The sequence below is a fragment of the Marmota flaviventris genome, chromosome X (assembly GCF_047511675.1).
Source record: "Marmota flaviventris isolate mMarFla1 chromosome X, mMarFla1.hap1, whole genome shotgun sequence".
Lineage (NCBI taxonomy): Eukaryota > Metazoa > Chordata > Mammalia > Rodentia > Sciuridae > Marmota > Marmota flaviventris.
Window position 1 is genome coordinate 47902813 of NC_092518.1, and position 144179 is coordinate 48046991.

Here is a 144179-nt window from a genome sequence, read left to right on the forward strand (position 1 = left end):
CATGTTTAGGGCCGACCAGCACTTGAATGCCTTTCCTCCATTTCCATAATCTTATATTTTAGAAGCCTGCTTCCTGTTTTTAAAAATGAAAACACTAGGGCTGGGAATGTGGCTCTGCAGTGAAGCACTCCTGGATTCAATCCCTGGTACCAGAAAAAAACAACAACAATAAAGTTAACTATGGAAACAATGGCTAATAATTAATGTTCACATAAGAGCTGACATGACTGTTTAGGCCAGGTACAAGCTGAGGAAAAGAAGGTGATCTGTGTGGAAGGAGAAATATGGAACTAATAGATTCTGGATATGATGAAAGAAGAGCTATGTAGCTTCTGAAAGACAAGAGAGAACAGTTCTTAACACCTCCCTAGGCCTTTGAAACTCAATTGGACTTAATTTCCTGATATTGGACTCTATAAGGCAAACAGATCTTTAAAATGCCCACCCAATCATACCCCTGATGTATGCATGCACTTTTAAATGGGTTTTAGTTCCTTGCAATCCAAGAAACCTGACTAGAAAATCATTCGAAAGGTAACAAGCACAAATAGAGGCTGATGTTGGGACAAAAAAGCAAAGAATAAAGGAAGAGAAGGATATTTGATCACTGGGGTGTTATAAAGCTATTCAAAATAGTGTTAAAGATCTTCTAAAGTGGGCCCTCAAAGTTTCTTTTTCTTGACTTGGCTCATCATCTCCAGCAAGCCAATCATTTGTCTCAATTCCCTGATGTTTTTGTATGAGGGTGTTTACTTTCAACCTGTATAATAAAAAGTTATCAGTAGAGGCTTCAGAAGATGAATTTTGATTTATTGGTTTTTTTAGTTCTCTTTTTTCCTCTTCATCTTCTACCTTCTCCCATTCCCACTCCCAGATAAAAACATACATACTCACTTTAGCTAGTCAAGAAAAAACAAGTTAACAGCTGACATATACATCCAACTATTTGACCAGTGAAAACCAAATTAACACACATATATATATATATATATATATATATATATATTTACATAAAACAATTCTTTTCTTACCCTTCCCCTATCTACATACTGTTGCATTTCAATGCTAATGAATAAAACAGGTATTTGGGGGCAGTGTTTTAAAATGGCATATCTGCTTATACCTGTGTAATAGCCATGGTACTCATCCTATTTTTCTCAGGTAAAATGAATTTCAGTGCCAAGCCTTTTATTCTTGAAAATAATCACTTAAGAAATTGTTCTCTTCACCCACCTTTTTTTTTTTTTTAACCCAGGGCCTTACACATGCTAGGTAAGCACTGAGCTACATCCTCAGGCCCTTTTAGACAGGGTCTTGATAAGTTGTCCTTCTTCCACTGAGCCTGGTAAAATAATAGCAACTGTGTGTGTGTGTGTGTGTGTGTGTGTGTTTACTTTTTAAAAAGCATATTCCTGGGCTGGTGATGTAGCTCAGTGGTAAAAGCCTTGCCTAGCATGCATGCAAGATCTGAATTCGATCCCACTACTGCAAAAAGAAAAAATAGCATATTAATAATTACTATAGCAATCTCTAGCTCAGAATGAAAAATACAGGGCTTTACCTAGGTGAATACAGATAATAAGTCATGTAAGCATATCCACACTTTGGTGGGGTGCTAAGAAAGTTTGGAAACCATGGCTCAGCATTTCTCAACTAACTAAATTTTGTGGCTCTATCTATCTGTATTCACCCAACAAATTCATTTCTACTATCTATAGCAATGTGAATAGACATGCCTATTCACATTTAATACTTTCCCTCAGAAGGTATCCAAATATACAACCCAAGGCAGGTTGGAAGCCAGATAAAATGGCACGATGTGTAAGAAGAAAATTCCAAATAAGGTTCAACTGGTTACAGTGACAGGAGTGACATTGTCCATGATTAGATGGAGGACTCAAAGCCTAAGAGTAATGTATCTATTTCTAAAGGAGATAGTTGACACTGGAACAGAGAGAGGAAAGAGAGTTGACTTTTCGGTTTGTATTTTCCAGGTGATTTTTTTGTTTTTTTTAGTGTCACTCACGGTAGAAAACATATTCAGTGTAAGAGGTCCAGATCTTGTCATCTGTTTGGTCATGTGTGACAGTGCAGGTGCCAGTGGAGTTGCATGCTACCATGTGGAAGCCAGCATCAGCTAGTCTGTCAAAGGCTTGTTCCAGAAAAGTGAATTTGAGATAGTATCGAGAAGTGTATCTCTCAGGAGGACGGTCAGGGTCTCTGCTTTCATTCAGAGTATCTCCAAACACTTCTTTGGCCAAGGAGATCTTACCACACACCATGATTCGGGCCACACGGCGGAATTTGGCATCTGTTTGGCTGTCCCGACCCAGAGTATAAGAGCCTCGATAGCCAATAGTGATGAAGCCTGCCTTCTTGAGATGAGAACCAGCACCTGTTGTCAGAGCTAGAGGGTTATCAGGGCCACTAATATGGACAATACTACTTGAAGAGGGATTAAATGTGGTGTCAATGCTGGGAGATAGCTCTTCTAGGTCATTTTGGCATAGGTCATTGCCAACTGAGTTGAGCTTATTCATTTTAGGAGCCAACATCTTGACCAGTTCTGGCAACCTGAAGTATTCTGCTTCTCTTTGGAGCCGACCGTGCTCTGGAAAGTGGTCGGGAAGCACTACTTGCCGGTCCCTCATGTAGTCTAGCACATAACGAAAGAGAAAACCATCTCGATCTATGAAAAACCTCCCTTTGTTGTCCTGGGTCAGGGAACAAAGATTCTTTTCACTGAACATTTCCCAGAGCAGGGAACCAGGAATGCTGATCAAAGTAGGATATCGGGTGATGTACACTTGACCACCGACATTGAGTTCAATAATCTGAGGGAAATGACTGAAATCCCCACTTGGTTTGGTACAACTGGATTTTTCTGGCATGGCCATATTGACCTGCAAAAGCAAAACAAATTGGTTTTAAGTAAGGATTTACAGGATGTCCCCATTCTGTTTATAAGCAAACATTTTTCCACACATACACATTGTACATATCAAGAAACTCAAGCAAAAGCACGACCTTTTACTAATTAACTAAGCTTGAGGATGTCAACATAGAGAAAATAGTGCATGATTTAGCTTTGCAATGATTCCTAATGTCCTTCTAAATGCACATGTTTCAGGCGATAATAATTCCTCATTTCATGATGGCAGGTTATCACAGTTCATGCAAGGCCCCCTCTCAATGATGCTCATTTAATTCTTTTACTTTATTCTCTTACTCTATTTCCATTTTTGTCCCTGCCCCCAACACAGACAACCATTCTGATAAGTTTAGTATATATCTTTTTGTTTGTATGCATTCTTGCAAAATGGATTTTATGGTTTTATATATATATATTATTGTATTATATATTTTGTTCTTTTTTTCATTATCAGCACCATATTACTCAGATCCCTTTTTGTTTCTATGATTGTATCTAATCTTCTGTTTCTAATTGTGGCACCTGCTTCTAATGTGCACCCACCACATTTTACCATTCACTCTCCCAGTGATTGAAAACCCAGATTACTTTCAACTTCCTGATATAATGTACACCCTTGTACACGTTCTCTATGATTTCCAAATCCTGACCTCTTTCTCTTTCCTAAACTTCAGTTCTATATTAGCAACATTTTCTGACTGCCTTGGCAGCACCTTGAATTCAGCATGTTCAAAATCACTCATGTACATCAAAGTGTTTTTTTAAAAGTAAGTTATTATTAATTATTTCTCTTCATGTTTCCAGCCCAAACAGGTCAAATTTTCTGACTTTTCCCCCCATCAGTAGTACCACAATTTTTTCAGTAGTCTGAATTTGAAATTCAGAAACCTCAGTCATGCTATTGATTTATTCATTCTTCTCATCCATATTTCTCACTAACCTAGAAATTATTTCTTTATGATATCTCTTGCATACAGTTTATTATTGCTACTTCCTATTCTTATTCTTCACTCATATAAGAATCTCCAGTTTGGTCTGTCCATCTCTGGTTGTTACCAAATCATATTTAGTCTCTCCTGCTAACACACAGCCAAACTAAGATATTTAAAATTTTGCTATCAGATTAGTTGTTATCATGTCATATCTGTTTAACAATTTCTGGTGGTTCCACTTTGCCTATACATCAAATTCAAACCCCTTACCTTGGAATTTAAAGCTATCTACAAGAATTCCTAATACTATATAGGACTTACTATTGCTAGGTATTGTTCTTAGCTGATGAGTTTATCCCTGATTTAAAACAACAACAACAACAAAAAACACCTTGTCCAATATATGTCTAATAAGTAGTTTTGCTGATGTCCAAATTCAAGCAATAGCACTCCTGTGTCCATGTTATTAACTACTATGCTATACTGCTCCCTTTTGATCATTATCTGCTAAGACTTTTTTACACATAGAAAATAAAAAGATAAAGGTCATTGATCATTGTCAATGATGTTTGCTTTAAATTTGTGGGGGGGTTGTGAGTTTTTCGTTTTGTCTTGTGTCTTTATTCACATCTCCCCCACCCCTGTAAAACCTTATTCCTTCTCCTTGACATCCACCTGTACTTCAAAGACCAATTCAAGTCCCAAATAAGGTCAACCTCCTCCTATTTCTTTATTAAACTTGAAAATCTTGGATTTTTTTAAAAAAAACTCATATGGCTTTCTACTCCTTAACATAACAGTAATAGTAGTAATATATGAGCTATACTAAAAATAGCTAACATTTACAAAGCACTTACTATATACCAGTTCTCTTCTGATCCCTTTTCATGTGATCACTCAATTAATTATTTGTAACAATGCAATGAGGTCAGTTCCACAAACTCATCCACCTTTTCATGTTCACATGCCTCAAACTTATGATTCCTTCTGCTTGAAATGCCTTGTTTTACTCTAACCACCCCAAGCTCCTGGTCCCTCCTTGTGAAATAATATAATATAGTGGCTTTGGGCAGTTCTGAATTGAATCCCAGGTCTGCTACTTACTAGCTGAGTAATTTTTTTGTGGGGTGGGGATTGAACCCAGGGCCTTGTGCATGTGAGGCAAGCACTCATATATTCCCCAGCCCCTAGCTGAGTAATTTTAGGCAAACTATTTTTTTCTCTGAGCCTCAATTTCCTTTCCAGAAAATGGATACAATAAAATACCCTAATTAATAAGATGAGAAAATTATATTTAAGGCAAATAAAGTACTTAACACACCACCTGGCATATCATAAATGCTTAACAGATGGTAGGTTACATTAGTTTCCTTAGCTTGTCTCAGGAAAAGCAATAAAAGATTGCTTTTCACTGAACTGATTATGGCAAAAGAAGTCTCATAGTGATCTACTGAAATCGTGCTAAAATGAAATATCCTAACTTTTCATCCCATTCTTTTATATTCATTATCATTGCAGTTTATAAGTATCTCTATTGGAGAATTTGTCAGCCCCTACTAGAACTAGAACTGTTTATTTATTTATCTGTTTGGCCCTAAGGCAACAAAGTAATCTTTTTTAAAAGATTTATTTTTTAGTTGTAGGTGGACACATACCTTTTATTTTATTTTTATGTTGTGCTGAGGATCGAACCCAGTGCCTCATGCATGCTAGGCAAGCACTCTGCCACTGATCTATAGCCCCAGCCCACAAAGTAATCTTTTTTTTTTTTTAAGATGTTGGTAATCCTAGAGACCTTAATTGTTAGAAGCAACTGGGCACATTTTTTAAAATTTATTTTTAAGTTTTAGGTGGACATAATATCTTTATTTTACATTTATGTGGTGCTGAAGATTGAACCCAGTGCCTCATGCATGCTAGGCGAGCACTCTACCACTGAGCCACAACCCCAGCCCCACAAAGTAATCTTAATTTAAATTTCCGCATCCCCAGCACTGAGTCTGGTGATTAGCAAGCCTGTGGTAAATAATTATTGAATGATGAGTAAATCACCAACAAACAAATGTAACAATAAATCACACTAAAATGTGACATTATTTTCACAATCCCACAGTATATGAGTAGAATTCCATTTAGAAGCTGGTGCAGTGGTGCATGCCTATAATCCCAGCAGCTCAGGAGACTGAGGCAGGAGGATCACAAGTTCAAAGTCAGCCTTAGCAACTTAGCAAGGCACTTAGCAACTCAGTGAGACCCTGTCTCTAAAAAAATTATTAAAAAAGGGCTGGGGATGTGGCTCAGTGTTTAAGCACCCCTGGGTTCAATCCTCAGTATAAAAAAAAAAAAGGAAATCATTTATAGAAATTCATTTTGAATACACATTTAAGAACAAGAAATGTACATATATTAGATTTTGCAGGTTTCTGAATACAAAAGAGGTCTTATTTATTTCTTCCAGAAACAATGACAAAAGTCCCAAATGCTTTTCCCCATTGTACAATAAAACAGATCATTTTATAGTACAAATAAGCATTTGGAAAACAGTAGTGAAAATTTATTATTTGCTTTTCTTTCTTGTTGCTTTGAAGAGACTTCTGCCCAGGTCAACTAGTAGTTTAAAATCCTATAAGTGAGAGTCACATTCAATTTAAGGAGTCAAGCTGGGTATTAGATTTTGCCTCTTACATTAAGTACAGAATTTTTAGCTGAATTCTAATGACCCAGCCTTTGTTTCTGGAGGAAGAAGTCGGAAGCAGAAAAGTTAAGCCTAGAACTGTATAGGACTTTTAACTGCTTCCTCTCTTTGGTACAATCACAAATATGTTTTTAAACACAAATATAATTTTTCTTTCAGAAATTTTACACTGAAAGCTAGAATCTGAGAAGAGTTTTTTTTTTTTAAGAAATAAAAATGGAGGTAGTTCCCTCACTAATTAAAAAAGTCTAATTCGAAAGAGCCCCTGGAATATTATCATAACATGAAGTCAAGAAGGGCATACTTCCCAAATAGAAAGATTATTATTTGTTTGCATGTATTTGCAATTTGCATATAAAATTCTTTTAATATTCTTCCTTTTCCTTTCTTAGTATTTTCTGTTCAACTGGTTTTTCTCCCATGGAAGCAAAAAGCAATTCATTCAAATCTAACCATCCATCAGTTTTTGAAATGCTTGCTTGGCAAATGCTTTTTAAGGAATCTTGAAATGTCTCATTTATTGTCTTGTGTATAAATCAGAGGTTGATAAGGATTTGTGGTTATTTGCCTCAGCAAATCAAAGAAATAAAAGTCTCTGTAAAGGAGGAAGTAAATGAGACAATGTGTAAAGTAGTGATTTAAACCAGATGAAAAAAAAAAGTCCTTAAACCCAGCTGTATACTGCAAGCCCAGAAGAACTGAGCTTTACACTTCAATGTTTCAAAGGCACTGAGGAAAGTAGCAAGTTCATCCTTCCCTTTCTACAGTCAAATAATCTTCTTAATTGTAGTACTTATAACCAAGATCCACTGTTTCTAAAGGGAAAAAAATGTCAAATATATGAAAACAAACTATAGTATTATCTCTTCTTAAGATGCCTGATTTCTTCCTGAAAATGTAGAGTTTTCTAAGGAAATCAGACAATTTATAAATGACCAACTTCCAATTTTATTAAATCTGAAATCCTTCTGTCCTAATCTCTTCCCCCTCTCTCCCTTTTTTCTCCTCTCCCTCCTCTTCCTTCTTTTGCCCTGCGTTCCTCTCTCTCTCCCCTCTCTGACCAGTTTGTCTGAAATATACACTCACTTATAAAATGAATCCACCAATTTTAAATGTGGTTCCCACCTTTTCTGTTGCTCCAATTAAGAGATACAAAAAATCAGAGTAGATAACAGCTGAACTGGAAGTGTAAACAAAAGGAGAAAACAACTTTAAGAAATAAGAAATAGTTTTTCTTCTACTTGCAGGAGAAAATCCTCAGTAGCATTCCCTTCCTTTTCCAATTAGTTTATACTTATGGCTTTTAGCCCGCTCATAAAAATGAAATGCCAGTACCCAGGTGCTTAAAAACAAACAAAAATTTTACTTTTCAATTAACCAAATGATGAAAGGCAATCTGAGTTTTCAGAATTGCCCTGCAGAAAGAGCCTCCCCTATTTTTGGATCTGTAGCCTGCTTTCCAATCAGTAGGTTTAACATGCAGTCCTCTCTGCGTACAGAGAAAGGACAAACAGGGACATGCGCATCCCCAGCTCAAATGCAGAAGCTCCTGAATTCCAGAAGCAGTTTACTGGAAAGGAAAGACAAGGAGATCAATGGAGTAGTTACCTTGAATCTCTAGTTTCTGCGATATTCTTAAGCAGTCTCAGTCCCTGTGTGTCTTGCTGCCTTGCCAGCTCAGCTCTGCTTGTGAAATGACTTCCTGCTCGCCTTCCTTTCTCTGGCTGTGCGCTTTGGCGCTTGAGCAGAGTTTTCCCTTTTAATACTAGCAAGGCTATAGACCCTCCTCCCCTTCTGTGACAAACTCGGTTCCCTCCGCTGCCCGCCTCCCAGATAGAAAACGGCAAGCTCTTCATTCTGCAGTTTGAGGAGAAAGCAAAGGAGAGAGAATAAGATAACCATGGTGGTGATGTTAAAGGAGTCGAATTTGGAGGTAAAAGAGAATTTTTGCTCATCATTTTCTTGGTTCCAGCAAAACAAATAAACATTTAGCACATGCAAATTACCTGAATGTATTTTTTTTTAACTAAAGCATTGGCTGGATTCTAAAATTGAATGTATAGGTATGATTAACAACTTTATTGTGATAATAACTCAAATGGTCTCTATTGTTCAAATAAATAATTTACTAAGTGTCCTGTGTGCAAGATAATATTAAATGCTGAGGATAAAGAAATAAATTAAACACGTTTTTCATTCTTAAGACTCTTACTGTTTAGTCCAGGAGAACAAACGACTATAAAATGTTAAGTGTCATGGAAATAACTAAGCATACAGTGTTGAAAAGACACAAAGGAAAGACCCCCTAGGCCATTAGGGACTCCTGAAGGGTTCCTGGAGGATGTGACTAAACAATTTAACAAATAAATAAGAATTAGTAGAAGAAAAGCAGGAAGTGTATTCCAGGCAGAAAGAACAGATCAATGAAGATGGTTGTGGGAAAAAAAAAAAAACAAAAAACATGTTATCTACAAGAAACTGTATTAAATTTTTTAAATGCTGGAGTCAAGAAAGGCAGGTTATTTAATTCCCAAAACCTAAATTAATTTTCTTCAGATTGTCTACATAGTCCAAGTAAAGAATGAACCTATTATCCTGTATGAAAATCTGTAAAATAAATTATTTCCTTTCAGAAGCAATTTTTCTTTTTATCTTCTAATTTAGTCTTTGAAATAAAATGTGACTTTTTCAGCCAGATGTAGTAGCATACACTTTTTAAATCTCAGCTACTCAGAAGGCTGAGGAAGGGGGATCCCAAATTCAAGGCCAGCTTCAGCAATTTAGACAGACCTGGTCTCAAAATAAAAGATAAAAAGGGCCTGAAATATAACTCAGTGGTAGAGCTCCCCTAGTTTCAATCCCCAGTACTGCAAAAACAAATAAATAATAAAATGAAGATTTTTCAAAAAGGAAGTGGAATGTTGTGATAGCCACGTCTCTCTGAACTTGAAACTTCTGTCAGTCAAATAGATTTCTGAGAGATAGTGTTAGCAATGTTATGGTTTTAAAAAACAAAATCACATCATTTGCAGGAACGTGAATAGAACTAGAGAACAACAAGCTAAGTGAAACAATCCAGATTATGTTACCGCATATATAAATACGTCTCAACAAATTCCACTATTATGTATAATTATAAGGCACCAATTTTAAAAAGAAGTAACAAATCAGCAAAATTGCAGGGAACAAAATTATGCAAAAATCAATTGTATTTCCACACACTGAATAATTAAAAAATGAGCAAAATAATTCTATTTAAAATAGCATCAAAAAGGGAAAACCTGCTATCAGTTCTCCTCACTGTGAGAGTTCTGTTCTTGTTTTATTTTTCAATGAATTCTACTCTTTTTTAAAAAATATATTTTTATTTGTGGATGGACACAATATCTTTATTTTATTTATTTTTATGGGGTGCTGAGGATTGAACCCAGTGCCTCATGCGTGCAAGGCAAGTGCTCTACCACTGAGCCACAACCCCAGCACCTAAATTCTACTCTTACCACTCATAAAAATGCAGCAAAAAAAAAAAACCTTAGAAATTAACTTAAACAAGCTGTACGCTTGAAAACTACAAAATGTTGCTGAAACAAATTAAAGACACAAATAGAAAGATATCCTATGCTCATGTCTTTAAAAACTTAATATCATTAAGCTGTCAATAATATCAAAAGTGATCTACAGATTCAATGCAATCCTACTAAAATCCCAGGGGCAATTTTTGTAGAAATAGATTAATCCATCCTATAATTCATATGGGACTCCAAATAACCAAAATAATCTTGAAAAAGAACAAAATTAGACATCTCTACTTCCTGATTTCAAAGCTTATTACAAGGCTAAGTAATCAAAACAGTGTGATACTGGCATTAAGACATATACAGACCAATAGATTAGAAAATCCAGGCATAAACTCTTGCATAAGCGGGCTCCATAGCCTATAATCCCAGCAGCTAGGGAGGTGAGGCCCTAAGCAACTCAGAGAGATCCTGTCAATATTTGTGCACCTATGTTCACTGCAGCATTATAGCATTATTCATAATAGCCAAAGGTGGAAGCAACACAGTATCTTCAAATGGATGAAGAAATAAACAAAATGTGATTATATATTTAGTTTTTTCTTTAGTATATTGTTCTCCCTTTTATTTATTTATTTATTTCATTATGCTGACTTTTTCCTTGATATCTTTTTGTGTGTGTGTGAGGTGCTGGGGGTTGAACCCAGGGCCTTGTGCATGCAAGGCAAGCACTCTACCAACTGAGCTATATCCCCACCCTGATACCTTTTTTTAAAAAAAATCAGAGCTTTTCAGTTATACATACAAGTTGGGTTCATCCCAACAAGCACACACCTGCATGGAATTTGATCTTATTGCATGATCTCTCCATTTTCTGTCCCTCTCTCTCCTCTTCCATTCTTCTTCCTGTACTCTACTAGACTTCCTTTCACACATCTATTTATTTATATTTGATTAGTTCTTTTTACTTATGCACAAAGGTGAAATTCCCTGTGATATATTTATATATGTACATAACATGATTTTAAAAAGAATTAATTCTGCATTGCCTCCCCTTACCCATCCCTCCATTCTGTCTCTCCATTTCCTTCTTCTGTATTATATTTAGTTTTGAAAAGGAAGGAAATTCTGAGATATGATACAAATAATGAATGAATCTTGAGGATATTATGCTAACTGAAATAGTCCAGACATGAAAAGACAAATACCATTATGATTCTACTAATATGGATTACCTACAAAAGTCAACTTTCTTTGTGTGGCACAGGGGACTGAACCCATCACCTTGCAGCATACTAGGCAAGCACTCAACCACTGAAACAAATCCCTAGCACAGCAGTCAAACTTTTTGACTGCTCAGTAGAATGGTGGTTGCTCAGGCCTGGGAAGAAGGGATGGAGACGAGAATGAGGAGTATGCATTTAATGGGCATAAAGTTTCAGTTTTACAAGATTAAAAGTTCAGAGACTAGGGTCGTAGCTCATGCATACAGTGCCTGCTTACTATTCATGAGGCCCTGTATTCAAATCCAAGCACTAAAAGAAGTTCTGGACATGGATGCACAACTGTGTAGATACTAGTGAAATGTACACTTGAAAACAGTTAAGATGGTAAATTTTATAATGTGTATTCCACCACAGTAAAATAAAACAAAAAGGAATGAAGTGCTGATACATCATGATATCTGGATCTTCATAACATCATGAGCCTTGTATATATTATATTAGACCATATATTGTGTGATTCTATTTATATGAAAAATCCAGAATGGACAAATCCATAGAGAAAGCAAGCCTATTAGTATTGCCAGGGCCTGGGTCTCTTGGGGTATTGTGAGTGGTTGATTACATAGTAATTTTTTTGGCAATCACCTTTTTTTCTTTATTGGTGGTGACAAGGATTCTCTAGGATTAAATAGTGGTGATGGATACACAAACTGGTAAATATATTTAAAATGTTCAGTTGTTCAGGATGTGAGGGAAAGGGAACCTTTGTACAGTACTGGTGGTAATATAAATTAGTACAGCCCCTATGGCAATCAGTACAGAGGTTACTCAAAAAACTTAAAAATGGCAGGGTAGTGCATTGCCTGTGATCCCAAAAGCTTGAGAGCCTGAGGCAGGAGGATTGGGAGTTCACAGTCAGCCTCCACAACTTAGCAAGTCTCTAAGCAACTTAGTGAGACCCTGTCTCAAAATAAAATATAAAAAGGGCTGGTGTGTGCTTGTTGGGATGAACCCAACTTGTATGTATAACTGAAAAGCTCTAATTTAAAAAAAGGTATCAGGGTGGGGATATAGCTCAGTTGGTAGAGTGCTTGCCTTGCATGCACAGCTCAGTGGCAGAGTGCTTGCCTTGTATGTGTGAGGCACTGGGTTTAATTCTCAGCACAGCATAAAAAAATAAACAAACAAAATAAAGGCATGCTGTCTATCTATAAATAAATAAATGGGCTGGGGATGTGAGCTGGGGTTGTGGCTCAGTGGTAGAGCTCTTGTGTCACATGTGTGAGGCACTGAATTCGATCATCAGCACCAAATAAAAATAAATAAATAAAAGTATTGTGCCCATCCACAACTAAAAAATATTTTTTAAAAAGGGCTGGGGATGTGGCTCAGTGGATAAGTGCCCCTGGGTTCAATTCTTGGTATCAATACACACACATACACAAATACACAAAACAACACCACCACCTAAAAAATGGCTGGTGGTACATGCCTGTAATCCCAGTGACTGGGCAGGAGAACCTCAAGTTTGAGTCCAGATTCAACAACTTTGTGAGACTCACTAAATACCTTATGAGACTCTGTATCAAAATAAAAGATACTGGGGATCTGGGGATATTAGCTCAGTTGGTATAGTGCTTGCCTCACATGCACAATGCCCTGGGTTCAATCCCCAGCAGCACACAAAAAAGGGGGCGGGGGCTGGGGATTGAGCTCAGTACTAAAGTGACCCTTTGTTCAATTTCCAGTACCAGAGACAAAACAACAACCACAAACCAACTACAAATGGAACTATCACATGATACAGTTATACCATCCTCAGCATCTACCCAAAAGAATCAGAGACAGCATGCTTTGGAGATACATGCACTCCCTCATTTACTTACAATTCATAATAGCCAAGTTATGGAACAAGTGTAGGTGTCCATCAGCAGATATGAATAAGGAAAAACGTGGTGTATATACACAACGAAGTTTTACTCAGCCATAAAGAAGGATAAAATTATGTCATTTTCAGGAAAATTTGGATGGAATTATGTTCAGTGAAATAAGTCACTCAGAAAGATAAGTGCCATGTTTTCTTTCATATGTGGAAGCTAGACAGAAAAAAAGGGGAAAATGGGAGCCCATGAAAATAGATCCTCAATAGGGTAAATAAGGAGGTCAGGGGGAGGGATGGGCAAGGGGAGGTACTGGAGAGCTAAATTGATCAAATGATGTTTCATGTATGAATTGAATATGTCACAATGAAACCCACTATTCTGTATAATCAATATGCAACAGTTAAAAATTTTAAAAAGAAAATATTCAAAGAAATGAAAAATAAATAAAATACTCAGTTGTGTACTATAATAAAGATGAAATTTAAGGTACATGAATTGATTTTCAGTTAAAAAAACTGGAAATAACCTAAATGTCCATATCCATGGAAAATTAAATTTAAAAATATGGTAAATTCACACAATGGGATTATATATAGCCATTAAAGAAATATTGAGAAGTGAGGAAAAAATGCCAAGCTATATCATTAAGTTAAAAACAACATTTGTTATGATTTGAGAAATAAAAAGCAATACATATACAGGTAGATGAAGTTCACATTAGTGTGTATGTGCATGCACACATATACCCCTCATACTGTTATTTTTAAAAAGCAGTCATAATGATCAGCTTTAGAGATTTAGTTTTTCCTAACCTTATATCTTTTATTTATTTATTTTCTTGAATGTTTTTAGAGGTTATCCAGGCAGAGAAACATGGGCCTTTTGTTATCTTCTTTGTATATCTTTGTATTCTCAAATATTCCTAGTGAAATTTGGTTTAATAAAATAAAACAAAAATTGTATACAGTCTCCCTCCAAAGCATTCTTATTTTTCATTTTAGAAAAATTTTACAGGAACTTGATGATTCTTGTCCTTAAATTTGTACTTAAAATCAATGAACAGAAACAGAAATCTTTAGAAAACTCCATTCACTTGAAATAAAAAACTAATTTTCAAAAGAAATCATAATGAATTAGCCAATTTCTCATTTTAAAAAATACTAAATGAAAACAGGTGACTATTACCCAGAAGTGAGTTTAGTTTTGCTCTTTGTTGTCATCCTTTGAGCACCATAAATTATGAAAGGAATTTGGGTCCATACCATTTCTCACATCTGGCTTGACATTTCTTCAATCTAACAGTGCCTCTTCTGGTCCTGTGATTCACATTCAGCTGGTTCACTGATGTTGGAAGAAAGCTTAATTTGGAGAAGATGAAGGGAAAATATTCATTTTGAAATGTGGAAGGAAAAGGCTTTAGTTCACCTTTCTTTTTTTAATATTTTTTTTTTAGTTGTAGTTGGACACAATACCTTTATTCCATTCATTTATTTATATGTGGTGCTGAGGATCGAACCCAGGGCCCCACACATGCTAGGGGAGCGCTCTATCTCTAAGCCACAATCCCAGCTCTCAACTTTCTTTTAAAAAAAAAAATTTTTTTTTAGTTGCAGATGGAGGCAATCTCTCTCTCTCTCTCTCTCTCTCTCTCTCTCTCTCTCTCTCTCTCTCTCTCTCTCTCTCAATGTGGTGCTGAGGATTGACCCCAGTGCCTCACGTACCTGAGGCAAGCACTCAACCACTGAGCTACAACCCCAGCCCTTTAGTACACCTTTCTAATATAACAGAAAGAAACAAATTAAAACATAGTTGTGAGTGGGGGCTGGAGTTGTGGCTCAGAGGTAGAACAGTCGCCTAGCACATGTGAGGCCCTGGGTTTGATCCTCAGCATCACATAAAAATAAATAAAATAAAGGTATTGTGTCCAACTGCAACTAAAAAATAAAAAAAAATAGTTGTGAGTATGATGATTATTACCAGAAGCTGGGTGGGATGAAGACTTGAGTTTAATAAGTATGAAAAAGTTCTGGAGATTGGTCATACAATCATATGAATGTACATAACATTACTAACCTGTATATTCAGAAATGGTTAAAATACTAAAATTTATGCTAAGAACATTTTACCACAATAAAAATAATTAAATAAATCTAGTTGCAGTGTAAATAGTCCAGGTTAGTGGCAACAGATTTGAGACCATTTTTACCTGAAGTCAAATGTTTATCATAAATCAGACCCTCCTGGATTTGATATAAACTTTAATTCCTGTCACTTCCCACAGCGAGCACATGTCTCTTAATTTACTAAAACCATAGCTGTAGAACAACTTAATTTAAACTTTTAATATCATTGGTTTTGCATATTTAGAGATCGATGTAAAAAGACTGTGAACATGTTCTTCAAAAAATAAAGACTACATAATTTCATTTTTACAAATACAACTAAGTGGAGAGCATCAAATTTCCTGAGATGACAATTAGAAAAGGAACAGATGTGGAGGATTAGAGATAGACCAATTACTCCCAAGGTGGGGCTTGTCCTTCCAGAAGAAATTTGCTAACTTCTGAAGATACTTTTTGTCATAACAACTGGGAGGTGTAGGGAAAGAAACTAGCAAATGGTATGGGTAGAGCCTTGGTTTAGGATACTGCTAACCATCTTACAATGCATTGGACAGGTCACCATTAGAAAGAATGATCTCAAATGTCAATAGCACCAAGGTTGAGAATTCCTGGATTTGAGTTCTTATCTCTAACTTTGGCCACTCTTACTCAACCTTTGCTACAGGCTTCTCTTCTTCTGTCTGTCATTAGCTATTCAAGATTCTGTTTTTCAAATAAATGAAAAGAAAGGGAGATGGAAAGTTTCATCAAAATAGAAGACCAGTGGAGTAGAGGAAGGGGTTTGAGGTTGGGGGGTGAGGGATGGGATAAGGGAAGAACAGTGGAATGAATCTGACCTAACTTTCCTGTGTACATATATACCACAGTGAATTTCCCCATTGTGTATATTCACAAGGCACTACTTAAAAAAAGACATAAATAGCAGAAAGATCAGTAGAGTGGAGGAAAGGGAACAGGTGGGGGGAGGAGAAGGAAAGGGGAAGTACTAGGGACTGAATTAGAGCAAATTATATTCTATGCTTTGATAATTATATCAAAATGAATCCTAATGTTATGTATAACTAAAAAGTGTCAATAAAATTTTTGGAAAAAAAGTTTCTGTTTTTAGCCCATTTCTCTTTTCTCTTAGGGATATCATCCATAACCATGACTTCAACTACCACCTCTACATTGTTGACTCCCATATCATTATGTGTTGTACCAACTATTCTTCTAGCAATCACTATCTCAATATTCCTTCACATCTTTTCATTAGGCTACTGCTATACCTAATTTTCGTGTCTTTATTAGTAGCATCTGATACAAAACAATAGGGTTATTTATTTCCCAAACATTTACTGAGTACCTAATTTGTGTAAAGGGCTGTGGTGGGTACTCGGATGAAGGTAGCAATGATGGAAATGGGAGGTAGTTATGATAGTGAGTGCCCTAATTATGGCAACAGATTTGCAAGAAGAGATTATTATGTTCTGGAAACCAAAACTTGAAGAATTTAATTAATTACTTAAAGACCACAGAGCTTGTAAATGGCACAATTTTATTTCCAGTTCTCTTTTGATATTGAATATTGAAATCTGTCATTAAAAAAAATCAAAGGTGGTGCTGGAAAAGTATGGTCTAAAAAAGTGGACTCGGAACTGGGCTATTTGAATGATGAGGTCTAAATCCAGAAGCCTTTTCTTTTAAGACACACTGTACCTTCTTTTAGTTAAGACTTATCATATATACGGCGTACCACCTATAGTAAAATAGTCATTATTTTCCATGGCTTTAAGAAAGAAAAAATATTGCCAATTAAAGTATGGAATGTTATCAATTGTCAAGTCTCAAGAGAGTTCCCAGATATTGAAACGTGGAAAACAATATAGTAAGCCTTCAAAGCTTACACATTTGTTAAAATATAAAGAAAAAGCGATTTTGGATTCTGTGATATGGTGACTTTATTTTATATATCCATTTTCCATGATCAATGTGCTGTTTTGCACTCTAGTCAACCAGTCAGCATGTATGTATACTGCTTTTTAAATGGTTGTAATTTTATGGCTCTGTGATGTGCATCTGCAGCTGGATTGTAAAGCTCTAAAGTAAATCTGCGTGACGCTCCCACACACAGACATCGATAAACCATGAATAATTTTCCACTTAGAGGCAAATTTGAGCTTCTCGCATAGATTGTATAGTTACATCTGGAGGCGCTAGGGTAAAACATTATATTACAACATACGCAGTTTTTTAAGTCTCTTCCTGGTAGAAACGTTAAAGTGGGGTGGGGTACGTAGCGGGGTGGAGGTGCGGAGGCGGAGAAGGGATATACGTCTCAGGATACAGGAAATACGGTAAGAGGAAAAACCGGGAGGAAGCCAGCTGGTTCCTGAAGGGGATCCGCCGCCATCTCAGGTCTCTCAGCTTTGCCTGGGCCCATCGGAGAAAACTGTCGCTCGGGTCCTATAACACTTATGGGGGACCAACCTTGTGCCTCCGGGAGATCCACACTCCCACCCGGGAACACGCGGGAAGCCAAGCCTCCCAAAAAGCGCTGCCTTCTCGCTCCGCGGTGGGATTATCCGGAAGGAACTCCCAACGGCGGTAGTACCGATCTTCCCTCCGCTCCTCCTCCCGCATCTGCCGGCCTGAAGTCGCACCCTCTTCCTCCGGAGAAGTAGTGAAATATACATTTCCCACCCGAAACCAGGTCAGAGTCTTTCGTTTTCATCTGGGTCACCCAGGCTCTCCGAAGCTTAATTACGTATTTCCATGTTCTTTCCGCAATTTCAAAATAGAAGAAAGAACATGCAGGCACTAAAAAGCCCTTTCACAAGATATGTTTGTATGAAGTGATGGATATTTGATGGCATTTAGTAGATATTTTTAATATTTTATTTATTTATTTAAGTTTTAGATGGACACAACATGTTTATCTTTATTTATTTTTAATGTGGTGCTGAGGATCGAACCCACGGCCTCACGCTTGCAAGGCAAGCGCTCTACCATTGAACTACAACCCCAGTCCTATTTTTAATATTTTAGATGTGATAATTGTAATGTTTTAAAGAAATAGGCTTGAATATTTTGATTTGCTTGAAAGTAATTCAGTGGGGTTAAGGTGTGGGGGCAGAGGATGAACAAAATTTTCGTGAGTTGATAAATTAAGCAGGATGATGTCTATGTGGGGATTTATTATACTGTTGTCTCTGCTTATGTATGTTTTTTCAAAATTTTCCGTTTAAAAAGAACCTAGTTCAAAATAAAATAACAAGACTGTATTGAAGGCCTAATGCCTATGCCCAGCACTGTGCTAAAAAGAGGGGATTGTAAGGTGAGCCTTCGGAAGTATGTCTTTCTGTGTGTAAGGTGAGAGAGTTTAATAAGGAAAAAAAGTCACAATATGATGTACAAACCCAAGTGCCATAATGTTTGCTTGTTCAAGATATTCAGGAAGTATGGAGGATGGGTCAAGTCAATCTTCCTGGTAGTAATAGTGAGCTATCAAAGAGGAAGGGTGAGCTTTGGGTGGGCCTTAAAGGGTGAGTGACATCTGCCATGTGAAGGGAGATAGAATGCTTTTTAGGCCTAGGGTTTCCAGAACAAAAGCCTCAAAGTATGCTTGTTCTGGGAACAGCTTGGCTGTAATTGTGACTCTAAGAAGGACTAGCAGGTGAAGACAGAGTGCCCTAGGGCCTTGAACATGCTAAGGAAATAAGTAAGTTTATTCCATAAACAGTAGAAACCACAGAATATTTTCAAGCAAGTGTTATGATTTGTATTTTAGGAATTTAGTTCTTACTATCAGAAAAGCAGTCTCCTATTTAAATGAGTTTTGTAGAATGCAAAATATAAAACCAATTTTGACCCAAGTCTCAGAGGTCCTTATAATCCAAAGGAGAGAGGCATCATTCCTCATCTATACAGTAAACCTTTGTGGAACATTTGCATTGCATAGGTATTGTGCTGGGAATTTATCTATTTATTTATTATTTATTTTATAGTTGGACACAATACCTTTATTTCACTCATTTATTTTTTTACGTGGTGCTGAGGATCGAACCCAGAGTCCCCGCGTGTGAAACAAACGCTGTATCACTGAGCCACAACCCCAGCCCTGTGCTGGGAATTTTAAGAGGATGGATGACCAAGGCATAATGGCTGGTGCATAGCTGGAGTGAAACAAGATATTTGAGTAAATAAGTCAATGAATAAGGGGATAACTGACAACCATGGAGGCTCTAGACATGAGGTGTGGTTGTAGAGCATAGAAAAGAATGAGCTCTGTTTCACTTTTGACAGCATCTGATGTCATTCCATAGAATTTTACTTCCCTCATTTTCACCTCAGTCCAGAGAGGTAATGAGGTACCATAGAATAGGCTATAGGGAGAGCAGTGCTCAGCTAGAAAACAAAGGAAGATGTGTAGACAAGAAGTGCAGGAGCTATGTAATCTCTCCTTAGTGATTCAAATTGTTGAAAATTATAATAAAAGTTTTTGCTGAAGTTTTTATGGGCCATAAATAAGGGCTTTGCATATTTTAATTTGTTTAATCACAAGAACTCCACTAAGGAGATTTATATAAGTCAAAGGAAGTTTGTAACTTGCCAGAAGTTATATAGCACTAAGTAGCTGAGCTGGGATTTGAACTCAGAATGTTTGGTTAGTCTGTGCCCTAAACTGCTGTGCAGTATACGCCTTCTGATACTCAGCAGAGAAACTGTTTTGTAGGAATATATCATTGAAATGTGGCCACAATGAAACTTAAGGAATCGAGGAGGCTACAGAAAAAAAGAAGTGGACAGTAATTGAAGTGATTTCACCTTAATTTTACTATTTTTCAGTCTTTGAAGGATTGCAGTATGACTCCATTTCCTTGGTGCATTCGTAAAATAGTTCACCCAATGAAGACAATGAAGATTATTTACACTGCTACCCTGCTTTTTCTGATGTTCTGCACCTGGCAGTTGTGATTTCCAAGGTAATCTCTTTACTAAAAATTTATTAAGTAAAGGAGGAAAAAGAGTTGATTTTGACACATTAAAAAGAACTACCCACCTGGGTGTGGCACACACCTGTAATCTCAGTGGTTTGGAAGGCTGAGGCAGGAGGATTGAAAATTCAAAGCAAGCCTCAGCAACTTAGCAAGGCCCTAAGCAACTTAGTGAGACCCTATCTCTAAATAAAATATAAAAAGGGGCTGGGGATGTGGTTCAGTGGTTAGGTGCCCCTGGGTTCAATCCCCAGTACTAAAAAACGAAAACCAGCCAAGTGAAAACCAAAAAGCTGGCTCCAGTGATAAAATTTAAACCATTTTCTACATTATATGAAGCGATATACACCTAATAATAATAGTGTAGTCTGTAAGGGTTTTTTTCTTTTAGTTTTACTCCTAATTATAGTTTCTGTTGTTGCTGCAAAATGAATATTTTAAAATTTGTTATAAATGGGAACGTGATTGATATTTTCATATATTGATTTTATATGCTGAAGCTTTTCTGAGTTGTATTTGTACTAATTATTTCTAGATTTTTAGATTATCTTTTAACTATAATGTGAATAATGGCAGTTTCTTCCTTTCCATTTTTTTTAGCTTGATTTACTATGCTAGCCAGGATCTTTAATACAAGGAAAAATAAAAGCAGTGTAGAGTTTTGTTGCCTTGGTCTTGAGAATTTTATGAAAGTTTCACCCTTTTCAGTAGATTTTCTTTTTTGTGTTAAGAAAGTTTCTATTCCTAGCTTACTAAGAGTTTTAATTTTGAATGGTTATGGAGTTTTTAGCAATGTGCTTTGTCTGTATCTACTTCCGTAATTATGTTTTTTCCTCCATCAATATGATCATGTAATAATGTGATAAATTACAATAATTAATTTTCTCATGTATTTCCTGCTTTTGGTTAAAACAGTATTCACCATTGAGTATTTTGTTTTCTATTTTAATAATTTTTGCTTTTTATATTTCTCTTCGAGTTTCTTTTTATTTGTTCTTTCTTTAATTTAAAAAGTTTGACCTATAGCTCATTAATTTTTTCTTAATTTCTAAAATAAGAAGTTAGGACTATAAATTTTCGTCTACCACTTTAGAAGGATTTCACGTTACTATATGTAGTATTTTTAATCATTCAATATTTGTTTCTTTCTATGTTCTCTAATGATTTCTTCTTTGACCTATGAGGTATTTTTTTAAAATTTCTAAACATAGGCTCCTTTTTAATAAATTTTATTAATGATTTAAAAAATCATTAAACTCAATTTTTTCTGCTTTAAAATGTTTTTTAATGTTGATTACAACAACAAAGTATACACTGGCTGCTTATCCAATAGAATTTATCAATATATAACTTATTTTCATTAAGTACATAGAAAAAGCATGGGCATGATATTTACTAATGGCATTATTGCTGATTTTGATGCTTGTGTTTTAAACTTTTTATTTTGATTTAATTCCACACTTTAAAAACTATGAGAGGGCTGAGGATGTAGCTCAATAGTAGAGTGTTTGTGTAACATGTGTGAGGCTCTAAATTCAATCCCTAGCCCAGCAAAAAAATAAATAAAGCCTCTGAGAATATTACAGAGGCTGGGTATGGTGGCACATACTTAGAATCCCATCAACTGGGAAGGCTAAGGCAGGACGGTTTCAAGTTTAAAACTGGTCTTATCAGTTTAGTGAGACTTTCAGCAAACTTAGTGAGACCCTGTCTTAAAACAAAAAAATAAGGAGGACTGGGGATGTAGCTCAATGGTAAAGAGCCCCTGGGTTCAAGAGAATATTCCAAAGAACTCCCATAGATACCCTTTTACCCAGGTTCACCAATTAACATTTTGCCACATTTGCTTTATCATTATTTTTTTCACCCTCATTCCCTCTCCCATTTTCATAGTAAGTTGGCAGATATCCTTCCCCTTTACCTGTTAGTACTTCATTATGTGTTTTCTCAGAATGATGACTTTCTTATATGTAACCTTGGTACATGTGTCAAAAACAAGAAATTTTACATTGTTCCAGTATTATTATCTATGTCATACTTTAATTTTACAATTATTCAAAAAATGTCTTTTATAACTATTTTCTTTTCTTGGTAGAAGTTGCAGTCTAGGATGATAATATCGTATTTAGTTTTTATCTTTCCAATTCTTAATCTGGAATAATCCTTCAATTTTTTTTTCTTTCATGATATTGGCAATTTTTAAAATTGCCAATCATTTGGTAGAATGTTCTTCAATTTAAGTTTGTTACATATTATTATATCTGGCTTCTTATCCCAATATAATTTGTTAATATATAACTGTTATTTTCCTTAAGTACATAGAAAAAGCATGGGTATGGTATTTATTGATGGCATTATTGCTGATTTTGATTCTTATGTTTTAAACTTTTTGATTGAATTTCACAGTTTAAAAACTTCTGAGAGGTCCAAGGATGTAGATCAGTGGTAGATGAATAATATAGACATAATATTTAATATGCAATCTATTTAATATAGTAATATTAATAATATGATAATAATCATTGTTGGAAGGAATACTACAGAAGTAATATTGTGTTGTTCTCAGGCCATCATATTGGTGGCACATGATGCTGGTGTGACCCCTTAGGAGTAATATTAACTTTGATTATTTAAGGTGTTGGGTGTTTTCCAGATTAACCCACTCTAAAGTTGCCATTTTTCTTTTTGTAGTTAGTAATTTTGCTGGGAATACTATGAGACTGTGTGAATATCCTGTTCCTCATCAAACTATTTTCCACTAGCTTTTGCATCCATTGCTAATTCTTGACTGAATTAGTTATTACCATGATGACTACAAAAATGATAATTTTCAAACTCCATCTTTTTTACTACATTACTAGTTTAAATACTACTTCAAGGAAGAGCTTTTTTCTCCATGTATTTATTCATTTCTTTGAGCACAGATATTTAATTTATTTCTCAAATAGGATGTTGCTATCATTATTTAATGCTCAATTGCCCAAATTAAGTCATTGACTGCCCATTCAAATTGTTTCCTCTGTCCTTTTGACATGTCCTATCATTTCATAGATACTTTAACTTACTTTAACATTTCTTTTCTTCCTTACTTTCAGGCTCATCTTGTATTTTCTACTCCATTGACCATTTCTCTATGGGACTCTGGTACTAAGAGATGGTATTTAGAAACTGAGGCATGGGTATATGGATCTTTTTATCTTAACATTTTGTTATTGTTTCTCATTTTAATTTCGCTGAGTACAAACATTATTTAGTATTTGTTGAAATGTTTGCTTTATGTCCTTGAGAACATGATCAGTTGTTTCATGTGTACCTGAAAATATTTTGTATATTCTAACTGTTATATGTAGGGTTATATAAATATTCATTAAACTTGTTAATTGTGTTGTTTAAATCTATATCTCTACTAATTTTTTGTGCTAAATCTATCAGTTATCAAGAGAGGTAGATTTAAAATCTCCCACTGTGATTGTGAATTTGTCAACTTCTTGTAGTTCTGTCAATTTTTGTTTTGTGGAATTAAGGCTTTGTTGTTATGTACATACAAGTCTAGAATAGACAAATCTTTTATTTTTAAGTGATGCTTTTATCTTCTTGCATTTAAAATCCAGTTTGTTTGCTACTAATATACTTTCACCAGCTTTCCTTTGTTTGGTTGCTTCTTTTTCAGTTCTCTTACTTACTTTTTTGTCTTTCTTGTATTTTTCAGAAAATGTTCTGCCAAAAATGTCAATGCATTGCTTTGTTTCTAAATTTACTAGTAAGATTTATAATTATCATTAAGGTTAAGTTTATGTATCCAAATAATACTTTTCTTCACTAATTTTTTACTTTGTAAAATTTCAACCCAATGGAAAAGTGGAAAGATATCATCAGTGTAGATTCATCAATTACTTGCTTTTTGCTGTATGGGTTTTCTCTTTCTGAATACACACACACAGTTTTTTGCTGAACCCTTTGGAAGTAACTTGCAGTTATCATGACACTTATCCCTAAATACTTCATCATGTCTCTTATAAAAACATGCATTTCTGTTATTGCACCTGAAGAAATTTAACATTGATACAATGCTACTACTACATTGTCCCGTCAAATTTTCCTAGTAATATTTTTATAGCTTTTCATTTGTTCTGATCTAGTCAAGGATCATACATTTTGTTTAGTTATTGTGATTGTTGAGTCTTTTTAAATCTAGAATAGCATTCTTCAGTGTTTTGCTTTTAATTTTTCATGATATTGGCATTTCTGATGAGTCCAGGCAGTTGTCCTATATATGTCCACTATATGAACTTGTCTGATTGATTTGTTTCCACAACATCAATTTAAACATTTCTTTTTTTTTTTTTTTTTTGGTTCTGGGGATTGAACCCAGGGGTGCTTAACCACTAAGCCACATCCCCAGTCCTTTTTAATATTTTATTTAGAGACAGGGTTTCACTGAGTTGCCTAGGGCCTCACTGAGTTTCTGAGGCTGGCTTTGAACTCGTGATCTTCTAATCTACTTATACTATTTTTTTTTTTCTGTGGTGCTGGGGATTGAACCCAGGACCTTGTGCAGGCAAGGCAAGCACTCTATTGACTGAGCTATATCTCCAGCCCATAGGTTGATAATTTTTAAGAGGCAAGTATGATCAAGTTCCTTTCCTAGTAATCTTGCTTCTTTGACCTGCTGGCATATCATTTTAATTCCTCCCATATTTTCTTGTTTGTATTCTGTATTAGTTTTCTATTGCTATTATATCAAGTTTATCACAAATTTTGGAGCTCAAAACAGTACATTTATTATCTTATAATAGGTGAGAAGTCTGGTGTAAGTTTAATCAGAATGAAGTCAAGGTGTTGACCAGCTGTGTTCCTTTCTGGAAGCTCTAGGGGAGAATCTGTATCCTGCCTATTCAGTTGTCGGCAGATCCCAGTTCCTTGCAACTATAGATCCGGATGCTGTTTCTTTGCTGGTTGTCAGCTGAGGGCTGTTCCTGTCTTCTAGAGGCCACCTGCATTCCTTGGTTTATGGACCCTTTTCACCATCTTCAAAGCCAACTATAACAGGTTGAGTCCCTCTCACACTTACACTTTCTCCATTTTCTTCTTTCATCATCTGTCTCTGACTCAGGTAGGAAAAGGTCATTTGTACCCATGGAATTAGATCACACCACCTATATAATCTAGAATAATCTCTAAAAAAATCCTTAACCTAATCACATCAACAAAGTTGCTTTTCCCTCTTAAAACAACATAGTCATGGTTTCTGGGAATTATGGTGTGGACATCTTTGGGTAGCCAGTATTCTGTCTACCATGGATTCCATTATAGCAGCTAGCCATAACCTAACACCCAGTGTTTGAACCATCCATTCTTTCATTCAATCAACAAAAAATATGAAAGAACATCTATTAAATTGAGTATCTCTTAAATTTCAGGCATTGTTATAGGTGCCAAGGTTCCAAAAATAATGTATTTAATTCTCCCAAGAAGTCCATAAATGGTTTGCTTAAGTTCTGCAGATAGAGATTAGCATAACAATAAGAGTGTGTACAGGGCCATACCACCTAGATTAGAAGTATCCAGGATAGCCTCTTGTGTAGATCAGATTCTCAGCTGAGTCTAAGAAAGGGGTCTAAGTATTAAATAAGGATAAGTAATGGTAAAGGGGCAAATAGAACTTTAAGTAGTGAGAATATAATGACCAAATATATAGAGCTCAAGATAGCCTGTTCTTTTGGTGGGGGAGGGTTGGTAGAGGTGATGGTAGTTAAATCTATTAGTCATGTAGTTTCCTGCAATGTATTGACTTCTGGGCTTTGGTTAGGTGAGTTTGAAATCCATAGAGTAGGCTCTCAGGAAGGGCCCAGGCTGAACTCAGGTGAAGGCTGAAACTGAAGTTCACAAATGGAATTTCTTCTTTTTCAGGAAATTCTTAACTCCGTTCTTAAAGCTTACCAACTGATTGAATCAGATCCACCTCGGTTATCTAGGAGAATCTCATTTAAGTCAACTGATATAGATGTTAATCACATCTGCAAAATACCTTCACAGCATCACCTAGATCAGTTTGATTGAATAACTGAGAACTCTAGCCAAGCCAGATTGACATGCCAAAACCTGGAATGATTCTCAGGTTTCTGGCATCAGTATCAATTGAAATCACTATCTGAAATACAGAATAGAATAGAAGGAGCAGGTTTTCAATATGGTTGGTAAGATAGCTAGGTCGAAATTCCTGGCAGGCAGGTAAAAGGTCACAAGAAAGGTAAAAGATCAAGAGTTTTGATCATATAAATAGGCTAAGAAGCAGTCAGTATAAAGATGAAAGTTAAAACCAGAAGTGTAAATTAGATACTCTAAAAGAAGATATATGTATATAGAACAAAATTATGAGTTTTGGAGAAAATTCTGGTGACCACCACCATTTAAAAATTATATAGAAGGTGGGCTTGGTGGTGCACGCCTATAATCCCAGTGGCTCAGGAGGTTGAGGCAAGAGGATCACAAGTTTGAGGCCAGCCTCAGCAACTTAGGGATACCGTGTCTGTAAATAAAAAAACAAAAAATGTGACTGAGTCATAGTGCCCCTTGGTCAGTCCCTGGTACCCCAAAAAAATTATATAGAAAAAGATGAATAGATAAAGGAGAAGTAGGATAATGGGAGAACCTGGGAAAGTTTGCTGCCTGAATTTAAAAAAAAATGAATAACAGTGTTGTAAATGGTAGAGAATCAGTATTGAAGAATATTCATTAATTTGTAAGTTAAATTCATTGGTGAATTAAGCATGAATAATTTCAGTGCTGTTGTGAGAACAGAAGCCAAATTACAGTGGGTTGAAGAATTATTAGGAGGTGCCAAATTGAGGCTAGGTGGTGTAGATCACTCTTCGGAGAATATTTAGAGGAGAAGGAAAAATAAAAATTGGATGAGATTTAAAAAGTGAATTGGGGCTGTGGTTCTGGCTCAGAAGTAGAGCACTTGCCTAGCCTGTGTGAGGCACTGGGTTCGATCCTTGGCATCACATAAAAATGAATAAATAAAGTTATAAAAAAAAGTCTTGTATCTGTTTAAAATTTTTTTAAAAAAATATGAATTATAACTAAAACAATTAAGAGAATATAAAAATAATGGTAGAAACTTGCTCAGGTTTTTTAGCTGAAAGTAATAAGAGGAAGAGAGTGATGATACAAGAGAAAACTATTCATAACTGAGAAAGAAGAAATAGGCCTGGTTGTTAGAGGGAGATGCAGTTACAAGAGAAGAACTTAATTTCTTCTTTGGATGAGACTAGAGTAATTGTTCTTAATGATTGAAGGTGGTATAATCCTGAGAGGATGGTTTGAAAGTTTGTGAAAGGTGTTCAAGATCATCATAATGATTGGAAGGCTTTCTGGCATATTGTGGGTAGGATCAAGATTGCTAAATGGCCTGCAATATGCAAGAGAGCCTGTACAAAGATTTTTCTACATCCCATAAAACCTTTGAATATCCTGTTTGTAGGTGAAAATCCTATTTATATTAAATTAGGCCTTGAGTTGAATGTCATCTTAACTACAAACATTTTTAGTATACACTGACTTTTCCAGGAGTGCAACTATAATATAAACCAAAATAAGATCTTACTTTGTTTTGTTCAGTATCTTACCAAGAATGTTGATCATTTTGAAAATCTACCCAAAATGCTGCTCTTGGATATTTAAGACATTAATAACAATACATCTACATCAGTCAGCATTTGTAGCTGCCATATTTTACAGACATTGAATTTATATATTGAAATACATTTTATCTCATTATAAATTATATGTCTTTTTCATTTTATAAATATAGATTTTTAAATTATTTTTTGAGTTTTACTTTAGTACAGTAAAATAGGCATTAAAATATTTTAAAAAGGGAGTGAGATAGGATTGAAAAACATTGGCCCAGACAAAAGAATGAATGAAAATTCTGGTAAGTTTTAAGTAGAAATGCAGAGATTTATGAGAATGGCTTATATATCAGGCTTTGTGTTAGAGGTTGCCGTAACTAATTCTCAAACCCACCAAATACATTTCAGTCCTAATCGCAATCAACCCTTTTGTAACATTTAAAATTCTCTTCTCTTTTCTATAACGTCCTTCTCTTCTAATCTCTCTTTTTACATATTTGGCCATTGTTTCTCAGTTTTCTTTCCTAAATAATTCTTCTCTGCTTGGATCCTTGGATTTGTGGATCCTGAATTTCCCTGTTTTAATACTTACTTCTGCTTGGCAGTATCACCCACTGTCTTGAGTTAAATTAAATGTATATATGCAGATAATCCCCAAATTTGTATCTCTAACACAAGACTTTATACCAAACTTCAGACTCATGTAAATTGCAAACTCTGTACATGCTTCCTCAGCACCTCAATGGAACATGGACAACAAACAGTGAACTCTTCACCATACCAGCAGGACTATACACCTCTTCCTTATTCATGATACTAGGACACATATCATGTTTCTGCTCTTACTGCTACCATTTAATCTGTCATCAGGTTATAATGAATATTCCCTCAAAATTTCTCATGAATTTGTCATTTCTATTCCATTTCCCAAATACTGGATTAGACCCTCACCATTTCTTCCTAAATGTGAATAATAATTTGTTAATTGCTTTCCTGCCTATACTACTGCCTATTGACTCTTGGCACCACCTCTAGAATGAATTCTTTAAAATAAATATCTAACCCTAAAATTTTCCTACTTAAAATACTTTGAAGATTTCCTGTTTTCTTTTTTTTAATATTTCTTTATTTTTTAGTTATAGTCAGACACAATACCTTTATTTTATTTATTTATTTTTATGTGGTGCTGAGGATCGAACCCAGGGCCTCGCATGTGCTAAGCAAGTGCTCTACTGCTGAGCCACAACCCCAGCCTGAAGATTTCCTGTTTTCTATGAAAAAGTCTCAGTATACTTGAAAAAATTTTTCATGGCACAGCTTAAATTCCATCCCAAATGTATGTAAGCTTTTTAATATGAGTGCCTCTGAGGATATATTGAAGTTACTCTTATTTCATGCCCATTTATTTATAGAGATACCAGTGCCTCACATCTTTATCCACAAGTATACCAAATGCACATAATTATTTAGTCCTCCTCATCTGTTATACTTTCAGGAAATTATACCTTGATATCATATCCTCTGATTCTAGAATAGCTTCCTCTTTGGTACTTCTGTGCATATTATTTGTACCTGTTTCCACAGAGAAAGTAACAAAATGGTGGATGCAAATTATAATAATACCCTAATTCCAACTTGCTAGTTGTGGATATGAAAGAGAAGTAGAATGCTCATAGAACATTGTAGGTTTGTTTCTTCATTTCTGCTTTTTTTTTTCTTTTTAGTACTGGGGATTGAACTCAGGGGTACTTGACCACTGAGTCACATCCCCAGCCCTATTTTGTATTTTATTTAGAGACAGGTTCTCAGTGAGTTGTTTAGTGCCTCACCGTTGCTAAGGCTGGGTTTGAACTTGTGATCCTCCTGTCTCAGCCTCCCATTGGGATTATAGGCGTAAGCCACCACACCTGGCCATTTTTGAATTTTTACCACAGTGGTTGTACATGGGAATGTGGATATCTTTTTTCATAATTGGAAGTGTGCACATAATAGCAGGATCATGGTTCACAATCTCCCTTTCTTATGGCTAGGTCCTACAGGCACACTCTGGGGGGCATCCCATCAACAAGAGCTTTGTGGGTGGTGTGTTCTTTCTCTGAGAAGGAGGCTGCTTGTGTTGCCCTGCAACTCCAAGTGTTGGTTACCACCCTGTGAAGGATTCCTGCACTAGATCCTTGAAAACAGCCCAAGTGGAGTGAGGATATATATTCTCCTAGTCCTCCTCCTCCTCCTGGCATACACTCTCCTTTTTGCTTTGCCTTTCACTTCCTACTGTTAGCCAGTTCATGGCTCCTATTCTGTTGAAGAAAGCAAGTATCCTTTCTCTGCTTGTTTCATTTGGGAAAATGCACTATGCTAGCATGATGGGGACACTACAAAAAATTCATCCATGTTACTTGCAAATGTAGAAGGTCCCTGGACATACTACCAGCAAAAGACCTGAAGGCTTTCAAATTCCTGCCAGGTGTGCCCTGTAACCTTTTCTTGTCTTCCAATCCTGTGCACACAACAGTTTGAAATTGTGTGTACCTGCATACTGTCTCTGCCATTTCCTCATGAACTTTGTCATTTCCACATGAACGCTCCCAGACACCCACCCACAGATACACCTGTACGCACATGAGTTTCCCCTCCCACAAACTAAACCATCCCTACTGGCACACACACCTAAAGACACACTGGGGCATGGCCTGCAACACCCTTTCTCCCTGCTTATATATCTAGACACACACTCCCATCACCCATTTGGTGTCTGAGAAAAGGTCAGGCCACCATTCTCTAGTTGAACCCTGGGCTACCATGTGGCAACTCTTGGTCTCTTCTTACAAATGAAAAAAGGAAGTTATCAACTAGGCCTAAAGAACGGGTGGGAAAGGTAAAAAGTTAAACAGCACTCCCCCCCACCTCCAGTAAGGACCGTAAGGAGTCCTCTGCTGAGGCCCTGTTCCTTTGATGTGACCATCTCCAGCTCAGGTCAGCCTGCCCAGTCAGACTGATTAAGTTGTTAGTTTCCTCATCCTAAGGAAGTTCCTCCCTCACAACCTGTGGCTTCAGGTTGCAGTGGCCTTTCCTGCCTGCATTGGCCTAGCCAGCTCAAGTTGCCTTCAGACCTTCTCAAGGAATCCAGAGCTGTAGGGAAACCTTGAGCCAGGCAGCACTGTGACCAGAACTTGGCACTGTGGGAGCCGGCCTAGCATTTGAATCCTGGAGTGGAGTCACAGTGAGCCCCAGGATGTGTTAATTCTCTTTTCCTTCTTGCAAGCACAGGATTTAAGGAAGACGGAAAGGTGGGTGGGGCCGGGGGTGGGGGTGTGTGGGGGAAGCTGCTGGAACAGGCATTCCTGCAGTGTCTCCAGCCTCTGGTTTGTGGTGAGTTGGTTTGGGTTCTGATTTTGGGGAATGGGTGGGAGAGCTTGGTGGCCAGTTTTTTCTTTCTCCTTCCCCGGGGTTTTAGATTGCCTTTTTTTTTTTTTTTTTTTTTTGAGATGGAAAGGGCGGGGGAGCATAATATTTGAAATTTGTGGAGCCATACTGCCATCAAGCGGAATGTGTTTCTGGAAAGTGGAGCTACCAGGAACACTAAAGCTGGATGGACACCAGCAACACGCAGGAGACCAAGAGCTGACCCACCTCCACCGAGGGCGAACTTGCTCTGTGCTCATTCCCAGGAGTAAGGGCGCCCTGGCTCCTCTGCCAGGGAACACACAGGAAGAAAAGGCTGGCAGTGGAAGGCCCACCATGGCTGCTACAGGCAGTGGTCAGGGACAGCTTAGCGTAAACTACGGGGTCCCCAAAACCTCCAGGTTGCTGTGTACCCAGCAAGGAAAGGGGCCTCCTGAAGTCAGTGCAGGGGCATCTGCAACTCCTCAGACGCCAGAGCCCACGGCCAGACTCAAGCTTGCACAGCAGCCAGCAGCTTCTCCTGGACCTGCCCTAAAATGGCGCTGCAGGAAGCTCCGCCCCCTGGGCTGGTTGGTGCAGCACTGCTGCCTGCAGGGTCCCAGGGCCCCTGGACCTGCTGCTTTTCCTGGCTACAGCCCTGAGGGCAGGCAGGCTTCCCCCTGTTTTGGACCCCTGGTGGGGAGACCCTTGCTTGACCAGAGTGTGCTCGCTCCCGTCCTTGCTCTAACATGCCCTATCCACACCATTCAGGTGCCAGGCTGTTGGCACAAGGCAAGTGTCCTTTGTGTCTGGGCTTTTCAGAAACTATTTCCCAGAAATGGTACTGTATTAACACAACTAAGTCTCACCTTTCCATTCCCCACCTTACCTTCATCTTTCTACCTTTGTAGCCTGAAAAACACCAAACATGGGACTAAGGTCACTTTCAGCCAGGCTTTCGGCCTGTCACTCTAGGCTATTTTGGGAGTAAATCAGCCTTTCCTCTTTGTTAACTTTGGATTCACCACTAGCTTGGTATGTAGTCTTGGTGGAGTTTGTGTGCATGGCCAAACACCTCTTCCATTGGCCTGATCTGTCCTACCTGCATGCACCAAACCCCCTCCACTGGTTCTGCAGGATGTGGAGGTAAGAGAAAATAGACCTACACATTCCTGTAGGAAGCTGCATGTCCCTCCTGTACAGGAACCAGAGCATCTTGTTTGTGTTGCACTTCCCTTCTGGGTAGGAAACTCATTTTGGTCCAGGGACCCTGAGTCTTAGGCCAAGGCTGTCAGGTGCAAGAAGGGCTGCCAAGAATTAATACACCATGCCAGGGAACCTGATGGGACAAGAAGGTCAGAAGGGGCACTCTCCCTGTGCCTCAATTCACCTCCCTCATAGGATCCCAGTCACTCCTTTGTACTCCTGGGGAGGTTGGACTCCTGGGATGGGTGGCACTTCATGGAAGGCTACCGGTATGCTCAGTACAATGCATTCTTCAACTGGCTGGGATAAAAGCATCCCTGAACACAGGCATGGGTAGCCATGCTGGCCTGCTTCAATTCCACACCAGGAGCAGATACTTGATTTGTGCTCAGTGGTTCTAGATCTACTCTGATTTATCTTTGGGGTAAGATGTAGGTGGTGGAAGAGGTAGGGTGGTAGGCTAGATACAAGAAGCCCTGTGTCTTTAGAAGTGGTGGTGTTCTAGAGGCCTGTGAGTTATCCCCATTACACAGACCTCTCCTCTTTGAACCTGAGATGTAGGGCCTGCTGATTATTCACCCTGTAAATTAAATGAAAAGAGAAGGTGGTAGATAATGGAGTAGGGATGGGAGTGGGTGGGTGTGTTTATGCAAGTATGCCTGTATGCCTCTGTGTGTGTGTGTGTGTGTGGAGAAGTCAGACCACTAGTTCAAAGATTTTCATATAGATAGGCCAGCTCAAGCAGTAGGACATGTATGAAGGGCTGGTTTGAATGACAGGCCCTGATCATCTTGTTCTGAGAGTTCCTTCAACTAACATCAATGCTCAGTTCCTGAAGATCAGTGTGCCTGGTGCATCATTCCCCAGCATGCCAAATATCTGCTCTATTCTAAGAGGTGTAGACCACAGAGGGAAGGCAGTGATCTCAACAAAGTAAGCTAGACATCCCAGAACATTAGAGTGCCCGGAGTATCCTGCAAACACTTCCAAGTGTGTATTCAAATTTTTGTCCATGCTTCTACTCTAAGATGCTGCTGGAACTATAGCAACATTTATATATAGGAAAAGAACCAAAAAGCCAGCAGCAAACACATCTGAAACAGCAGCCACAATTAAACAAGGTTCTGTCAGCTCTCAACTACTGCGGACCTTGTCCTGTTCTATAATAATCAGAAGGCTGCCTCTCATACCTGCTTAGAGAAAAGCTGGGGAGAGAGAAATGCAGGAACCTAAACACACCAGTGATGGGATACCCCCTCTCAGGGTCACAGGTCTTTGTTTCACATTGAGCTGCACTTACTTTTCACCCTTGGGGACAGCTAACCATGTCTATGTCCTCTCTTTATGCATGCACGTTTAAGCTGAGGAGAGCAGGTCCATGTACCTATGCTCCCATACTCAATCATAGGATATTCACCAATGGACCACTTGACTTGTCTGTTCCTTCTACTGCCGCCCTTACTTGCCACTGACTGCTTGTTTTCTACTTCAGTTTTGGGGAATATGTAGAGTAGACAACAACATCATGGGACAACAGGTCTCTATCTGGACAAGGTTCATACCCTGGCGAACCCAGGGCTGACTACTCAGCCCTGGCTAGTGGCTTTCTTCACCTGTGAAGCCACTGCAAGCCCCTAAGAGTACCACCTGTCCACTTATGACTCAAGGTATTCCAGGTCATTCCTCTGCCTTATCCTTCACTACTATTCTCCATTTTCCACCTGTTCCTCCCCAGGCTTTCCTTCCTGTCACTTCTGATTTTCCAATTCTTGCTTTGCAGAGGTTGGGTTCTGGCAGGAAGAGGCCATGGGAGAAAGGATCCGGATAGAGAATTGAATTCCTTCTGTGGAAATTATGATGACCCTTGTGGAATGGGGGGGAGAGGGGCCTCCCCATTCTATTTCCCCTTGATTACCCTCCAGGAGGATCTTGTACCCCTTGTGTCCAGTTTATCCCCACTTCATGCCCTCTTGTATTCCTGAGTATAACCATGTCCTTGCCCTGTGGAAGATGCAGGTGCAGTGAAGAGGGTCACTCTTTGGTCTATTGGGCAGCTGGAATGTGCTGATGACTTAGCCAGCTCATGGTTCCCACTGTGTCTTTGCAAAGTTCCTACATGCACACTCATGGGACATCTCATGGACAACAGCATTGCAGGTGATGTGTTTTATTGCTAGCCAGGCCCATACAGTGTTCAGTGGAAAAAGGCTTGTTGGATATGGAGGGATGCACCATGCTAGCCCATGTAGGACACTCCACCTTGTCTTGAAATTGAGCAGGGTTGAAGGATACAAGAGGCATCCCTCTTGTCTTGCAAAGAAAAATCTGCCCATGTTACATGTGAATGATAAAGGACCCCTGGACACCCTGCCAGCAAAGACCTCAAGGCTTTGCTCTCCTTGCAAGTCTTCTTGTGGAAGCTGGAGAAAATTGCAAAGTCTGGCCAGGACTCACCACTTCAGGGGGTGCACTGTGGCCTTTGCCTCCAGTCCAATCCTATGCATATAACAGTAAGGAATTCAGTTTGTACCTGCATGGGGTGTCTGCCATTTTCCACATGAACTGCCATTTTCCTACATTCTGCTAGGCAGGCCCATACAGACACAGACACACATGGACAAACTTGCTCACATATGGACTTACCCTCCCATAGACTCGACTGTCCCCACTGGCACACGTACCCAAAGTTGCCCAGGAGCCCAGAAACCCAGGGCCTGGGTCACCTAGACACACACACACACACACACACACACTCCCATACACTCCCATGACCCAGCTGGTATCTGAAAAATGGTCAAGCTACCATTTTGTGCACCAAGTCTTGGCAACAATGTAACTCATGGGACAACTCTGGCCTCCTCTTACTACAACCTAGGCTCAAGGAGCTGGAGTGAAAGGGAAGTGTACTCAGTAGTCCTGCTTAACCAGCTACCCTCCAACTGCTCCTAATGGCTGTAGAGACAGAGGGGGTTCTCTCTTGAGAGGGCCTCTTCTGCTGGTCCCATAGTGAATTCTAGTGAAAGCCTGGCCAGCCTGTCCAGTCAGACTGGAGTAAATTGCTAGATACTCCTCCCATGGAAGCTCCTGCCTCCCAACCTGTGGCTGTAGGTTGTACTTGGCCTTTCCTGGTTGCATTGGCTGGACCACCTTAAGACAGAGTGGTCAATACCTCAATTTCCAAGTCTTGGTGAAAAAAAACAAAATAGGGTTTTATTAAAAATATGAGCCAGAAAAATAGAAAATAGAGCTGGGGATGTGGCTCAGTGGTTGAGTGCCCCTGAGTTTAATCCCCGGTACCCCAACCACCACCACCACCACCGACATCAAAAAATAAATAAATAAAGGCAATTGGTGGGATCTCTGTGGTGATGTTCTTTATTTTATATCTTGATTTTATTAATGTCAATTCTTTTTTTTTTTTTTCTTTTTGGTACAGGGTACTGTATACAGGGGTGCTTAACCAGTGAGCCACATACCCAGCCCCCCCCCCCCCCCTTTTTTTACATTTTATTTGGAGACAGGGTCTCAGTAAGTTGCTTGGGGCCTCCTGTCTCAGCCTCAGCAGCCACTGGGATTACAGATGGGCTCCATTACTTTAATGTCAGTAGCTTAACTGTGATATTGAACTGCAATTTTGTGAGATGTTACCACTGGGGAAAACTAAATAAACAAAACCTGGAATCTCAAAAAAAAAAAAAAAAAAAAAAATGAGCCAGGCAGCACTGACCTGCACCTGGTACTATTTGAATCCTGGAGTGGAGTCACAGTGAACCCCAGAATGTGTCACTTCCCTTTTCCTTCTTGCAAGCACAGGAGTTAAGGCAATTGGAGAGGTCCCAAGAAAGCGGGGAATACAGAGGGCTCAGGATTTCTGTAGCTTCTGCATCTCCTCGGTTCTTGGTCAGTTGCTCTAGTAGGTTTGCAGATCCAGGTTGGGGTACAGTGAGTCTTTCTTGTTTTCTCCTTTTCATTCCGAGGTTTTAGACTGCTTTTTTTTTTTAAGACGCAAAGGGCGGGGGGAGAGTGGAGGGGAGAGGCAGGTGGCATCAACTTTGGGAAGTGTAGTGCTCTACTGCCATCAAGTGGAATGAGTTTCTGATGAGTGGAGCCGATTGGGCACCAGGGCCCAGTCCAGCCGAGCTCCGTGCAGGAATCAGGGCCGCGATCCACCACCGCCACTTGCCATCAACCCATGGCTACCGCGAACCAAGGTGGACGGTTACGCCCTGGCTGGCACTTGCCCCAGCTCATTCCAAGCACAAGGGACACCCTGACTCCTCCACCAGGGAGCAGGGAGGAAGAAAAGGCTGACAGTGGGCGGCCCTCCATAGCTGCCACAGACTGCTATCTTCCCGGCGAGGAAAGGGGCCTCCTGGCCTCAGCGTGTGCTGACCTCAGGCAGGAGCACCTGCAACTCTTGACCTAAGACCCCAGACCGCAAGGCCAGAACTCAGCTCAGTCAGTGGCCAGTGGCTTCTCCTGGGCCCGTCCTAAAATGGCGCCACAGGAAGCTCCGCCCCCTGTGCTGGTTGGTGCTACTCTACTGCCTGGAGGGTCCTAAGGCCCCTGGGTAGGGTCCCGAGGGCACGCAGGCTTCCCCCTGTGCTTTGGACCCCTGGTGGGGAGATTGTCCTTGGCTGGAGTACACTCATTCCAGTCCCACAACCCCATTGCACACCACCCAGGCCACCTGACTACTGGAGCCAAGTGTCTCTTCTGCCTGGGGTTTTCAGAAACTGTTTCCGCTAGATGGCACTGTGGTTCCAGAAATGACAGTTACTCCTTTCCCTGCCCCCATCTAGGCTTCCTCTCACTCCTTTTGTAAAGTCATTTTCATTCAGGCTGCTTGCCTGTTGAAGCCACTTTGTGGGCAAAGGAGGCTCTCCCCTTCTTCCTCTCTCTGAATTCACCTTTTAGTAAGGGTACCTATGAACACTTGACCATCTACCCCGTATGTATCACCCCTGCCCCAACTCTTCTGCTCTCTCCTGCCTGTATGCATCACCTCCCCCCACCACCCCCAGGTCCTGCAGGATGTAGAGGTCAGGGTGAGGGGACACACACATTCCCCAGGAAAGCTGCATGTCCTTTCTGCACAGGAACCTGGTCCTCCCATTTGTGTGCACTTCAGTTGTCCTTGAGTAGTAAACTCCCTTGCGGCCAAGGGGGCTATGGGTCTGGGAACAAAACTTTCAGATCCAAGGACTGCTGAAATGGTCACACCATGTGGCAAAACCTGGTAGGGCAGAGGTTAGGAGGCCTTCCCTTTACCCACCTTCTAGGTTCTAGGATTACTCAGTGATGTAACTCTGGGGTGGGATGCAAGTTGTAAAAAGGGGAGATAGGAGGCTGTATACAGGGAACAGGGTACCTTAAGTAGGCAGGAGGCCTGTGAATTACCCCCATAAAAGACCTCTGCCCTTTGAACCTGAGATGTGAGGACTGCTGATTATTCAACATGTAAATTAAGTGAGAAGTGAAAGTGGCAAGAGGGTGGGAATAGGGTGAGTTATCTTTGTGCAAGTGTGCCTGTGTACCTCTGTGTACTACTTGTGTGTTTGAGTAGAGAAGTTAGACAGGCCAGCTCAAGCATAGGACCTGAATGAAGGGCTGGTTTGAATAACAGACCCTGGTCACCTTGTCCTGAGTTTCTTCAACTAACTTCAATGTTCATCATTCCCCAGTGTGCCAAGGATCTGCTCTCCTCCTGGAAGTGTAAGTCACAGTGGGAAAGTAGTGATCTCTCAACAAAGTAAGCTTGACATCCCAAAACATCAGAGTGCCCAGCATATCCTGCAAACACTTCCAAGTGTGTATTCAATTTTTTTTTTTTTTTGTAAAGAGAGAGAGAGAGAATTTTAATATTTATTTTCAGTTTTTCGGTGGACACAACATCTTTGTTTGTATGTGGTGCTGGGGATGGAACCCGGGCCGCACGCATTGCAGGCGAGCGCACTACAGCTTGAGCCACATCCCCAGACCATGTATTCAATTTTTTGTCCATGCTTCTACTGTAGGATGCTGCTGGAACTATAGCAACATTTATATATAGGAAAAGAACCAAAAAGCCCACAGCAAACACGCCTGAGAACAGCAGCCACATTTATACAAGGTTCTGTCAGCTCTCAACTACTGTGGACCTTGTCCTGTTCTGTAGTAATCAGAAGGCTGCCTCTCACACCTGCTTAGAGAAAAGCTGGAGAGAGAGAAATGCACTAACCTTGATTACCAGTGATGGGATATCCCCTCTCAGGGTCCCAGGTCTTTGTTTCACATTGAGCTGCACTCACTTCTCACCCTTGGGCACAGTCAAGTTTGTGTATGGCCTCAGTTACACGCATCCCTGTTTAAGTAGAGATGTACAGGTCTCTGCACTCACATGTGATCCACAAGCAAGGCTCGGTGGGCCAGACATTCTGTGTACCTGTTGCATCTGTTGTACCCTCCCTTGCCACTGGCTGCCTTTCCCACTTCAGCCTGGAAAACTTCAAGAAGGAAGCACCATCATCATAGTACAACAGGCCCTTGTATGGACAAAGTTCAACTGGGAAGCCACTGGATGCCCCTAGGAGTACCACCTGTCCACTTATGACTCAAGGTATTCCAGGTCATTCTCCTGCCTTCTGCTTCACTACTATTCTCCATTTTTCACCTGTTCCTCCCCAGGCTTTTCCTTTGTGTCACTTCTGATTTTCCAATTCTTGCTTTGTAGAGATTGGGTTCCGGCAGGAAGAGGCCATGGGAGAAAGCAGGAGGATCCGGATAGAGAATTGAATTCCTTCTGTGGAAATTATGATGACCCTTGTGGAATGGGGGAGGGAGGGGCCTCCCCCCTTCTCTCTGCCCTTGATTACCCTCAGGAGGATCTTGTACCCCTTGTGTCCAGTTTGTCCCCACTTCATGCCTTCTTGTGTTCCTGAGTATAATCATGTTCTTGTCCTGCAGAAGATGCAAGTGCAGTGAAGAAGTTCAATCTCTGATCTATTGGGCAGCTGGAATGTGCTGATGACAGCCAGCTCATGGTTCACACTCTGTCTTTGCCAATGAAAGGTCCTACACATTCATTTGGCATCCCTCGGACAATAACATTCTGGGTGGTGTATTCTTTCCCTGGGAAGTAAGCCACTTGTGTCACCCTGCCACTCTGTGTGTTAAGTACCAGCCTGTGTAGAGTTTCTGAGCTAGATCTTTGAGTACCTGGGTCGGAATGAGAGTACTTAGTCTCTTCCTCCTCCTCCTCCTCCTCCTCCTCCTCTCATGGTAAAACTTTTCTTTACCCTTCACTTTCTTCTGCTAGCCTGGCCAGGGACAGTGTTCTGTGGAATAAGGAAAGTATCTTTCCTCTGCTTGTTGTTGATGGGTAGATGCACTATCCTAGCCCAAGGCCATGAGGAATACTGGACCCTTTGTTGAAATGGATCAGGGTTAAGGTCAACAGTAGAATTAGTCTCATCCTGCAAAAAAAAAATATCTATCCACGAGGTTCCTGTGAACAAACAGATCCTGGACATATTGCCAGCAAAGGAGTTTAAATTTTTTGACTCCTTGCAAGTCTTCTCCATATGAAAGCTGGAAAGTTGGAAATTCTGGGCAGAAGGCAACACTTCAGTGTGTTCCCTGTGGTCTTTCCTCCAACTACAACAGCATGGAATTCAGTGTGCACCTGTGCATTTCTGTCATTTTTCACATGAACACTTCAATGCACACAGGTAGACATCCAGAGACACAGACACCAACAGGTACATCTGCACATACTCCTTCTCCTTCTCCCGCAGACTTCATCATCCCCACTGGTGTACACACCCAAAGACACACTGGAGCACAGAAGCCCAGGGCCTAGGTCATCCATACACCTTTAAACATCTCAATCCCCCACTCTCACCCTTCATGCACACACTAAAGTAGACTTACACATCCATTTCCCATCTGGCGTCTTAGAAGAGTTCAGGCTTTAACAACCAGGTCACTCATGGGGAAATTCTGTTCTCTCATAAATGAAAAGGAATTTCTCTCCTACTTTCAAGTTGTGAAAATGGAGTGTATTGTGTGGTCCTTGAATAAAGACCCACCACCCCACCACAATTCCTCCAACATGCAGTAAGGGGCTGTGAGCCCCTGATGTTTTCAGTGGCCTAATGCAGGTCCCCTGGTGAAAGCCAGGCCAGCCTGCCCAGAATCAGATTGAAGTAATTTCCTAGATACCTCCTCCCAGGGAAGCTCCTACCTCCCAACCAGTGGCTGCAGGTTGCACTTGGCTTTTCCTTGTTGCAGGCTGGGTCAGCCCAAGATAGTGTGGTCTATATCTCAATTTCCAAGCCTTGGTGAAAAAACCCAGGGTTGCTGTAAAAACATGAGCCAAGCAGCACTGTTACCAGCACTTGGCACTGTGGAAGCCCCCTAGCATTTGAATTCTTGAGTGGAATCACAGTCCCTTTTCCTTCTTGCAAGCACAGGCGTTAAGGCAAACAGAGAGGTCCCAAAAAAGGGGGAAAGGCAGGCTGCTGTCAGGCTGCTGGAATAGGATTCCTGCAGGGTCTTCAGCTCCTTGGTTTCTGGCAAATTTGGAGACTGGGGGGAGAGGTTGGTGGCCAGTTTCTTGCTTTCTCTCTCTTTTTCCCAGATTTCAAACTTTTTTTTTTTCAGATGGAAAGGGCGGGGGTGGGGGTGGGGGGGTGGGGGAGCATCATATTTGAAATTTGTGGAGCCATACCGCCACCAAGCGGAATATTTCTTTCTGGTGAGTGGAACCACTAAAACTAGAGTGAGGTTATAATCAGCACTGCGCAGGAGAGGGAATGCATTTCTGGAGAGTGTAGTCCATCAGGAGCACTAAAGCTGGATGGACACCAGCAACATGCAGGAGACCAGGAGCTGACCTATCGCCACCCAGAGTGAACGTGGATGGTTATGCCCTGGCTGCCACTTGCCCTGGGCTCATCCAAGGCGCCCTGGCTCCTCCGCCTGGGAACACAACTGGAAGAAAAGGCTAGCAATGGAAGGCCCGCCATTGCTGCTACAGGAAGTGGCCAGGGAAAGCTTAGTATAAACCTTGCCATCTCCAGAACCTCCAGGTTACTGTGCTCCCCGCGACGAAAGGGGTCTCTCAGCCTGGGCCTCAGCATTGTGGCTACCCCAGGCAAAGGCACCCGCAACTCCTCAGCAACTCCTCATGCAGGTCACCAGAACCCAAGGGCGGACCTGAGATTAGTCAACTTCCAGCACTGGGCCCGCCCCAAAATGTCGCCAAGGGTAGCTCCGCCCCCTGGATTGGTTGGCACAGGATTGCTGCCTGCAAGGTTCTGAGAGCTGGCAGGCTTCCCCCTGTTGTTTGGAACTCTGGGGGTGGGGGGGCGGGGTACCCTGGCTTGACCAGTGTGCTCTAGGCTCAGTCTGTCCTTACTGTCACATCCCTGTCCCACACTGTGGGGTACCAGGCTTCTGGCTTCTGGCCTGTCTATGCTTCTTGCACTTTTCAGAACTGATTTCCCCTAGATGGCACTGTCTTTCCACAAATGACAGTCATTCCTCTCCCTCCCTTTGTTATCTGAAAAACACTCAGGTTCTTTTAGGCCAGACTACTGACTTACCTTAGGAAACCAGTTTGGAGGGAAACCAGGTTCTCTTGTTCTTCCTTCCCTTTTAAGTTACATCTTGTTAGGGGTCCCTGTGGACTGGGACTGTCCTTTTTCTTGTACATTGCCAAACCATACTCCTGGTGCCTGGGTTGGGGTGGTAGGATGAACAAGGGTATTGCCCTAGGAAGGTGTATGTCCTGTCTGGACAGTGACCAGGGCCCAGCCATTTGTGTGCAACTTCACTTCTCTTTGGGTAGCAGACTTCCTTGTGGACAAAGGACCAAAGAATTGGGGACAAAGCTGTCAGGTCTAAGAAGGGATGCTGACATGGTTACACCATGCTACAGAATCTAGCAGACAGGGAGGTCAGGAGGGGCTCCCACATTTACAGGACTGGGGCCTTCTGGGAAACTGAGACAGTCTGAAGACACCCCTCCTTCAAACCTCAATTCTTGCAATCAAATCAGAAAGATATCAGACATGTTGCTCAGAGTAACAGGCATGAGTTTATTAGAAGGGATGGGAAAAGGAATGTTCTCAAGGGAGAGAATGAGTCCTTCTAGAGAGGAGGGACAGTATGTCTCTCCTGCACTCCAATTTTATTGGGGAAATACCAGAAAAGTTTCCAGAGTCTCACCCAGTTCCATCCATCTCTTGGTTTTCGACTGGTAGGATATCACACTTGTCAAGTCCCCACTGCCGTGACAACTCTGTGTGTCACTTTGGCTCATGCTGACTGGTTCTAATTGGATTTTTAACCACAAATTCTTACAGATTTTATGGTTAGGAGGAATTATCCTTATCTCCCTGAGTTTTGGGGTCTGGTCTGTGAAAAGGGTCACAAAAGTCTCCCCCTTCGAGGTAATTTACATTCCACTTATGAACATTATTTTGGGCCTGCATTTCTCTGGCAGATAGCAGGTAGTTTGCCAAGGAATATGACATATCCTGTCCACTTAAGCCAGGTAGGACTTCAGTTAAATTGTTTCTTGGCAAAGGAAGCATGTGGGGATCAGCCTAATGGGCCTATTTTATTGAATTATTCCCTAAACCTTATGCTCTCACCATTCACATTCATCTGTCCCCTATCACCACTACCTCAGGCCTTCTCCTTCACATGACCCCAAGAACTCCTCTGTACCCTTGGTGGTTAGAACCCTGAAAGCAAATGAAAGAATACAAAAAGAAAAAGAAAGGGAGACAGACCTCAATGGCTCAATAATACTTTATTAAGCAATGGAGGGGCATATTTTCAAGGGGAAAATGGCAACTGGCTAAAAATATGGTCTTTTTTAGTATTTATTTTTTGTAGTTGTAGTCGGACACAACAACTTTATTTATTTATTTTTATGTGGTGCTGAGGATCAAACCCAGGGCCTTGCACGTGCGAGGCGAGTGCTGTGCCGCTGAGCCATAACCCCAGCCCCTGGTCTGAGTTTTATAGGGTTTAGCAGGGCCAGGTCATGGGAGGAGTTGGTTAGTTATTCTTGGTGGGCTTACTTTCCATGGGCAGGGGGATTCGGGCAGTTAAAGGAGATTGCTACAGGTCAGATTCCTGAGCTCCCTTTTTCCCTGAGGGTTTTGTAAATCTCTATTTCCTTCATTCCACACTCTCAAATGGGTATAATGAGTTGGGTGACATCATCTGCTACTTCCTGCTGAGAAGGGGCATCTCTGGGACATGTTTTGGAGTCTGAAGGAAGAACAGAGTTTTCACATGTTCTTGGGTGGTGGCCTTGGAGATGACAGCGACACATTCTGTTAGAAACCTCTGAAAAGATTAGTGAAATATGGGCTGGGGATGTGGCTCAAGCAGTAGCGTGCTTGCCTGGCATGTGCGGGGTGCTGAGTTCGATCCTCAGCACCACATAAAAAACTAAAATAAAGATGTTGTGTCCACTGAAAACTAAATATTAAAAAATTCTCTATCTCTCTCTCAAAAAAAAAAAAAAAAAAAAAAAAGATTAGTGAAACATGGAAGAGGGGAGAGAAATAAGATAATCAGGAGAATGGGGGTCAAAAGGGCCAAATCCAGGTAGGGAGTCCTCCCCACCACCCAGGGGAGGAGGAAATGGTTGCTAGGTTAGTGGCTTATTCCTTTAGCTTGCTCATCTTATCCCTTACTATTCCTGACTTATTAACAGAGTAGCAACATTCTTCCCTGAGGAAGAGGCAGAGGCCACCTCGTTCTACAGTAAGGATATCTAGACCCTGATGATTTTGCAGGATGACAGATACCAGGGAATCCAATTTTGTAAAGTCAGTACTGAATCAGTGACCTATTGGATATTTTCAGTAACCTGTACTGACAATTTTTTTTTTTTTTTTTTTTGTACCGGGGATTGAACTCAGGGGCACTTGGCCACTGAACCACATCCCTAGCCCTACTTGGTATTTTATTACAGGGTATCATTGAGTTGCTTAGCACCTTGCTTTTGCTGAGGGTGACTTTGAACTCAAGACCCTCCTGTCTCAGCCTCCCAAGCCACTGGGATTACAGGAATACACCACTGTGCCCAACTCTGACAATTTTTTTTTTATAGTAGTGAATAGAGATTTCTAATACCACTGCTCTTGTGCCCATCCTGGCGGATATCTCTAGCACTGTGAAGGGCTCCCTTGCATCTCGTACACACCATTATTGGGATAGGCAAACTTTGGTTGTTAGGTAAAACATCAGTTTGAGGAGTACAGAAGACCAAGGTAGAGTGGCCAGTCCAATTTTTTTGGTAGACAGGGGTAAATATGAGCCTTGCAAAGGAAAATGCCTCAGAATTTTAGGGGGCCAGGACTATGTGGCTGATACAAGTGTACGTCTTAAGTTCCATCAAAAGAACTATTCTCTTTTCATTTAAATGCTCAAGTATGGTTGTACTTTAGTTATAACTTTTTTGCTAGGTGTTTAAGACTGAGCTGGTCAAATTGACCTTGTTCCTATTTATTGCTAAAAGTCAGCTGAGTTTCCTCAGTGGACCACTTTTGGGAACTTGAGAGAAGCCTCTTAGCTCCTTTAGTGCCATCTGTCAGAATGGGTTAGGGTCTTCTTGACCATGTGGCTTCCTTTGGAAGCATCAGGGATGTTTCCTTCTCCAATGACCCTCCTCTTTGAAGCATGTGCACTGGTTGGCTTTTTGTTCTTCAGGGTCTCATTGATTTCCCTGATTGGGAGGTCATGTGGTCCAGAGTTGCAAAACCCTTAGAGAAGTTTCCTTGTTCCCTGAGTTCAAGCTGACTCAGAGGGCAAAAGCCAAATATTGGCTATTTTCTCTTTTTTGGCCCTTTTATTTCCTTAACTTTAGTTTCTAAGTGTCTGCCATGGCCCATGCAGCGAATGAACAGTTCACTGAATGCAGGCTGTTAATCGGATTGAGAAAATTATAAATTATAGAAAGACAAAGTGAAAACAAGACTCAGTGGGTGAACCAACTCTGATGGGGTAGCTCTAACAATGAATGAGAGTCTGTGTGTTTATTTATATAGGTATGAACATCAAAGGGCCCCACTGTGAACAGGCTTCACCATGAAAGGGCTTCTTCTTGAGGTAAACAGGATGAAGTTGAACAAAGCATCTTGTTTGGGGCTTATCAGTTTATGACTATCTTTTTTACCTTCAGGCAGCTGGGATTTGAGTTCAAGGCTTTTGAACTGGATAAGCATGGAATTCTCCCTATCAACAGGAGTCACCTTGCAATTGGGTGTTCCCTAGGCACTCTTGCATGGAAAATTTCCCAGAAGCAGTGTGTCAATGTCCAGGCTTATATAGTTCAAAGAAATGATTTATTTACTGCTCACAACATCCAAGCTTTGGTCCTAAACATCCAGTAAGCCAGTTTCACCAGTCTTAAAGTAAGAGTACTGGGTTTTAACTTTAATGTTTATAGCTTTATAGTTATTTACCCCTTCTATTTAATTGGGGTCAGTATTAGTACTGGAAGTTAGCCTTACATAATCCTGTAGGTGATGGCCTATTATCTAAAATTAACTTAGGTTGTTAGATTAGAAGTTATACTTCTGTAAGGCACTAAGAGATAACAGTTAAGATTTACAAGGAAAATACAAATTAAATTAACAAGAATAAAAACATACTTGGTTTGTATAATAGCTAAGAACCAAGAAACATAATTTTTATAATCCCAAACCTTTACTTTAAACTTTAGTTTGAAGAACATCAGCTTGATAAAATGTTCTTCTAAACTTTATACTTTAAAGACTTATATACTTGGAGGATATGACAAAGAAGCAAGTGACAGTCCCATGATTACACTGATGTTCTTATATTAACCAAGTTTAGCTTTCAAAGAAAAGTTCAGAATTTTTAATGTAGTGTAATTACTCTAAAATAACAGTTGTTGTTTAACCAGAATTGTACAAAACCTAATTCCTTTAAAACTAGTCTCTAAGGAATAAAACTTGACAGAAGAAATTATCTTGATAGATAAGAACAGATTATTGTTTTAAGAAATACTTGTTACTTCAGTCCATAGAGTATTAAACTTTGGTTTCTATCAGTACGTTAATATTTGACCTTAGGGAAAAACCTTGAATAATTTTAACTGATTGTGCTAATTATACATAACCAATTTAGTTACACACAAACTTATCGAAATTTACCTTCCACAAACTTTCTGTAGCTTACTTAGACATTCTACAACTTTTTCTTTTTCTTTCTATTTTTATACTAAAACATATTTCCATACCTAGAACATCTCTTTTCTAGCCGTTGTTCACTTTTAAAATTCACATTTTGCAACAATTCTATGAAATTTCTGAATTTTTCCAATTACTCCTCTTAATAAGATGAACTATTTTATGCTATTTATAGTACTTTAATTGAAACACAGCTGAAACTTGGATTCTTTGCATATAGAATTACACCTGTTAGAACTTTAACTCTTAGTAGCCTTGCTTTAGTGAAGACCCAGAAACAAAGCAATCTTTGACTTTTTTTAAATTTATCAATTTACAAAAACACATTAATGTTTAAATATATCACCTTATGGAATTTAAGAATCAGCATTTTAACTTTGTAAATTAATCAGTCTCCTCTAACAAACACATTTATGATTAATCCCATTGATATTTATGTTAAATCTAATTTACTCATTTTTAACTGTAAAAACCAAGATACCAGCACAGTAAACAGTACTAGCTATCTCTTCTCTGTTGAAGAAAAATCCTAGAAACAATGGATACTTCTAGACATTTTATGGAAACTAATACTCTGTTAATTGTCTGACCACCTAGAAAAACTTGAGTTAGTAATTTAAAGATATCTTTACTCTCATCTGTTTACCTAAATTAAATTGAACTTTTTAAGTCATGTGAACAAAAAGGTATTTGGATGCATTTCTCATTTAAATTTTAATTCATGAGTGCTCATTTATATCTGCCAATTTTCATATCATGTACATGATATATGGACACAAGCACATATGTAGACATAACAATACAGTACACAAGGGTACACAAATACACAAAACAGACAAGAAAGAAAGATCTTGTAGCTTTTTATAGGATTTTTGTAAGAGGAAATTTTCTCAACATGTTTGAAAGCTAACCCTTGAAAATTGGCCTCTGAACAAAAACAGAGTGTAAAAACCTCTATAGTTAGAGAAAATAAGACTGATCAGAAAAGATATTAATTTAGGCACACAGGATCAAATGTGAAATCACCATAAAAACATGAGCTCAAAAATATAGCATTAAAAAAACCAGGAATCTAATAAACAAACAAACAAACAAAACAACATGGCTGTAATTAGTAAAGGAGCATGCAGAACATCTTTATCAGATCAGAATGCACTTTTGGGTCAGATTATAGTCAGTTTAGAATTGAAAGAATGAGAAAGCCCTGAAATTCTTAGGTAAATATTCTCAAAGTAGGGCTGGGGTTGTGGCTCAGTTGCAGAGCGTTTGCCTAGCATTTGTGAGGCACTGGGTTCGATTCTCAGCACCATGTATCAATAAATATAATAAAGGTCCATTGACAACTACAAAAATATTTTAAAAAAAAGATTCTCAAAGCAGACTTGATCATTCCACTTTCCCTCCCTGCTCTAGTGTTTAGGGAGTAACTTGTTAAGAAAGCAGGTGATAGAATGCAAGAGTAGATAAGATAGCCAGCCATTTAGGCTTGCATTTAAAAGTGACACTTTATTTTCTTTTGGTGTCAAACTGGTTTTGGGCAATCTGCAAGCTTTGTAAGCCTTGGGGAGATAGAGATCTGGCAGAAGCTAAGAAGTAAGAGAAGCTGCTGTCTTGAACTAGAGAGGCAAAACTTCATACATAGGGCATTTTAACCATTTTTTCTTTTGTAAAATTAGTCTCTTAGGGTGTGGTCCTATAGTTTATGTTTCCTCCAGAGATCCTTTTTAATATCCTCAGTTGGTAATCAGACAAGATTGGATGTAGAAAATTTTTAGGCATCTCCTTTATCTCAACTGTGATTAGGTCAACCCCTGCTATTACTTTTGAGGACAAATAAAATAAAATAGAACATGGGTGCCTGTGCCTAGAATACTGTCTCTTTGGGTAGGGGACATCTCCCCGATCCTTGAGCCTCTAGGGGTCAGCAATTTCTGTTTTTTCTTCCATGACTTTTGGCTGGAGCCTCACTCAGAACGGAGAATACTAACTTCTTGATAAATATTTTAATTTAAGGGAGCATATTTGCCAGCTAGTTGTACCCTTAAAATTTCTTACATGCTCCCTTTGTCCTTTTAGGCCCTCATACTTACAGGACTATGATTTCATATTATGCTCCTCAATTTGAAGTGGGAGGCAAGCCTGTTAGTAATCTTGGTGATGTCTCCACTAGAGAAAATAAATAATTTGGACTCCTGAACTAGGACAGGTGAGGGGTAGTTTAACTTTTAACTAACGGAGACAAATTTTCTGGTTGTTTTCTTGCCAGATAAGGGGAGTACAGAACAAAATGTGTCTTATGAGAGTCTAGAGAGGGTAGTCTGATTTTAAAGCTACGGGAGCTCTATCTTGAGAATCTCTGTTTAAGAGGCAGACAGTATGGACAGAATTGTTTTTAATATTTATTTTTTAGTTGTAGTTGGATACAATACCTTTATTTTATTTATTTATCTTTATGTGGTGCTGAGGATCAAACCCAGGTCCTCGTACATGCTAGGCAAGTGCTCTACCACTGAGCCACAACCCTAGCCCAGGTAGAAGCATTTCTGAAGAGGAAGAGATTGCTTGGCTCATATTCTGGAGATAAATGGGTTACCTCTTTCCCAAAGACCTCAAATCAGACCAAGATTTTATCTAAGGATCCAAAATTTATTGAGCGAGGTGCCCTCCACCACTGGGTCAAGTCAGTCAGAAACAGAGAGACAGAGGTTGATATTTGGTACCCCTAAGGGCTGTCAGATTAGATTCAGGACATGAGACCTTCATGCAATACCAGAGAGTGGCCCCAGCCAGCTGCCTTCAATTGTCTCAAGCCTTCCTCTATCCCATGCATTCTCATACAGAAAAGGAACTGAAGCAAGTCAAGACTGACATTCCCAATACCTGGATGAAGGGGGATCTAACACACCTCTTGACTTTTGACTGACAGCAGGGTGACAGCAGATTTTCAAGTCCCCACTGTCATGGCAACTCTAAGTCACCTTGGCCTATGCTGGCCAGTTCTAATTGGATTTCTAACCATACATTCTTACAGGCTTTATCTCCCAGAGTTTTAGGATCTGGTCACAAAGGTCTCCTCCTTCAGGGAAACTTGGGTTCTTCTTTGGGCCTGCATTTCTTCTGCAGTGAATAAGTAGTTTGCTAAGGAATGTGACATATATACACAGAGGCCAGGCAGGACTGCAGGTAAATTGCTTCTTGGAAAAGCTTCCCGAAAAGGCTGTGGGAGTCGGCACAGTGGGCCTATTTGATAGAATGATCATATACAATATTTAGCTTTTATAATGTCACAAATATCCTCATGAGCTGTAGTTAAGATGTCTAATGCCATTTGATTTTTGTAAAATACTTTTCCTTTGACACTACCTCTGTGTTAAGTAGAGATCCCTTTATCTGTGTCAGTTAGGGCTTTCTTAGTTAAGTTAGTTAGGACTTTCCTAAGTTTGTTAGGACTTTTATGTGCCACATTACATCTTTTAGGCCAATATGAGGAATAAATATTGGGGCTAGATAAAATTGTACTAGCAAACACAGAGACATAGATAGAGCCCGCCTATTTAGGAGGTTAGGAAGATTTTTAGGTCTCAAACTGACTCAGAAAAAAAGCTTGTGACTCTGACAGTCTCCTTTGATAATTATCAGGCATTCCCTTCTATGAAACTTTCCTTTATAACCTCCAGGTTTACTTACTTTTAGTGGAGTTTCATCTGCTATTTCAGGGGCAGTAAATGAAGAAGAGGGCTGAGGGTCAGGACCTGATTCAGGGTGTTTATGGAGTGGGGAGTCAGAGAGAATAAATTGTATAGCAGAGCAAGGTTGGCATGAGGGCTTTGAGTGAAGGTAAAAGAAAACTTGGAGGTAAGGAACCTAAGGGCATTTGACATTTCATTGGAGGAAACTGTCTAAGTCTTGGAGGGTTTGGGTGTCAAAGGTCCTAAATTCCAAATTCAGGCAATTGACTTAGGTTGTATAATTTAGATTGCAGCAAGATCTGGGTACTCAGCCTAATAAGGTATTTGATTTGAGGTCAGGTTGGAGGTGGAGGATTTTGAAATTTTTAATGAGATAACATAAGGGCCTTCCTGTGGGCAGACTGGTTAGTCCCATATTGGGGAGGTTTGACCAGGGTGATGGTCAAGATCAAAAAGCATTCCTTGATGTCTCCCATCATTGGACAGAATTCAGCTGGAGAATGAGAGGGTGTCCCCTTCTTCAATCTCAACAATGGAGGACCCTTGGGGTCTGAATACGCTAAAAGATGAGGGTCTCAGGCAGGGTTCCTCTGCGAGGGACTGGAAGGGATCTTACCTTTCTGAAGAATGAGAATGCCCATGTTCCATGTGGGAACAAAATGGCAGAAAGTAGCTTCTGATCCAGAGGTCTGAATACATAAGTGAAGGAAGGAATCAGAGATGATAGAGTTAGAAGGAGGATGCCTCCAATATCAGTAAAGGACCTGATATAGAGCCTTGCTCCATCTATATGATGATAAGGCAGCAAAAATTTAGCCCAGGACTGAGATCAATTTTGGGTTGTGTACTGGTCACCATTGCACAATAATGAACTTGGAGAGCATGAAGGGCCTCCTTCTATCAAGAGGAAAGATGGAAAGAAATGGAAGGGAAATGAGAAGAGAAAAGATAGTAGAAGTTTGTTAGGGCAGGGAGGGGTAGAGAGCTCCAAACCCCTACCTGGGTTTCAGCACCAAATGAAAGCATATGAAAGAGAATACAAAAAGAAAGAGAGAAGGAGACAGACCTCAACGGATCAGCGGTGCTTTATTAAGCAACGGAGGGGCACATTTTCAAGGGGAAAATGGCAACATGCTATAAGAAGGGTCTGAGTTTTATAGGGCCAAGTCATGGGAGGAGTTGGTCAGTTAGTTTTGGTGGACTTACTTTCAGTGGGCAGGGGGATTTTGACAGATAAGGGAGATTGCAACAGGTCAGATTTCTGAGCTCCCTTTTTCCCTGAGGATTTTGTAAGTCACCATTTCCTTCCACCTCCAGAGATGAGTTTTCTTTGTGACTTTCCTTGGAAGTCCACCAGTGTGATCAGTAGAATGCATTGTCTCAATGTTTAGGATCTACATGGCCCTGGTCATAGTAATGGAAAGCCCTAATGGCAGGTTCTAGTTTCACACTTGAGAAGGTGCCTGTATCATGCTGTATCATGCTCAGTGTCTCTAGGTCCCCTGTGTTTTATCCTTTAGATGGGTTAGAGGTTGTGGGGGAGCAGAGGTGGGAGAATGGATGCAGGGACTCAGTTATCTTCAGTGAACATGGGTGGGGGGTCAGAAGGCCTATGAGTTATCCCTCATAACCACTTGATTTGCCTTTTCCCTCCGTTGCCCCCCGTCACTTGCCACTGCCTACTGTTTGTCCACTTCAACCTGGGGGACTGCAAGGAGGAAGACAGCAGCATAATGGCACAATAGGTCTCTGCCCATACATGGACCTTCTCTCTGAACTAGATCTCTGAGCTTACAGATTACTCCCCCTTGAAATTGAACAGGGTAGGAATGAACAGCAGGGGTGTGTTTTGGTGCAAGTGTATCTCTGTTCCTGTGTGTGTGTGTGTGTGTGTGTGTGTGTGAAGTTAGACTACCAGTAGAAGGGTTTCCGTGCAGACAGGACAGCTCCAGTAGTATAGCCTTTATGCATGGTCTGTTTGAAGTTAAGCTCTGGCTATCTTGTTGTGAGGGTTCCTTAGGCTCCTCTCAATGTTCAGTGCTTGAAGAGCAGCCTGGTGTATCATTATCCGTTATGCCAAATATTTCCTCTTTCTGGAAGTATAACTAATAGTGGGAACTCACAGATTCATGAGTAAAGTCACCTTGACTTCACAGAACATCGCAGCACCCAAGAATATCCTGAAAACACTACCAATTGTGAATTCAAACTTCTGTCCATGCATACTACTACTACTACTTTACTGGACCTAAAGCAACATTTAAATGTGGGAAAAGAAACAAAAAGCCAGCAGTATACACACCTGTGAACAGGAGCCACCTCCATCCATTGTCCTACTGTGGATCTGTCCTGCTCTGTAGTAATCACAAGGTCAAGGTCACCTATAGCACCTGTTTATAGAGAAAAGCTATGGAGAAAGAAATGCAGGGAGGTGGACATGCAGGTGGTAGAATTCTCCCTCTCTATGTCACAGGTCATCTTTTTTTTTTCACACTGAGCTGCATTCACTTCTCACACTTGGAGATAGCTGAAATTGTCCATGTCCTCAGTTACACATATCCTCATTTAAGCTGAGGTGAGCAGGTCTGTGCACCCATACACCCTCATTCACATACAGGCATTCCACAAGCCAGGGCTCAGTAGGCTGGACCACTCAACTTGACTGCTCCCTCACTTGCCACTGTCTGCCTGTTTTCCCAGTTCAGCCTTGGGGACTGCAAGGAGGAGGCAGCAGCATAATGGCACAACTGGCCTTTAACTGGACAAGGTTCACACCTTGGCCCCCTCTGCTTGTTGCTTATGGAAGATGCACCATCATAGCATGACTGGGACACTGGACCCTTTCTTGAAATGGAGCAGGGTTAAGAGTCACCAGTAGAGATCCTCCTACCCTGCCAAAAACATTTCTTCCATGGTACTTTTATTAAACAAAGCAGTTCCCTGCACACAGGGCCAGCAAAAGACCTCAGGGCTTTATTTTTCTTTCAAGTCTCCTCCCCAGGGAAGCTGGAAAATTGCAAAGCCCAGCTAGGAGGCACCACTTCAAAGTGTGCCCCGTGGCCTTTTCTTCCTTCCATTCCTGCACATACAACAACATGGAATTCAGTTTGCACCTGCACACTGTTTCTGCTATTTTCACACGAACATTCCCACTTAGACAGGCAGGCACCCACAAACACAGACACCCATAGATACACCTGTACTCATATTGGCTTCCCCTCCCACAGACTCCACAATCACCACAGGTGAACAGACCCAAAGACACACTGTAGCACAGAAGCCCAGAGCCTGGGGCACCCCCTTCCCTGCACACACATCTCTCTTTCTCTTTCTCTCTCAACATACAAAGTGATATGGCCTCCACCTGAATCCTCCTCAGGCCTTGGTGGAAAAACAAAACAGGGTTGCTCTAAAAACATGCGCCAGGCAGCACTGTGACCAGCACTTGGCACTGTGGGAGCCAGCTTGGCATTTGAATCCTGGAGTGGAGTCACAGTGAGCCCCAGGATGTGTCACTTTCCCTTCCTTTCTTGCAAGCATAGGAGTTAAGGCAAATGAAGAGGTCCCAAGGAAGGGGGAAAGGCAGGGTTGCCTCAGATAGGGGTGTGTGTGTGTAGAGGGTAGGGGAGACTGCTCCAACAGGATTCTCTCAGGATTTCCAGCCCCCTAGTTCCAGTTTGGAGATGGGGGTAGAGCTCATTGGCCAGTTTCCTGCTTTCTCCTTCTCCTTCACAGGCTTTAGATTTCTTTTTTTAAGACCCAAAGGGCGGGGGGAGCATTTTATTTCAGATGTGTGGAGCCATACTACCATCAAGCGGAATGTTTCTAGAGCTTGGAGTCTACCAGGGCAGCAGAGCTGGGTCCACACACCCAACATGCAGGAGATTAGGAGCCAAACCTGGACAGTTATTCTCTGGCCGGCACTTGCCCTGGACCCATCCAAGGCGCCCTGACTCCTCTGCCAGGGAACACACAGGAAAAAAAGGCTGGCAGTGGAAGACCTACCATGGCTCCTACAGGCAGTGGACAGGTTTACAGTTTAGCATAAACCACAGGTCCCCAAAACCTTCAGGTTGCTGTGTTCTCAGTAAGGAAAGTGGCTACCCCAGGCAGGGGCACCTGAGCTCCTCAGATGTCAGACCCCAAGGCCAGAACCGAGCTCAGTCAGTAGCCAGCAGCTTCTCCTGGGCCCGCCCTAAAATGGCGCCCTAAAATGGCAGCTCCACCGCCTGGGCTGGCTGGTACAGCTCTGCTGCTTGTAGCTTCTCAGGCCGCCCCCCCCCCACACCCCCCCATCAGGTGCTTTGCACCACTGGTAGGGAGACCCTTGTTTCCCCAGAGTATGTTCACTCCAGTCCTTGTTTTCACATTACACCCCATTGCACACCACCCAGGCCACCTGACTACTGGAGCCAAGTGTCTCTTCTGCCTGGGGTTTTCAGAAACTGTTTCCGCTAGATGGCACTGTGGTTCCAGAAATGACAGTTACTCCTTTCCCTGCCCCCATCTAGGCTTCCTCTCACTCCTTTTGTAAAGTCATTTTCATTCAGGCTGCTTGCCTGTTGAAGCCACTTTGTGGGCAAAGGAGGCTCTCCCCTTCTTCCTCTCTCTGAATTCACCTTTTAGTAAGGGTACCTATGAACACTTGACCATCTACCCCGTATGTATCACCCCTGCCCCAACTCTTCTGCTCTCTCCTGCCTGTATGCATCACCTCCCCCCACCACCCCCAGGTCCTGCAGGATGTAGAGGTCAGGGTGAGGGGACACACACATTCCCCAGGAAAGCTGCATGTCCTTTCTGCACAGGAACCTGGTCCTCCCATTTGTGTGCACTTCAGTTGTCCTTGAGTAGTAAACTCCCTTGCGGCCAAGGGGGCTATGGGTCTGGGAACAAAATTTTCAGATCCAAGGACTGCTGAAATGGTCACACCATGTGGCAAAACCTGGTAGGGCAGAGGTTAGGAGGCCTTCCCTTTACCCACCTTCTAGGTTCTAGGATTACTCAGTGATGTAACTCTGGGGTGGGATGCAAGTTGTAAAAAGGGGAGATAGGAGGCTGTATACAGGGAACAGGGTACCTTAAGTAGGCAGGAGGCCTGTGAATTACCCCCATAAAAGACCTCTGCCCTTTGAACCTGAGATGTGAGGACTGCTGATTATTCAACATGTAAATTAAGTGAGAAGTGAAAGTGGCAAGAGGGTGGGAATAGGGTGAGTTATCTTTGTGCAAGTGTGCCTGTGTACCTCTGTGTACTACTTGTGTGTTTGAGTAGAGAAGTTAGACAGGCCAGCTCAAGCATAGGACCTGAATGAAGGGCTGGTTTGAATAACAGACCCTGGTCACCTTGTCCTGAGTTTCTTCAACTAACTTCAATGTTCATCATTCCCCAGTGTGCCAAGGATCTGCTCTCCTCCTGGAAGTGTAAGTCACAGTGGGAAAGTAGTGATCTCTCAACAAAGTAAGCTTGACATCCCAAAACATCAGAGTGCCCAGCATATCCTGCAAACACTTCCAAGTGTGTATTCAATTTTTTTTTTTTTTGTAAAGAGAGAGAGAGAGAATTTTAATATTTATTTTCAGTTTTTTGGTGGACACAACATCTTTGTTTGTATGTGGTGCTGGGGATGGAACCCGGGCCGCACGCATTGCAGGCGAGCGCACTACAGCTTGAGCCACATCCCCAGACCATGTATTCAATTTTTTGTCCATGCTTCTACTGTAGGATGCTGCTGGAACTATAGCAACATTTATATATAGGAAAAGAACCAAAAAGCCCACAGCAAACACGCCTGAGAACAGCAGCCACATTTATACAAGGTTCTGTCAGCTCTCAACTACTGTGGACCTTGTCCTGTTCTGTAGTAATCAGAAGGCTGCCTCTCACACCTGCTTAGAGAAAAGCTGGAGAGAGAGAAATGCACTAACCTTGATTACCAGTGATGGGATATCCCCTCTCAGGGTCCCAGGTCTTTGTTTCACATTGAGCTGCACTTACTTCTCACCCTTGGGCACAGTCAAGTTTGTGTATGGCCTCAGTTACACGCATCCCTGTTTAAGTAGAGATGTACAGGTCTCTGCACTCACATGTGATCCACAAGCAAGGCTCGGTGGGCCAGACATTCTGTGTACCTGTTGCATCTGTTGTATCCTCCCTTGCCACTGGCTGCCTTTCCCACTTCAGCCTGGAAAACTTCAAGAAGGAAGCACCATCATCATAGCACAACAGGCCCTTGTATGGACAAAGTTCAACTGGGAAGCCACTGGATGCCCCTAGGAGTACCACCTGTCCACTTATGACTCAAGGTATTCCAGGTCATTCTCCTGCCTTCTGCTTCACTACTATTCTCCATTTCTCACCTGTTCCTCCCCAGGCTTTTCCTTTGTGTCACTTCTGATTTTCCAATTCTTGCTTTGTAGAGATTGGGTTCTGGCAGGAAGAGGCCATGGGAGAAAGGATCCGGATAGAGAATTGAATTCCTTCTGTGGAAATTACGATGACCCTTGTGGAATGGGAGAGGGAGGGGCCTCCCCATTCTATCTCCCCTTGATTACCCTCCAGGAGGATCTTGTACCCCTTGTGTCCAGTTTATCCCCACTTCATGCCCTCTTGTTTTCCTGAATATAACCATGTCCTTGCCCTGTGGAAGATGCAGGTGCAGTGAAGAGGGTCACTCTTTGGTCTACTGGGCAGCTGGAATGTGCTGATGACTTAACCAGCTCATGGTTCCCACTGTGTCTTTGCAAAGTTCCTACATGCACACTCATGGGACATCTCATGGACAACAGCATTGTAGGTGATGTGTTTTATTGCTAGCCAGGCCTAGACCAGTGTTAAGTGGAAAAAGGCTTGTTGGATATGGAGGGATGCACCATGTTAGCCCGTGTGGTACACTCTACCTTGTCTTGAAATTGAGCAGGGTTGAAGGATATAAGAGACATCTCTCTTGTCTTACCAAAAAAAAAAAATATCCGCCCATATGATACATGTGAATGATAGAGGACCCTGGACACCCTGCCAGCAAAGACCTCAAGGCTTTGCTCTCCTTGCAAGTCTTCTTGTGGAAGCTGGAGAAAGTTGCAAAATCTGGCCAGGACTCACCACTTCAGGGGGTGCACTGTGGCCTTTGCCTCCATCCAGTCCAATCCTATGCATATAACAGTAAGGAATTCAGTTTGTACCTGCATGGGGTGTCTGCCATTTTCCACATGAACTGCCATTTTCCTACATTCTGCTAGGCAGGCCCATACAGACACAGACACACATGGACAAACTTGCTCACATATGGACTTACCCTCCCATAGACTCGACTGTCCCCACTGGCACACGTACCCAAAGTTGCCCAGGAGCCCAGAAACCTAGGGCCTGGGTCGCCTAGACACACACACACACACACACACACACACACACACACACACACTCACTCCCATACAGTCCCATGACCCAACTGGTATCTGAAAAATGGTCAAGCTACCATTTTGTGCACCAAGTCTTGGCAACAATGTAACTCATGGGACAACTCTGGCCTCCTCTTACTACAACCTAGGCTCAAGGAGCTGGAGTGAAAGGGAAGTGTACTCAGTAGTCCTGCTTAACCAGCTACCCTCCAACTGCTCCTAATGGCTGTAGAGACAGAGGGAGTTCTCTCTTGAGAGGGCCTCTTCTGCTGGTCCCATAGTGAATTCTAGTGAAAGCCTGGCCAGCCTGTTCAGTCAGACTGGGGTGAATTGCTAGATACTCCTCCCATGGAAGCTCCTGCCTCCCAACTTGTGGCTGTAGGTTGTACTTGGCCTTTCCTGGTTGCATTTGCTGGACCACCCTAAGACAGAGTGGTCAATACCTCAATTTCCAAGTCTTGGTGAAAAAAAAACAATAACAAAAACAAAACAACAAAAAAACAAACAAACAAACAAACAGGGTTTTGTTAAAAATATGAGCCAGAAAAATAGAAAATAGAGCTGGGGATGTGGCTCAGTGGTTGAGTGCCCCTGAGTTTAATCCCCGGTACCACAACCACAACCACCACCACCATCATCAAAAAATAAATAAATAAATAAATAAAGGCAATTGGTGGGATCTCTGTGGTGATGTTCTTTATTTTATATCTTGGTTTTATTAATGTCAATTCTTTTTTTTTTTTTTTCTTTTTGGTACAGGGTACTGTATACAGGGGTGCTTAACCAGTGAGCCACATACCCAGCCCCCCTCCCCCCTTTTTTTACATTTTATTTGGAGACAGGGTCTCAGTAAGTTGCTTGGGGCCTCCTGTCTCAGCCTCAGCAGCCACTGGGATTACAGATGGGCTCCACTACTTTAATGTCAGTAGCTTAACTGTGATATTGAACTGCAATTTTGTGAGATGTTACCACTGGGGAAAACTAAATAAACAAAACCTGGAATCTCAAAAAAAAAAAAAAAAAAAAAAATGAGCCAGGCAGCACTGACCTGCACCTGGTACTATTTGAATCCTGGAGTGGAGTCACAGTGAACCCCAGAATGTGTCACTTCCCTTTTCCTTCTTGCAAGCACAGGAGTTAAGGCAATTGGAGAGATCCCAAGAAAGGGGGGAATACAGAGGGCTGCCTGACTGCTGGCTCCGGATTTCTGTAGCTTCTGCATCTCCTCGGTTCTTGGTCAGTTGCTCTAGTAGGTTTGCAGATCCAGGTTGGGGTACAGTGAGTCTTTCTTGTTTTCTCCTTTTCATTCCGAGGTTTTAGACTGCTTTTTTTTTTTAAGACGCAAAGGGCGGGGGGGAGAGTGGAGGGGAGAGGCAGGTGGCATCAACTTTGGGAAGTGTAGTGCTCTACTGCCATCAAGTGGAATGAGTTTCTGATGAGTGGAGCCGATTGGGCACCAGGGCCCAGTCCAGCCGAGCTCCGTGCAGGAATCAGGGCCGCGATCCACCACCGCCACTTGCCATCAACCCATGGCTACCGCGAACCAAGGTGGACGGTTACGCCCTGGCTGGCACTTGCCCCAGCTCATTCCAAGCACAAGGGACACCCTGACTCCTCCACCAGGGAGCAGGGAGGAAGAAAAGGCTGACAGTGGGCGGCCCTCCATAGCTGCCACAGACTGCTATCTTCCCGGCGAGGAAAGGGGCCTCCTGGCCTCAGCGTGTGCTGACCTCAGGCAGGAGCACCTGCAACTCTTGACCTAAGACCCCAGACCGCAAGGCCAGAACTCAGCTCAGTCAGTGGCCAGTGGCTTCTCCTGGGCCCGTCCTAAAATGGCGCCACAGGCAGCTCCGCCCCCTGTGCTGGTTGGTGCAGCTCTACTGCCTGGAGGGTCCTAGGGCCCCTGGAGGGCTGTTTTGTCTGGTAGGGTCCCGAGGGCAGGCAGGCTTCCCCCTGTTCTTTTGAGCCCTTGCTTGGCCAGAGTATGCTGACTCCAGTCCTTGGTCTCACATCCCCATTGCACACCACCCTAGACACCTGACTACTGGTGCAAGTGTCCCTCTGCCTGGGGTTTTCAGAAACTGTTTCTGCTAGATGGCATTGTGGTTCCACAAATGACAGTCACCCCTTTCCCTGCCCCCCTTACATTCATTTCTCTACCTTTGTGGAGTGATAAACACCAAACATAGGGCATGAAAGTCCTCTTGGCCAGTTTTGGAGGCAAATCAGGCTCTCCTTTCTTTTGGATTCACCCGTTGGGTCCCTATGGAAATAGACTTCCTGTCTTAGTGTGTTACCCAATACCCCTTTTGCTGTGCTGATGTGTCCTGTGAACATTCTTCAAATGCCCCTCCATAGGTTCTCTGGAGCTATGGGAGGCAGGCAGAATGGATACACACATTCCTCTGGGAAGGTGTATGTCCCTCTGAACAGTAACCTGACCCTTCTGTTTGTGTAAACTTCATTTTGTCTCTGGTCTAACTCTCTTGTGGCCAAGGGGTGACTCACTGGATTCAAAGCTATCAGATACAAGAAAGGCTGCTGAAATAGTTACACCTTATCACAGAACTTGGCAGACAGGGAGATGAGGTGGGACTCCCTCTGCCTCTGGTTACCCTGTCATAGGACCCCACTGTACTCCTCTGTGCTTCAGATGGTTGGGCCCCCTGAAATGGGTTTCACAGGTGGTTCTACATGTAAGGCCATTGGTGTGTTCAGGACAATGCATTGGCTTATTGTTAGAATTATGGTATCTCTGGATACAGACATTAATAGCCAGGCTAGAAGGATTCAGGCACCAGAAGCAGGTACCTATATCACACTCAGTGGTTCTAGGACCCCTCTGTGTTTTATCCTTTCGGGCAGGGTGTAGGATGTGGAGGAGGGGAGGTGAGAGGTTGGATGCGGGAAGCCATGTGCAATTTAGAGATGCTGTGGGGCAGAAGGTCTATGCGTTATTCCCATTACATAGACATCTCCCCTCAGAAACCCAGCTTTGGGGCCTACTGATTATTCTCCCTGGAAATTAAGTGAGAATTGGAGGTATTTTCCCACTTCAGCCTGGGGGACTGCAAAGAGGAGGCAGCAGCATAATTGCACAAGAGGCCTGTGTCTGAACAAGGTTTACATTGTAGCCCCATGGGGGCTAACAATGCAGTTGTGGCTGGTGGTGCTCTTCCCTTATGAGGACAGAGGATGCGACTCCATGGGACACTTGTCCACTTGAGACTAAAGGTATTCAGGTTTACTCTCCTACCTTCTGCTTCACTACAATTCTCCCTTTATTTTCCACCTATTTCTCCCCTTGGCTTTCCCTTCCTATCACTTCTGGTTTTCCAATTGTTGCTTTGTGGAGATTGGGTTCTGATAGGAACCTTAGGATAGGGACTTGGGAGAAGGTGGTGTTACAGAGCCGGGACTTCTGCAAAACTGAGGCAACGTGAAGACCCCCTCTTCAAATCCCAATTCTTGTGACCAAGTCGGAAGATTTTAGACATGATGCTCAGAGTAACAAGGATAAGTTTATTGAAGGGGTAGGGAAAGGAAAAAGGGATACTCCTTTTATATATATATATATTTTAGTTGTGGATGTACCTTTATTTTTTATTTACTTATATGTGGTGCTGAGGATTGAACCCAGTGCCTCACACATGCTAGGCAAGTGCTCTACCACTGAGTCACAACCCCAGCCCCTCAAAAGGGATACTCTTAAAGGAGAGAGTCGGTGGGTTCTCTCAGAGAGAAGAGGGACAATGTGCCTCTCCTGCATTTCAGTTTTATTGGGGATCCCAGAAATTCCCACCTTGGTCTACCTATTGACTTGACTGACAGCAGGATGGCAGACTTTCAAGTTCTCATTGCCATGCCAACTCTGTGTTACCTTGGCCCATGCTGACTGGTTCTAGTTGGATTCTTAATCATTTTTACAGGTTTTATGGTTAGGAAGAATTATTCTTATCTTCTGGCATCTGGTCTGTGGAAAAGGGCACAAATGTCTCTCTCTTCAAAGTAACTCCACCTCTGCCGTGTCCAGGAACACTCCCATTCACACAGGCAGGCACCTAGACACACACATCCCCGGATATACCCCCACACAATCATGCTCCTATAGACTTGAGCATCTGCAGTGGTGCACATACCCAAACACACACTGGAGTACTGAAGCCTAAGATGTAGATCATCTCCTGCTCTTGTATACCTATATCCCACCCCCAGGAATAGACATACACATCCATCTCATTAGTTTTCTGAGAAAAGGTCAGGTTACCATTCTCTGCTCCAACCTTAACAACTTGTGTGAGAAATAGAAAGTCAGGTGGCTAATTTTCAAAATCTACTCTTCAGCCATAATTGGATTCAATTACAACACTTCCCTTTTGCCCATCTTAATTCTAATATTAGTTAATCACATAGATTATACCCCTGTGTACCCCTCTTTAGGGATAAATGTTGGAGGACTGCCCACCCAGGTATGCTTGCTCACAGGATTCCCTTTGGGAGCACATCCTTCTGCAGAAGTAAAGGTTTGCTTTGCCCACCTATTTTGGAGCATGTGTTGGATTTCTTGCTTCACCTCATTGTATCTAACAATTTTGGTGCCCATTGTGGGGCTCCATGTCACTTAGGGGTCACAGGGACCCTCCCCCTCAGAGGAGACATGTCCTATTGACTTGTTTTAGTGGCCTTGCAGGGAGGGGGAGGAAACTGCAGTCCTTGAAGCTGATGAAAGGACCCAAAATCCAAAGAGGATTGAACGTAGATCCTAAATGCAGGCAAAGGGCCCAGGCAGGTACCAAGGCAACCAGGGAAACACTATGCACAGACCGAGGTAGGAAAATCTATTCTCTGGCTTGAGGAAGAAGTACTACTTTGGCTGGTTGGGCCATCCCAGTGATACCACTGGTTATCAGTGATGAGTTGTGCTTCCTCAAATGTTGAAGTTTGAACTTTGGAGAAGTACACCAAGGCAAGTGTAGAAAACAGGTTTTATTTTAAAAATAGCAACACAGACTTCTCTCAGGAGGGAGAAGGGGGCCATAGCTGGTGTCCTGGTATCCTGGTATCCTAAGAAGTGGGAACATCCTGCCCCTTTTATACATTTTAGGTTTTATTTGTTCTGCTCTCTTCCCCCTTATCTCTCTCCTAGTGTACCTGACCAGGCCCAGGGGATGCCAGTAGGATGGCCAAAAGGTGAGAAGCAGGTGGGCAGGGGGAAGGGCCAAATGGAGTGATTGAGGCAGGCAGCAGCCCAGGAGGCATTAATTAACAATTTTTACAAAAACTCCCTGGCATGGAGGGACAATTCCTGGGACAGGTTACCTTAGCAACAGGTTCAGCCTCCATCTGACCCAATTACCTATCTACACTAACTTCCTGTCTTTAATTCTTGCTTCACCAGGGTTAGGAAAACTGGATGGGGTATGTAAGAAATCCCTATTAATGAGATTGAGCATACAGGGACCTAAGATATGCAATAAATCCCCCAAAAGGGGGGGGGGGGTAGGACATATGGTAAAGCCCCAGTGTGTGCAAGAAATCCCCCAAAACAGGGATTGAATACAGGGTGTGTGTGTGTGTGTGTGGGGAATTAAATATACAAGGGAAAATTCAATTATAGGGAACTACTAAAAATGGGGAATAAAAATTCTAGGGCTAGGGATGGTTAAGAACAATGGAATTGTTACTGAAAGCTCAGTTCTTGTGTTAAACCAAGACACAAAGACCACCGACTCCAATTTTAAATCAAATTAAAGCAAGCTTGTAATTGTGCCCAGCACTGTCACTCCCAAAATCCCTGGGCTAGAGAACAGTACCCCAGCTCTCTAGGAGCATAGTTTTATAGCACAAAAAGTTGCAAAGGGACTGGAGAACTTACAGATAACATCATTTTGAAAAGCATAATACAAAGGCAGATAGTAGGTTAATGATCTACATGGCTTAACATTTCAAGGTAGGGAATTTAGCTCCCAACATCAGAATTTATGAGGTGCCACTGAAGTTTCAGAGAGGGTCAGGGGGAGCCAGGATTTATGAGGCACCACTAAGGTATTAGAGAGGGTTGTTATCTGGGCAGGGAAAGCCAGGCATGGGTGAGTCCAAGGCACGGGCAGGAATTCCATACAAATTTAGAAATTTCAGTAATTTATAGTAAAACAGAAATTAACTTTTCATGACTTTGTGATGAGATGGCTCCCAATCTTAAGGTGGAATTAGGCTGGGTTCATCACCTTGTCCCTGCTGATGTCAATTCATGTCAATTTAATAATGAAGACATGGTTTTGAGAAAAAGGGAAAAAAAGGTTTATTGCTTTGCTAGCAAAGGAGAAACACAGGGGACTCCAGTCTCAGAGGCTGTGGTTCTGACCATCAGGGAAAACAGAGTACTTTTAAAGAAGCTATCCAAAGGCTACATTCCAGGTGGGGGGTGGAGTGAGGGGTGTGATATGGGGGGGGGGGGTGAGAAGGTGGGATTTGGGGGGTGTTCCAGATATCCAGATGGTGTGTTGAAATTTACTTGTTAATCTGACATCTCCTTCCTGTGGAGGACAGATACCTCAAGGTAATCTTGTTCCCTGCAGCAGCCCAGGAGGCATTAATTAACAATTTTTAAAACAGCTCCCTGGCAAGGAGGGACAATTCCTGGGACAGGTTACCTTAGCAATCGGTTTGGCCTCCAGGTTAGGGAGGGGGGAAGGGAGAAGAGAAAAAGAAAAATCTTGTCCCTTTTAAAATAAGCAGGAAGTGCTATGTTCAAAAGGTGAAGTGGACCACTCTTACAGAAAGAGCCCATATGTACAAATCTTTTCCTTTAATATGAAATTTGACCAAGGAAATAAACAGTGGTGATGAGATGGCAAAGCTAGACCCAGTTGTAAAATGAAATTACAAGAGTGTTATCCCCAGGGAAAGGGTTAGTTCCCCTCCCTGTCTGTCTCCTTTCTTCAGCAAACCTGCCTTTTGGATTGTAAATAACCATCTCTGGGAGTCTGACTACATACTTGAAATATAAACACTCCTCTGGAAGGTTAGAGATTTAACAGAAGCCTGTAAAAAGAGACTTTTCTTCTTATCTGTTTCTGTAAGCATGCTTTATGTTAGAGATCCCACACAAGGTCTTCAGTCACTTAGGTTAGGAATTTAAACAAACAAACAACAACAACAACAAAAATGATAGGACAGGTCTAAGATGACACCAAATAAACTATAAATGTTGTGAGAAACTGTGGATCAGGGCTCAGAATTTGGAGTTTGTTCTCTGGGCCTGCCAGTATAAAATAAAGTTTGGAGTTCTTCTCTTTGAGTGAATGCTGCTTGCTGCATCTAAACTGGTCTGTTTCCCATAACAATGATAATGGGAGTAAATCTGCCCTATGAAGGAAGAATAGCCACCTGAACCTTTGATTTCTGTGTCCACCATGGCTGGCAGATTCTACTTCTAATGTTACCAACTGCATAGTCCTTTTTCATGTCTGGGTCATACTGTGAAAATCTGTGATAGTATTATTGAAAGCTTGTCACTTGTCCCTGATGCCAATCCAAGAATGAGAACATAGTTTTGAGAAAAAAGAAAAGGAAGTTTTATTGCTTTGCAAGCAAAGGAGAAACACAGAGGACTCCTATCCAGAGGCTGTGATTCTGCCCATCAGCAGGAAAAGGGGGATTTTTTTTTTTTTTTTTGTGGTACTGGGGATTGAACTCAGGGGCACTCACCACTGACCCACATCTCCAGCCCTTTTGAATTTGATTTAGAGACAGGGTCTTACTGAGTTGCTTAGCGCCTCACTTTTGCTGAGGCTAGCTTTAAACTTATGATACTCCTGCCTCAGCCTTCCATGCCCAGTGGGACCCCGAGCTTTTACAGAGATGATTCAAAGGCTACATTCTATGTGTTCTCTGTTGGAGTTGTAATTCACTTAATTGGGAATTAATTAATTAATTAATATTATTAATTAATATTATTAATTAATTAATTAATTAATTTGTAATTAATTTGGTAATTAGTCATTTCTGAGATCTTCTCTTAACATCCCCAAAGTCTGGATTACTTTGTTCTAAAGGTGGGTCTGTACTCAAGGACAGATAAATCTGCCTAAAATGGGGAAGAAAGGTAATCCTGTTTCCCTTGAGATTAGAGAGGGGGAGAGATTAGGGAGGAGCAGGGAGAGAGAAAGAGAAAGAGAAAGAAAAATGTTTTGAAAATAAGTTGCAGTGACAGAGCTGCAAGGGACAAAGCATAAAGTGGACCACTGTTACACTGGTGTTCTCCAAACTAAAATTGTTTATATCAGTAATCTCTTTCAGCCATATATAGAAATAACAAATTTAATTGGGGACTTATTTATGTTATTTAATATTTTGTAATTGGATAAAAATGACCTGTCATCAATAAGTGATATATAAAATTTTGTGTTTCTCTTTACACTGGGATGAAAATTTAAATGTATTTTTGGAGGGCAAAAAGGAGAGCCTAATTAATTTAAAGGTTAACAATATGGAACATGAAAACATTTTGCCACTTTTAAAATTTTTTCACAAAAAGAAAGATAAAAGCTCTAGTTTTTGTTTGATCCATGTTTCAGATATAATCTTTATTGTGTCAAGAGCCCCATCTTACTTGAGATAAGTTCCCCTCTCACACTACTCAATGTTAGGATGGCTCTAAAGTAGGCCAAATTTAAGCTTATTTAAAGTTGGGTTCAAAAGATGGATTTTTATTGTAACATTACTATGATCTCAAAATAACCTGGAGATATAATGCAAAGCTACATAAAGGTTTTTGTAAATTATAAAAGACTATAACATTATAAGAGATTTTTTTTGTTTGTTTGTTTGTCTTTGTGGTGCTGGGGATCAGAACCCAGGGCCTTGTGCAGGCAAGGCAAGCACTCTTGTCAACTGAGCTATATCTCCAGACCTGTAAGAGATTTTTTAAAAGTAAAATTTGTAAGGGGTCTAAGTAATTTTTTAAATTTGTTCTAATTAGTTATACACTACAGCAGAATGCATTTCATCTCATGTAATTGAGTTGAGAAATTTATGGATATTTGTGGAGGCAAAATAGATACCAAAGATCTATATTAGTGTTATTATAAAATTGTGTTTCTTGGGCTGGGGTTGTAGCTCAGTGGAAGAGCGCTTGCCTCACATGTGTGAGGCACCAGGGTTAAGTCTCATTACCACATACAAATAAATAAAATAAAGGTCCATCAATAACAAAAAAATATTTTAAAAAATAAATAAATAAAATTATGTTTCTTTGTTCAAAGCTATTATATAAACTGAATGTTTTTGTTAATTTCATTTTGTATTTTCCTTGTAGAACTTTATAACTTTTTCCTGTTAGTGTTTTTAAAAAGTATATTTTAAAAGTATATATTTAAAGTATATTTTGAAATAAGTCATCACAAATAGGACTCCAACATTAAGACTGAAACAAAAACTAGGGCCAAGGAAAAAGCAGCCAACAATTTGGGCCTTGCCCTCTAAGGTCAGTCAGGACCCAGAGAATGATGGGCCCTCTCTGGGCCCTGCAACTCTGGTGAGTCACCCAATCTGTGGATCAGAGAGAAGGAGAGGACCCTAGAGAACAGGAAGCCAACCAGTGCACATTCTGCAAAAAGGAGGGTAATTGGATAGGGAAATGTCTCTAATCCTTCCAGGGGAAGTCACACATGGTCAGTAGGACTCTGATCCATCCTAGCAGATGGCACAGCTGGTAGAAGAAGACAAAAGAAATCAAGAGGCTTTGCACACATTCCCGAGATTGATCTCTAAGAAATCTTAGCTGACTCTTAACAGTAGATAGGAACAAGGTCTGTTTTGACCAATTTGATTTTAAATACGTGGTAGGATAATATAACCAAAATTACAGTCCTACATGGATATTTAAAAGAAAGGGCATGGGGCTGGGTTTGTGGTTCAATGGTAGAGTGCTCGCCTAGCATGGACGAGGCACTGGGTTCCATCCTCAGCACTACATAAATGTAAAATAAAGATATTGTATCCACCTAAAACTTAAGAACAAATATTAAAAAAAGGGCAATAATTCTTTTAATGTAACTGGAGATGTACATTTATGTCAGACCTCCCAAGAGTAAGTAAACCTGGAAGACATAAAGAAAGTTTTTTTTTTTTTTTAAAATACAGGAATGCCTGATGGATGTGTTTATTCTGACTCAGTTTAAGAAAGTCTTCCTAACCTCCTATGATTATTATAAACTGCTTCTCAGACTTCCTTTCTCAAATTTGCAGTTCCTCACTTCCATCCTGGCGACTTGATTTTTTTAATATTTATTTTTTTATTTGTTCTTTTTAGATATACATGACTGTAGAGTGTATTTTGACATATCATATATACATGGAGTTGACAACTTGATTTTAATCAAGACCTGGAGAAGAGATAGTCTGCAATCAAGCTGGAAAGGACCTTACCAAGTGCTCCTGATCACTGGGATGGCTATCTGAACTGCTAAAAAGGGGAAAACTTATTACCAGGTGTGATTTCCAACTCTAAAAGTTTATGTCCAGGATAGATGACAATACTTTTGGTGCAATGAAAATGAAACCAAAAGGTATAAAAAGAAAAACGGGATTTGTGAGAAATAGTCTGGTGGTTCATTTTCCAAATGTACTATTTAGCCTTAATTGGATTCAATTGTAGACTTCCCTTTTGTCTGCCCTAATTCTATTATTAGCTAATCAAGTAGATTGTACCTTTGAATTCTTCCTATCAGGATTGAGAGGCAGTACCTGATTGGGGATAAATGTTAGTGGACTGCCCACCCAGGTGTGCTTGCTTGTAGGATTCCCTTTGAGAGCGCACCATTCTGCAGAAATCACTTTGCCTGATCTACCCACTTTTGATCATGTGTTTGTTTTCTTATGGTACCTCATTATTTCTAACATATGTCATTTATGGAGCTACTCTGTTTTCCTAGTACAAATGAAGTTATCACCCAGGCCTGAGGAGAAGGTGTGAAAGGGGGGCTTACTCTGTAGTCCTGGGTAAACAGCCCACCCCCAACCTCTCCCACATGTAGTAAGGACAGAAAGAATCCTCTTCATTAGCCTCTGTTCCCTAGTTCCCTAGCCTAGTTCCCTAGCCTAATGCAGGTCCCCTGGTGAAAGTCAGGCCAACTTCACAGGAGTCAGACTGGAGTAAGTTGCTAGCTGCCTGCTCCCAGGGTAACTCCTATCTCTCATCCTGTACCTAGAGGTTTGCAGTGGTCTTTTATGGATGCTTTGGCTGGGCTAGCCCAAGGAGGTGTGGACACCCCTTAAGCCCCAGGTCTTGGTGAAAAAAATCCAGAGTTGCAGAGCTGCAGCAAAACCATAAGCCAGGTAGCACTGTTGTCCAGTAGTGTGCCCCCCCCCCGCCTTGAAGATTAAAAACCTGAGAAATGAGGAGGCAAGCATAGAAAGCAAGTTTTATTTAAGAGAGAGAACAGAAGACTTCTCTGGAAAGAAGCCAGGACCCAGAGCTGGTGCCCCCAGGAGTGGGGGAGTCTTGTCTTCTTATAGACCCCCACCCTCTCTTTTCAGCACACTGCCCCAAAAAAGCTACTCAGGGGGTAATTGCTCCTGTTGGGAAATATGATCCTTCCTATCCCCTGGAGGTGTTAGCAACTGGTTGATGGGAAGCGCAATCTACCCATTTCCTTTTCTTTGATAATCAGCTATCTGCCCTTTGCCCAGGACACCAAGACAAACATCTGGCAATGTGGGAGCCAGCCTACCATTTGATCCTGGAGTGGAGTCACAGTGAGTCCCAGGATGTGTCCCTGCCCTTTTCCTTCTTGCAATAGCTGGAGTTAAACCAAATACTCTCTTCCCAAGAAAGGGGGAAATGCAAGTGGCTGCCAAGCTGCTGGAAAATAATTCCTGCAAGGTCTCCACCTCTCTGGTTCATGGTCAGCAGATAGTCTGAAACTGGAGGTTCAGGATGGGGCTTGTTGGCCCATTTCTTGATGAGTATTTCTGTTCCTAGGTTTTAGGCTTTTTTTTTTTTTTTAAGACACAAAGGGCGGGGTAGCGTGGGAGGGACAAGGATAGAGTTATATTTGAGATTCATGGAGTCATACCGCCATCAAGCGGAATATGTTTCTGGTGATTAGAGCCCAGCAGTGGGCAAAAGCCAAGGTACTAATATAGCCACCGCCGTCACTCCACAGTCATCCAGAGTGAAGGTGGACGATTAAGCCCTGGCTGGCACTTGTCTAGAGCTCCTTCCGAGGTCGAAGGGAACCCTGGCTCCTCCACCAGGGTACACAGTCTGGCAGTAGGCGGCCCGCCATGGCTGCCACAGGCTGCTTTCTTCCCGACGAGGAAAGGGGCCTCAGCATCACGGCTACCCCAGGCAGGGGCACCTGCAACTCCTCAAACAGACCCCAGACCCCAAGGCCAGACCTGAGCTCAGTCAGCAGCCAGCGGCTTCTCCTGGGCCCTCCCTAAAATGGCGCTGCGGGAAGCTCCGCCCCCTGGGCTGGTTGGTGCAGCACAGCTGCCTGCAGGTTCCCAGGGCTCCTGGATCTGTTGCTTTCCCTGGGTAGGGTCCCGAGGGCATGCAGTCTTCTCCCTATATTTTGGACCCCTGGTCAGATAGACTTTGCTAGGCCTAAGTCTAGCCTTCCCAGACCGTCCTTGCTCTCACATTCCCATCTCACACCAACTTGGTGACAGGCTGCTGGCACAAGGTAAGTGTCCCTTGTGCCTGGGCTTTTCAGAAACCATTTCTGCTAGATGGAACCGTGGTTCTACAAATGACAGTAACTACTTACCTTACTTCCCATCGTGGCTCCTCTCCTCCATTCGTGGCTTGAAAAGCACCAGACACAGCACCCCCCCCCCCCTTTGCCACCCCCCTCTTCATCAGGGTTGCTGATGTCCTGCAGTTTGGCCCATTTGGGGCTTAACAAGGCTGTACCCTTCTTCCTTCCCTCTGGATTCACCCCTTGGTAGGGGTCCCTTTTTTCCAAGTATTTTCCAAATGTCCACCACTGGCTCCTGGAGGTGCCAGGGTGGTTGGGGGATGTGTGTGTGTGTGTGTGTGTGTGTGTGTGTGTGTGTTGGGGGTGTGAGCATTTACATTCCCTTAGGAAGCTACATGTCCCACCTGTACAGGAACCTGGGCCTCCTTTTCTTTCGTATGCACTTCACTTCTCCCTGGGTAGAAACTCCCTGTAACCAAAGGAACAGGGATCTAGGGCCAAAGCTGTTAAGTCCAGGAAGGGGTGTGGAAGTGATTACAACATGCCACAAAACCTCTCAGGTCAGGGTGGTTAGAAGAGATTCCCTCTGCCCTCAGGATACCTCCCTGATAGGACCCCAGGCACTCCTCTGTGCCTCAGGTGGTTGTGTCCCCTGTGGTGGGTTTCATGATTTTGTTTGTTAATATAACACATTCTTACATGTTCCCTAGGTGCCCCAAGGTGCAGGCATGGATAGCCAGGATGGCAGGCTTCAGTCCCACTAGGAGCAGGTGTCTGTATCATGCTCTGTGATTCTAGGTCCCCTCTGTGCTTTATCCCTTAGGGTGGGGTGGAGGTTGTGGGGGGGTAGAAGTGGGAAGTTAGAGCAAGAAGCACAGTGCCTTCTATGAAAGTGGGGAGACTAGGGCCTATGAGTTATCCCCGTGCATAGATCTCTCCCTCTCTACCTGAGCACTAGGGACTCCTAATTATTCACCCTGGAAATTAAGTAAGAAGTGGAGGTGATAGATAGCAGAGTGGGAATGGGTAGGAGGGAGTGTGTTTGTGCAAGTATGCCTGTGTGTGTGTGTGTGTGTATGTGTATGTGTGTGCACAGAGAAAGATAGACCCAGTTGAAGGGTTAAGTCAATTCTTGGTCACTTTGTGAGAGTTTCTTAAGCTCCTCTCAACACTCAGTGCCTGGAAAGCAGTAGGCCTGGTGCATCATTCTCCAATATGCTGTAAGTATCTTCTTTTCCTGGAAGTATAGGCTACAGTAAGAACACACTGAACTCTAGGCAAAATAATATAACTTATCAGAGCATCCCAGCATCCTGTAGTATCCTGCGGGTCCTTCAAACTTTGGTTCATGCTTCTACTCTAAGATGTTGCTTAAAGTAGGGCAACATTAAATATGGGGAGAAGAAACAAAAATCCAGCAGCAGCCAGGTACGGTGGTGCACACTTGTAAACCCAGTGGCTCAGGAGGCTGAGGCAGGTGGATTGTGAGTTCAAAGCAGCCTCAGCAACAGCAAGGCACTAAGCAACTTGGTGAGATCCTGTCTCTAAATAAAATACAAAATAGGGCTGGGGATGTGGCTCAGTGGTTGAGTAATCCCCAGTACCCCCCCCCCCCCAAAAGCCAGCAGCAAATGCACCTGAGAACAGGAGCCACCTCCATCTACTGTCCTGTCACCTCTCACCTACTGTGGATCTTGTCCTTCTCTGTAGTAATCATAAGGTCTCCTACTGCACTTGCTTAGAGAAAAGCTGAGGAGAAAGAAATGCAGGGAGGTGGACATAGGTGGTGAGATGCCCCCTCTCAGTGTCACAGGTCATCTTTTTTTCTCATTGAGTTGCATGCACTCACTTTTCACCCTTGAGGACAGCTGAGCTTACCTATGTCCTCAGTTACATGCATCCCCCATTTAATCTGAGGGGAGCAGGTCTGTGCATGCATGCACCCACATTCACACTCAGGCGGCCCACAGTGAGGCTTGGTGGGCTGGAGCCCTCGACTGACTTGTCAGTTCCCTGTGTTTCCCCGTCCGCCTCCTCCCTTGTTCCTTTCTGCCTTCCCACTTCAGCCAGGGGGACTGTGTGGAGGAAGCATCAGCATCAGTGGAGCAACAGGTCTCTATCTGCACAAGGTTCACACCCTGGTCCTGTTTTGCTGAGAAGACAGCCTTGGCTGGTGGCTCTCTTCCCTGGGAGGATAGGGGATACCACTCAGTGGGACACCTGTGCATTGGAGATTCAAGGTATTTTGGTTCACTCTCTTGCCTTCTGCTTCAATATAATTCTCTCATTTTCCATCTGTTCTCTTCCTGTCACTTCTGGTTTTCCAGTTGTTGCTTTGTGGAGATTGGGTTCTGGTAGGAAGGAGGCCTTGAGAGGAAGCAGGAGGATCAGGAAGACAACAGAATGACTTCTGTGGAAATCATGATGACTCTTGTGCACTGGAGAGGGAGGGCTCTTCACTTTTCTTGACTTGAGCACCATCAGCGAGGATCTCCATTTTCCTTGTGCCAAGTTTGTCCCCATTTCTTGCACACTTGTGTTCCTGGGGTAGACTCTTGCTTTGGTCCTGGGGAACAGGTGGTGGGAGGATGGGGGTGAGGAGTTGGTAGGGTCACTCTCTGGCCCTCTGGCTGGTTAGAATGGACTGATGACATAACTAACTTATGGGTCATAATCTGCCTTTGCCCTGGAAAAGTCCTACATGCACACTCATGGGGCAGCATTCTGGGTGGTGAGTTCTTTTCCTAGCATTGTGAGCACTTGTCACTCCGTATGTTGGTTACGGTCTTGTGAAGGGTTCCTGGACTAGATCCATGAAAATACCCTGGGTGGCACCCAACAGGGCTATGTGGTACATGAGGGCAGTGTCTGGGGCCACTTGTCTGCTCACACTGTAATGCATATGTGTCTTACTCTTCATCAGGCCAGGTCACACTGTGTTTGAAAGTCCACTAGAAGCAGCCTAACTGATCAATTATGAAATGGAATGATCAGGGGTTTTTTAATATTTATTTTTTAGTTGTAGGTGGACACAATATCTTTATTTTATTTTTATGTGGTGCCGAGGATTGAAACCAGTGCCTCATGCATGCTAGGCAAGCACTCTAACACTTGAACCACAACCCCAGCCCCAACGGGATGATCAGGTTTTAATTCATAACTGCAACTTTTTTTTAAAAGTTAGGAGTCAGTAATTTGTTTCACTAGAATGGAGATAAGATGTAAACAATTTTATCTTTTAGGCTTTTTATTTTAAAAAATATTTATTTGTTAGTTAATAGGTGAACACAATATCTTTATTTTTATGTGGTACTGAGGATTGAACCCAGTGCCTCACATATGCTAGGCAAGTGCTCTACCTCTGAGCCACAACCTAGCCCATATCCTTTAGGATTTTTATTCAATTATGTGAAAACCACAAATCGGGTACTGTATTTTAGTTAAATATTACTTTAATTGCAACAAAACAGCTTTTGTGGCTGTCAAATGAAATCTATAAATAGGAAGTGGAGGTTAAGTCATCCTGACTGAGCAGTTTTTAACTGCAGGCTCTAAAACTATGTCAAGAAGTGAAGAGAGGGGCTGGGGTTGTGGCTCAGGGGTAGAGCGCTCGCCTAGCACGTGCGAGGCCCTGGGTTCAATCCTCAGCACCATATAAAAATAAATAAATAAAACAAAGATATTGTGTCCAACTACAACTAAAAAAAAAGAGGTGAAGAGAATATAATAGACGCTGTTTATGATACAATGTGTTTGAAAACAACTGTATTTTGGTGAGTCATGGAATATCCAGTTGTGGTTACATGGTCACGGGAACATTCCTATTTCAGGTCTTTTCCTTCAGGGTTACTCGGATAAGTCACAGGTTACTTTGATCTTTATTCAAAGATCCCTGACTATCTATCCTGAGTTTCTTGAGATTGGAGCCAGGTGTGTATCCACACTGAGGATTTAGCCAGGGAAGAACATGACAAGTATGCAACAGAGGGCCTGTTGATCAGGTTTCCATGCCTTTGATTGAGGATTCCTACACAGTGGAGCTCTTGCTATTGTCCACTGACCCATCCCAAGGTGCTGAAATCACAGCCAAGGAGGCAGCTGATTAACACAGTACTTGGGGGTGTCATCTGGCACTTTACAGGGGTGAAGCTAGCCTTAGGCTTTTAGATTTTTTTTTTAAACAATAGGGAAGATTCAGTCATCTCTGTGGTATTTTAAATTCCCAAGGACATCAGATTGAAATATCAGTTGTCAGATTCTTTTAACAATATGTCTTCAAAGTTTTTGCTTTAATATCTAAAAAAGGATTTCTTTTTTTCTCATTTCAAATCTTTAAGTATTTTGGGTGAGATAAATCACTCATTTGCCTATGACCTTTTAGAAAAGTCATTTTATGGAAATACTGTATGTATACTTAATCTAAATTTGAGTGGACTATCCTTTAGTGTATTTATAAATGATCAACTCAGTTTATGAAATTAAACTTTTTATTTGCAATTTTTTAAAATGAAAAAAAGAAAATACCTGGGTGGAATAAGTATGCTCATTCTCCTCCTCATCATAGTTTTCCTTTTATGCCATCCCTCTTCTTCCTTGTTTTTCACTTTCTACTGATAGTCAGTCCAGGGCCAGTGTTCTGTGAAGGAAGGCAAGTGTCCATCCACTGCTTGTTGGTTATGGGGGCATTCACCATCCCAGCATGAGGTCATGGGGGTACATTCTACCTTCTTGAAATAAAGTATGGCTGAAGATCCCCAGAAGAGTCTCTTCTGTCCTGCAAACAATCAAACAGATAAACAAAAACATGCACATGTTACTTGTGAACAAATAGAACCCTCCCTGGGCACATTTCCAGCAAAAGACTTCAAGGCTTTTTTCTCCTTGCAAGTCTTTTCCCCACAGAATCTGAAAAGTTGCAAAGTTAGTCCAGGATGCATCACTTCAAGGTGTGCTCTGTTGCCTTTCCTCCCCTCCAATCCTATGTACACAACAGGATGGAATTCTGTGTGTACCTGCACTGTATCTCCACCATCTTCACATGAATGCTCCCACTTAGACAGGCAGAGGCACCCACACAGATACCCACATATACACTTGCATGCACGTGGGTCCCCCATAGACTCCATTATCCACACTGCTACACACATCCAAAGATATACTGAAGCACAGAAGCTCAGGGCTCCGGGTCACCCCCTTCACATGCACATACACATACATACACGTACACACACACACACACACACAATCCCACCTCCCGTTGTTACAGGGCTGGTGCCTTCTGGGAAACTGAGGCCATCCAAAAGCCCTTCCTCAAACCCTGACTCTTGTGATTAAGTCAGAAAAATTTCAGACGTCACTCAGAGTAACATGGTAAGATTATTAGAAGGGATGGGAAAGGAGAAAAGGGGGCATTCTCAAGGGAGAGAGTGGTTCTCTCAGAGAGGAGAGGGAATGTGTGCCTCTCCTGTATTCCTATTTTATTTGGTATCTCAGAGAAGTTTCCAGAGTCCTGCCCAGGTCCACCTCTTGACTTTTTTTTTTTTTTTTTTTTTTTTGGTGCTGGGGATTGAACCCAGGGCCTTGTGCATGCAAGACAAGCACTCTACCAACTGAGCTATATCCCCAGCCCCCACCTCTTGACTTTTGATTGATAGCAGTAAAGTCCTCTATTGCACATGACAACTCTAGGTCATTTTGTCCATACTGATCAGTTCTAATTGGAACCTGTTCTTAAAAGTCTCTTATCCATATTATTTTAGGCCTGCATTTTTCCTGAAGATAGTAGGTAGTAAGGGCTAGGGATATAGCTCAGCTGGTAGAGTTCTTGCCTGCAAACACTAATCCCCAGTACCACCACCACCAAAAAAAAAAAAAAAAAGACAGTAGGTAGTTTGCTGAGGAATGTGACATGTCTGTCTACTTAAGCCAGGCAGAACTGCAGTTAAATTTCTTCTTGGCAAAGAAAGCATGCGGGGATCAGCACAGTGGGCCCATTTTATTGAATTATTCCCTTATACTCATGTCTGTCTGTTCCCTATCACTATCTGTTATCTGAGAAAAAGACTACCAGTTTCTGCTCTAAGCCTTAACAACCAGGTAATCCATGGAGAAATTCTGGCCTCTTCTTACTAATGAAAGAAGGGAGCTATCACCTAGGCCCAAGGAACAGGTATGAAAGTGGGGTGTACTTTGTAGTCCTGGGTAAACAGCCCTCCCACACTAACCTCTCCCACTGGCAGTAAAGATAGGAGAATACTCAGGTCATGAGCCTTTCAGGAGATGTGTTTTTTGGCCTTTTGCAGGTCCCCTAGTGAATGCCAGGTCAGCCTGCCAGGAGTAAGACTGGAGTGAGTTGGCAAGTGCATTCTGGGGAAGCTGCTCCTCCCAACCTGTGGCTGGAGTTTGCAGTGGCCTTTCCTGGCTGCTTTGGCTGGGCTAGCCCAAGGTGGTGTTGCTACCACTGGTTATTGGTGATGAGTTCTGCTTCCTCACATGTTGAAGTTTGAACATTAGAGAAGCAGGCTGAGGCAAGCATATAAAGCAGGGTTTATTTAAAAAGGAGTAACACAGACTTCTCCCTGGAGGGAGAAGGGAGGGAATAGCTGGTATCCTAGTATTCCAAGAAGTGAGGGCATCCTGCCCCCTTTATACATCTAGACTTTCTTTGTTCTTCTGCCTTCTTCCCCATTCTCTCTTTCCTTCCTGTGATACCTGACTAGGCCCAGGTGATGCCAGTGGGGTAGCCAAAAGGTGAGAAGCAGATGGGCAGGGCTAAGGGCCAAATGGAGTGATTCAGGCAGGAAGCAGCCCAGGAGACATTAACTAATAACTTTTATAACTTCCTGTAGGGAGGGACAATTTATGGGACAGATTACCTTAGCAACAGGTTGGAGGAGGGGCAGGTTATCTCTTAAGGGTGGAGGGAGGGCTCTGAAGGCATTAACATTTCAATTCCTCTGGGTTGGTCTCCTACTTCCCAGACCCAAGTTGGCCTCAGATTTCTTATCTATACTGACTGCCTGTCTTTAATTCTGGCTTTAGTGTGGCCTCTATCTGAATCCCCAAGCCTTGGTCAAGAAACCCAGGGCTGCAGGAAAACCATGAGCCAGGTAGCACTCTGATCAGGACCTGGTCTTCTGTGGAGCCAGCCTGGGATTTGAATCCTGGAATGGAGATACAGTGAGCCCCAGGATGTGTCCCTTCCCTAGTTAAGTCAACTGGAGAGGATGTTGTGTGAGGAATTACAGGTGCCCCTGCTGGGGGAAGAAGGAAGAAAGGCTGCCAGGAAAGTAGATTCCTACAGGTTGTCCAGCCCTTGGTTCTTGAGCAGTTGGTCCTGTGAGTTCGTGGATCAGAGTGGAAGTAAGGTGGCTATTTTCTTGTTTTCTGTTTCTATCCTTCAGTTTTTAGATTTTGTTTTTGAAGACCCAAAGGGTGGGGGAGCTTGCTACAGCACCAGGTAGCATTATAGTTGAGCTTTATGGAGCTATACTGCCATCAAGTGGAATATGTTTCTGGTGAGCTGAGCCACAAGGCAGCAGAGCCGGGTGGAAATCAGCAACACGCAGAGACCAGGAACTGATCCACCGCCACTGTAAGCGAAAATGGATGATTATGCCCAGGCTGGCACTTGCCCTGTGCTCATTCAGAGGAGTAAGGGCACCTGGCTCCTCCGCCAGGGAACACAAAGGAAGAAAAGGTTGGCAGTGGAAGGCCCACCATAGTTGCTACAGGCAGTGGCCAGGGACAGCTTAGCGTAAACCATGTGGTCCCCCAAACCTCCAGGTTGCTGTGTACCCAGCAAGGAAAGGGGTCTCCTGGCCTCAGCATCGTGGTGGCAGCCTCCAGCAGGGGCACCTGTAATTCCTCACACAGACCCCAGATCCCAAGGCCACTGAGCTCAGTCAGCAGCCAGCGGCTTCTCCTGGGCCCGCCCCAAAAAGGCGCCCTGGGCTGGTTGGTGCAGTGCTGCTGCCTGCAGGGTTCCAGGGCCCCTGGACCTGCTGCTTTCCCTGGGTAGGGTCCTGAGGGCAGGCAGGCTTCCCCCTGTGCTTTTGACTCCTGATGGGGAGACCCTTGCTTGACCAGCATCCGTTCTTCTCAGCCTGTCCTTGCTCTCACACCCCCATCCCACACCACCCTGGTGCCTGGCGGCTGGCTCAAGGTAAATGTCCCTTGTGCCTGGGCTTTTCAGAAACCATTTCTCCTGGTTGGACCTGCGGTTCCACAAATGACAGTCACTACTTACCCCACCCCAGCCTGCACTGTCTCCCTCCCTTTGTGTTCTGAAAAGCACCAGACTTAGGACACCCATATCACCTTCAGATAGGCTGTGGACCTGCCTACTTGGCCACTCTGGGGGCAATCCAGGCTCTCCTTTTTTACCTTTGAATTCACCGATTGGTATGGGTTCTTGTGGACACAGACTGCCTGACCCAGTGTGCATCACCTAACTCCCTCCAATGGCCTTCCTTCATACACCCAACCACCATTCTCAGGGCAGAGGAGGACATAAACATTCCCCTTGGAGCTGCATGTCCCTCTGGGACAGGAACTTGGGTCTCTTGTTTGTGTGCAACTCGCTTTTCCTTGGGTAGGAAACTTCCTTGTGGCCACAGGGGCACAGGTTGGGGGGCCAGAACTGTCAGATCCAAGAAGGACAGCTGAAGTGGTTATAACATGCCAGAGAACCTGGCAGGACAAGGAGGTCATGGCACCTCCCTCAGAATCCAAGGCACTCCTTTGTGTCAGGGGGAAGGTGATCTCTCTGAGATGGGTTTCATGGGGGCCTCTCCTTGGAAGGCCTCCACTGTGCTCAGCATACTTCATTGGCTCACTGGTTGGGATTTAGGTGTTCCTTGACAGAGGCATGGGTAGACAGGCTGGCAGACTTCTATTCCACACCAGAAGTAGGTGCCTGTTCCATGCTCAGTAGTTCTAGATACCCTGAATATTTTATCTTCAGGTGGAGTTTAGATTCTGGCAGAGGGGTGGTAGGAAGCTGAATGCAGGAAGTCCTGTGCCTTCAGAGATGCTGAGGGGGTGGGGTAGAAGGCCTGTGAATTATGCCTACACACAGACCTGTGCACTTTGAACCAGAGCTCTGGTGCATTCTGATTATTCACCCTGGATATTAAGTGAGAAGTGGAGGTGGTAGGTAGCAGGGCGGGAATGGGCAAGGGGGGCAGGTATGTTTGTTCAAGTATATTTCTTGTGATTCTCTGTATGTGGGTGTGCATGTAGAGAAGTTAGACCACCATTTGAAATTTTCCATGCAGATAGGCCACCTCAAGTATCAGGACCTATATGAAGGGCTGGTTTGAAAGATATGTCCTGGTTACCTTATTGTGAAGGTTCCTTAGCCTAACTTCAATGCTCGTTGCCTGGAGAGTAGTGGGCCTGGTGCATCATTCTCCCATGTGCCAAATGTCTGCTCTCTTTCCAGAGGTGTAGACCACAGTGGGAATGCAGCCATCTCTTGCCAAAGTAAGCTTGACATTCCAGATCAACACAGTGCAATGGGGATACTCCCAAGTGTGGATTCAACCACTTGTCCATCCTTCCACTCTAATATGATGCTGGAAATAGAGCAACATTTAAATATGGGGAGAAGAAACCAAAAGCAAAGAATGCATATGTGAACAGGAACCACCTCTATCCACTCTCCTGTTACCTTTCAACTACTTTGAAGTTGTGTAGCAATCATAAGGTCATCTATTGCACCTGCTTAAAGCTGGGGAGAAAGAAATGCAGGGAGGTGGACTTTCAGGTGGTAGAATGCTCCCTCTTTGTCACAGGTCATCTTTTTTTTTTTTTTCCTTCACATTGAGCTGCACTCACTTCTCACTCTTGGAGATAGCTGAGCTTGTCTAAGTCTTCAGTTACATGCATCCGTATTTAAGCTGAGGTGAGCAGGTCTGTGCACCCACACACCCACACTCATACACAGGCGATCCCCAAGCCAGGCTCAGTGGGCTGGACCACTCGATTTGACTGTTCCCTCTGTTGCCCCCCTCACTTGACACTGTCTGCCTGTTTTCCCAGTTTAGCCTGGGGGACAAGGAGGAGGCAGTGCCATCATCACACAAGAGACCTCTGGCTGGACAAGGCTTATACCATGGTCTCCAGGGGGTAAAAATGCAATCCTGGCTGGTGGTACTCTTTTCCTGTGAGGATAGTGGATGCCACTCCATGAACCACAAGTCCACTTGCTATTCAAATTATTCTGGTTCACTCTCCTACCTTCTGCTTCACTACAATTCTCTGTTCATTTTCCACTTGTTCCTCCCATGGCTTTCCATTACTGAGAGTCACTACCTGTTCTTCATTCTTACTTTGTGGAAATCAGGTTCTGGCAGGGTGTGTTGGGAGGAAGCAGGAGGACAAGGACAAAGAATAGAATGATTTCATTGCAAATCATAATGACTCTTGTTGATTGAGGGAGAGAGGGGCCATCCCCGCTTCTACCTAGCCTTGGGTACTATCCATGAAGATCTCATCTCCCTTGTATCGGGTTCATCCCCATTTCATGCCCACTTGTGTTCCCAGTACACTACGGTCTTGGGGAAGAGGATGGGGGAAGATGCAGGTCGGGTGGGGAGAGTCATTTTCTGGACCTCTGGCCAGTTGGAATGTGCTGATGACATAGCCAAGTCATGGTTCATATTTAGCCTTTGCCACTGCAAGTTCCTACAGGCCCATTCATGGTGCATTCCATTGACAAGAGCATTCTGGGGGGGGGGGGGTGTTCTTTCCTTAGGAAGTAGGCCACTGTGTCACCCTGCCACTCCATGTGTTGGTTACCACCCTATGAAGATTTCAGGCTCAAGATCCTTCAAAACACCCTAGGAGGAATGTGGGTGCTCATTTTCCCCATCCTCTTCCCCTTCTCATGACATCCATCTTCTTTGCATTGCCTTTCACTTTCTACTGCTAACCAGGCGAGGTATAGTGTTTTTTGGAAAAAGGCAAGTGTCCTTCCTTCCTCTGCTTGTTGTTAGGGGTAGATGCACTATCCTAGCATGGGTCCTTGGGAGACACTACATCCTTTATTGAAATTGATCAGGGTTGAGGGTCACCAGTAGTATTCCTTTAGTCCTGCAAAAAAAAAAAAAAAAAAAATCCATCTGCATGTTACTTGTGAACAAATAGGTCACCGGATGTATGATCAGCAAAAGACCTCAAGACTTTTCTCTACTTGCAAGTCTTCTCCCCATGGAAGCTGGAAAGTTTCAAAGTTGGGCTAGGAGACACCACTTCAAGGTGTCCCCTGTGACCTTATCTTCCCCTCCAATTCCACAACAGCATGGTATTCAATGTGTGCCTATAAACTGTCTCTGCCATTTCAACATGAACAGTCCCATTCACACAGGCAAGTACCCAGAGATATGGACACCTACCAATATACCAGGACACACTTTTACTCCCCTTCCCGCAGACTTGACTATCACTACTTATGTATATACCCAAAGACACAGAAGCCTAAGGCTTAGGTCATCCTTTGCCTGTGTCCACTTTTCCCTTTCCCTCTCTTACCACCCTCCAACAGAGTAGACACACACTCCACATCACTCACTAATCTGGTATCAGAAAAGGTCAGAACTTCTCTTCTTCAAGCCTTGTTAGGCTTCTCTTCTCCAAGCCTTATCAACCAAGTAAATCATGGGGGCAACTCTGGCTTCCTCTTTCAAATTAAAGGAAGGAAGCTATCACTTAGGCCCAAAGAGCAGGTGTGAAAGTGGAGCATACTCTGTATTCCTGGGTAAACTGTTCCCCTCCCAACCTCTTCTACTGACATTAAGGACCCAGGGAGTCCTCTGTTGAGAGGCCAGGAGCTTCTGATGTGTTCTTTGGCCTTCTGCAGGTCCCCTGTGAAGCCAGACCAGCTTACCAGGAGTCAGACTGGATTGTGTTGCTAGGTGCCTCTTCCCCGGAAGCTTCTGCCTCACAACCTGTGGTTGGAAGTTGCCTGGCTTTTCCTGGCTGCTTTGCTTGGGCCATTTGAAGGTGTTTGTGGCCTCTCCCTAGGCCTTGGTCAAGAAGCCTGGGGTTTCAGGAAAAAAAAAAACATGAATCTGCCTCTGGTTTGTGACCAGCACCTGGTGTGAGGAGCCAGCCTAGGATACAGATACTGGAGAGGAGTCACAGTGATCCTCAGGACAAGTCCTTTCCCTGTTCCTTCTTGCCAGAGCAGGAAGTGGGGAAGGCAAAAGAATGCCTGATCACTGGAACAGGATTTCTGAGGCCTCTGCACCTCCTAGTTCTTCTTCAGTCGGTCCTGTGAGTTTGCAGGTCCAGTTGGGGCATGGTAGCCTCTTTTTTTGCTTTCCATTCCTCATTCCCACATTTTAGACTGCTGCATTCTTTTTTTTTAAGACGCAAAGGGCGGGGGGAGAGTGGAGCGGAGAGGCAGGTGGCATCAACTTTGGGAAGTGTAGTGCTCTACTGCCATCAAGTGGAATGAGTTTCTGATGAGTGGAGCCTATTGGGCACCAGGGCCCAGTCCAGCCGAGCTCCGTGCAGGAATCAGGGCCGCGATCCACCACCACCACTTGCCATCAACCCATGGCTACCGCGAACCAAGGTGGACGGTTACGCCCTGGCTGGCACTTGCCCCAGCTCATTCCAAGCACAAGGGACACCCTGACTCCTCCACCAGGGAGCAGGGAGGAAGAAAAGGCTGACAGTGGGCGGCCCTCCATAGCTGCCACAGACTGCTATCTTCCCGGCGAGGAAAGGGGCCTCCTGGCCTCAGCGTGTGCTGACCTCAGGCAGGAGCACCTGCAACTCTTGACCTAAGACCCCAGACCGCAAGGCCAGAACTCAACTCAGTCAGTGGCCAGTGGCTTCTCCTGGGCCCGTCCTAAAATGGCGCCACAGGCAGCTCCGCCCCCTGTGCTGGTTGGTGCTGCTCTACTGCCTGGAGGGTCCCAGGGCCCCTGGACGGGCTGCTTTCCCTGGGTAGGGTCCTGAGGGCAGGCAGGCTTCCCCCTGTGTTTTGGACCCCTGGCCGGGGGAGACCCTTCCTTGGCCAGAGTACGCTTTTCCCAGCCCGTCCTTGCTCTTACATCCCCATACCACACCACCCTGGTGCCAGGCTGCTGGCACAAAGCAAGTGTCCCTTCTGCCTGGGTTTTTCAGAAACTATTTCCGCTAGATGTCACTGTGGTTCCACAAATAACAGTCACTCTTTTCCCCACCCCCACCTAGGCTTCCATTTCCTCCTTTTGTTATCTGAAAACACCAGAGAGGATGCCCGTGGCACCTTAAGTCAGGCTGTAGACCTTCCTTTCTTGGTCCCTTTCCTGGCATATCTGGCTCTCTGCTTCTTCCTTTTCTCTGGATTCACCTCTTGGTTTTTGTCCCTGTGGACACAGACCTACTTTTTCTCCCGTGCATTGCCCAATCTGCCTTCTATTGACTTGGGAAGGGGGTGGGGATGCACATTCCACATTTCCCTAGACAGCTGCTTGTCTCACCAGAGCAGGAACCAGGGCATCCTGTTGTTATGCATTTCACTTCTCCCTTGGTAGCCAAGTCCCTTGTGACCAAGGAGCCAAGGATCCACTGCAAAGGATCAGGTTAAAGACACCTGCTAAAGAACCTGATAGGACTGGGAGATAGGAAGGGTACCTCATCTCCTCAGGCCACCTTCCTCACAGGACCCCTCTGTACTCTCTGTGCCCCAGGTTTTTGTGCCCAACCTGAGATGTTTCATGAGTGCCTTTCTATGGAACGCTACTGGTGTTTCATACAATGCATTGACCCACTGGTTGGGATCTAGATGTCCCTGGTGCAGGCATAGGTAAGCCAGGCTGGCAGGCTTCAGTACTACACTAAGAGCAGTGCTTGTATCAAGTTAAGGGGTTCTAGGTCCAGTTGGTGTTTAATCCCTTAGGGTGGGGATGAGGTTGTGGGAGAGGGAAGGTTGGAGGATGGATGTTGGAAGTGGCTTGCCCTAAGTGAAAGTGTGGGAGTGAGAAGGCCCATGAATAATCCCTATACATAGATATTTCCCCTCTGAATCTGAGCTCTTGGGCCTCCTGATAAGTCGGACATGGAGGTAGAAGGTAGCAGGGTGGGAATGGGCAGGAGGGCGATCTTTTAGTGCAAGTGTGCATGTGTGCCTCTGTGTGTGTGTTTGTGTGTTAGACCATCAATTGAAAGGTTTCCATGGAGACAGGCCAGTTCAAGTATCAGGGCCTTTATGCAGGGCTGGTTTGGATGCCAAACAGTGATCACTTTGCTGCGAGAGTTCTTTAAGGCTCCCTTTGACACTGCATGGAGAGAAGTGTGCCTGGTACACATATTCCAGTATGCCAGATGTCTCCTGTATTTCTGGAGGTGTAGGCCATAGTGGGAATGCACCAATCTCTAGGGCAATGAATTGACCTCCCAGAATATCATAGTGCCCTGGAATATCATCCTGTGGACCTGTTTAAGTATGGATTTAAGCTTTTGTCTATGCTTCTAGTCTAAGATGTTGCTGAAAGTAGAACAACATTTAAATATGTGGAGAAGAAACCAAAAGCCAGCAGCAAATGCACCTGAGAACAGGAGCCACCTCCATCTACTGTCCTGTCACCTCTCACCTACTGTGGATCTTGTAGTAATCATAAGGTCTCCTACTGCACTTGCTTAGAGAAAAGCTGAGGAGAAAGAAATGCAGGGAGGTGGACATAGGTGGTGAGATGCCCCCTCTCAGTGTCACAGGTCATCTTTTTTTCTCATTGAGTTGCATGCACTCACTTTTCACCCTTGAGGACAGCTGAGCTTACCTATGTCCTCAGTTACATGCATCCCCCATTTAATCTGAGGGGAGCAGGTCTGTGCATGCATGCACCCACATTCACACTCAGGCGGCCCACAGTGAGGCTTGGTGGGCTGGAGCCCTCGACTGACTTGTCAGTTCCCTGTGTTTCCCCGTCCGCCTCCTCCCTTGTTCCTTTCTGCCTTCCCACTTCAGCCAGGGGGACTGTGTGGAGGAAGCATCAGCATCAGTGGAGCAACAGGTCTCTATCTGCACAAGGTTCACACCCTGGTCCTGTTTTGCTGAGAAGACAGCCTTGGCTGGTGGCTCTCTTCCCTGGGAGGATAGGGGATACCACTCAGTGGGACACCTGTGCATTTGTTACTTAAGGTATTCTAGTTGACTTCTGCCTTACTATAATTCTGTTTTTGTTTTTCACCTGTTCCTCCCCTGGCTTTCCATTTTTGCTTGTCTTTTCTTGTTTTTCAATTGTTTCTTTGTTGTTCTGACAGGAAGGGGACCTTGAAAGGAAGCAGGAGGATCAGACAGAGAATGAAATGACTTCATTGGAAATCATAATGACCCTTGTGGACTGGGGGAGTGAAGAGCTATCCCCTCTTCTTTCTTGCCTTGAGTACCATGCACACAGATCAAGTTGCCCTAGCCTCATCTGATTTTATCCATTTTGTGTCCACTGTGTTCCTGGTTTCTGCACCTATCTTGGTCCTTGGGAAGATGTGTGTGTGTGTGTGTGTGTGTGTGTGTGTGTGTGGTGGTGGTGGGGATGCAGATGGGGGTTGGGGAGGGTCAATCTCTCCTTGCACCAGGAAAGTTCTATAGGTACACTCACTGGACATCCATCAACAAAAGCATTGCCAGTGGTATTTTCTTTCCCTGGGAAGGAGGCTGCTTGTGTCGCCCTGCCTCCATGTATTGGTTACCACCTTCTGTAGAGTTTCTGACCTAGATCCTTGAAAACACCCGAGATGGAGTGAGGGTTCTCATTCTCCTCCTAGCTTTCCTCCTCTCATGTCACTGCTTCTGCTTTGTGTTGCCTTTCACTTCCTCCTGCTAGGCAGTCCAGGGCCAGTGTTCTGTGGAAGAAGGAAAGTGTCCTTCCTCTCCTTGTTAGTTATAGAGTAATGTACCTTCCCAGCAGGAGACAATGTGGGATACTCCCCGTCTTGAAATCCAGCAGGGTTGAGGGTCACCAGAAGCATCCCTCTAGTCTTGAAAATTCATGCACATGTTACTTGTGAATGAGATAGGATCTGGACGCACAGCCAGGAAACAGACATCAAGGATTTCCTTTCTTGAGTCTTCTCCCAATGGAAACTTGAAAGTTTTAGTCAGTCCAGGAGGTACCACTTCAAAGTATGCTCCTTGGCTTTTTCTTCCCCTCCAATCTTGTGTACACATCAGTATGGAAGTCAGTGAGTACTTATACACAGATTCTGCAATTTCCACATCCATGCTCCCATTCAGACTAGCAGGCACACACACATACACACATACACAGATACATCTGCAATACATGGGCTGCCCCTTCCACAGACTGGCCCACACATCTAAGGAACATTGGAGCACAGAAGCCCAGGTACTGTGTGATCCCCTTCTGGTACACACACACATCTCTCTCTCTCACACACACACAACAGGGTAGAAACACACTCCCAACTCCTATATGGTGTCTAGAAAAGGTCAGTCAAGGGCTAGGGTTGTGGTTCGGTGGTAGAGTACTTGCCTAGCACGTGTGAGGCACTGGGTTCAATCCTCAACACCATATAAAAATAAATAAAATTAAGGTATTTTGTCCATCTACAACTAAACAACAAAAAAGGTCAACCATTCTCTGCTCCAAGACTTAACAACTGTGGGGCAATTCTGGCCTCTTCTGACAAATGGAAGAAAGAAGTTATCACCCAGGTCCAAGGAGCAGGTGTTAAAATAAAGTGTAGTCTGTAGTCCTGCTTAAACAGCAACCCTCCAACCTCTCCTATTGTTGGTAAGGACAAACTGAGTCCTCTGCTGAGAGGCCATGAGCCTCTGATGTGTTTTGTAGCCTTCTGCATGTCCCCTGTTAAAAGCCAGGCTAGCTTCCCCAGAGTCAGATTGGAGTGAGTTGCTAGGTACCTCCTGCCAGGGAACTCCTGCTTCTTATTCTGTGACTGCAGGCTGCCCTGGCCTTTCCTGGCTGCGTTGTTTGAGCCATCTGAAGGTGGTATGGCCTCTCCTTAGACCTTGGTCAAGAAACCCAGGGCTTCAGAAAAAATGATGAGTCTGGCAGCTCTGTGACAAGGACTTGGTATGTGGAGCCAGCTTACCATTTTAATTCTGGAGTAGAGTAACAGTGATCCTCAGGACAAGTCCTTTTTCTTTTCCTTCTTAATTTTTTGGTACCAGGGATTGAACCCAAAGGTGCTTAATCACTGAGACACATCCCCAGCCCTTTTAAATATTTTATTTAGACACAGGGTCTCACTGAAGTTTTTAGGGCCTTGCTAAAATTTTTTAGGGCCTTGCTGAGGCTGGCTTTGATCCTGCCTCAGCCTTTAGGTTCTGCTGGGATTACAGGCATGTACCACTTTGCCCAGCTCCCTTTTCCTTCTTGGAAGAACTAATCAATTCACAGTAGACCAAAGACCTAGGAATTAGACCAGGAAACTTGTGTATGCTAGAAGAAAATGTAGGCCCAACACTCCAATATATCGGCTCAGAAGCTGACTTCCTTAACAAGACCCCAAAATGTAAGAAGTAAAATAAAAATCTTTGCCACCCGTACATCAGATAGGGTGGCTAATATCCAAGATATAAAAAAAACTCAAAAACCTAAGACCAAAAAAAAAAAAAAAGCGCACGATAATCCAATCAATAAATGGGCAAAGAAACTAGGTAGACACTTCTCAAAAGAAGAAACACGAGTGGTCAACAAATATATGAAAACATGTTCAATACCTCTAGCAATTAGAGAAGTACAAATTAAAACTGCACTGAGATTTTATCTCACTCCAGTCGGAATGGCATGTTATCAAGAATACAAGTAATAATAAATGTTGGCAAGGATGTAGGGAAAAAAATGTACACTCATATATTGCTCATGGGACTGCAAATTGGTGCAACCACTCTGGAAAGCAGTATGGAGATTCCTCAAAAAACTAGGAATGGAACTACTATTTGACCCAGCTATCCCACTCCTTGTTATATATCCAAAGGATTTAAAATCAGCATACTACAGTGACACAGCCACCTCAATATTTATAGCAGCACAGTTCTCAATCAATAGCTAAGCTATGGAGCCAACCTAGGTGCCCTTCAGCAGATGAATGAATAAAGGAAACGTGGTACATATACACAATGGAATATTACTCAGCCATAAAGAAGAATGACTTTTTGACTTATGACAGTAAATGTGTGGATCTGGAAACTATCATGCTAAGTGAAATAAGCTAATTCCCCCAAAGCAAAGGTTGAATATTTTTGCTGATATGTGGAAGTTAACCCACAATAAAAGGGGGGGATTTGTTCAGTGGAGTAGACAAAGGGAAATGAAGGGAAGGGAGGGGAATGGGAAAAGGAAAGACAGTAGAATGAATCTGACATAACTTTCCAACATACACATATGAGTACACAGTGAATCTTGCAATGTATACATCCACAAAAAAATTAATTTAGAAAACATGAACTGGAGGCTGGGGATATAGCTCAGTTGGTAGAGTGCTAGCCCCACAAGCACAAGGCCCTGGGTTCAATCCCCAGCAAAAAACAAAACAAAACAAAATACCCAATGAATGAACTAAAGTGGCTGGGGTTGTGGCTCAGTGGTAGAGCGCTTGCCTTGTATGTGTGAGGCACTGGGTTCGATTCTCAGCACCACATAAAAATAAATAAAGGTCTAACGACAACTTAAAAAAAAAAAAAACAAAAAAAAAACCCAACAATAAACCAAAAACATGAACTGGGTAAATGGGAGAAAGATTAATAGAAGGAAGGGAGAAATAAGGGAGAAGGGGGTAGGGAGAGGGAAGGAAAAGGAGAGGTACTGGAGTTTGCATTAGAACAAAATATAGTCCATGCTTGCATAATTATGTCGAAAAGGATTCTCCTCTCATGTATAACTAAAAGAACCAATTAAAAAAAACACCAAACCAAGAGGTCCCAAGAAAGAAAGTCACAGAAATACCTGGATGCTGGAACAAGATTCCTATAATTCCTATAGATCTCAACCTACTGCTTCATGGTCAGTTGATCCTGTGAGTTTGCAGGTCTAGTTGGGGCATGGTGGCCCTTTTTTGCTTTCTTTTTTCAGGGGTCAGATCTTCTGTAAGAATCAGATAGGAGCCTTTTTTGCTTTCCATTCCTCATTCCCACATTTTAGAATGCTGTGTTTTTTTTTTAAGACGCAAAGGGCGGGGGGAGAGTGGAGCGGAGAGGCAGGTGGCATCAACTTTGGGAAGTGTAGTGCTCTACCGCCATCAAGTGGAATGAGTTTCTGATGAGTGGAGCCGATTGGGCACCAGGGCCCAGTCCAGCCGAGCTCCGTGCAGGAATCAGGGCCGCGATCCACCACCGCCACTTGCCATCAACCCATGGCTACCGCGAACCAAGGTGGACGGTTACGCCCTGGCTGGCACTTGCCCCAGCTCATTCCAAGCACAAGGGACACCCTGACTCCTCCACCAGGGAGCAGGGAGGAAGAAAAGGCTGACAGTGGGCGGCCCTCCATAGCTGCCACAGACTGCTATCTTCCCGGCGAGGAAAGGGGCCTCCTGGCCTCAGCGTGTGCTGACCTCAGGCAGGAGCACCTGCAACTCTTGACCTAAGACCCCAGACCGCAAGGCCAGAACTCAGCTCAGTCAGTGGCCAGTGGCTTCTCCTGGGCCCGTCCTAAAATGGCGCCACAGGAAGCTCCGCCCCCTGTGCTGGTTGGTGCTACTCTACTGCCTGGAGGGTCCTAAGGCCCCTGGGTAGGGTCCCGAGGGCACGCAGGCTTCCCCCTGTGCTTTGGACCCCTGGTGGGGAGATTGTCCTTGGCTGGAGTACACTCATTCCAGTCCCACAACCCCATTGCACACCACCCAGGCCACCTGACTACTGGAGCAAGTGTCCCTTCTGCCTGGGGTTTTCAGAAACTGTTTCCGCTAGATGGCACTGTGGTTCCAGAAATGACAGTCACCCCTTTTCCTACGCCCCCCCTCCCCCCGCAGTGTAGTTTTCCTCTCCTTTCCTTTGTAATCTCCAGTCACTGGACGCCCTTGGGACCTTCAGATGGGGTGTGGACCTGCTGTGCCTGGGCACCTTGGAGGCAAAACAGGCTGTTTGTGGGCAAACCTAACTCATTTTTCATTTACTCTGGATTCCCCTCTTGGTATGGGTCCCTTTTGACACAGACCTAGGTTTCTAGCATGCATCCCCCAACCCTTCCTTCACAGGTTCTCTCTCTCTCTCTCTCTCTCTCTCTCTCTCTCTCTCTCTCTCTTCCCTTACACATTCTCTGTTTTTTTCCATATTGTACTTCAATCACTATTTTTTCCTTTTTCTTTTTTTGTGATATAGCTGCTCTTTTTTCCATGACTTTTTTTTTAATATTGGGGTTCATTTTGATGTATTCATACAAGCATAGAATATAATTTACTCCAATTCAGTCCCTAGTACTTCCCCCTTTCATCCCTCCTCCCTCTCCAGTTCCCTTTTCTCTACTGGGTTTTACTTCTATTTATTTGTAGTTTTTTTTTTTTTAAATTAGTACTTTATAGATAAACAAAGGTTAAATTCACTTTGATATATTCATATATGTACATAGGATAGTTTGGTCAGTTTTTATCCCACCATTTCTCTCTTTTCCTATCCCTCCTCTCTCCTGCAGTCTTTCCACTTCCTGTACTCCTCTGATTCATTACCTTTTTTAGGGGAGGGGGTACTGGGAATTTAACGCAGGGGCATTCCAAGATTGAGCCACATCCCCAGCCCTACTTTGTATTTTACTTAGAGACAGGGTCTCACTGAGTTGCTTAGTGCCTCACTTTTGCTGAGGCTGGCTTTGAACTCAGGATCCTCTTGCCTCAGCCTCCCTAGCCAGTAGGATTATAGGCATATACCTGGCCTGATCCATTACCTTTTTAAAAATTTTTAATTTATTTTTTAGTTGTTGATAGACCTTTTTTTAAAAAAAATTATTTATATGTGGTGCTGAGAATCAAATCCAGTGCCTCACACATGCTAGGCAAGTGAGCTATCACTGAGCCACAGCCCCTGCCCCTGATCCATTAACTTTTAAGAAGCAAATTCCTTGGAGCTGAAAGTGAGGGAAGAAGTGTTTTAGTTAACTTTTTCACTGCTATGACTAAAAGACCCGATGAGAACAATTTTAAGGAGGAAAACTTTATTTTGGGGCTCATGGTTTCAGATGTCTCAGTCCATAGACAGCTAGCTCCATTCCTCTGGGTTCCAGATGAGGCTCAACATCATGGTGGAAGAGTGTGGTCAGAGAGACAGAGAGACAGACAGACACAAACTGACTAAAATCGCCAGATACAAAATATATATACTCAAAAGGCACAGCCCCAATGAACCACCTCCTCCAGCCACACTCTACCTGACTTCAGATATCATTCAATCCCTGTCAGAGGATGAATTCACTGACTGGGTTAAGGCTCTCGTAACCTAATAATTTCATCTCTAAACCTTCTTCCACTGTCTCACACATGAGATTTTCGGGAGCACCTCACATGCAAACCATGAAAAGAGTCCAGCCAAAGGCTTCTTGTATAGTACAGAACAGTGGAGCACAGGTGGGGAGAGTTTGTCCATCATTAGGTACCAAGAGGAGAAAGGGGTCTCATTCTGTGAGCTCAGAGACAGTGTAAGATACTTATACAAAGTGAATAAAAAGTACAGCCAGCATGAAAGCTGAATATCAAGGTAAATAATTGCATAAGTTTTTAAAATTTAAACAACAGCCTTGAATAATAAGAGGTTTGGGAAGATCCTGTGGCTAGGAATAGTTTGCTATGACCACGAGGAACCATGAACCTCATGGTATGAATAAAAAGTAAGAACATCTAAGTATCATTGAACACATAAAATATGCTAAGCATTTTATTTTATTTTTTATTTGTGCAGGTTTTTCTTTTTATTTGTTCTTTTTACTTATATAAATTAGGATTAATTTTGACATTATGATATTTCTGTTCTTTGTCCCATTTCCCTCAAACACAGTGTAGCACAACTTACATTTTTTATTATATCCTGCACTTTATTTGGGGAAGATAGTTAATCTTTTTACTGTGTTGAGAATTATTTTACTTGGCTGATTTATCAATATTTACTGTATTTCTTTGCCTTCTTATGATAGAAATTAGTGTTTTACCAATAAATTGAAACATATTTCTTTTTCTCATAGACTGTTGTTTTTTTCTTTTTAGTTATTTTTTTTTTGTGGTGTGTCTTTGGGGATTATTGGTTTATACCTATATAGGCTTTTTGGAAGACTGAATAAACTCAACATTTTTATATTTAAAATTATTTTCATGTGTTCAATTATTATTTCCTTTTTTGGAGTCATTTAAAAAACACATTAAAAAAGTTCTTTTGCAGTACTATGTGGTCCAATGCTATTTATTATTTATGTGACATTGTAGCTTTGTTATCAAATCTAGTAGCATAAAAATTATAAAATATTATAGAACATACAGTTCATAGAGTACAAAATATACATGGCCTGTAATGATCAATTTTTTTTACTTCACTCCTTTCCCATCATATTTGCAACAGTCAAATGTCTCCAGAATATCTATTATTTATAAATATAGTGTGAATTATGTGCTCTCCATGAAAGTGTAAAATTTTAATGTGTTTTAACAGCATTCTAAATGTAATGTTTGTGTATTTTGACTTATATTACACTTGTGGAGCTTATGTAAATGCTACCACTTATTAATAACTTCATTGTTTTTAATAAAAGTTGCAATCATGGTAAATGACTTCAACAGAAGACTAATCCTATAAATTATGCTGATGTACAATGTAATATTATGAGGTAGTTGAAGTATTTTAGTAAATCAATGTTGATAAAGAAAAGTCATTAAGACCTTCTCATGTGGGTAAAGTAAAATTGTAGAGAAGAAGGTTTTGATGATATAATTTCTATTATATATTCTAAGTCATATTCTAAGTCTAAAACTTTATGTTATTGTAAGTACTGTATATGTCTACATTCAAATACATTGAAAATTATCTAGAAAGAACTGGTACTTATGTTTTAAAAATAATTTTTATTTGTCAATGGATCTTTATTTTATTTATTTATATGCAGTGCTGAGAATCAAACCCAGTGCCTCACACATGCTAGGCAATCACTGGATCACTGAGCCAGAACCCCAGCCCCTGATACCTATGTTTTAATCTTGGACATAGAGGAGGACCAAGGAATGTTAAAAGTTTGGTGGCAATAGGACTTTTTTTTTCCTTTTCCACAGCAATAGGACTTTTATATATATTATTTAGGTTATACATAGCTTGACTGCACTCATTTTTTATTTGTTTAAATAAGTATATATTTTTTTAAAGAACATAAGAATGTGTAAAATGGTCATGGGCAAATATTGGGGCTGATTGATCAATGATGTAAAGCAAGAACCACAAAAGTGAAACATTGCAGCTATTTTCTGCTAAAAATATGCTTAGGGTGGTAGCAACCAATGATCCACCTAAAAGATAAATTTTCATTTTGCAGTCAAATATAATATCAGATATCAAGAAAGATTCAAGTTGTTAGCATTCTGTGATTTTCATTGAATCAAAATCTTTATCAAGCTCTTTTTCAAGAGCTCTTCTAAAACTTTGCTTCTCATATAACTTGTTTAAAAGGGAAAGTGGGGTGTTTCTTGCTTGAATGATATATCTGTCCTGTATAGTAATTGCATTTGTTATTACAAATTAATAAATTGTACTTCTGCATTGTTTAAAAATATTTCAGTCGTAGGATGTAATAAGTATGATTTCACTTCCTGAATTTGGATGAATTCTAGGACATATGTAAGATCAGGTTGTAGACTTTTCAGATTGAAGCCTGGGCCATGTGAACTCATCAAAGCAGATAACACCCATGATATTGTCTTGCAGTAACCAACCTGTGCTTTCTTTTGTTGACACCAGTCCTTACTGTATACTTTAAAATTTCACAGGTCTAATAAAGGTCCTTATAAATTTTGTTTCTCATTGCTGTTAGAGATATGTGACTAAAATCTAGTAAGTTGTGAATTTTAAGTAAATATTTCATAAGAAGTCCAAATATAATACAGTACCAAAATTAGAAAAATTTGGCCTTTTCCTACAAATGACTACTTTCCTTCACTGTACTGTGAATATATCAACGAAGGGAGACATGCCTAAAATCTTAAAAAGAATGAAGTTCCCAGTACATTTTCTTCAATTTACTGCCAATTTTTCTAGGGTGCTTGTATCTTGTTATATAAATCCTTATCCCATGTTCTTCTACATCCTATTTGTTTGGTTAAGATGGTTCATTTGCTTTTCTAATATTCTACTTTCCTTCTAAAATGCTCAGTATTACATAGGTTATCCTAATTAAAACATTTATAAAAATTATGGTGAAAAAATACAAGGATATTGAGAAAAATTTAGTGAAGATCTTTTCCTGGGGGGATGGGGTAGGGGTACCAGGGATTGAACTCAGAGGCACTAGACCACTGAGCCACATCCCCAGCCCTATTTTGTATTTTATTTAGAGACAGGGTCTCACTGAGTTGCTTAGTGCCTTGATTTTGCTGAGGTTGGCTTTGAACTCACAATCCTTCTGCTTCAGCCTCCTGAGCCACTGGGATTATAGGCATCTGCAACCAAGCCCGGTTAGTGAAGATCTTAATAAGGGCTGGGTTGTGGCTCACTGGTAGAGTGTTTGCCTAACACGTGAGAGGCACTGGATTCAATCCTCAGTACCACATAAAAATAAAAAATAAAATAAAGGTATTGTGTCAATCTACATTTAAAAAATAAAAACTTTAAGAAGATCTTAATAAAGTGCATGAATTGATAGAGAATTTCCTTAGAGATTTATAGGTACATTTTGTATTATATTCTAGTGTAATGATTCTTACAGGGATGTAGAAGAGATAACATTATCATCTGAATTACAATAAAAATAAATGCATTTTTTCTAAGTATCTAGTAAATCTGAAAATTCCATACTATTATGGCTCATATATTAAAATATAAAATAATTCTATAATTTGTTCAATAAGTAGTTAAAGCAGATGTTGTGAAATAAATATTGAGAGGTCAGTCCCAGTGGCTCTTTGATCCAGACCTGCACTTGAAATCCTAGGCTCCAGACCAGACAATATGAACGCAATGGCCACAGCATCAGACTGACCCCAAGTTCTAGGTCAGTCCTAGTTGAACTTGACTCCAGGGAGCACAGGGTCCAGACCTCCTGCAGGAGACCAGAGTCCAGGCCTATCCCCATAGATTCCAGTGCTAGACTCCAGTTGTTTTGTTCCAGAAACAACTTTGCAGACCCAAGCTCCATGCCGGCCACTGTGGATCCAAGATATAGACCTGCCCCTGTAACTTTAAGTAATAAGTCAACCCACCCACCAGGCTAGCTCCTGTATACTCAGGCTCCAACCCCATTCAGTTAACTCTGGTGTCAGAGTGCCTGGTCTGCCCCTGTAGACTCAAGCTCAATGCTTGCCTTAGCAGCTGGTCAGCCCATCTAGACCCAGTCTTGATGCTGCCTCCTGTGGATACAAGCTCCAAGTCTACATTCATTATACTCGGGTTCCAGCTCATCCTTGAAAATCTCACCCTTGTTGAGGTCCATCCCAGTGAAGGGAGGCTTCATGCTCAATTCACGCTCACCACTGTATTGTGACAGATGGCCTGCCCAATCAAAGCAAGTCCGCAAGGACTAGAGTAAGTCCTTAATTCATTTTATTTTATTGGTTGTTCAAAACATTACAAAGCTCTTGACATATCATATTTCATACATTTGATTCAAGTGGGTTATGAACTCCCATTTTTACCCCGTAAACAGATTGCAGAATCACATCCGTTACACATCCACGTTTTTACATATTGCCATACTAGTGACTGTTGTATTTTGCTATCTTTCCTATCCTCTACTATCCCCCCTCCCCTCCCCTCCCCTCCCATCTTCTCTCTCTACCCCATCTACTGTAATTCATTTCTCTCCCTTGATTTTTTTCCCTTTCCCCTCACATCCTCTTATATGTAATTTTGTATAACAATGAGGGTTGGGCTGGGGTTGCGGCTCAGTGGTAGAGCATTTGCCTAGTATGTGCGAGGCTCTGGGTTCAATCCTCAGCACCACATAAAATAAATAAATAAAGATATTGTGTTCAACTACAACTAAAAAATAAATATTAAAAAAAAAATGAGGGTCTCCTTCCATTTCCATGCAATTTCCCTTCTCTCTCCCTTTCCCTCCCACCTCTTGTCCCTGTTTAATGTTAATCTTTTTCTCATGCTCTTCCTCCCTGCTCTGTTTTTAGTTACACTCCTTATATCAAAGAAGACATTTGGCATTTGTTTTTTAGGGATTGGCTAGCTTTACTTAGCATAATCTGCACTAGCGCCATCCATTTCCCTGCAAATTCCATGATTTTGTCATTTTTTAGTGCTGAGTAATACTCCATTGTGTATAAATGCCACATTTTTTAATCCATTCATCTATTGAAGGGCATCTAAGTTGGTTCCATCTAAGTTGTGAATTGTGCTCCTATGAACATCGATGTAGCCGTATCCCTATAGTATGCTCTTTTAAGGTCTTCAGGGAATAGTCCGAGAAGGGCAATAGCTGGGTCAAATGGTGGTTCCATTTCCAGCTTTCCCAGGAATCTCCATACTGCTTTCCAAATTGGCCGCATCAATTTGCAGTCCCACCAGCAATGTACAAGTGTACCCTTTTCCCCACATCCTCGCCAGCACTTGTTGTTTGACTTCATCATGGCTGCCAATCTTACTGGAGTGAGATGGTATCTTAGGGTGGTTTTGATTTGCATTTCTCTGACTGCTAGAGATGGTGAGCATTTTTTAATGTACTTGTTGATTGATTGTATGTCCTCCTCTGAGAAATGTCTGTTCAGGTCCTTGGCCCATTTGTTGATTGGGTTATTTGTTATCTTATTGTCTAATTTTTTGAGTTCTTTGTATACTCTGGATATTAGGGCTCTATCTGAAGTGTGAGGAGTAAAGATTTGTTCCCAGGATGTAGGCTCCCTATTTACCTCTCTTATTGTTTCTTTTGCTGAGAAAAAACTTTTTAGTTTAAGTAAGTCTCATTTGTTGATTCTAGTTATTAACTTTTGTGCTATGGGTGTCCTATTGAGGAATTTGGAGCCTGACCCCACAGTATGTAGATTGTAGCCAACTTTTTCTTCTATCAGACGGCGTGTCTCTGATTTGATATCAAGCTCCTTGATCCATTTTGAATTAACTTTTGGGCATGGCGAGAGAAAGGGATTCAGTTTCATTTTGTTGCATATGGATTTCCAGTTTTCCCAGCACCATTTGTTGAAGATGCTATCCTTCCTCCATTGCATGCTTTTAGCCCCTTTATCAAATATAAGATAGTTGTAGTTTTGTGGATTGGTTTCTGTGTCCTCTATTCTGTACCATTGGTCCACCCGCCTGTTTTGGTACCAGTACCATGCTGTTTTTGTTACTATTGCTCTGTAGTACAGTTTGAAATCTGGTATCGCTATACCTCCTGATTCACACTTCCTGCTTAGAATTCCTTTTGCTATTCTGGGTCTTTTATTTTTCCATATGAATTTCATGATTGCTTTATCTATTTCTACAAGAAATGCTGTTGGGATTTTGATTGGCATTGCATTGAACCTATAGAGAACTTTTGGTAATATTGCCATTTTGATCATATTAGTTCTGCTTATCCATGAACAGGGTATATTTTTCCATCTTCTAAGATCTTCTATTTCTCTCTTTAGGGTTCTGTAGTTTTCATTGTATAAATCTTTCACCTCTTTTGTTAGGTTGATTCCCAAGTATTTTATTTTATTTTTTTGAGGATATTGTGATGGGGTGGTTTTCCTCATTTCCATTTCAGAAGATTTGTCGCTGATATACAGGAATGCCTTTGACTTATGCGTGCTGATTTTATATCCTGCCACTTTCCTGAATTCATTTATTAGCTCTAGTAGTTTCTTTGTAGACCCTTTTGGGTCTTCTAGGTATAGGATCATATCATCCACAAATAGTGATAATTTAAGTTCTTCTTTTCCTATCTTAATGCCTTTAATTTCTTTTGTCTGTCAAATTGTTCTGGCCAGTATTTCGAGAACTATATTGAATAGAAGTGGTGAGGGAGGGCATCCCTGTCTTGTTCCAGATTTTAGAGGGAATGCCTTCAGTTTTTCTCCATTTAGAATGATGCTAGCCTGAGGCTTAGCATACATAGCTTTTACAATGTTGAGGTAAGTTCCTGTTATCCCTAGTTTTTCTAGTGTTTTGAACATAAAGGGATGCTGTACTTTGTTGAATGCTTTTTCTGCATCTATCGAGATGATCATATGGTTCTTATCTTTAAGTCTATTGATGTGGTGAATAACGTTTATTGATTTCTGTATATTGAACCAGCCTTGCATCCCAGGGATGAATCCTACTTGATTATGGTTCACGATCTTTTTGATATGTTTTTGTATCCGATTTGCCAGAATTTTATTAAGGATTTTTTCATCTAAATTCATTAGGGATATTGGTCTGTAGTTTTCTTTCTTTGAGGTGTCTTTATCTGGTTTGGGAATCAGGGTGATATTGGCCTCATAGAATGAATTTGGAAGTTCTCCCTCTTTTTCTATCTCCTGAAATAGATTGTAGAGTATTGGTATTATTTCTTCTTTAAAGTTCTTGTAAAACTCTGCTGTATATCCATCTGGTCCTGGGCTTTTCTTGGTTGGTAGTCTTTTGATTGCTTCTTCTATTTCCTCACTTGATATTGGTCTGTTTAGGTTGTTTATATCATCCTGACTCAATCTGGGTAGTTCATATGTCTTAAGGAATTTATCGATGCCTTCAGTATCTTCTATTTTATTAGAGTATAGGGTTTCAAAATAATTTCTAATTATCTTCTGTATTTCTGAATTGTCTGTCGTGATGTTGCCTTTTTCATCCCATAAGCTAGTAATTTGGGTTCTCTCTCTTCTTCTCTTTGTTAGCGTGGCTAGTGGTCTATCAATCTTCTTTATTTTTTCAAAGAACCAACTTTTAGTTTTGTCAATTTTTTTCGATTGTTTCTTTTGTTTCAATTTCATTGATTTCAGCTCTAATTTTAATTATTTATTGCCTTCTACTGTATTTGCTGCTGATTTGTTCTTCTTTTTCTAAGGCTTCGAGGTGTAGTGTGAGGTCATTTATTTGTTGGCTTTTCCTTCTTTTAAGGAATGAACTCCATGATATGAATTTTCCTCTTAGTACTGCTTTCATAGTGTCCCAGAGATTTCGATATGTTGTGTCTGAGTTTTCATTTACCTCTAAGAATTTTTTAATTTCCTCTTTGATGTCTTCTGTAACCCTTTGTTCATTCAGTAGCATATTGTTTAATCTCCATGTGATGTAGGATTTTTCCTTTCTCATTTTATTATTGATTTCCAATTTCATTCCATTATGATCAGATAAAATGCATGGTAGTATCTCTACTCCTTTGTAATTACTAAGATTTGCCCTGTGACATAATATATGGTCTATTTTTGAGAAGGATCCATGTGCTGCTGAGAAGAAAGTGTATCCACTTGATGTTGGGTGGTATATTCTGTATATATCAATTAAGTCTAAATTATTAATTGTATTATTGAGCTCTATGGTTTCTTTATTCAACTTCTGTTTGGAAGATCTGTCCAGTGGTGAGAGAGGTGTGTTAAAATCTCCCATGATTATTGTGTTGTGGTCTATTTGACTCTTGAACTTGAGAAGAGTTTGTTTGATGAACGTAGCTGCACCATTGTTTGGGGTATATATATATTAATGATCGTCAAGTCTTGTTGGTGTATGGTTCCCTTGAGCAGTATGTAGTGTCCTTGTTTATCCCTTTTGATTAACTTTGGCTTGAAGTCTATTTTATTTGATACAAGTATGGACACCCCTGCTTGCTTCCGGGGTCCCAATGAGTGATATGATTTTTCCCAACCTTTCACCTTTAGTCTGTGTATGTCTTTTCCTATCAGATGAGTCTCCTGTAGGCAGCATATTGTTGGATCTTTTTTTTAATCCATTCTACTAGCCTATGTCTTTTGATTGGTGCATTTAAGCCATTAACATTTAGGGTTACTATTGAGATATGGTTTGTACTTCCAGCCATATTTGATTATGTATGTTACTTAACATGATTTGTTTTTCCTCTATGATTAGTTTTTCCTTTACTGTACTACCTCCCGCTCTTGGTTTTCATTGTTATTTTCCATTTCCTCTTCCTGTAATGTTTTGCCAAGGATGTTTTGAAGAGCTGGTTTTCTAGCTGCAAATTCTTTTAACTTTTGTTTATCGTGGAAGATTTTTATTTCATCTTCAATCCTGAAGCTTAATTTCGCTGGATACATGATTCTTGGTTGGAACTCTTTTTCTTTCAGAGTTTGAAATATGTTGTTCCAGGATCTTCTAGCTTTCAGAGTCTGTGTTGAAAGATCAGCTGTTATCCTGATTGGTTTACCCCTAAATGTAATCTGCTTCCTCTCTCTTGTGGCTTTTAAGATTCTCTCCTTATTCTGTATGTTGGGCATCTTCATTATAATGTGTCTAGGTGTGGATCTCTTATGATTTTGTACATTCGGTGTCCTGTAGGCTTCTAGTATTTGGATTTCTTTTTCATTCTTTAAGTCTGGGAAGTTTTCTAGTATTATTTCATTGAATAGATTGCTCATTCCCTTGGTTTGGACCTTTAAACCTTCTTGTATCCCAATAACTCTTAGGTTTGGTTTCTTTATGTTATCCCATAATTCTTGGATGTTCTGCTCATGATTTCTTAACATTCTCGCTGAGCAGTCTATGTTCTTTTCAAGTTGAAAAACTTTGTCTTCATTGTCTGAAGCTCTATCTTCTAAGTGTTCTACTTTGCTGGTAATACTCTCATTTGAGTTTTTAATTTGGTTTATTGTTTCCTGCATTTCCAGGATTTCTGTTTGTTTTTTATATCCTCTATCTCCCTATAGAATTGATCTTTTGCTTCCTGGATTTGTTTATGTAATTCATTGTCAAAGTGATCTTTCATTGTCTGAATTTGCTGTATAATGTCTTCCTTGAGACTCCAGATCATGTGAAGCATGTATATCCTCAACTCTTTGTCTGACATTCCATCAGCTGCAGATATTACCTCATCTAATGTTGAATCGACCTGTATTGTTTGTGGTCCTTTCTTTCCTTGTCTTTTCATACTGCTCATGATTCTTTCTAGCTTTGTGAAACTGTTGTGTTAATGTTTTTCCCCTTTTGCGGAGAAAGACAATGTTAACAGTTCCCAATATCAACAGTACATTATCTAAGCACAAGTTTTCATTATTAATACATTTATAGTTAGATTCTAAGTCTATAGATATTGGTTTTAATTATTACTTAAGAATATATTCATTAGTTTCATAAAAGGCATACCATATCTGGTGGCATATAGAAAACTTAATTTCAGACAAAGGATGTTATACTTAGAGGGAAAGGAGTGAGGGTATGAGGTTAAACTAACTTAGCACCTTTGGAGAACTCTAACCAATAGACTGGTAATTTATAGAAGAATGTATAGACTCAACCTCCTATCTATAATTAGATAGTTACCCTATGTATAGATAGCAAAAGTTAGGAGATTGAAAGTGGGATAGAGAGAATACGAATGAAAAAAAAAAAGAAAAAAATAACAAGGAAGAAAATAGAAATAAGAGAGAAGGAAAAGGAAAGTAAGATAGAAATAAAGAAAAAAAATGGGGGGAAGGTGGGGTATATGCAATTCCTCTATATTATATTACTTTGGTAATTCGGTTGTTCATGCACAGTTCTTGGTTTCACATATGTTGAAGTTATGGAAGAGACAGAAGAAAAGAGAGAAAGAGAGAAAAAAAGTCTCTCAGATCACTGTTTTCCTTGCTTCTAGTAGGTGGCGTTGTCTATTCCTAGCTTGAGCCTCTGTATTCAGGGTGGTGGGTATAGCCAGTGTGAAAGGAAATGAGCTTCCATCTGTATCTTCCCTACTCTAGTCTCTGAGGTAGAAACCATGTGCCTGTACAGTTGTTGTTTTGCGTTGATAGCTACAACCCCCAAAAGCTTGTGGGAAATATTTTGAGTTATCGCAGCTAAGGGTGGGGGAGTTGGAAACCGGGTACCTGGATCAGCTGCAGAACCGTGCTGGTAGCCACACCCCCTTTAATGGGTTTTAAGGGTTGATGGGTTTCCTCCGGACTAGCACATGGGGCGGGGCTGGGCTTCCTCCTCCCGTCTGGCTTGGCGCCGGGCGGCTTCCTCCTCCCGTCTGGCTTGGCGCCGGGCGGCTTCCTCCTCCGGTCTGGCTTGGCGGGCGATGGGCGGCTTCCTCCTCCGGTCTGGCTTGGCGGGCGATGGGCGGCTTCCTCCTCCGGTCTGGTTTCGCTGGTGCCGGGCGGCTTCCTCCTCCGGTCTCAAGTCCTTAATTTAAATGTGCAAGTCATCAGTGTCAGGCAACAAGAAACATGAAAAAACCAAGGATATATAACACTACCAAAAGCACAATAATTACTCAGAAGCCAGACCCAAGGAAATGGAGATATATAAGCTGCCTAATGAAGAATTCAAAGTAGTTGCTTTAAAGAAGTATCATAGATTCTAGGCAAGATGGCAGAGGAACCCAACACTAGCTTGCTCCTTAATGGGATAAAACCAAATAAATAAATGTTTAACTACACATGGAGGTAAGTAGCTATGGGTGAGCACTGGAAATTGAAAGCAGAGAAAACAAAACATGGTAAAATCCAGAGATGAGGCAGAATAACAAGTAAATGAAGCAGAGTACCTCAGCACCTGGCACCCAGCACATTGGGCAGGGGCAGAGGATTCTTCCCTCTGAGGGAGTAAATGTAAAAGAGAAAGAGTCACAGCATGGCATACAAGGCTGCACTCCAAAACATAACTTAAACTTGCACAACAAGCTAGTTTTAGAGAAGAAATTCACTGAATCTTTCACCAAACTCTCAGAGTGCAGTAGTCAGAAAACATCCTGAGAAAGATCTTATTTTCTGAGACTATGATGGTCTAGGGATCAGAAAACCTGGCACAGTCACATAACAGTGTTTCTGTGGACACCCTTGACACATTCACTGGGCAGACAATGGGAGAATGTCTTTGAAATAAAACCACAGAGAGTTCTATGCTGTAGGGTAGAACCACAGGTAGTTCTATGCTGAAGTTCTATGCAGGCTGTAATGGGGAGTGGAATGAAGGGCACTGCCCTCTGGAAGACCTGCCCTCTGTGACTTGAAGCAACACAATTCAGGTGTGGTTTCCTGTGAGGGCCAGGTATGAAGGTGTAAGGATCAAGGATAGTAGATTATTCAGTTTCCATAACCTATCCTCCAGCACAGATAGGTGTTCTGCCCACCTCAGAAACATCCAGGGATCTGCTGCAGCTTTGATACCTGACACACCCCTGAGCACACATAATAAGAAACTCCAAAGTGAATATATGCTCATCTGGTACAGTCCACATCCTGTCAAAACTCAGTCTGTGAAGGGCTTACTTTGGCCCCCAAATTGGCCACACCCCTAGGTGTGCAGACTAAAAAACCTCAAGAACTAACATAGACCCAGCATGGTCCACATTCTGCTAAAGGTGGTCAGCGAGAAGGGCTGTTTGGGGCTCCAACATTTGCCATGCCCCCAGGTACACAGACTTAAAGCCTCTAGAAAGAATATGTAATCCCAATGCATGCATTCCTCCTTAATTTGTTGGGTGAGAAATGTCTTGCACAGCCTATATTCCACCCTAACTCATTTGGTGAAAGCTGATAGGAATTTTAACAGGGTGTAACCCATCTCATTATACCCTATACTTGGTAGATTCCAACCTTATAAGAACAGGAGAGATTATATTAGCGTAGTCTACAATTAATCCACTTTCACTTATATCACTTTCACTCAAATCTGAGCATTTTGGCTTAGAGGAAATTTTAACTCATTTTCTCCATCTATTATGTCTTTTTTCTTTTTAGTGCGGGGTATGGAACCCAGGGCCTTGTGCATGTGAGGTGATTCATCTATTATATTACATTATATCATGTTATTTATTTTTTATTTTTTAGTTTTTATTTGTATTTTTTAGACTTACATGACAGTAGAGTATATTATGAGATATTATACATACATACATGGAGTATAAGGTATTCTCATTAGGATCCCATTTTTGTGGTTGTACATTATGTGGAGTTTCAGGGGTGGTGTATTCATATATGAACATAAGAAAGTAATGTGCAATTCACTCTACTGTCCTTTCTATTCCCTTCCCCCATTCCCTTCTCTTCTTTCCCCTTTTTCTAATCCAATGAACTTCTATTCTTCCCTGCCCCATTGTGTGTTAGCATCCATATATCAGAAAGAACATTCAATCTTTGGTTTGTGGGGACTGGCTTATTTCACTTAACATGATTGTCTCCAGTTATTTCCATTTATGGGCAAATGCCATTATTTCATTCTTCTTTATGGCTGAGTAATATTCCATTGTTGTTTTCTTTGCTTTTTAGATTGAATCCATCCTATTTATTGATGTTTTTTTTTTTTTTTAAGGATAATTGAGTTTATGTCTTTAATGAGTCTATTTTATCATGACTACAGCTTTTTTTAAAAAGAACTCTTTGGTTGCACATGCCAGAGGTTCACCTTTGTGCCTAAGTTTTATGGTTTTAAAACAGGTTGTAGCTGTACTTATTAGTCATGCAAGTAGAGGAAATGAACAATATGTTTTTCTTAAGTGCATAAAGGACTTGTCCTCATCTGAAATTTTGTTGCTTTAAAAGAAGTATCTCTCCACAAATATTATGACCTATTTTCTTCATAATTTATTTATTTATTTGTTCTAGTTAGTTATACATGACAGTAGAATGCATTTTGACATATTGTATATCAATGGAGCACAACTTCTCATTTCTCTGGCTCTAAATGATGCAGTCACTTCAGTAGTGTAATCATACATGTATATAGGGTAATAATGTCTATCTCTTTCTACCATCTCCACAACTACAACCCTCCCCTCACTCCCCTCTACACCAACCAAATTTCCTTCTTTCTTCCCTATCCCTCCATAATACTATGGCTCAGTATCTGCATAATAGAGAAAATATTTGGCTTTTGGTTTTTGGAGATTGGCTTATTTCACTTAGCATGGTATTCTCTAGTTCCATCCATTTACATGCAAATGCTATAATTTCATTCTTCCTTAAGGCTGAGTAATATTTCATTGTATATATACCACATTTTCTTTATCCATTCATCTTTTGAAGGACACCTAGGTTGGTTCTATAGTTTAGCTATTGTGAATTGAGTTGTTATAAACATTGATGAGGCTGTGGCATTGTAGTATGCTGATTTAAGTCTTTTGGGTATAGACTGAGGAGTGGGATAGCTGTGTCAAATGGTGGATTTATTCCAAGATTTCTAAGGTATCTCCATAATGCTTTCCAGAGTGGTTGCACAAATTTGTGGTTCCACCAGCTGCAAATGAGTGTACTTTTCCCCCACATCCTCGCCAACACTTCTTATTGCTTGTATTCTTGAAAATTGCCATTCTGGTTGGAGTGAGATGAAATCTTAGTTTTGATTTGCACTTCTCTAATTGCTAGAGATGATGAACATTTTTTCATAAGTTTGTTGATTGATTGTATTTCTTCTTCTATGAAGTGTCTGTTCATTTCCTTTGCTCATTTATTGATTGGGTTATTTGGTTTTTGGTGTTAAATTTTCTGAGTTCTTTATATATATCCTGGAGATTAGTGCTTTATCTGAGGTGCATGTGGTAAAGATTTTCCCCCCGTTCTGTAGGCTCTCTCATCATGTGATTGATTGTTTCCTTTGCTGAGACTTTTTAGCTTGAATCCATCCCATTTATTGATTCTTGATTTTACTCTTTGTGCTTTAGGAGTCTTGTTAAAGAAGTCAAGTCCTGGGCTTGAGATGTGGCTCAAGCGGTAACACGCTTGCCTGACATGCGCGGGGCACTGGGTTCGATCCTCAGCACCACATAAAATAAAAATAAAGATGTTGTGTCCACCGAAAACTGAAAAATAAATATTAAAATTCTCTCTCTCTCTCTCTCTCTTAAAAAAAAAGAAGTCAGGTCCTAAGCCAACATGATCTGGGCCAACTTTTTCTTCTATTAGGTGCAGGGTTTCTGTTTAGTGCCTAAGTATTTGATCCACTTTTAGCTGAGTTACATGCAGGGTGAGAGTTAAAAGTTTGATTTCATTTTGCTACATATGGATTTCCAGTTTTCCTAGAACCATTTGTTGAAGAGGATATATTTTCTCCAATGTACATTTTTTGGTGCCTTTGTCTAGTATGAGATAGCTGTATTTATTTGCTGAGAAGAAGGTGTGTCGAATCATTGATGAATGAAATATTCTATATATGTCCATTAAGTCTAAATTATTAATTGTATTATTTAGTTCTATAGTTTCTTTGTTTACATTTGTTTGGAGGATCTATCCAGTAGTGAGAGTGGTGTGTTAAAAATCAGCCAATATTATTGTGTTGTGGTCTATTTAGTTCTTGAAATTGGAAGGGTTTTTTGATGTGCATAGATGCTCCATTGTTTGGGGCATGAGTGTTTATGATTGTTATGTCTTGTTGATGTATTTTTCCTGTAAGCAGTATATAATATTATTCTTTTTCCTTTCTTTTTAACTTTGGCTTAAAGTCCATTTTATCTGATATGAGGAAACCTCTGCTTGTTTACTTGATCCATGTGAGTAATATGTTTTTTTTTCCCCATCCTTTCATCTTCAGTCAGTGAATTTCTTTGTCTATGAGGTAAGTCTCTTGGAAACAGCATATTGTTGGGTCTTGTTTTTTGATCCAATCTGCCAGACTATGTCTTTTGATTAATGAGTTTAGGCCATTAACATTCAGGGTTATTACTGAGATTAATTTGTAGTCCCAGGCATTTTGGTTTCCTATTTTTAATTTGACTTAGTTTCTCCTTTGATTGACTTTTCTTTTAGTGTATTTTCTCCCTTTGCTGGTTTTCACTTTTTTTCCCCATCTCGTCCTCATAGAATATTTTACTGAGAATGTTCTGTATAGGCTTTCTACTTGTGGATTCTTTTAACTTTTGTTTATCATGGAAGGTTTTTATTTCATCTTCTGATCTGACCTTAATTTTTCTGGATATAGAATTCCTGGTTGGAATTAATTTTCTTTCAGAGCTTGATATATATGATTTCCGGACCTCCTAGCTTTGAGTGTCTGGGTTGAGAAATCAGCTGAGATCCAAGTTGGTTTCCTCTATATGTAATCTGATACTTTTCACTTGTGGCCTTTAAAATTCTATCCTTATTCTGTATGCAAGGTATTTTTGTTATAATGTGCCTTGGTGCAGATCAGTTGTTATTTTTCCTATACTTCTATATTGAGATCTGCCCATCTTCTGGAATGACCTTTATTCTTCTGTTGTCTGGAGGACTATTTTATAGGCTGCTTTTACTGCATTATGTGTCCTGAACAAGGGGTATAACTATGTGAAAGAAATCACTTAATGTATTTACTATGTTTTGAAAACCTCTTACATCATTTTGAGGAGAGCTGATTACCATCTATAAATGTGAATATTTGAGAAAAAACTACATTCTAAAAACTCTGAAAAAATATATTAAAATATTTTCTTCCACTCACAGTTTAGAAGTGGGCTGGGGCTGGGGATGTGGCTCAAGCGGTATCGCGCTCGCCTGGCATGCGTGCGGCCGGGGTTTGATCCTCAGCACCACATACAAAAAAAAAAAAACAAAAAACCAAAAAACACAAAGATGTTGTGTCTGCCAAAAACTAAATATATATATATATATATATATATATATATATATATATATATATATATATATAAAGAATTTAAAGTTACTCCTTGCTGATATATCTGAGATGAAGGGAATTCTTAGTGAACATTCTTACTTTGAATTATGCCAGATATTTGGAGGAATAGTAGATACTAAAGCCTTGATTGTATAATCTCTGAGAGATTCTGGACATGAGGGTAGCAAAAAAACACACCAGCCTTCTCAGCAGTATACTTAGCTCTTGACCTGTCTAGATCTGTCTTCCATATTCTTCTTTAACTCTCAGGTTCTTGTACCTATCCATGCCAACCTCACCTGCCCACCTCTGGCACCATCTTGTGTGGTTTCCATGTTTTAATGACATTTCTGGCTGCCTAAAAAATCTTAGGATGGTTTGGTGGAATTACCTAAATTTCTTTAGCCCTGTTGCCTATGTTTTCCCTGACTGGGAGAGAAACATTTTGCTCTGTGTAAAATGCTGTGTCCTTGAGGTTAACTGCAAATATGTTAATCTGTCCTTCTCTGGGGCATTTGGGATGGGTCTGAAAGCCCAATCTTTGAAATCCCCACAACTTCAGCGGGTACTCAACTTTTTTCTGGGGGTGTGGGGATCAGGAGGCCCTGAAAGACCCATGTAATTAATCACATTGAGTGAAGTGGGTTTGTGTGCAGCCATGCCTCCAGGATTAATAGTAATTAATAGTAATTATCTTTCCCTTTCTCCAGGACAGCAACAGTAGCACTGATTGCCCCATGTGCTGATTCTCTGGGGCCTCAGTGGATGCTCTGAACTTTTTGGGTACAGTTGGGAAGGGTCTAAAAGGCCCCTATACTAACTATGCAGTGGAGAAGCAAGTGTCCTGGCCTTCTCTGTATTGGCAGTTGACTCTGAAAGTCCCAAACTACAACTTGCCTTGAGTGCAGAGGGTGTATATGCATCTGTAAACTCGGGATTAATAGTAGCTATCTCTCTGACCCTTAGCCTTTAAATTGTACTAGACTGTAGTTGGCATGCAAGGGCCTGCATAGCTCTAAACCACCAGTTTCAAGGGGCCTGCTATTAGTCTTGCATTCTAAAGTACTCAGTGGGTTCATGCCATAGACTCAGTCCTGAATCTGGGATGTTTTGGTCTGAACACAAGCCAAGCAAGTGAAAAAAGATGAAAAGGAGGTCATTGGGTCTTGGGGAGGTTAAAAAGAGGATAAAATAAAAAAGAGAGAATACAGAAAACTGGAAAGATTTTTCTCTTCTTCTTCTTCTTCTTCTTCTTCTTTTATTTTAACAATACAGGATTTATTGGTGTGTGGGTGATTAAGAAGGGGACAGCACAGTGGAAGCCCTAATGAATGCAGGGCTCGCCACTTGTCCAGAGGACCACAATTGGGGATATATTTGACCCTACAGCCATCAAGAATGAGCCGCTTCTCAGCCACCATGTCTTCAAATTCACCAGCATTAAATTTGGTAAAGTAAAGCCCCACTTCTTTGAGATGTGGATCTTCTGGCAGCCAGGGAACTTGAACTTGGCCCTGCATAGGGCCTCAATCACATGTTCCTTGTTCTGCAGCTTGGTGCGGATGGACATGATGACTTGGCCAACATGAACCCTGAAACCCCGGTACTCTGGGGTTTCCGAAAGGCACCCCTCATCCCTGTTTGAAGCCTAGATGGGGGACATCATGAGATCAGAAATATGAACATCTACTCGAAGTGCTGTCTCCAAGGTCCCTTAGGGCAAACCATATGAGCAACAGGCTGCATACACTACCAAGGAGATTGCTGTTTGCAGCCATTGCACACTGGGCCACCACAAGTAAAGGAACCCAGTCAGCTTAATTAGATGCAGATGCAAAGAGTTTTGATCCTCCATGCAGAAAGCCTGGATAATGGTTTTAAGATGGTTCTCCTTCCCAGCAATCACCAGCTCTGGTGGGAAGTGCAGGTCCTATCTTGAGTCATGCTGTTCATTATGTTGTATTTAAACCTCTGCTCAAACTTCCTATCTACTCAATGTTGGAGTCTGTAATTCCTTTTTTTAAAAAATATCTTTTTAGTTGTAGTTGGACACAATACCTTTATTTTATTTATTTATTTCTATGTGGTGCTGGTGATTGAACCCAGGGCCCTGCACATGTGAGGCAAGCTCTTTACCACTGAGCCACAACCCCAGCCCGGAGTCTGTAATTCTTAAAATCTTTATAATTTTTTCTTTTCTGCATTCTGAAACCAAAAACAGAAATCAAAAGTGAGCAGAAATAGCTGTAACTGTATCAAGTAAACTATACTTAAAGAGAAATGTAAAAAGACAAAGAACTCTACTACGTATTGATTGACAAGAAGTTATAATGAATATAAATATATAAACACTGATTATGATGTGGAACTGTCCCCAGAATGCCCATTTCTTTTAAATATTTTAGTTGTCAATGGGCCTCTGTTTATTTATTTATATGTGGTGCTGAGAGTCAAACCCAGTGCCTCACATGCTAGGCAAGTGCTCTACCACTGAGCTACAACCCAGCCCCAGAGAATGCCCATTTATTAAAGGTTTGGTTAACAATTTGTGGCAAATGAGGAGGTGGTGGAATCTTTAGGATATGTAGTCTAGTGAAAAGAAGTTTGATCACTGGGTTCATATTCCTTAAAAGGGAATATTTGGCTCAAGCCCCCCTCCTCTCTCTGTTTCACTTTTTGATTGCCTTGAAGTGAGAAACTGCCTCATCACAAGCTCCTGCTATGGTATTCTGCTTTGTCAAAAATTTCAAAGCAACAAGACAACCAAACATTGATTGAAACCTGCAAAACTGTGAGCAACAAAAAATTTTTCTCCTTTAAGTTGATTATCTCAGGTATTTGTTACAGTGTCAGAAAGAAAGTGACTAACACAACACATAAAGCTTAAACACACAATTTTAAAATACAAACATTACTACATCTGTAACAGAGATAAATTCTAAAACAATAGTGGGAAACCTCAATTTCCCACTTTCTTCAATGGGAAGATCATCCAGAGAAAATATCAACAAAGAGATAGAAGAGTTAAACTATATTACAGACCAAATGAACCTAAAAATATTACAGAAGATTTCATCAAATAGCTACATATTATATATTCTTCTCATCAGGAAATGAAACATTCTCTAAAGTAGATCATATATTGGGTCACAAAACAAATTTCAAAGAAATAAATCTAACATAATTTTCTTATATACACATATGAAAATACCTAAATGAATCTCACCATCATGCCCACCCAGAAGAATGCAGTCCTAATTAGAATATGATATACCCATGCTTGTATAATCATATCAAAATGGATTCTACTATTATGTATAACTAATAAAAGAGGAACCAATAAAATAAAAAACAAAATAAAAATTTATTATTTTTTAAAACCACAAATGGAGTAAAACTAATAATCAGCAACAGATAAAACTTTAGGAATTATATAAAGAATAAACAACAAGTTATTGAACAGTCACTAAAGCAACTAAAAAGAAAATTAGGAAATTCATTAAAAATTAAGATGAAAACATAACATATTCAAATTTACAGTATTTAATAAAAGTAGCTATAAGATAAAAATTTGTAGCAATAAGGACCTACATAAAATAATAGAAATATAGCAAACAAAAAATCTAAGCATCTCAAGAACCTTGAAAAAGAAGAAAAAATCAACCAAAATTACTAGGAGAAAAGAAATAAAGAACACAGAGGGAAAAGACACAAGAATAGAGACAAAAAAAACCCCACAAACATCAATGATGTGAGTTGTTTTATTTCCTGAAAGATAGACAAAATTGACCAACGTTTAGCGAAATGAGTCAAGAAAGAAGTAAGCTGAGTGTGGTGGCACACACCTGTAATCCCAGGAACTCATGAGGCTGAGGCAGGAGGATTGTGTGTTCAAAGCCAGACTCAGCAACAGCAAGGCACTAAGCAACTCAGTGGGACCCTGTCATCAAAATACAAAATAAGGCTGGAGATGTGGCTCAGTGGCCAAGTGCCCCTGGGTTCAATCCATGGCATCCCCCCACAAAAAAGAAAGATGTGAGAAGACAAAAATAAATAAAAGATGAAAAAGAATATATTATTACAGATACCAGAGAGAAACAAAGGAACAACCATATACTAACAAACTGGAAAACCTAGATGATATGGATGTGTTTGTGGACACATATATCCTATCAAGTTAAACCGGAAAGCTATATAAATCTGAGAAAACCATTAAAAAAATGACATGATGAAATAATAGTAGAATATCTTTGTGGAAAGAAAAGCTTAGGATTGAATGTTTTTACTCAAGAATTCTATCAAACAATTAAGAAAGAACTGACATCAGTGGATTAGACAAAGGGGAATGAAGGGAAGGGAGAAGAGATAGGAATAAGAAAGACAGTAGAATGAAGCAGACATAACTTTCCTATGTTCATATATTAATAAATGACCAGTGGACATCATGTCAACCACGAGAATGGGATCCTAATTAGAATAAGGTATGTATAAATATCAAAATACATCCCATTGTCATGGTATCTAGAAAGAATAAATAAAGCAAATTAAAAAAGAAATAAATGGCAGAAAATATTAAAGAAAATACATAAATATATGAAGACTGAAAGATATTCTTTTGAATGGGGGAATGGATCATGGAGGAAATGAGAGAAGAAATAAAAAGAATTCTTAGGGGCTGGGATTGTGGCTTAGTGGTAGAGCACTTGCCTAGTGTGTGTGAGGCACCAGGTTTGATCCTCAGTACCACATAAAAATAAAAAAAAAAATAAAATAAAGGTATTTTGTCTATCTACAACTAATATATATATTTCCTAGAATCAAATGAGAATAGTGATATACCAAAATCTCTGAGACACTATAAATGCTCTTCTAAGAAGAAAATTTATAATCTTAAATGCCCACACTAAGAAAGTAGAAATAAGTGAAGTTAGCCAATCCCCCCAAAACAAATGCCTAATGTTTTCTCTGATATAAGGAGGCTGATTCATAATGGGGTTGGAACAGGGAGCATGGGAAGATTAGACAAACTCTAGATAGGGCACAAAGAAGGGGAGGGAAGGGAGTAAAAAAAGATGGTGGAATGAGATGGACATCACTACTCTAAGTACATGTATGAAGAAGATACGAATGGTATGAATATACTTTGTATACAAGCAGAGATATGAAAAATTGTGCTCTATATATGTAATATGAATTATAATGCATTTTGCTGTCATATATAACAAATTAGAATAAAAATTTTAAAAAAGAAAGTAGAAAGATCATAAATAACAATCTAGTATTTCATCTCACAGTCCTGGTAAAGCAGGGACAAACTAATGCCCAAATCACAAGAAGATGATGAATAATTAAGATCAGAGCCAAAATTAATGAAACAGAGAATAAAAAAAATACAGAAAATCAATAAAATGAGGAGTCAGTTCTCTGAAAAGATAAACAAGATTGATAAACTCTTAGAAAAACCAACCAAAAAAAAAAAAAAAAAAAAAAAAAGAAAAAGGAAGAAGAAGAAGAAGAGAGAAAAATGGGCAGGCACAGTGGTACATACCTGCAATCCCAGCAATGCAGGAGGCAGGAGAATCACAAGTTTGAGGCAAGCCTAAGCAACCTAGTGAGGCCCTAAGCAATTTAGCAAGACCCTGTCTCAAAATAAAAAATAAAAAAGGGCAATGACCCAAATCTCTGTGAAATGCATTCTGTCATGCTAATCTCATCCGGGTACCAAAACCATTTATTACATCAAGATAAGAAAACTATAGAACAATATTCTCAATGAACCTAGATGCAAAACTTCTGAATAAAATATTAGGAATCTACATTTAAAAACACATTAAGAAGATTGTACATCATGATCAAGTTGGTTTCATTCAAGGAATGCAAGGTGGGTTCAACATATGCAAATCAATAAGTGTTAATTCATCACATAAATAGAATTAAGGACAAGAATCACATGAGTATTTTAATTGATGGAGAAAAAGCATTCAACAAAATTTAGCACCCTTGGACTGGGGTTGTGGCTCAGTGGTAGAGCACTTGCCTAGCACATTTGAGGCACTGGATTTAATCCTCAGCACAACATAAAAAAACTAAACAAATAAAATAAAGGTATTGTGTCCATCTATAACTAAAAATATTTTTAAAAATTAGCACCAATTTATGTTAAAACACTGGAGAAAACTAGGGATTAATGGAAGTTTTCTCAACATCATAAATGTGTGTCTGTCTGTCTATCTATCTATCTATCTATCTATCTATCTATCTATCTATCTCAAACACAATCTAACATTACACTGAAAGGAGAAAATCCCAAATCATGTCCTCTAAAATCAGGAACAAACAAAGGATATCTACTGTTACCACTCCTGTGCAATATAGTACTTGGAACTCTAGCAAGAAGAGTCAGGCATGAACAGAAAATTAAAGGGATAAAAATTAAAAAAAAATAAGTCAAACTGTGTCTGTTTGCATATAACATGATTCTATACCCAGAAAGTCCAAAACACTCCATCAAAAGACTTCTAGAGCTGATAAACCAAATTCAGCAAAGTAAGAGGATACAAAATCTACATTCATAAATTAATAGCTCTCCTATACATCAGTAATGAATCTGCAAGAAAGCAATCAGAAAAACAATTTGTATTAATAATATCCTAAAAAATACTTTGCACCAAACATTACCAAAGAGGTAAAAGACGCCTAAAATGAAAATTAAAGCTACTGAATAAATAATTTGAAGGAGACACTAGACAATAGAAAGATCTCTCATGTTCTTTGATAGACAAAATTAATTATACTAAAATGGCCACATTATCAAAAACAATCTACAGATTTAATGCAATCCCCATCAAAACGTCAATGACATTTTTTACAGAATTATAAAAGAATGTCCTAAAATTCATTTGGAAGAATATAAGATCAAGGGTATCCAAAACAATCCTGAGCAATATAAGTAATGCTGGAGGCATCACAAAACCTCATCTTAATTTTTCTGCAGAGCTATATTAATAAAAACAGCATGGACTGGCATAAAACAGACTTGAAGGCCAATGTAATAGGAAACAGAGACATATCCAAATAGATAGAATCATCTGATCTTTGATAAAGATGCCAAAAACTACAATGAAGAAAATTTCAACAAATATTGTTAGAAAAATTGAATATTTACATATAGAATAAGGAAACTACATCTCTCACCCCACACAAAATAAGTTCAAACTGAATCAAAGGTCTAGGAATCACACAAAAAACACTTCTACATATTGGCACATGAACTAACTTTCTTAATAAGACTCCTAAAACTCAAGAAATAAAACCAAGAATCAATAAGTAGGATGACCAAAAGTTAAAAATGCTTCTATGCAGCAAAGGAAACAATGAACTGTGTGACAGGAGAGTCTACAGAATGGGAGAAAATCTTGGTGATCTATGCTTTTGATAGAGGATTCATATCCAGAGTATATACAGAACTAAAGAAACTTAACATCAAAAAGGAAATAATCCAATCAATAAATGGAGGAAAGATCTAAATAGATATTTCTCAAAAGAAGAAATGTACAAATGGTCAACAAATATATTAAAAACTGTTCAACAACCTCACTCAAGGCAGAATGGCAACCATCAAGAATACTAATAGTAATAAGAGGATGTGAGAAAAAGTACATTTATATGTTGTTATTGGGACTGTAAATTAGTAAAAGCACTTTGGAGAACAGTATGGAGATTGTTCAAAGATTAGAAATGAAACCACCATATGACCCAGATATCCGATCCCTCAGTATGTATCCCAAAGGACTAAAATTCAGCATACTACTGTGACAAATGCATGCCATTAATAGCAAATAGCAGTGCAATTCACCACAAGCAAGTTATAGAACCAGCCTACATGCTCATCAAAGAATGAATGGATAAAGAAAATATGGTATATCAGACATAAAGAATGAAATTATGTCATTTTCTGCTAAATGGATGCAACTAGAGAACATCATAATATGTGAAATAACCAGACCCAGAAAATGAAAGGTCTAATGTTTTCTTTCATATGTAGAATCTAGAAAGTAAAAAAGAAAAGGAATAATAAAAAGGTCTCATGAAAATATGAGGGAGACCAATAGAGTAGAGAAAGAGGATAGAGAGAAAAAGAGAGAAGGGATGAAGTGGGGAAATATTGGGGGAATAAAATCTACCAAATCATGCTTTGTTTATATATGAATATACCACAATGAATCTCAATTATATACATAATTATAATGTACTAATTAAAACAATGATAATGACAATAACAGCAACAACAATAGAAGAGAGTATATTGGAGTAGAGCAAGTGAATCAGGGGAGAGAGGAGGAAGGAAAAGGGAAGGTAGTGAGGAATGAGGTTGGTCAAATTATATTATGTGCAAGTATAAATATGGCATAATGAATCCCACAATTGTGTTTAATTATATTGTATTAATGAGATAATAAAATTAAAAGTTTATGGTTTAGATATTAGGTGTCGACCAAAAACGCATGGGTGAGACAATGCAAGAATATTTAGAGGTGAAAGGGTTGGATTATGAGAGTTTTAATCAATGCACTAATTCCCTGGTAGGGATTAACTGAGTGGTAACTTTAGGCAGGTAGGCTGTGGCTGGAGGAGGTGGGTCATTGAAGGGGATGTGCCTTTGGGGCATGTATTTTTGTCCCTGGTGAGAGAGCTTAAATTCTCTCTCTGCTTCCTGATTGCTATATCTTGATTGCCATGGCTTTCCTCCTCCATGCCCTTCTGCCATGATGTTCTGCCTCATCTCAGACACAGAACAATGGAGTCAACCATCTGTGGACTGAGACCTCTGGAACTGTGAGCTAAAATAAACTTTTCCTCTTCTAAAATTGTCTTTGTCATGTCTTTTTGTTACAGTGGCAAAAAAGCTGGCTAAAACAACACTGATGGAAGAAACCCAAGAAGACACAAAACATGCAATGGCTTCCCATATTGATAGGGACCATTTACTGATGTAATGCGATTATATGAAAAATTGTGGTATATATGTGTATTAAGAATTGTAATGCAAAAAAAAAAACAAAAACAAAAAAACAAAGTACATGTATAATGGCATAAATTGGTGTGAACATACTTTATATACAGAGATACAAAAAATTGTGCTCTATATGTGTAATAATAATTGTAATGCACTCCACTGTTGTCGTGTATTTAAAAAAATAATAAAATCAACAAAAAATAAATAGCAGTGACATTCTTCACAAACCTAGGAAAACAATTCTAAAATTCATATGCAATCATAAATTATCACCAATAGCCAAGGAAACTTTATAGAAAAACACCAAAGCTGGAAGCATTACAATACCTGATTCAAGGCATTCCACTCAGCTCTAATAACTCAAACCTCACAGTACTGGTATGAAAACAGACCCAGACACATGGACCAATGAAACCAAATTGTGAGTCTCATAATATAATCCATGCATCTACTGTAACTTACTTTTCAACAAATATCAAAATATACATTGAAGAAAGTTCAGCCTATTCAATAAATAATTATGTGAAAACAATTGTCCATATGCAGAAAATTAAAACTTGACCCCATCTTTCACCCCATAAAAATTCAACTCAAAATGTATCAAAGACTTCAATGTAAGACCTGACAACATAAAAATATTAGAGGAACACTTAGAGGAAACACTTCAAGACATTAGGGTATTAATGGTTTTCCTATTCAGAAAACCCCAAACACATAGGCAACAAAAGCCCAAATAGAAAGTACTATTATATCTAAATTTAAAAGAGTGAATAAAGGTAGCAACATCATCTTCCAACTACTGTATTCAATTAGCAATAATAGTTAAGATTTACGCTGTGAATTGGGGTTATAAAAATGATAATTCTGATCTATCTCATAGGTTAACAATATGGGAACTCAGAAGTCACAAAACATAATATATTTAGTAGTAATTAATATTTATTGGGCATTTAACGTGTGCTCAGTACAGTTTTAAGAGCTTATATTATTTAATATAAGTTTTCAAACATTGGCTTGAATATCACTCTGTTCATTTGTTTTGGTCTAACTATACACGTTTTGCCTCTTGTTTCAAACACCCAGAACACAAAGGCAGAATGAACATCCTAAACTATATATCACCATGAAAAATATCACAGAGATGTCTATTAACAACATTTCATGTAAAAGATAATGGCAAGATGAAAACTTAGGGAAGATTTTTGTTATGTTAGAAATAGGGAATTTAACAAATAACTAGTTAAAAATAGATTTATTATGGAAATAAAAATCAGTGTGTCAATGTCAAAAAAGAAAATATTATTGTATCAAACTAGAAAGTTATTGTACAACAACAACAACAAAAAATCAAGAAAGTGAAAAGACAACATGCAGAATAAAAATATTCACAAATAATTCATTTAACAGAAGATTAGTATCCAGAATATATAAGGAAGTAAAAAACAAAGAAAACAAAACAAAACAACAACAAAAAATCCACCCAAAACCAAAATTCTCAATAACAGAAAAATAACCCAATTTCAAAATGGGCTGATAATCTGAATAGACATTTTTCAAAAGAAATACAAACATATGAAAATGCTCGATATCATTAACCACATGAGAAATGCAAAACAACTTAAAATAGATATTTCACCACATTTATTTTATTTTTATTATCATAATTATCAACACAAAATAATTGTCCAATTAATGGGTTTCACTGCGGCATCACCATACTTCCATGTGTCATGCTTTGATCATGTTTAACCTCACTTCTACTCTCTCTTGCTCTCATATCTTCAACCCTGGCCCACCAGTTCTCTCCACCTTTGCCAATAGGCTCTTCCACTTTAATTCATCTTTTTTCCTTTTCAGTTTTAATATATGAGAGAAAATATGGCAATACTTGTCTTTCTGTGTCTGGCTTATTTTGCTTAAAAATAAGCTTTCTAGTTCCATCCATTTTCCTGAAATGACATAATTTTATTTTTATTTATGAATGAATAATGCTCTCTTGTATATACATACCGTATTTTATTTACCCATGCATCTGTTGATGGGCACTTGGTCTGATTCCATATCATATCTTGGCTATTGTAAATAGTGACACAATAAACATGGATATGCAGGGTTTTTATTTTTTGTAAACTAACTTCATTTCCTTCAGAGAAATATTCAGGTGTGGTAATAGCTGGATCATAAAGTAGTTGTATTTTTAATATTTTGAGAAAACTTTATACTGTTATCTATAGTGGTTGTACTAATTTCCATTACACTAATAGTATGTAAGGGTTTCTGCAAAACCTGAAGTACCGCCCCTTTTTGCTTAGGATTGCTTTAGAAACTCAAGGTCTTCTGTTCTTACATGTGAATTTTAGAATTTTTCCAGTTCTGTTGGAATGTCATTGGCATTTTTGTGGGGATTGCATTGAATCTGTAAATTACTTTTAGTAGCATGTTCATCTTAACAATATCTTAACATCTTAATATCTTAATCATCTTAACAACTGTATCCCAATCCATGACCAAGGGAATTCTCCCATCTTCTAGTGTTTTTTCAAATTCTTTCTTTCTTTCTTTCTTTCTTTTTTTTTTTTTGAGAGAGAGAGAGAGAGAGAGAGAGAGAGAGAGAGAATTTTAATATTTATTTTTTAGTTTTCAGCAGACATAACATCTTTGTTTGTATGTGGTGCTGAGGATCGAACCCGGGCCACACGCATGCCAGGTGAGTGCGCTACCGCTTGAGCCACATCCCCAGCCCCACATTCTTTCTTTATTATTTTGCAATTTGCATGGTCTTTCACCATCTTGCTTATGTTTGCCACCAATTATTTGTGTGTGTGTGTGTGTGTGTATTTGTGGGATTGAATGGCATCCCTAATTACTTTCTCATCAAATTCATTATTGGTGTATGCAAAAGGTACCAATGTTGATTTTGTACCCTGCTTCTTTGCTTATAAGTTCTAAGTCTTTTTAATTGATTCTTGAATATTTTCTATGTAAAAAACGTATGAAATATTGTATACATAAGATTTTCTCTACATACAATGTTAGTCAAAATGGTCATATTACCAAAAGTGATATACAGATTTAATGAAATTCCCATTAAAATATCAATGAAATTCTTCCTAGAACTATAAAAAACAGTTCTAGTGTCCTAAAATTGAAATAGTAAAATATCCAGAAGAACCAAAGCAATTTTGAACAATAAGAGTAATGCTGAAGGCATCAAAATTCCTAATTCAAATTATGCTACAGAAATATAATGACAAAACAGTATGATAATGTCATAAAAACACTCAGGTAGACCAATGCAATAGCATAGAACACACAGAGACAAAACAACACAAATACAGGCATCTAATCCTTGATAAAGGTGACTACAAAAGCTATTGGGGAAAATTCAGCTTTTAAAACAAATTGTACTGGGAAAACTAGATATTCATATGTAGATTAATAAAATTACATCTCCATCTCTTAACCTGTGTAGAGGTCAATTCATAGTGAATTAAAGACCTAGAAAGTAGACCAGAAAATTTGCAAATGCTAGAAGAAAGTAGAGTCAAAACCTCCTCATATAAGTGTAGGCATTGACTTCCTCTATATGCCCACTAAGTCTCAGGAAATAAAACAAAACCAACAATTAATAAATGGGATGGCATCAAATTCAAAAGCTTCTGCACAACAAAAGAAATAACTAATGGCATGAAGAGAGAGCCTATAAATGAGAAAAGAATCTTCGCCAACTACTCTTCTGACAGAGGACTAATTTGCAGAATATATAAATAATTAAAAAATTAACAAAAGTAAACATAACTCAGTCAATAAATGGGCCAATGTACTAAACAGACATTTCTCAAAAAAGAAATAAAAATGGCTAATAAATACTTTAAAAGCTCAAAATCTTTAGCAGTCAGAGAAGTAAATCAAAAGTGCATTCAGATTTCATTTTTCTCCAGTTAGAATGGCATTCATGAAGAATTACAAATATTAATTTGAGGAGGAAAATTGGCAAAGTAGATGAAGGCGGCAATTCCCAGCTGCTGTGCTGTTTAGAATTGAAGCAATCAGGAATACTGCTTCTTTTTTCATTTTTAGGTATAGATGGACACAATACCTTTATTATTATTATTATTACTTTTATTTAGTGATGAGGATTGAATCCAGTGCCTCACATGTGTCAGGCAAGTGCTGTACCACTAAGCTACAATGCCAACCCAGGAATACTTCTTTTTAAGGAGGCTTGTGTCTGAGGAATTTCAGTATAAATGAATACTAAACAGTTCAAGACTCACAGAGACTCAGTAAATCTGGTGTTGGAAAGAGGGGAAAGGAATCTATTGGAGCCAATGTAGTGCTGGCAATGAGGTCACTTAGGCAGCCATGCTGTGTCACTTCAAAGGTATTGTCAGCATGAAGGAAAAAAAAGAGAAATAGAAGACAAAGTTAGCCTGCAAACCCCTGTAAAAGGCAGAAGACAGTTTAAACTTAGCTGGTACAGAAGTTTCACAGTGAACTTGTGTTTGAAAAGTGCCATTATTCATATGTAACAAAATGAAATTAGACCCTTATCTTTCACCCTGTATAAAACACAACTCAAAGTGGATCAAGGACGTAAGCATTAGACCAGGGACCCTGCATCTACTAAAGAAAAAGGAAGCCCAACTCTCCATCATGTTGGCTTAGGAATCAAATTCCTCAATAAGACTCCCAAAGCACAATGGAATGGTATCAAACTGAAAATCTTCACAGCAAATGAAACAATCAAGAGTGTGAAGAGAAAGCCTTCAGAATGGGAGAAAACCGTTACCACCTGTACCTCAGATAGAGCATTAATCTCCAGAATATATAAAGAACTCACAAAACTTAACACCTAAAAAACAAACAACCCAATCAATATATGTGATAAGAAACCAAACAGACAATTTACAGAAGAAATATGAATAGTCATAAAATATATGAAAAAATGTTCAACATCTCTAGCAATTAGAAAAATGCAAATTAAAACTACACTGAGATTCCATTACACTCTGAATAGCAATTATCAAGAATACCAGTTGGGCTGGGGATGTAGCTCAAGTGGTAACACGCTCGCCTGGCATGCACAGGGTGCTGGGTTCGATCCTCAGCACCACATAAAAAAAAAATAAATAAAATAAAGATGTTGTGTCCACTGAAAACTGAAAAATAAATATTAAAAAATTCTCTCTCTCTTAAAAAAAAAAAAAAAAAAAAGAATACCAGTTGCTGGGTGTGGCGGCACATGCCTGTAATCCCAGAGGCTTGGGAGGTTGGGGCAGGAGGATCACAAGTTTAAAGTCAGCCTCAGCAAAAACAAGGTGCTAAGCAACTCAGTGAGACTCTGTCTCTAAATAAAATACAAAGTAGGGCTGGGGATTTGGCTCAGTTGTCGAGTACCCCTGAATTTAATCCCTTGTACCCCATTCCCCCAAGAATACAAGTAAAATAAATGTTGGTGAGGATGTGAAGAAAAAGGTACATTGGTGGGACTGAAAACTGGTGCAACCACTCTGGAAAGCAATATGGAGATTCCTCAGAAAACGTGGAATAGAACTCCCATTTGAGCCAGTTATCCCACTGCTCAGCATATACTCCAAAGACTAAAAATCAGCATACTACAATGATGCAGCCACATCAAGAAATCAACACCAATAAAAAAATATAGAAGCTATAAAACACATGGAGATTGAAAACTTTTGAATGATGAATGTGTGATAGAAAAAATCAGGTGAGATGATAAAAAATTCTTAGAATAATTTAAGAATAGAGATACAACATATCAGAATCTCTAGGGCAGTATAAGGGTCATTCTAAGAGGAAAATTTATAGCTGTGAGTGCCTACATAAGCAAATCAAAAGATTTCAAGTACACAACCTAATGATGCATCTTTTTAAAAATACATATATGTAAAGCAGGGTTTATTTAAAAAGGGGTAATATACACTTCTTTTTTTTTTTTTTAAGAGTGAGAGAGAGAGTGAGAAAGAGAGAGAGAATTTCAATATTTATTTTTTAGTATTTGGCAGACACAACATCTTTGTATGTGGTGCTGAGGATCGAACCTGGGCAGCACGCATGCCAGGTGAGCGCGCTACCGCTTGAGCCACATCCCCAGCCCAAAAGTTATACAGGCTGGTGGTAATATACACTTCTCCCAGGAGGGAGAAGGGAACCATAGCTGGTATCCCAATAAGTGAGGTATTCTGCCCTTTTTATATGTCCTAGGCTTCCTTTGTTCTCCTGCCTCCCCCCACCCCCATCTTTCTCCTTTCTGCATATGTGATTAGGCCCAGGAATGCTTGGTGGGATGGCCCAAAGGTGGGAAACAGGTGGGCTGAAGGGGGAAGGGCAGGATGGAGTAGCCAAGGACACATTAACAACCTTATAGCTCCCTGTAGGGAGGGGCAATTCCTGGGACAGGTTACCTTGGCAACAGGTTGAAGCAGGGACAGTTCTTGATAAGAGTGGAGGAGGGGCTCAGAAGGAATTAATATTTCAATCTCTCAGGGGACAGTCTCCAACTTCCTGGACTCACTCGAAATTGGCCTCCTTCATCGGACCTGACTTGATTTACCTATCTATATTGACTGCCTGTCTAATTCTGGCTTCTAATGATGCATCTTAAGGCCCCTATACAAGAAAGAACAAACTAATTCCAAAATCAGTAGAAGAAAAAAATAATTATGAATACAGCCAAAATTAATGAACTGATTTAAAAAAAATTATGCAAAGGATCATTGAAATGAAGAGTTGGTTCTTTGAAGTGATGAACAAGACTGTTAGACCTTTAGCCAGACCAACAAAAAGATATAGAAAACCCAAGTCAACAAAATTAGGGGTGATAAAGGAGATTTACAATAGACAATTCTGAAATCCAGAGGATCATTTGGGACTATTTTGAAAACTTATATAGTGACACAGTAATAAAAAACCTTCCAACAAAGAAAAGCCATGGACCAGATGGATTCTTAGCAGAATTCTGCTAGACCTTTAAAGAAGAACTAGCACCAATGCTCCTCAAATTATTCTGCAAAATAGAAAGAGGTAGAATATTTCCAAATTTGTTCTATGAAGATAGTATCATACTCATCTCAAAAGCAGATAAGGACACATTAAGAAAACCAAACTACAGACCAATATCCCTGATGAACTTACATGCATAAACTCTTAATAAAATATTAATAAATCATATTCAACAACATATTAAGAAGATTGTTCATCATGGCCAAATCAGTTTCATTCCAGGGATGCAAGGGTGATTTAACATATGCAAACCCATAAATGTAATTCACTATAAACAGAACTAAGAAAAAAAAATCACATAGTCATCTCAATAGATGCAGAGAAAGCCTTTGGAAAAATTCAGCAACCATTCATGATAAAACACTGAACAAACTAGATATACAAGGAACTTTCCTCAACATCATAAAGACTACGTATAACAAATGCAAAGCCAACATCACAGTGAATGCTTAAAATTTGAAAGCATTTTCTCTAAAACCTGAACAAGATAAGAATGTTGATTCTCCACTATTCATTTATAATATAGCATTAGAAATTGTTGCCAGAGCAATTAGGCAAGAGAAGGAATTGAAATGAACACAAACAGAAAAGAAAGAAGTCAAATTATCATTGTTTGCAAATGATATGGTCCTATAATTAGAAGACCCCAAAAGCTCTACCAGAAGCTAGCATTCATAAACAAATTCACCAAAGTAGCAGGATATGAAATCAACATACAAAAATCAATTGCTTTCCCATGTCAATAATGTGTCTGCTGAGAAAGAAACCAGGAAAACAATCCTATTCACACTAATCTCAAAAAATACATATACCTAGGAACAAATCTAACCAAGAAAGTGAAAAACCTCTACAATGAAAATGATAGAACACTGAAAGAAAAAAATTGAAGTTGTATGATATTCTTTTTTTTCAACTATTTTTTCTAGTTGTATGATATTCTTCATACAACTAGAAAAAATAGTCCTAATGTTCACAAGGGATTAAATAAAACCCAGAGCAACCAAAACAATTTTAAGCTAAAAAAAGCAATGCTGGATACATCACAATAATACTCCTCAAACTACATCTCATAGTTATAGAAACAAAACTGCATGGTACTAGCATAAGAACAGACACATAGATGGATAGAATAGAAGACACAGAGATGAAGCCATATAGATTCTTGACAAATGTTGTTGACAAATACTATCTGATTCTTGACAAATATATGTTGGATGAAAAATAACCCTTTTAATAAATGGTGTTAATAAAACTGGTTATCCATATATAAAAAATGAGACTATATTCATATCTCTAACCCCGCACAGGAGTCAAAGAAAATCAAAGACCTAGGAATTAAAATAGAAACTTTGGAACTTTTTATAGAAAATGTAGGATCAATGCTCTAACATAAAATCACAAGCTTCTATGGCCATACCATCCTGAACATGCCCGATCTCGTCTGATCTCAGAAATTAAAATCGCAGACAAAAAGTTCCTCCATAGAACTCCTAAAATTCAGGAAATACTACCAAGAATTAGTAAATGGAATAGCTTCAAATTTAAAAAAAAAAATTGCACAAGGAAATGATTAAGATGTAAAAAGAGAATCTATACTATAGGAGAAAATCTTTGCTAGCTACTTTTCTGGCAGAGAATTAATATCTAGAATATATAAAAAACAACAACAACAAAAATTTAAAAACCCAATTGCAGGGGAGATTCAAGATGGCTGGCTAGAAAGAAACTGCATTTCTTGTAGGTACATGACCAGGAATTCAAGCAGTGGGAATACTGTTTATCTGTGAGCAATTAAAGGACCCCTGACTGTCGTGCCCACATGCACTCTCATCTACCAACATTGGGCTCCCCCATAGCCTCCATCTTGGGACATTGCAACTGCTGCCATAGTTCTCTCCATGTGGTAGCCTTCACCTAGGGACACCAGACAGGTCTGAAGACAGCCACCTACCACAGCACCACAAGCCACAGAGCTGCATCTCCAAACACACCACCCAATGCTAGTGCCAGGCCCCATCTTCTGGTGCCCCATCTTTGAATGTGGTAAACTCCATCTTGGGACACCTTCATAGCCAACTTGGATAATGCTTACTACTGCCATGGCCATCTTTAGTTGAGGCAACTCCCATCTTGTGATACTGGCTGGGGCCTAGAAGCAATATCAAGTTACCTATCCCCTAATCCCCCCCTCCACGCCCCCCACACTTTCACTAACCAGGAACAGTGCTTGCAGCTATGGTCAGTCTATGGTTCTCAAAGCCTGGTCCTGATCTGCCTGATACAAAACAGCCCTCTGCGAAAATTGCACAGCCCCTAGAGCTCAGCACACAGGACTTCCAGAGAGAGATAAAGAGGTTCCTGACTGGGAAGTAGAAAGGGAAGGGGTGAGGGAGCTACAGTTTAGAGTCTAAATTATAGACCAGGAATTGTAGGGTCTATAGGTGATATAAGTGGCTAAGACCAGATACCCACATCACATGAGCAGGCCTCAAAGGAGATCCTTGGGGTGCAGTCTTCCAATGGGGACTGGCAAATGCTATACCTCACTTCTAGGAGTTCTGCCTCCAAGACCAACCCTCTCATCTTAGTAACCTTCACCATCTTGAGGGTGGAAATACCAGCAAACACCAGACAAACCCCCTTATCAGATGAGAGGGAAAACAGGAAAGATACTGAACCACAACAGAAAAAATCCTTCAATTTTCCTTTGAGGTTTGTTTTCCTCTTTCTCTTTCTTTTCCCACACTGACATCCCCAACATTTGTGAAACCAAGTACTTTTCATGCTTATTAGGCTACCGAGGAATGTGATGTCTGAATAGTATATTACAGTTTTGTTGTATATTGTTTTATCCTTTATTTTTACATTTTTCCTTTTTCTTAGTAATTTTTGTCTGTTTTTTTTTGTATTCCCTCTCTATTTTCTTCCCACTTACCTGTTTTGCCAGTCACTTTCTCTCTTTTCCTGGTACCAGCCAACTTCTTTTGATTCCTCTTTCACACTTCCTAGGATCTAATAAATCTATATCCTTACCTCCTACCACATTAACATCTCATCCTACACCCCCCTCCATTCTCTCTTTGTCCACCATTAGAAACTGTAGACACATTTGCAAACCTACCGTTTATGTTGTAGATAATAATCAAACACACAATTTCTATTACCACAAAACTGTATCTGTCTTAATAGAAGCTATTTGGTTTAAAGCTGTATATGGTTTGCCTTGGGATCTGTTGATATTGAACTCCCCCTTAAAAGAGAGGTATTGAAACCCTGCAGGGACACTATAAGTCCATAGGGTAAAAATTGTAATACCTCAGATCCACAATGCTAGAGGGGAAGACACATGAATAACATGAAAAAACAAGAAAAGAAAGTGCCCCAAGCAAACCAAGATACTGCATTATTAGAACCCATGACCAGCACAGCAGAAGAAATATCAGAGAAGGAGTTCAGAATGTTCATAATTAAAATGTTCTGTGAAGTAAAGCATGATATAAGAGAGCAAACACAGGCAACAAAAGATCACTTTGATACAGAGCTACAGAAGCAAATACAGGAAGCTAAAGTTTACTCAATAAAAAATGGAGATTCTGAAAAAACAAACAAACAAACAGAAAACTTACTTTTTTTTTTTTTTGATGCTGGGGATTTAACCCAGGGCCTTGTGAATGTGAGGCAAGCACTCTACAAACTGAGCTATATCCCCAGCCCAGAAAACTTGAAGTGAAGGAAACAATAAACCAAATTAAAAACTCAATAGAGAGCATCACCAACAGACTAGATCATTTGGAAGACAGAACATCAGACAATGAGGACAAAATATACAATCTTGAAAATAAACTTGACCACACAGTGAAGATGGTAAAAAGCCATGAACAGAACATCCAAGAACTATGGGATAACATGGAAAAACCAAATTTAAGAATTAGTGGGATAGAGAAAGGTGTAGAGCTACAAACCAAAGGAATTAACAATCTAGTCAATGAAATAATATCAGAAAATTTTCCAAACCTGAAGAATGAATTGGAACATCAAATGCAAGAGGCTTACAGGACACTAAATGTACAAAATCACAACAGATCCACACCAAGGCATATTATAATAAGGAGAGAATATTATAATAAGGAGAGAATTTTAAAATCCACAAGAGACAGAAATCAGATTACATATAGGGGGCAACCAATTAGGATCTCTGTAGATATCTCAACCCAGGCCCAAAAAGCTAGGCGGTCCTGGAAAAACGTACCAAACTCTGAAAGAAAATGGATGCCAACCAAGAATCTTATATCCAGAAACATTAAGCTTTAGATTTGATCATGAAATAAAAACCTTCCATGATGAACAAAGTTAAAAGAATTTACAAGTAGAAGGCCTGCACTAGAGAACATGTTTAGCAAAATATTCATGAGGAGGAAATGAAAAACAACAATGAAAGTCAACAAAGGGGGGGAACTACATTAAAGGAAAAGCCAATAAAAGGAGAAACCAAGATCAGTTAAAAACCAAAAGTAAACCAAAATGACCAGGAATACAACCATGTCTCAATAACAACCTTCAATATTAATGGCCTAAACTCATCAATCAAAAGGCATAGACTGGCAGATTGGATTCATAAAAAGACAATAATATGCTTCCTTCAAGAGACTCATAGGAATATACATACACAGACTGCAGGTGAAATGTTGGGAAAAAACGTAATTCACATGGACTTCATAAATAAGCAGGGGTTTTCATCCTTATATCATAAAAAGTAGACTTCAGGCCAAAGTAAGTCAGAAGGGATAAAGAAGGATATTTCATACTGTTTAAGGGTTAACAAGACATAACAATTATAAAAACATATGCCCCAAACAATGGAGCATCTATGTTTATCAAACAAACCATGCTCAATTTTAAGAATCAAATAGACAAAAAACATAATAATAGTGGGTGACTTTAAGACACCTCTTTCAACACTGGATAGATCTTACAAAGAAGAGCTAAACGAAGAAACTATAGAACTCAATAATATAATCAATAATCTAGACTTAACAGACATATATAGAATATTTCATCTATCAATGAGTGAATACACTTTCTTCTCAGCAGCACATGGATCTTTCTCTAAAATAGACCATATATTATGCCACAAAGAAAATACAAAAAAGTAAAGATACTACCTTATATTCTATCAGATCATAATGGAATGAAATTAGAAATCAATGATTAAAATAAAAAAAATAGAAGCTACTCCAACACCTGTAGACCAAATAATATACTATTGAATGATCAATGCAGAAGAAGACATTAGAGAGGAGATTAAAAAATTCTTAGAGGTAAATGAGAACACTGATACAACATATCAAAATCTCTAGGACACTATGAAAGCAGTACTAAGAGGAAAGTTCATTCTACAGAGTTCATTTTGTAAAAGAAGAAAACTCAACAAATAAATGACCTAATATTACAACTCAAAACCTTAGAAAAAGAAGAACAAAATAACACCCAAAGTAGAAGACAAGAAATAATTAAAATCAGAGTCAAAAATAATGATATTGAAACAAAAGAAACAATTGAAAAAATTAACAAAAAGTTGGTTCTTTGAAAAAAAATTATAATTGATAAAATCTTAGCCATGATAATGAAGAGAAAAGAGAGAGAAAACTAAAATTACTAAAATCCATGATGAAAAAGGAAATATCATGACAGACACTACAGAAATACAGAAAATAATTAGAAACTATTTTGAAAATTTGTACTCTAATAATATAGAAAATATTGAAGACTTCAACAAATTTCTAGAATAATATGATTTTCCCCAACTGAATCAAGAAGATATACACAATTTAAACAGATCAATTTCAAGCAATGAAATAGAAGACACCATCAAAAGTTTATGAACCAAGAAAAGCCCAGGACCAGATGGATTCAGAGCTGAGTTCTACAAGACCTTCAATGAAGAACTAATACCAATACTCCTTAAATTTAAAAAAGAGGGAACACTTCCAAACTCATTCTATGAGGCTAGTATCACCCTGATTCCAAAACCAGACAAAGACACATCAAGGAAAGAAAATTCCAGACCAATATCTGTAATGAACATAGATGCAAAAATTCTTAGTAAAATTCTGGCAAATCACATACAAAAAACATATTAAAAATATGGTACTCCATAATCCAGTGAGGTTGATCCCAGGGATGCAAGGTTGGTTCAACGTATGAAAATCAATGAATGTAATTAATCACATCAATAGACTTAAAGATAAGAATCATATGATCATTTCAATAGATGCAGAAAAAACATTTGAAAAAATACAGCACCTCTTCATGTTCAAAACACTAGAAAAACTAGGCATAATAGGAACATATCTCAACATTGTAAAAGGTATCTATGGTAAGGCTAAGGCCAACATCATTCTAAATGAAGAAAACTTGAAAGCATTCTCTCTCAAAACTGGAACAAGACAGGGATGCCCTCTTTCACCAGTTCTATGTAATACAGTCTTGAAACTCTAGTCAGAGCAATTAGACAGAAGAAAGACATTAAAGGGATATGAATAGGAAAAGAAGAACTCAAACTATCACTATCACTATTTGCCAATGACATGACTATATTTAGAAGATTAAAAAACAAAACAAAACAAACAAAAACAAACAAACAAAAAAAACAATATCCCACCCAGAAAAATTCAAGGACTAATAATTAAATTCGGCAAAGTAGCAGGATATAAAATCAACACCTATAAATCAAATGCATTTCTATACATCAGTGATGAATCCTCTGAAAGAAAAATTAGAAAAACTACTCCATTTAAAATAGCCTCAAAAAAATTGGGAATCAACCTAACAAAAGAGGTAAAAGACCTACATGATAAAAACTACAAAACACTAATAAAGAAATTGAAGAAGACCTTAGTAGATGAAAAAATCTCCCTTGTTCTTGGATTGGAAGAATTAATGTTGTCAAAATGACTATAGTACCAAAAGAATTATACAGATTTAATGGAATTCTAATGAAAATCCCAATGACATTCCTCATAGAAATAGAAGAAGCAATCATGAAGTTCATCTGGAAAAAATAAGAGACTCAGATTAGCCAAAGCAATCCTAACAAGAAGAGTGAAGCAGGTGACATCAGAATGCCAGATCTTGAACTATACTATAGAGCTATAGTAACAAAAATAGCATGGGGACTGGGATTGCGGCTCAGTAGCAGAGCATTTGCCTTGCACATATGAGTCACTGGGTTCAATATTCAGCACTACATAAAAATAAATAAAAGAATAAAGGCATTGTGTCCATATACAACTTAAAAAATATTTTTAAAAATGGCATGATATTGGCATCAAAATAGACTTGTAAACCAATGGTACAGTATAGAGGACAAATCCATGTGAATACAGTTATCTCATACTAGACAAAGGCACCAAAAATGTGTATTGTTGAAAAGATAGCCTCTTCAACAAATGCAGTGGGAAAACAGGAAATCCATATACACAAAAGTAAAATCAAACCCCTATCTCTCACCATGCACAAAACTCAAGTCAAAGTGGATCAAGGCCCTTGGAATTAGACCAGACACCCTCTACCTAATGTCCCAAATCATCATCATGTCATATTAGGCCCAACTTCCTTAACAAGACTCCTAAAGCACAAGAAATAAAATCAAGCATAAATAAATGTGATGTATTCAAGCTAAAAAGCTTCTTCTCAGCAGGAGAAACAATCAATGAGGTAAAAAGAGAGCCTACAAGGCTGGGGTTGTGGCTCAGCAGTAGAGCACTCACCTAGCATATATGAGGCCTTGGGTTTGATCCTCAGTACCACATAAAAATAAATAAAGATATTGTGTCCAACTACAACTAAAAAATAAATATTAAAAGAGAGAGAGAGAGCCTACAGAATGGGGGCAAATTTTTTACCACATGCCCATCAGCCAGAGCGCTAATCTCCAGGATATATAAATAACTCAAAAAACTTAACACCAAAAACCAAATAGCCCAATCAATAAATGGGCTAAGGAACTGAACAGACACTTCTCTGAAGAAGATATACAATCAATCAATAAACATATGAAAAATGCTGAACATCTGTAGTCATTAGAGAAATGCCAATCAAAACTACTCTAAGGGGACTGGAGTTGTGGCTCAAGTGGTAAAGTGCTCGCTTAGCACCTGTGAGGCACTGGGTTTGATCCTCAGCACCACATAAAAATAAAATAAAGATATGTATTCACCTAAAACTAAAAAATAAATATTAAAAAAACTACTCTAAGATTTCATCTCACTCCAGTAGAATGGCAATTATCAAGAATACAAGCAATAGTAAGTGTTGAAGAGTATTTGGGGGAGAAAGTACACTCTTACACTTCTGGTAGAATTGCAAATTCATGCAACCAATCTGGAAATCTTTATGGAGATTTCTTAGAAAACTTGGAATGGATCCACCATTGGACCCAGTTTTCCTACTCCTAGTTTGCCACAGTCTGGCTGGGCACAAATGCCGCAGTCTGGCTGGGCACACAATCACGAGCCACCACACAGCTTGTAGATTCAAACAGCAACTCTTTATTCCCGAACTCACACCAGCCGTCTACAATCACGTTCTGGGGAAATCCACGTTCTCTGCCCAAATCCACGTTCTCTGCCCAAATCCACCTCCACTGGGCTTGTATCTCCAAAATATACTGTCTGAATCCCGTGAGAACTCAAGGGGAACTCAGGCAGCAGGATACGCCCTATTCCCAGCAGGAATAATCTTAAACCTTAAACCTGGAACCTAAACTGGGAACGCCCTAAACACGATTATCTTAAAACCGGGAACACCCTAATCTGCCTTGGTCCTTGAGCAAGGTCACCTACATTCAATGTCGCTGCAACATGTCAGCAACATGGGGTACGCTGGCAAGGAAATTGTCATACCTACTTGGCTAATGGCTCCGAGCATCTCCCCCCTTCTGATTAATTAAACAACAAGCAATGTGGCTTAAGGACCGTGCCTGGTAGGTTGTCCAATTCAACATATGGTTCTTACCCGTCATCGGAAAACTGACCTTTAAACTAGCAAACAAACAGATCTGTTAACCACCTTTAAAAACAATCCTTAACAGCTGTTTACCTAATTTAAATTAAACCATTTAAATCACGTGAATAAAAATAATAATAATTCGGATCCATTTTTTCATGAGCGCTCCTCATATAAGAAATATGGACATATGCACATACAGACATACAACACAAAACACAAGAGTGTACACAAACGTACAACACATAAGAAAATAGTAAAGGCCTTGTAGCTTTACCTAGGTGAAATCTCCATTGCAATGTTTAAAAACTCCACAGTCAAAAAATAAAACTGATCAGAAAAACATTAACCTAGGTTTGTATGAGCTCAAAAAATAAAAATAGAACCTTATGATGTGGAAAAATGCAATAATAAAATAGCTATTGAAAAAAGCATCCTGGTTAATCACTGTCGCAGATGTAAGAATGGCCAAGCTGGAGTTCTGGATATCAGCTGTTATGGATTTGAGTCAAATCATCTTCTTTTCGATCTGTAGAGACTGTTTTAGTTAATCTCTCTGGAATCCAAATGGGCTGCTGTTCTCCCTGTGGAAAAACACAAACAGACCCCCGACTCCAGACAATCACTGGGTCAGGACCTTTCCATTGTCCTGTTAGAATATCTTTCCAAAGTACTTTAGGCTTATGTACATTTTTTGGATACATATGCCTTTCCGCAGCACTAAGTCCTGATGAATCCAAATTTAAAAAGTTTAGAGTAAAAAGCGTTATTTTAAGTTTATCTTTGGGGGATATATACCCCTTTCCAATTCCCTCTTTTTGCTTTAATAAGTATGTTTTAATAGTTTGATGAGCTCTTTCAACTATGCCTTGTCCCTGTGGATTGTATGGGATTCCTGTTATATGAGTAATACCAAATGATGAGCAAAATTGTTTAAAAGAGGTAGAGGTATAGCCAGGACCATTATCGGTTTTTAACTGTTTAGGAACGCCCACAGTGGCAAAATTTTGTAAGCAATGAGCTATAACATCTTTAGTTTTTTCTCCGGCATGAAGGGAGCCCATCAAAAATCCAGAAGAAGTATCGACTGTAACGTGTAAATATTTTAATTTTCCAAATTCTGGCAAGTGTGTGACGTCCATCTGCCAAATATGGTTAGGTATCAGTCCTCTAGGATTGACTCCAAGTTTAACTTGTGGTAAAAATGTCACACAATTTTGACATTGTTTTATTATATGTCTGGCTTGTTCCTTAGTTATTTTAAAACGCTTTTGTAAAGTATTAGCATTAACATGAAACCTTTTATGAAAATTTGTAGCTTCTTCAAATGTAGAGAAAATATGTATGTCATGTGTAGTTTTATCTGCTAAATCATTGCCTAAACTAAGGGCTCCAGGCAATCCTGTATGTGCCCTAATATGTCCTATAAAGAATGGATCTTTTCTGTCCCAGATTAGACTTTGTATAGTGGAAAACAAAGAGAAAACAGTAGAAGAAGGGGAAATCCTACCAGCATCTTCAAGAGATACTATAGCATTAACTACATACTGACTATCAGAAAATAAATTAAATACAGAATCTTTAAACATCAAAAAAGCTTGTAAAACTGCATTAAGCTCTACCTTTTGAGCTGATTGTTTGGGTACTAAAAATGTAAAAGTTTGATCAGGGGTAACTACTGCTGCTGTACCATTATTTGACCCATCAGTGAAAATATTTGGAGCATTCATGATAGGTGTTTTTCTTGTCATTTTAGGAAAAACTACAGGATGTTTAGACCAAAAAGACAACAAAGGATTAGATGGTAAATGATTATCAAATGTAACATTAGATTTACACATGATTATTGCCCAAGTATTTAACTCATTAGCTAACTCATCAATTTGATCCATAGTATATGGAGTAATAATTTTATTGGGAGAAATTCCAAACACTCCCTTCGCTGCTTTTATTCCTTTGAGTATTAATTGTCCTACAGTCTCAGGATACCTAGTAAGAATAGTGTTAGGAGAATAAGATAAATGTATCCACAATAATGGACCTTCTTGCCAAAATACTCCTGTAGGAATATTTTTTGTTGGTAGTACAATAAATAATAAAGGCAAACTTATATCAATTCTATCCAAATGCATATTTTCCATATATGTTTCAATAATTTTTAATGCCTTTCTTGCTTTAGGAGTTAACATGCGGGGTGAATTTGGATCTGATGGACCTTTTAGAATATCAAATAAAGGTCCCAATTCTCCTGTTGGTATACCTAGATAAGGCCTTATCCAATTTATGTCTCCCAATAACTTTTGAAAGTCGTTAAGTGATTTGAGTTGATCTACTCGTATTTGAATTTTTGGTGGACGGACCATGGTTGAGGATAATAGAACTCCTAAATAATTAATTGGAAAATTTAATTGTACTTTATCTATTGCTATCTCTAGATTATAATTTTTTAATAAGTTTGTAAGTGTGGCATAACATTCCAGCAATATGTTTTTATCTTTATGTGCTAATAATACATCATCCATATAGTGAAATATTTGTAGTTCAGGATTTTGATTTCTAAGTGGCTGGATTGCTTTGTTAACATATATTTGACACATAGTTGGACTGTTAGCCATCCCTTGAGGGAGTACTTTCCATTCATATCTCTGATCAGGACCTTCATGATTTAATGCAGGGATAGTAAATGCAAAACGTGGACTATCCTTGGGATGAATTGGAATTGAAAAAAAAACAATCTTTAATATCTATAGCTAAAACATGCCAAGTTTTTGGCAAAGCAGACAATTGAGGAATCCCTGATTGAGCAGGTCCCATAATAACCATCTCATTATTAATGGCTCTTAAATCTTGCAATAATCTCCATTTACCAGATTTCTTTTTGATGACAAAAATGGGAGTATTATGGGGAGATACGGAAGGTTGTATATGTCCTTCCGCTAATTGTTGTTTGACCAGATCATGGGCTACTTGTGTCTTTTCTTTAGTCAGGGGCCACTGAGGAACCCACACTGGTCTTTCTGATTTCCAAGTAATTTTGATTGTCTTAGTGGCCCTTTCTGAAAATCCAACCCATGTCTGTCTGTTCCTTGATCTATTTGTACTGGTGCTGCTATACCTTGCCCTTGTTTTCCTAATCTTTTTTCTTTCCTAAAGCCTTGTCTAGCCCTAGTAGTGGGCGCATTAGGATTGATGTTATTTGTTAACGTCAAACCTAATTGATCTAGGACATCTCGTCCCCATAAATTTATAGGAAGATGATCCAGTACATATGGCTGTATAGTTCCTTCACATCCTTCAGGATCCTTCCAATCTAATATCATAGAACTTCTATGGGGATTAGTCGCCACTCCTAGGCCTCGAAGCGTTTGAGTGGCTTGTTGTAATGGCCAATGTTTTGGCCATTCTTGACGAGATATGATGCTAAGGTCAGCTCCTGTGTCCAGTAGCCCATTAAACTCATGACCTTGAATATTTAGTTTTAGCATTGGGCGAGAATCTAAATTTAAAGACAACATAGCCCAATCTACACCTGTGGAGCCTAATCCCCTGGAACCTCTTTCTACACTATGACTAGGAAATTTATTATGTAGGCTGGGTATTATTAACAACTGTGCTATTCTATCTCCAGGTGAAATTACTGATATACCTCTTGGAGAACTAGCTATAATTTTTATTTCACCTACATAATCGGGATCAATTACCCCAGGACTTATCATAAGTCCTTTTAATGTAGATGAACTACGTCCCAATAATAAGCCTACTGTTCCTTGGGGAAGAGGTCCTTTTACTCCTGTGGGAATGATTTGAACTCCCATCTCTGGAGTTAATACTGCTCTGGCAGAGGCGCAGATGTCCAACCCTGTGCTCCCTCGGGTTTGTCTGATGAGGAATTTAATGGACAATGTGTCCTGGGCACTAGCCTGATGGTGTTGCTGGGTTCCTCCACTGCCCCGTATATTTGTGGTTGTGGGCCCTGGAGCATTGGGCCCCCCTGTCCGTTTTTTGGCAATGGAGCCTGATGCCTTTCTCCACGATATCTTGGATAAATACCTGGTCTTTGTCCGTTTTTTGATAAGGGAGTACCCTCTATGGTGGTTTGAGAACGGCATTCATTAGCCCAATGTCTCCCTCTACGGCATCGTGGGCAAATACCCGGTATTCTATTCCTTTGATACCTACTTTTGTTAAACCCTCCTCCTATAGGGCAATTCCTTTTAAAATGTCCTGTTTGTTCACAATCATAGCATGTTTTTGGCCTGGCATCTAAAGCCTGTTGTACTGCAGCTGCCAAGACCTGCCCTTGTTCATTAATATCTCTACATAATTTAATATATGTGTTTAAATCTTCATGTCTCCATGGTCTAATAACCTCTCTGCAGCAACGATTTGCTTGGTCATAAGCCAGTTGTTTTATTAATGGCATTGCTTGTTCTGTATCCCCAAAAATTTTGGCAGCCGTTTGAATTAGCCTATCTACAAAGTCAGCGTAAGGTTCATTAGCTCTCTGTATTACCTTAGATAGCTGACCTTGTAAATCTCCATGTCCTTGTAAAGTCTTCCATGCCCTAACTGCGTCTGCAGCAATTTGTGCATATATAGCAGGATCATATTCAATTTGTTGCCGTTGACCCTCATAAGGTCCTTTTCCTAACAACATATCTAGATTTCTTTGAGGGTAACCGGCTGCTGCATTTCGCCTAGCTGTCTCCGTGCAAAATTCCTCATTGGCAACCTTCCATAACAAATATTGTCCTCCATTTAGTACAGATTTACACATGCTAGCCCAATCTGCTGGTGTCATGTCCAAGTTAGTAATGGACTCGACCATGCTTACCGTGAAGGGAGCTTGGGGACCATAGGTTGTTACAGCCTCCTTTAACTGCTTCACTGTTTTAAAATCTAATGCACGGTGAATTCGCTGCCCTCCTGCCTGTTCAAGTACAGGGCATGCTAATCTTTGAGGTCCTGTCTCAGGATCCCATTTATCAACTACGGGGTTTGAGGGCCACTCAGCTGTCTCCATCGGTGGGGCTGTTGGTTGAATTACGCCCTCTTGTGATAAAACGGAGTTAGTAACAGCCTCCTGTTGTGGCCTTTTTCCTAACAACCCCTTTTCCTTTAAATTTTCTTCCTCTGTCTGACTAGCTCGAGAGACCTTCTCTTTTGCTTGATCTAAAATGTCTTTCTCCATGGTCTGAACCTCTAACAATTTACTTAACATCTTTTCGGTTTGTTTTTTACTAATTTCTAATCTACTATAAAGATAATGCAACCCAATAAGATAGCACAAAACAAAGCCGAAACTGAATGAAACAAAAACGGAATAAAAAAATCATTGTATCAATTTTCTCTTCCTCAGGGCCGACAAACTTCAAACCTTTAGTCAACCATTTTTTCCAGTTTGCCTGAGAAATTTCTAGGGATAGGCAGCTTGAAACAAAACCAAGATAAATCAAAACAATAACACATTGTTTTTTGAATTGGTCACCCATTCTTTCGCTCTTCCTCAGGGGCGAGCAATTTCACTTACCTCCAAGCTTTAGAAGTTCCCCGTACGAGCCGCCAAATGCCACAGTCTGGCTGGGCACAAATGCCGCAGTCTGGCTGGGCACACAATCACGAGCCACCACACAGCTTGTAGATTCAAACAGCAACTCTTTATTCCCGAACTCACACCAGCCGTCTACAATCACGTTCTGGGGAAATCCACGTTCTCTGCCCAAATCCACGTTCTCTGCCCAAATCCACCTCCACTGGGCTTGTATCTCCAAAATATACTGTCTGAATCCCGTGAGAACTCAAGGGGAACTCAGGCAGCAGGATACGCCCTATTCCCAGCAGGAATAATCTTAAACCTTAAACCTGGAACCTAAACTGGGAACTAGTTCACTAGTTCTATCCCCAAAGGGCTTAAAAACAGCATACTACAGTGATGCAGCCACATCAATGTTTATAGCAGGACAATTCACAATAGCTAAACTGTGGAACTAATTTAGATGCCCTTCAATAGATAATGCATAAACTGTGGTATATATACACAATGGAATATTACTCTGCATTATAACAGAATAAAATTATAGCATTTGCAGGTAAATGAATGGGATTGGATGGAGAATATCATACTAAGCAAAGTAAGCCAATCCCCCAAAACCAATCCCCAAAAACCACCATCCCCATTATGGGTCAGTGGATGCTGACCCATAATGGGTATGGTAGGGAGCATGGGATGAATGGAGGAATTTTGGATTGGACAAAGGGGCGGGAGGGGCATGCATGTAGGAAAGTTGTTTGAATGAGATGGGCATATTTACCCCATGTACAGGTATGATTGCGTGAATGGTGTACTTTGTGTACAACCAGAGAAATTAAAAATTGTGCTCCATTTGTGTACTATGTATAGAAGTGCATTCTGTTATCATGTATAACTAATTAGAACAAATAATTGAAAATAAATGAACAAAAAAAAACCATCCAACTGGAGCTGGGCATGATGGTACCTGCCTGCAATCCCAGTGACTTGGGAGGCTAAGGCGGGAGGATCATGAGTTCAAAGCCAGCCTCAGCAACTTAGTGAGGCCCTAAGCAACTCAGTGAGACCTATCTCTATTAAAACATAAAAAAGGTCTGCTGATGTGGGTCATTGGTTAAATCACCCTGGGTTCAATCCCTGGTACCCCAGAAAACCTCAAAAGACACACACACAAAAAAACCCAGTGAATAAATGGGCAAATGAAGTAAACAGATACTTCTCAAAGGAAGAAATACAAATATACAACAAATATATGCAAAAATGTTCAATATCTTTAGCCATCAGAGAGATGCAAATTGAAACTGCACTCAGATTTCATCTCATTACGGGTAGAATGGCAGCCATGAATTATCCAAACAGCAGTAAATGCTGTATACAGTGTGAGGAAAAGAAAAACTTTTATAATGTTGGTGGGATTGTAAACTAGTAAAAGACTAGGAATGGAACCACCATATGACCACTTCTTGATATTTATCCTAAAGCAACACAAATACTCATGTTTACAGTAGCACAGTTCACAATAGCCAAATTGTGGAACCAACCTAGATGTCCATCAACAGATAAAGTGAGGGCTGGGGCTGTAGGTCAGTGGTAGAGCGCTTGCTTTGCATGTGTGAGACATTGGGTTTGATCCTCAGTACCACATAAAAATAAATAAACAAAATAAAGGTATTGTGTTAATATGCAACTAAAAATTATATATATTAAAAAAGCACCAATTTAAAAAAAACAGATGAAGTGATAATGAAAATGTGCTATGTATACACAATGGAGTTTTATTCAGGCATAAATAAGAAAATATCAGGAAAATGGATGAAAATGGATGAAATATAAATTTTATATTAAGCAAAATAAGCCAAACTCAGAAAGTCAAGGGTCATATGTTTCTCTCATATGTGGAACCTAGAGAAAAAAAAGTGGGGGCTCTCATGAAAATGGAAGGGACACTAGTAGAGTAGAGAAAAGGAACCAGGGGAGGGAAAAGGGGATGGAAATGGAAAATGCTGGGTGTTAAGGTTTAGATATGAGGTGTTCCCCCAAAAGCTCATGTGTAAGAAAATGCTAGAAAGTTTAGATGTGAGATGATTGGGTTATGCGAGCCTTAACTGATGTGGATTATCTGGGCAGTAAGTATAGGTAGGTAGGGAATGGCTGGAGGAAGTAGGTCACTGGCAGGTGTGACTTTATATATATTTTGTCCCTGGTGAGGAGAGCCTTGTCTACTTCCTGGTTGCCATGTCTGAGCTGCTTTCATCATCCTCACCCTTCTACAACGATGTTATTCCTCACCCCAGGCTCAAGGCAATGGAGTCGACTGTCTATGGACTGAGATTGCTGAACCTGTGAGTGTATAATAAACTTTTCTTCCTCTAAATTTTTTTTTTGTCAGGTCTTTTGGTCACAGTGGTGAAAAAGTTGACTAAAACACTGTGAAAAACATTGACCAAATTGTTGTATATGTGCTTATATGTGGGGACAAGTGCATGGAGTACTGCGTACATGGCATACATTAAGGGCATCTGAGTGGCAGGCCACTCCCCTCATGCTAGGCGTGTGTGTGGCAGACCCCTTACCCCATAGGCACAGCCCTGGGCATGAGGTCATGTGTTGCAGTCCCGGTGCTTGTTCCACGGCCCACTCCTCGATTGGTTGCTGCAAGGACAGTTAGGAAGAAATTGTATTGGTGGCTGCCTGTAATCTGCCTAGCTACTGCCTGAGTATATATACATGGTAACTGTGCAATAAGATCATACTTGATTCCAGCTTGGTCTCCAGAGATCTTGATTAGTGACTCCACAGCCACACTCTCCTCTACCCTGTTCTGTGGACCTCCTCATTGGACAAGAGAGAGCCCATGCACTTTTATAATAACCAATCCCACTATTATGTATAAATATAATGTATCAATAAACATATGGAAAACAAAAGAAAGGTAAGGTTGAAGTTTATCTAATAGTCAATAACAGTCAGTAATATCTAATGTATATTTTCTATGAACATGTAGAAAAGACTAAATAGCCAATTCAAAACATGGGTTTTGAATAATTATGGGAGTTAAACAACTGTAATTGAGAATGCTTAATTTACTTATAATGTTATAATAAATTAAAAGTGTAATGGATGTCAGCATTTGATCTATAATTAAAAGAAAATTTTATATAGAATGTGTGAAAATTGCCACAGTTTGGGCTAACAGTATATAAATGTAAAAATGGGTGAAAGAAAGAGAAACATCTCAAAAGCATAAAAAAGTTGCACAATTGGAAAAGTGAAAGCCAAACAAAACAGAATAATAAGTTCAAATTCAGTAATAATTAGAAAATGTAAGTTAAAATAATGAATACTCATTCTATACCCATTATTTTGGCACAAACTAAAAATGTAAAAAATTGAAGATTGACTAGGACATGGGGAACATGAAATACAAATAATCTGATTATATTATACCATGATTTGGTGTACTCAACACAACAACTTAGTATTTAGAAAACTTGAAGAAGTTACACTAACAACTCACCATTTGTCATTCTGGGGCGTACTCTACATAAACTCAGGTAAGAGTACACAACAATATTAATTTCAGCATTGTTTATAAGAACGAACCAAAATGATCAACAATAGAATGGAAGTTTGAATTTATTTTTCTATGATTCAAAAAATGTCACATATGTACTCTCCAACAGTCTTTGAATGTAACAAGGAATGTTAGAGACAAGCAGAGAAAATTAAAAACAACAACAACAACAACAAAATAGTGAATGACAAAAGCAAGCTGCAGAAAATAATTCAATGTGATAACATCTGCATTTTAAATTTAGACAAGTTGGATTATGAGCCATTTCAGAGTTCTATTTTAGGCTTGCTGGCAAAGTGATCACCAAGAAATAAACATTTTCTTGAATATCCTTAAAAATGGATTTATCTAGTTAGAGAAATATATTTTAGATATGACAAGTACAGGATTGCTTAGTTTTACAAAGCACAGTGTTGTCACACTCTTATCAGTTGTGTAGTGTATACTTGGGTAATAAAAACCTAGAACCATCTCATAGAAATCTCAGGTGTGGGTCATTAAAGAGATTATATATAAAATCTTTCATAAGATGCATTTAAAAATTATTGAGTGATAAAACACACAGCATGTATGTGTGTGTGTGTGTGTGTGTGTGTGTATGTATGTGTCTAAAATTAACTTACTGTGCATCTTAAGAATCTTAGCATTGAAAGGGGGGGAATATTGTAGGGACAAAGGAGGCAAGGCACCGAAGATAGCAGGAAACAGTTTTATTTGGCTGCAGCCAGGTTCAGAGGGCACAGATTTTGCTGTAATCAATCAATCCCCTGAACCCCGAGTTCAGGGAGTTTCTGAGTTTTATACCCTGCATGTAAGGGGAAGGGCTAAAAAGTTTACAGTCTGCAGAAGTTCACATAAAAGCAGTTTTTTCTTCCACTGTTCTGGGCAAGTTAACCCTTCAAGGACAACACCTGAGAAGGGGAGAGCTTCTTCTCCCCTTTCTTTCTTCCCCCTGCCAGCTGTTACCATGGAGCCCAGTTGGTAACTTCTTTTATCTTAGAAATGTAGACATCTCTGTGAAGCCCAGCTCAAGGCCAGAGGCCTTGTTTGCACATTTCTACAAACTTCTATACTGGATATGTTTGTGAAAAACTAGTAAGGAGATGTCCAGCACCTGGAGTACTGGTATCTTTTCAGCGAGTGGCCAAGTAAAACAGAGCAACACAAAAATAGGAAGTTTATCTACATTGAACTTTTTTGCAGAGATTCTTTTGCTGACAGTCCTAAAATCAGCCATGGAGAAGAATTCTGGAGAAGCCCAGTTAAGTCTTTTCTGTGGAGAAATGGGGTGCCACTTCAGGAAAAGAACAGGATCTGTGCTGGAGTATAAAACAGACTTAGATATTTTTGGTAATATACTATTTCCATTTTAAGAGTTCAAATAAAAATAAATGTTAATTCTCAATGGAGAGTACTTAGTACTTCTAATATTGCTATATATACTCAACTTTTTTTCAAATTATCCACTAAAAATTATTTTACAAAGAATTTTTAAAAAAACTTAATTTGCATAAATGGTGCAAGCTTTCTAAGAGCACAGGAAAAAAAAAGAGTGCTATTTTGCTGTGAGCTCTGGGGAATGGGAAGCAAAGGAAGTTGATTTTTTTTCAAGTCAATTTTCTGAATTTTGCACATTTCTCACATTGTGCATGCAATTCTGCAATCAGGGAAAAAGAGAAAAGGAAAAAGTATCCGTATGAA

General features: G+C 40.2%; 2 protein-coding genes, 1 long non-coding RNA gene and 1 other non-coding gene across 8 annotated transcripts in view; 1 reads left to right on the top strand and 3 right to left on the bottom strand.

The window, feature by feature from the left end:
- The window catches only part of LOC114083554 (BTB/POZ domain-containing protein KCTD16-like), an 8606-nt gene extending 326 nt beyond the window's left edge, over window positions 1-8280 (bottom strand). Inside the window, exons 1-2 of the mRNA XM_027924844.2 lie at window positions 8168-8280; window positions 1-2903 (exon numbers count right to left, since the gene is read on the bottom strand). The exon at window positions 1-2903 is cut by the window's left edge and continues 326 nt beyond it. Of these exons, the coding sequence (XP_027780645.1) occupies window positions 2019-2897 (879 nt within the window). The 5' untranslated portion in view covers window positions 2898-2903; window positions 8168-8280 and the 3' untranslated portion in view covers window positions 1-2018. The remainder of the gene's footprint in view (window positions 2904-8167) is intronic.
- Window positions 8281-17647: 9367 nt separating this feature from the next.
- On the top strand, window positions 17648-117520 carry Nbdy (negative regulator of P-body association). Of its 5 annotated transcripts, none has more exons than XM_071606597.1 (4): window positions 17648-17998; window positions 20134-20270; window positions 68131-68309; window positions 117222-117520. In XM_071606597.1, the coding sequence occupies exon 1, from the start codon at window positions 17763-17765 to the stop codon at window positions 17967-17969; it is 207 nt and encodes a 68-aa protein (XP_071462698.1). In that variant the 5' UTR covers window positions 17648-17762; the 3' UTR covers window positions 17970-17998; window positions 20134-20270; window positions 68131-68309; window positions 117222-117520. The 5 variants fall into 5 exon arrangements, with proteins under 5 accessions (XP_071462698.1, XP_071462696.1, XP_071462697.1 ...); XM_071606595.1 differs by lacking the exon at window positions 117222-117520 and adding an exon at window positions 69510-69801; XM_071606596.1 differs by lacking the exon at window positions 117222-117520 and adding an exon at window positions 69491-69545.
- LOC114082733 (uncharacterized) lies at window positions 81552-89612 on the bottom strand. The gene is made up of 3 exons (XR_011705715.1): window positions 89452-89612; window positions 82413-82565; window positions 81552-81619 (listed from the first exon to the last, which is right to left on the bottom strand). It is a non-coding gene; the product is annotated as an uncharacterized lncRNA (long non-coding RNA).
- Window positions 110023-110157, bottom strand: LOC114083563 (small nucleolar RNA SNORA70). The gene has a single exon (XR_003581164.1). It is a non-coding gene; the product is annotated as a small nucleolar RNA SNORA70 (small nucleolar RNA).
- Window positions 117521-144179: the final 26659 nt, after the last annotated feature.

Excerpts from the sequence above, each read along its gene's own strand:
- Nbdy (XM_071606597.1), top strand. The coding sequence starts at position 17,763 with ATGGGGGACCAACCTTGTGCCTCCGGGAGATCCACACTCCCACCCGGG.